This window comes from Mytilus californianus, unplaced genomic scaffold (genome assembly GCF_021869535.1).
Source record: "Mytilus californianus isolate M0D057914Y unplaced genomic scaffold, xbMytCali1.0.p SCAF_2, whole genome shotgun sequence".
Taxonomy (NCBI): Eukaryota; Metazoa; Mollusca; class Bivalvia; order Mytilida; family Mytilidae; genus Mytilus; species Mytilus californianus.
The window spans coordinates 18,328,767-18,434,960 of record NW_026262668.1 but is presented as its reverse complement, the minus strand read 5'-3'; the positions used below and the strand labels follow the sequence as shown (position 1 = coordinate 18,434,960).

Sequence of the window (106,194 nt, the reverse complement as noted above, 5' to 3'; positions counted from 1 at the left end):
ATATAGTTTCAATGAATATGATTGATTGATTGGTTGTTGTTGGTGAAATTTTTGAAAAAAAAAAAAAAAACTTATAGAAAATGTAACGACACAGTAAGATAACTCTATGACGTGAAAAAATCAACATGTGCTCAAAGGTGGTCCCGTGGCAGTGAACGTAATCGTAGTCAAATGTTCCATAAGTAGCCAATGCCACAAGGAGCGTTAACGATAGACTTAATGCGTACAATGAATATGGGATACCTTTCATATGGTCATCAAACTGTGGTTTGCACCCGTTTCTTTAAAACTTTCTTACACCGACGATGTGGAAAAAAGTAAATTGTTAAATATTTTGAACTTTAGTGTGCAAAAAATATATTCTATAATAAAAACAAAAGTATTGTGTGTTCTCTAAATATAACTTTATGTTACCCTCCAGCTGCAACCCACCAGGCCTATTAAAAAAGGAATTTGTTGATTCATGGATTTCAACAATAAATTTAAAACAAAGTAATGTATATCAAATCTTTAAATTTGGTAGCCATACGAATGCCCGTGTCGATACTTGACAGTCTTTAGTTGGTTATAATGGGCTAATGTTGCTTCTCTGTGGTGAACAGTTCAACAGTTATTCAAAAATAGAGCAGAAAATACACTGAAATTTACTAAAATTGATATTTAAGATGTAAAAGTTATGGTTATAGAATTAGAGGATGTGGTATGATTGGTAGAGACAGCTATTTATCAGAGACCACATGACGTAGATGTTAGAAACTATAGTCACCACACATCCTTCAAAAAGGAGCCAACTCATAACAAAATAATTCATTTTTGATAAATTATCACACGTATAGCGTGCAAAAATTGGATGGAAATAGATGTCGTAGTTTATCCAAGAAGTACACGTACTGACCTAACTTGTCTTAACCACTTGCTATTCAGAGCTAATATGCCTTGTATAGCTGGATATTTGGCAACTGATGGGCTCATGCAATGGTTGTGTAAACAAACATTTTTCATTGAAGAAGGACAAACAAAAACATAAACATGAGGATTGCGAAACGTTTTGTTATATCAGTGTATTATATTAGTATATTAACAACAATAACCACACACATATAAACAATAATAATGTTATTATAGGCCTATCAGTAGTTTCATTTCTCTTCCTTGTAAACACCAGCTATGATAGGTGACAGCTTGAAAAAAAGAGTAAAACATATAAATCAATTATGCAACATTGTACATGGTTTGCATATCAACTATAAAGTAACTTTTGAAGTAAATATCTATTGATCCGGTTATGAACACGATGAAAAATTTGTTTATTCTATGAATATCGCCTTCGGCCAAAAGGATTGTCGGATTGTAATTAAAAAAGAATCGGTGAAATATATATAATAACACAAGAATTATGTATGCCAACAAAATGTTAGATGTACCTTAGTTTGCTATTAGAAATGACTGATACTATCTCGTCAGTAATTTATTTATTTTCAATCCGAAATTAAGAATGAAATAGATATGATTGATAGATTGGCTGTTGCTTGTTAAACGTCCAGTGTCTTGATAGATATGAAAAAGACACATTTTGTTTTTACCAATAATTAAAAATTAGAAAAAAAAACTAGAAAAGGCAACGACAATTTTTCTCCATCCAAAATCGTCGACCCCAAATTGTGTAATATATTGAGAACTAGGATGTTGCTCTATTTACTAAGAGTTATATATTAAAGTCTGTGTAATATCCTTTTTGAGCAAAGCTAATATTTAGCAAACCCAGAATATGACGAGCAATAACCTACACATTAATATACAGTAAAACTTGATTTTAATTGGTTGAAGTGTGTACAATATATATTAAATGATTTTGGAATTTCATTATGTATGGTTAACTCAAACTTGTATTATTGACATTTGGTCTCATTTTAAACAATTGTCATGATCAGAGTCAAACTAACCCGAAGATATTGAATTACCGCCTTTCAAGGACTTTTTTGGCTTTGAGAAGTATTAATGTATTTCACACCGCGATAAACTACACTCTTTGTCAATTGAAAATGTCCATTTCCTGAGATCAGTTTGCAACTAAAAAAGCTTGGAAATCAAAGGATTCACACCCAAAAGTCTGCATGTTTGTTAATTTGATATCGGCGGAATCGATAAATCTTGTGGTTCTGAAGAAGCTATGCGATATTTTCTTTCCAAGCGGAATATACTTTTGACATTCTTAAGATATTTCAATAAACCGTCAAAACGGTGAGCATTTTATAAAACCTTCCAGTTGGCAGCTTGTAATGCATACCTTAACTTACTGGATTGAAACTGTAAAGTTGTTTTATTCGTATGTATCCTACTTAGCTGAGTGTCTTGGGATTTGTAATGTAATCATGGTAGCTATGTGTGCCTTATTGACAACGATGCAAAGAATCTCATTTCTCATCGCAAAGGCCATTGAACTGTTTACATCTGTAGTCAACAGCTATAGAATTTTCGGAATTTGAGTTAGTTTACCGAAGAGTGAAAATGTCTTATGTCCTCTTTATACTTACTAGACCTGCAGGAACTCGACCTTACGAGTATTTCCATGACGAAGAGGATACGATGTTTGAATTGTTGTTTATCGATGAACATTTGGTTCTGTGATTTAAACGGGGCATTTCAATTCGAAAATCGATGGATCGAGATTTCAAATTAAGAAGAGGCTCTCAAGAGCCCGAATCGCTCACCTGTAATTTTTTGCTTAAATCTTTCATCAATGATTATTTTTGCTTTTTAATATATATTAATGAGTGGCTTAAAAATTCCATTGAGATGTTCTTTGTATCTGTCATATTTTCGTCAAAAGCAAAGAAATACATTTTACCCCTATGTTCCATTTTAGACATAGTGGCTATGTTTCTTGACGTACAAGAAAATAAAATACAAAATTTATACTAGATACTCTGAAACTCATTCAGCCCAAGTTTGGCTGAAATTAATTCATCAGTTTCAAAGGAGAAGATTTTTCAAAGTAGGCAAACTAGATGAACAAATTGTGAAAAATTGTCTTTAAAGGGCAATAACTCCTTAAGGACACATTTGACAATTTTGGTCATTTTAACTTATTTGTAGATCTTACTTTGCTGAACATATTTGCTGTTTACAGTTTATCTTTATCATTAATACTATTCAAGATAATAACCAAAAACAGCAAAATTTCCTTAAAATTACCAATTTAGTGGCAGCAACCCAACAATGGGTTATTAGATTCATCTGAATATTTCAGGGCTGATAGAACTTCACCTAATGAACACTTTTACCCCTTGTCAGATTTGTTCTAACTCCTTTGTTTATTTAAGATATAAGCCAAAAACTGCATTTTACCCTATGTTCTATTTTTAGCCATGGTGGCCATGTTTTTTGACGAAACAGAAAATAAAACACAAACTTTATTCTAGATACCCTAAGAATCATTCAGCTTAAGTTTGGTTGGAATTGGTTCAGTGGTTTCAGAGGAGAAGATTTTTTAAAGTTAGAAAACATGATAAACAAATTGTTTAAAATTGTCCTTAAAAGGCAATAACTCTATAAGGGGTCAATTGACAATTTTGGTCATATTAAACTTATTGGTAGATCTTTTTTTGCTGAACATATTTGCTGTTTACTGTTTATCTTTATCATTAATACTATTCAAGATAATAACCAAAAACAGCAAAATTTCCTTTTAATTACCAATTTAGTGGCAGCAACCCAACAATGGGTTATTAGATTCATCTGAATATTTCAGGGCTGATAGAACTTCACCTAATGAACACTTTTACCCCTTGTCAGATTTGTTCTAACTCCTTTGTTTATTTAAGATATAAGCCAAAAACTGCATTTTACCCTATGTTCTATTTTTAGCCATGGTGGCCATGTTTTTTGACGAAACAAAAAATAAAACACAAACTTTATTCTAGATACCCTAAGAATCATTCAGCTTAAGTTTGGTTGGAATTGGTTCAGTGGTTTCAGAGGAGAAGATTTTTTAAAGTTAGAAAACATGATAAACAAATTGTTTAAAATTGTCCTTAAAAGGCAATAACTCTATAAGGGGTCAATTGACAATTTTGGTCATATTAAACTTATTGGTAGATCTTTTTTTGCTGAACATATTTGCTGTTTACTGTTTATCTTTATCATTAATACTATTCAAGATTATAACCAAAAACTGCAAAATTTCCTTAAAATTACCAATTTAGTGGCAGCAACCCAACAATGGGTTATTAGATTCATCTGAAAATTTCAGGGCTGATGGAAATTTACCTTATGAACACTTAAACCCATGTCAGATTTGCTCTAACTGCTTTGGTTTTTGAGATATAAGCCAAAAACTGCATTTTACCCGTATGTTCTATTTTTAGCCATGGCGGCCATGTTTTTTGACGAAAGCTTAAGTTTGGTTGGAATTGGTTTAGTAGTTTCAGAGGAGAAGATGTTTGAAATAGTTTACACCAGACGGACGACGACGACGACGACGGACGACGACGGACGACGACGGACGCCAAGTGATGGCTAAAGTTCACAGTTCCTTCGGACGGTGAGCTAAAAATGATGATAGAAGTAGATTTTATAAAACTTTTCTTGTCAACTTACAACCTTTGTTCAGTAAATATGGAATTACTGTGTAAAGGACCTGTAAATACGTCCCAAGCTTACGAAGGTGGTCTTTCGAATTATATCGACCACTTCTTAGTAAAAACTTATCAATGTGTTATAATTTTGTACGACATTTCGTCTACAAAATATTCATCTGAGGTGTCGAATTAAATAGTTGGTAAGACAAACAAAATACGAAGTTGTAGAGCATGAAATGCAAAAATTTCCGATACTTTGTGTCAAATACTGATACGTTAATCTATACATTGGGTAGAAACGACTTTGTGTTTCGAATGACTCAACATGTTATGCTACCAACAGGATGACCACTGCCTTAAATAAGAAAATTGAAAACGGCACATAATTTGAAGAACAGTTGGTTGGATACTGCTGCTGAAGTAAAACATTATTTTACATTGTTTGAACTTTGCAAAGTGATCGTCCACAGTTTGAAGATAATTTTCTATTGTGGACGTCAAGAACAAGATAGTTATAACTTTGTTACTAGTAGGATTTATTGAATATAATATATGGGAGAAAGTAAAGGGACGATTCCTTACATGTTTAGTTCCATGAGCATTTTATTTAGCTGATCAAGCCTTACTCTTAAGGTGTGAAATTCATATAACATTTCCAAAATATTTGTGGATAAATGGAAAAAATAGAAGTAATGCAGTAAAACTATTTGACTTGATTATAAAACAAAGAGATGTGGTATTATTCTCAATGAGACAACTATCCAACTGAAACAATATGACGTAGATGTTAGCAACTATAGGTTATTGTTTGGCCTTCAACACTGAGCAATAGCAAGATGTTTATATTTATTTACAGTTAAGATTTGTGACAGTAAGAGCTTTTCGTATTACGATTATGGCAGCAAACATCGTTGTTATTTATACCACATCCGAAATCTCCAAAGCACTGAACTGTTTCGACACTGCTGTCGTCTGCTGCTGGACAAGCACCACCCTTGTATAAAGATCCCCATGCTGGAAATTAAAAAAAAACGACTTGTTAAGAACTGAACACTATAGTATAAATTTCTGTGTGTGGAAAGGGGAGGGTTGCTCGCAACAAACACATTGTCGGACTTTATACAAATACAACTATTCTTTATAGAACAAAATTCAGGAGCAAGGCTTATCTATCAAAGTCATTGTCTTATTTATTTTTTCCCTTATTAGCAATGGAAACAAACTATTCTTTTCATTTATCTACCGAAATATTTTTTTCTATCATCAAGTCCATGTCCCCTCCCAATACACACATACGTCAGATGAATGGTTGGTGCTTTTAATACAATTACTTTTGCTTAATAAAAGAAGCTATCGTCCTAAACAAGCATGCAATATTTGCCACTGGACGTTAAGCAACTAACAATCAATCAACAAGAAAGCTAAATGAACATTACAATACATTTTGAACAAATGTCTTTTTAATGATGAGAATTCTATTAATGGAAATAAGTTAAGAATTTATAGATAAAATATTTCAAGTAAAGTAAGAACTTGAAAAATATCTTTTGTTGATTTAGATAAAAAATTGATTGAAAAAAACTATGCCAAAATAAGAATAATTAACATCACTTTTAACGCGGTAGATAGTAAAAGAGCGTTGAAAATAGATTGTGCCCTCTATGTCATATCACCGGAAATATAGAGGTGGAGGAAGAAGAATTCTATTTCGTAATGACGTGTGCACAACTGAAAAACTCTAGAGTGAAAATGTTTATTGAAATTTCCAATATTGTTTCGAGTTTTATTTTAATGAGTACTGAAAAAAAAAGATTTTATATTTTTTTGTTAAGTTTATAACATACTGATGATTATTGTTAATGGCATAAGTGAAATGTAAAATCAAAGAAACAATATCAAAAGCTGTGCATGAGCAGTGTATTTTACATGTGTGGTTTAATATGGATACTATTTATTTTGAATAACCTAATATATAGATATAAGAAGATGTGGTATGCGTGCCAATGAGACAACTCTCCATTCAAGTCACAATTTGTAAAAGTAAACCATTATGAATGAATATTTAATAGAGGTAAGATGAATTTCTTCTTTCTAAATTTTTGAATAATTGTTATGCTAATTTGTGGAGAGGTATGATGTCTATAATTGCAGAAAAGAAAAGAAAATAAAGGTTTTTTTAAAATTTTTCTCAATATTACTTATTTGTATTTTTTATCGTTTATTGGTCTTACATGTGTATCTAGTAACAATCCTTTTGTTTGGATTTGATACTAATAAAGAAATTTATTTTTAATTCAGTCGAAGGATCTGGTTAATAATATTGATATGGTGTAATAAACTAGATTGAATTGTCGACACTTTGTCAGGTACGGTTTTTAGTCGAAACCTGGTATATAAAAATAAGATGTGTTATGATTGCCAATGAGACAACTCTCACCAGATTCTAAATGACGTAAAAGTTAAGAACTATGTGTCACCGTACGGCCTTCACGAATGAGCAGAATCCGTGCAGCGCAGTAAGCTGTAAAAGGCCTGGAAATGACAAATGTTAAAAAAATCAAAGAGAAAACTAACGGCCTGATTTATGTACGAAACAATAAATGAGAAACACATATGATATACAGTAACAAATGACAACCACTGAATTACAGGCTCCTGACTTGGGACAATCACATACAAAATGTGGCGGGTTTATACATGTTTGCTGGCGCCTAACCTGGGACAGTGGTGTGACAGTACAACATAAGAACAAACTATAAAAATCAGTTGAAAAGTACATGGCATAGAAATGAGAACATATCTTATAAGAAATTAATTAAGTAATGTATGACGTCTTTTTAAAGTCCCATCTATAAAAAAAACCAGTTAGATCAGATTTTGTGTGTTAGGTGTATGCGATTAGTCTATATGACGTTACTGTTGAAAGATTTTGTCATTTTCGATTGGTCCGATCCCTACAGCCATTTTTGAAAAAAATCATGTAGAGCCGATCTTTGTCATCAACTTGAGAACGAAACATCGTATAATCACTCTTCTCCCGGGTTCAATAAATAAATTACCGTTTTGATGGTCTCGTATCTAGTGTATAATGCTAAAAAATTTGAAAGCATTTGGTGACCTGGGGATAGAGTTCGTCCAATTTCAGCTTAGCTGTTTTTCAAGGGCTACCTCTGTTGTTGATGTATTTGACATATATGATGTTAAACTTTCTATCAAGTCTGCCGAATAGGACCGAAGATCAAACTTCATAAAAAAGTCTTCAAACGAAAATAAGCAAGCACTGCTCCAGTTTCGTGAAATTTCATTGTTTGTTACCACCAAAACAAACCTACTGCACTAGCAAATAAAAGTGAATTAACTTTAGCTGGAACTTTTTCTGATCCTCAAATCGTAAAACGTATTTTTGCTAAAACTGTCATTGACTGCATTGGGCTTCACAGTACCTATGAGAAAGCTGATATGCGTATGATTTACACGCTATGCATACCGATAGACATTTTGTAAGTTTTGGCTGTAAATGAAGTGAAATCCCCTGACACGGACGTTTTAGTTCTTTATGTTCACTATTTTTCTTCCCTAAAAAACACAGCAAAATTTGGTTTATAACTGGAACTGTAACAAGCACCAAGGATCCAAGACATTTTATACGTATACATGAACTATTCAATTCTTTGAATTCCATCATCATTCAATGCTTGCCTGCCGTACATGCAATTTCAGGATGTTATTCCACATCGGCAATGTTTGCATTGGTAAAAAATCGGTTTTCAAAGTCCTGAAACAGGCCTGTAGTGATGTGTCTGATTTAGTAAGCCTGGAAAACTGTAATTTGACGAATCTTGCAACTACTAAAGATACATCTCTGACCAAGCTTACCCATTGTGTGAACCAACGTTTAGACACCATTTGCTTCAAGCAGATTTTGCAGTCAAGTATATGAATGACATCACACCTGCCTAAACCACCTCTTAGATCTCGATTAAAGTTTGCATGAACTGATAAGGATGGTATGAAGCCGGTATTTTTCGAAAGTCAAATGTCTTCGGACTTCCTACCAGAACTTGTCTGTACTTGAAAAGGAAAATCTGTGTGCTCAAAAGAATATGTTTGCTTTGAGCAGAACCTTTCATATACAGACCTGTGTTCATGCCCGGCAAGTGAAATGTGTGGAAACATCAATACACGTCTTGTGATGGTTGACGGACATAAAGATGCTGGAGATCAAGATTAAGTACCTTTTGAAGTCTGTAGTAGGTTGCAAGGAAAAAAGGGTTATAGGAGTAAAACCGATCTTGCAGTAGAAATTAACCAGAGTAAACTACTCAACAGTAGACGATGCTATGGAAGCATCAATAATCGATGAAAAAAATAAAAGCAACGAGTCTTTAAAAAACAAAAGTATCAGCGAATTAAATGTGAGTTCATAATTGACCGTAGTGTAGTTTTGCTTCTGGCTTGATACATCAATCACTATGCTAGTTTAAAAATAAAAAATTTGAAGCATTGTCTTTTTTGACACTTGATTTTCACGTGAAATTTAAAATAATTAATATGGTCAAGTCGATATTAACATTTTATTGGTTGAAAACTGGAGTCTCGAAATTTTGTTAAACGTCTTTTTATGATTTTTTTTGGAGAAAAAAATATCTATGAACAAGGTTTATGTATATAAAAAAACATTACTTAAGCAAAACAGTATCGTCTGTATTTAGACGATAGAAAACAAATGTCAAAATTAAAATCCTAAAATATTCACAAATTGTTAAATTGACCTTTGACCTCAGTTTACAAATGCTGGGCCTTACGACAGGCGTATTCTTATAGTGCAAGGTTTCCTCTTTCGAATAAATTACAATATAGTTGTGTGCTCGATTGGGAGATTGTATTTAAACAAAATCTGCCCTCATTCATAAGCACCCAAAATGAAGTATCTAAATTTATTTAATATAATCAAAACTTACTTGGGGCACAGTAGGTTACAGGAGGACATGGTGCGACTATACACTGTACTATCTTGATTTCACATACTTGTTCAAATCGACAGCTTTTACCCTGAAGAAAAAATAATCAAAGTATGATATAAATGGTTATAAAGAAAGTTTCTTCATATTTTAAGTACATTGATATTGTCAAAGTTTCAAGTTGCAACCGAACAACACTAATAATTAATCGTGAATTAATGTGTTGTTCGGTCATTCTTTAAAAATTTTTTCTATATTTTGAATTCTTCGACTAGTTATACTATAAATATTGATAATTATAAATACATAAGATCTTAAAATTATATTTGATTTCATTCAGCAAAATAAATGTTAAATGAATATCTACATCAAGCGTATGATGTTGCTATCAGACAATTTTCAAAACGTTTTATTAATTTAGTACGTACCTGTTATTGATACTGAAGTATGAGTAACAAATATCACATTTTGATTTAGTGGACCTATTATATTTAAATGATTTGTCGAATGAATTCCATTTGAACGCATTGGGGATTCGGATCCCGCCGCGGATTTCTGATTGTGATAACCGGTGTAGACTTTGGACAGGCACATTCAAAAGAGTCGGGGTTATAAACCAGTTCTTTGAGATCTGACCACGTTGGTTAATTTTCTAAATATACCTTGCACATGGTCTGTTGCAGACGCTGGATCGCTGGATTCCTATAGTTGATACAGTTTACACCAGCAAAGATAGCGCACAAAACTGCTGAAATCTGAAACAAAAAGACACAGAATTTGTCATAATACAATGAAGCAGTGGGAAATTATAATGACAATGTACTAGTATCATCGTAGAAACAAAATTTCCTGGACATTGAAAAAGAACTAAAAACAAAAGACACTAATGAATTAATAAAAATCATCGTATATGGAAATAACATGAACAACAGGAGAAGCAGAAAAATACAGCAACAATAATAACATTAGTAGTGATTTTTTATTATTAATTGTTTTTTGCTTTTAACTAGCTGTCAGTATGCGAGTACTCTCAAATCGTACTTTCTTGTTTATTTGACCTGTTGATACTAATTGTAATGCTTTTTTGTTATTTAATGATATTCAGGGTTATATCTGGTCTATATACCAGCTTTGATAAGTGTTTGGTATTACTATAAATTTTCACTTCTTCGTACTATGAACATCAAAATTATTTATTTTGTAAAAATATTTCCTTTATCTATTTGAACTGTACACGTATACCTAACAACAAAATTATTTTCATTTACCTGTGTTTAAAGTAATTACAAATGGCTGATATTTTTGTTCAAGGATATTGTTTTTCCTAAATTGTTTAACATTTCACAGCGGTTTAACATGTTACTTTTATTATTCAACAATAGTATAAGTAGTAACAGTAGACAGACAAATACATCAACAACAATATAAGTAGTAACAGTTACAGACAAATAAAACAACAACAGTATAAATAGTAACAGTAGACAGAGAAACAACACAACATTAGTATAAGAAATAACAGTAGACGGACAAAAAACTACAGTATAAGTAGTAACAGTAGACGGACAAACAACAACAGTATAAGTAGAAACAGTAGACGAACAAAACCAACAGTATAAGTAGTAACAAAAGACGGTCAAACAACAACAGTATAAGTAGAAACAGTAGACGGACAAACAACAACAGTATAAGTAGTAAGAGTAGACGGGCAAACAACAACAGTATAAATAGTAACAGTAGACAGACAAAGAAAAACAACATCAAAATAAGTAATAACAGTAAAAGGACAAACAACAACAGTATAAGTAGTAACAGTAGACAGACAGACAAAACAACAACAGTATAAGTAAGAACAGTAGACGGACAGAAACAACAGTATAAGTAACAGTAGACAGACAAACAAAACAACAACAGTATAAGTATTAACAGAAGACGGACAAACAACATCAAAATAAGTAGCAGTAGACAGACAAACAAAACAACAACAGTATAAGAAGTAGCAGCAGACACAAACAAAACACTAGCAAAGATAACGCATAAAAAATGAAAACAACACGTTATAAATCAAATGCGTCCGAAGTGCTTTTCTGGATTTACCTCCATCAGGAACGCTCAAAGCCGAAAATTTGAAAGCCAAGGATCTAGAAAACCGAAACAGTAGAAGAGCTATATAATCAAAAATGACATAAAATAATAGTCAAATCCTTCTAAGGCCAACTTTGTCTGAGAGAGTTGATACCTTTATAATTTCAAAATTTATAAATTTAGAAAGGTTTGTTATTAATCATGTCAATACCGAAGTACTGACTTCAGAGCTGATGATATCCTTGGGGACTGATAGTCCATCAGCAGAGGTATCGACCCAGTGCTGTAAAAAATGAAAACAACAAGTTATAAATTAAATGCGTCAAACTCCTAAAAAAACGCAAAATTTGCTCATGTCAATATACAATGTAGCAGGGAAAAATGTAATGGCAAGTTATTGTACAATTATCGTTGTATGACCATAATTTCCAGAAAGAAAATCTATGTGTGAGACGGGACAAAAACAAGAACCAATATCAAATGACAATTATATATAGAAATTAATAGAAATAATCATATAAAGAAATAAAATGAAAAGCAGAAGAAGCAGAAAAATACAACAACAACAATAACATTTGACTGACAGCAACAAAGACAACAGTACAAGTAGCAGTAGACAGACAAACAAAACAACAACATTATGAATAGTAATAGACAGACAAACAAAAACAACAACAGTATAAGTATCAGTAGTAGACACATAAACAAAAGCAACAATAGTATACGTTATAACAGTAGACGGAAAATTAAGACAACAACAGAATAAGTAGCAGTAGACAGACAAACAAAACAACAGCAGTATAAGTAGTAACAGTAGACGGACAAACAAAACGACAACAGTATAAGTAGCAGTAGACAGACAAACAAAACGATAACAGTATAAGTAGCAGTAGACAGACAAACGAAACCACAGTATAAGTAGATAAAGTAGACAGACAACTAAAAACGAAATTAGTATCAGCAGCAGTAAACAAACAAAACAACAGTATTAGTAGTTACAGTAGGCAGATTAATAAAAACAACAACAGTATAAATAATAACAGTAGACAGACAAGTAAAACAATATCAAAATAAGTAGTTACAGTAAACAGACGAACAAAACAACAACACTATACGTAGAAGCAGTAGACGGACAAACAAAAACATCATCAAATGTAATAACAGTAGACAAACAAATAAAACAGTAACAGTATACGTTGTAACAGAAGACAAACCAACAACATTATAAGTATTAGCAATAGACTGATAAACACAGACTATAACATTATTAGGAGCGTTGTAGACAGACAAACAAAAACAACAACAGTAGAAGTAATAGCAGTAGACAAACAAACAAAACAGCAACAGTATAAGTAGTACCAGTAGACTGCTAACAAACAAACCAACAACAGTTTCAGTAGCTGTAGACCGACAAACAAAAACAATAACAGTATAAGTAAAAGCAGTAGACATGAAAACAAAAACAACAACATTATAATCATAGAAGTAGACTAATAAACACAAACTATCACAGTATAAATAGTACCAGTTTAAATGAAAAAATACAAACGTATCAGTAGACAATAAACAAAAGCTACAACAGTTTAAGTAGTAACAGTAGTCAGACAATAATCAACAAAAACAACTGTATAAGTAATAGCAGTAGACAGACAAACAAAAAACAACAACAGTATACGTAATATCAGTAGACTGATCAACACAAACTAATAACTGTATAAATAGCAGTAGAAAGACAAATACAAACAACAACAGTATGATTAATAGCAGTAGACAGATTAATCAAAACTATCATAGTATAAGTAGTAGCAGTAGGAATGCAAAAATGGATTATAAAATCGTTTGCAACTATTCTAACAAAAAAAATAAATTAAAAATGTCATCATAGGCCTACCAGTAATTTCATTTCTATTCCTTGTTTATCAGTTGAAAAATGATTTTAACGAAGTTTTTTGTGTGTATTTATAATAAGTGACAGCTTGGGTAAAAAAAAGACGAAAATTGCAAGCAAGTAATCTATCACCTGATAATAAATCAACATTGTACATGGTTTGCATATTAACTATCATGTAAGTTTTGAAGAAAATATTCATTGATCCGGCTATGAACATGATGAAGAATTTGTTTACTTTATGAATATTTCCTTCGACTAAAGGGATAGCCGAACGGTATAGAAAATCAAAATCAGTGAATAATACAAGAAGACAAGAATAAGGTATGCTTACCTCGTGTTAGATGTATGTGATCTTGGAATTTATCTATTTACAGATTTCAAATAAAAATAAAATAGATATGAAAAAGACACTGTTTGTTATTTACCATTAATAGAACACTATTTCTTAAACGATATTTTTTACTTTATTTCTTAATAATGGACAAGACAACTAAAGGTAAAAAGTAAAATTACAAAATACCGAACTCCAAGGAAAATTCTAAACTGAAAGTCCCTTATCATGGTAAAACCAAAAGCTCAAACACATTAAACGAATGGAAAACAACTGTCATATTTCTGACTAGATACAGACATTTTCTTATGCATTAAACGGGAATATAATCTGAAAGAATCTAACCTATAAGGCCATGGAACTATGTATAATAATGGTTTGCACTCAGGCCACTCGTATCTTTTCCACTTTCTTGCACCGACGATGTGGAATACTTCATATTTTAATGCATGAGAAATGAAATTCAAATTAAATGTAGGTAAAGAGTAAAATAACAAATATACCGAACTCCCAGGAAAATTCAAAACGGAAAGTTCCTTATCAAATGGGAAAATCAAAAGCTCAAACAAATCAAACGAATGGAAAACAACAGACATATTCCTGACTAGGTACAGGCATTTCCTTATGTAGAAAATGGTAGATTAAACCTGGTTGATCAATATCTACCAAACCCAGTTAGTTACAAGCAATCACGTACAAATTTAAGACTAATGGTAAAACTTATGGAACTATGAAAACTTTAACTGGTTGAATTGTAAAGAATGTAAAGAACTTGAGTTATGTCCCTTTATAACGTTATATGCAAGCGGGGGTATCATCTGTGTCCCATGGTTAACTCAAACTTGTATAAATGAAATTTGGCCTCCAAGATGAATTTAAACAAATAGGGTGTTCAGAAATACAAACTTAGCCGAAGACCTGTAATTGCCACCTTTTTTTAGTAAATGATGGGCGTTGCTATATATTTTAGAATCCCGTGATACATGTATTTACACTCTATGTCAATTTAAGCTGTCCATTTCCCGAGATCAATATGTAACCCAGAATCCTTGGAACTTGAAGGAGTCACACGCAAAAGTAGACGAAAGTTCGATTTGATATCGGCGGAATAGACAAATCGTGTGGTTCTGAAGAAGCTATGCAATATTTTCTTTCCAAGAGGAATATACGTGTGACATTCTTAAAGACAATTCCCTCTATTGTTTATGCGCACATACAAGCGCAACAGTACTATGACGTCAACGGTTTGTGATGTCTCGATTTCCGCGAACTGGTAACGTTTATGAGAGTTATTCCTCTTTGATCCTACAAATGTGAATGTCAATCGTTTCGAACGGTCGATTTGCAGAGAAAAGAATTCCATTATTTTCAGATTATTGACGTGTTCCTAAATCGGGAAAATGGTTTGTTTGTTTTCGTTTTCGAGTAACACCATAATAAAACAGTTTGGAAAACATAAAAAAATATGTGCCTACGACAGAAGGATACATGACGCTATGGTTATTTAAAACAAAATCTAATTCTTACTGATATTCACAGTACGACAGCTGAATGCGCGTACTAACACGGATCTCTGGCAACATTCCGGCGTATTTCAATTTCAAAACATGTAATCAAAACACAAATGCCTTCAAATGACCTACAACGAAATTATGTTTGATGTCAGATTTCGGTTAATTTTAATTAATTATCGTGAAATGAAAAGGAAGGGTATTCTTAATTGAAATCAAAATTATCGAAAGGAAAGCTATGACTTGTTTATATACTTTAACTGAATTATATTTCCTGTGAGCGAAAATTCTACGAAACATGTTAATTTGCGATATTGAACACACTCATAACATATTTTGAAGAATTATATTCATATAGTGTATTTGTATATTCCCTGGCACATTTTAAAGTGAAAGCTGGCAAAATTGGTATGCATACAATTCGAAATTACATATACGGTTTTTCGATACAATGTAAGAATATTAACTAGATCCCATGCTACGAGTTATTCAGCATAACAAAAAGTCTAAGACATTCTTAATCTACTTTCACTGTATATATAATATAGTCAATATACAAAGTGATAATTTCAAAAGTATGTCCTGTTCTTAAGAGGTGTCTCTTTTGATTCGGCAGTTTCTTCCTTTGGTATAAAATGACCGGTGATTATTAAGTCTGATGTTGAATTTAGTTTCTGTTTCGCCAACATATTGCAGCTTGCAAGTTCCACAAGTAAGAATATAAATAATAATCACCGGTCATTTTAAGTTCATAATAACTAACAAATTTAAACGAAAGACTTTATCAAACGGCAGAACAGATGGAAAACAACTATCATATTCCTGTTTTTGTACAAGCACTTGTCGTAGAGAATGGTAGGTTAAACCTGGTTTTATAGCTAAACCCCCCACTTTTAAGACAGTTGTTTAAAGTTCCGTTACATCAAAAAAACAACCCAAACAGACATAAAAGGCAAAAGAGATACCAAAAAGTAAAATCACAAAAATACTGAACTCCGAGGAAAATTCAAAAAGAAAAGTCCCTAATCAAATGGCAAAATCAAAAGCTCAAACACATCAAACGAATGGATAACAACTGGCATGTTCCTGACTTGGTACAGGCAATTTCTTATGTAGTAAAAAAGGACATTCAAACTCACAAGTCGAAAATAAACTGACAATGCCATAGCTAAAAAGATAAAGATCAACAGACAAACAACACAACACAACATAGAAAACCAAAGACTAAGCAACACGAACCCAAGCAAACACTTGGGGGTGATCTTAGGTGCTCCGGAAGGGTAAGCAGATCTTGCACGACACGTGGCACCCGTCGTGTGGCTCATGTTGGTACAAATCCGGTGATAAGTCTAATTCGGTAGGTAACATTCGGTAAAAAGGGCATGGGATTGTAGTTACGACAATTGAAACATATCCGTTGACATCTGTAAAACGGACATTCCATAACGGTCAAGCACGTGATGGCGTCCGTAAAATTTACTAAGGGAAGATTTCAACTTCACTACTTGGAATTCTTTGTTCAATAGCTTCCTTGTGAGCAGCAACCCTCTATAAAGGACATCATGATAGGAAATACAAGCCCTGGAATATCGTATCAACTGGGAGCTATATACTCCGTATGCAGGCGTTGCTGGAATTTTGCTACATAGAAATGGAAAGTTCACAAATTGGAAGCTGAAATTATCTCTTTTGTCGTAAAGTTTTGTTTTCAATCGACCTTCATTGTTAATTTCTAGATGTAAGTTAAGATATAAGGCAGACTTAACTGTATTTCAAGTTCAATGAGATAGATGAATGTGACAATAACTGGGATTTAGCCGCCAAAACATCACAGTCACTCAGGAATAGATTACCATAGCTGTATGTGGCAAAATGTTAAGAATTTTGTGTCCTCAATGCTCTTCAAACTCGTACTTAATTTGGCCTTTTTAACTGTTTTATGATTCGAGCGTCACTGATGAGTCTTTTGTAGACGAATCAAGCGTCTGACGTACAAAATTTCAATCCTGGTATCTATGATGAGTTTATATACAACACAATTCACTACAAACTTCAAACAAACGTACAAATACAGCTGACAAGGACGCTAACAAAAAAGTTTTGTAGTTGAAAGAAATGGTTTTAAGCTGTGATGAATAAATTCGTGTGTTCGAAGAAAGATAGCCAGTTTGAACAAAATGAGCAAACATACAGTTTTGAAACGCTGTAAATGCGTCCTTGAATATTGCTATTTCCTTCTATCGGATCCACACAAATAAGTTCATTTTCTTAGAATTTTTGAAATCGGTTTTATATTTATTTGTGATTTCTTAAGATCCAGCATGTTAAAAGTCTTAGGTTATGCATTTTTGCTGTGAAATTTATCATACGTCATGTTTTCATCTTAATTACAATTCACACTGAATTGGCACAAACCTGCATTTTTTTTAGGATCTTTCATTCAGTTTTTCGGTATGATGATTTATCTGCCAGATTTGTGCAGGTCAGATTGGGTCAGATTCAGTAAAGTCTGAAAGGTTGACACATTTGTGAGATTTTCGTATCAAGATTTTTATTCCTTCTTGCTAGTCCACTTCTTGTGCTGTAAAAAACAACGCTAATTAGATATATAGGATTAAGTAAGTAGAAAATAAAGAATAAACAAGATTTACACTGTATGAGCTAAATCCCATTTAAAACGAAGAAATTGTGGTTGGACAAACATGCATGTCCTGATAAAACGCGCGCCAACAGTAAACATATATATTGGTTCAAAATTCATTCTTTTAGGGTTTTTAATCATAATTTACCTTAAAATGAATGATTTGGGTCCAGTTATATATTATTTTAATTCATAATAACTCATGATATAAGTACATAGCAGGCTCAGTGTGGTCTACCAGAAACGAGAAAAATATATTTGTTGCAAAAGAACATTATCTTCCGTCTTACATGCATGTTAACTTTACAATAATTTGAACATAAGCCGATCAATACACGCTAATTACGAGCATTCCAGTATTCCTTCCATTTACTTTAGGCGTTATATATGGGAGAGTTACTGAAAAGTTCTCTCGGATACATGCACATGACTTACATTATTTCATTTTAGCCTCACAAATGTCTTGCACATTTAAGCTGTGGAAATTCTTATTACATACAAAGGTTTGCTCATCTCCACATCGCTTTATAATCGGAATCAAGGTACCATCAACTGCACAAATAACAATTGTCATCCCATGCATTAAATAGAAATCCTGTTTAATTTCTCTCAAGGATGCTTGGTCTAGGGGTGAATGTATTTTGTTGAAGGAAGAGTCGTGACAATTGACTCTGTGACAGATGAAATAATGTGGCGAACCGCCAATCGACCTAAACCGCGAATATCTCCTTTCTCCGACAGGAACCCTTGGAATAATACCTAAACCTTGCTATAACTTGATGCAGAGGGGCGATGACCAAGTTCTTCGTCGTTGCTCATTACATGTGAGAGGCAAGAACATCAATTAGTCCAAAAATGTTCTAACGGTCAAGTCAATACCTATATATGATCTCTATATCCTTAAGATTTTCATTATATCTATTCTGTCTTGGTTTTTTTTTATATCCCAAAACAATCAATCTGTAGAGTACGGTGCCATTTGTATTGAGGTGAGCATTGTGGATTATTTCTTTAGTATTTGACTCCATTGTTCTTAACCTCATTTTAATGGTTTAGCGACTGCCGAAAAAACTTGTTTACATGTTTTCTTTATTAATCACGAGTAATGGAATCCTTGCTTCAGAATATTTAAATGCAAATTTCGATAACTCTTTATATGTTCCTTCATAGTCAAATGCATCAATTAAGAACGAAAACCAAGGACTGTCGCTTATTTCGACGGCTGCGGCTGTTGCTTGTCTCGCTTTAATGTCTGATTATGTAAATTAACGCTGCAGATATCCTTCAGTTTTTGTTATCAACAGAAGCATGCATTTGTTCCTTCGTGTGTACATCTTATCAATATCCTTCATTTTTTTCAATTTACTTGTTCTGGTTATTTCTTCAAAAGAACTTGATTTATCATAGAACCATGAAACTGAGAAACTATCACTCCATATACGTTTTTTTTTTAAATGACCTGTTTTCTGTAACAGAACTGTGTAAAAACTAGACTTTTGATTAAACACCCAGTATTCTCATTTGGTCTAAAGTGGGATTTCTTGTCCATCATTATAGGTCCTTACATCAACCTGGTTAATATTTTTTTTGGTTTGTTTGTTTGTTTTTTGATTTTTTTTTGATAGTTTGCTTTATTATCGATTATTTGTTCTGATTAGAATTGATATTTACTTGATAAATAGTTGAACATATATACTCGTACCGTACAATGATGAAATGGCAGATGATTTAGATTTTGAAATATTGATAATTGTTTTATTTATCATGTTAAAGGTGGGTGTCTGTGTAGGTGTGTGTGTGTGTGTGTGTGTGGTCTGAAGAGATGGTATTCGTTTTGTGAATTGTTTTATTCTCAACAACAAACAGCAGATTTAGTAGCCACTCGCTCAGACTGTCCTTTTGTCCGTCCAAAACACGTAGAAGGCACCTATTAAGTGTCATCTGTATCTCAGTATAAATACATTAATGGATAAAAGGAATCATTAAAAACACTGAATAGTACAACTAACTCATATCAACCACCAACACCCAACTCTTCCGAACAAATTATTAGATATACAAAAAAACAACACATGATCCAGAAAAGCCGACAGGGTACGTGCACACAATATGCTGGGGTAAAATCAGTTTACGTGCGCTGAATACGATTGCTCCTAGAGCCCACCATCTTTTTTCTATGATCCCTTTTCCTATATAGATCGTACAATCTGTGTCTTTTAACCTGCACAGTGCTACTACTAACAGGATGACCAAAATGCCTTGAACATAATTTTAAAATCCGTGTCCACATTTGCTACTAAAGTAATCTAGCTAAGGTAGCTACAGCAGTTGGTTGGATACTACCGCTAAACTATTGATTACTAGTATTGTTTGGCCTTCAAGAATGAGCAATAGAAAGACGTTTTTATTTATTTACATTTAAGGTTTGTGGCAGTAAGAGCTTTTCGTATTACGATTATGGCAGCAAACATCGTTGCTACTTATACCACATCCGAAATCACCAAAGCACTGAACAGTACCGACACTGCTGTCGTCTGCTGCTGGACAAGCACCACCTTTGTTCAAAGATCCCCATGCTGCAAATTAAAAAAACGACTTTTAAAGAACTGAACACTATAAAGTATAAATTTGTGTATGTGGAAAGTGGAGGTTTGCTCGCAACAAACACATTGTCGGACTTTATACAAATACAACTATTCTTTTAAAAACAAAATACAGAAACAAGGCTTATCTTTCAAAGTCATTGTCGTATTTATTTTTCCGTTATTAGCAATGGAAACAAACTATTCTTTTCACTTAACTACCGAATTTTTTTATTCTCTCATAAAATTCATGTCCACTCCAAATACATACATACGTCAGATAAATGGTTGGTGTTTTTAATACGATTACTGTAAGCTTGAACAAAGAATCTATCGTCCTGAACACGCATAAATAAAGGCAACAGTAGTATACCGCTGTTCGAAACTCATAAATCGATAGAGATAAAACAAATCCGGGTTACAAACTAAAACTGAGGGAAACGCATCAAATATAAGAGGAGAACAACGAAACAACAAAAACTCAACATTAAAATGTAACACATACAGAAATGAACTATAATATAACAATGGCCATTTTCCTGACTTGGTACAGGACATTTTAAGAAAAAAAATGGTGGTTTGAACCTGGTTTTGTAGCATGCCAAACCTCCCGCTTTAAAAGCAACGTCAAACACAACACCAAAACGACAACATCACATGACAGGACCACAATACAAATAAATGGGAGAACATATAGGACAAAGAAACACACGAATAATAGCTAACAAAAGGTACTAGGCTTAAAATTCAATACGCCAGACGTGCGTCATAAAATATTTGCCACTGAACGTTATGCAACCAACAATCAATCAACAAAGATGCTAAATGAACGTTACAATAAATTTTGAAAAACATGGTTTTTTAATGATGAGAACTCTATTAAATGAAATAAGTTAAAAACTAATATAAACTTTCAAGTAAAGTTAGAACTTGAAAAATATCTTTTATTGATTTAGATAAAAAAATTATTGAAAAAAAAAACTATGCCAAAATAAGAATAAGTAACAGCACGTTAAATCTTAACGGTAGATAGTAAAACAGCGTTACAAATAGATTGTGATCCCTATGTTTTATTACCGGTAATATAGAGGTGGAGGAAGATGAATTCCATTTAGTAATTATATGTGCACGACTCAATAGCGCTAGAGTGAAAATGTTTAATGAAATTTCTAATATTATTCCTATTTTTTTTTAAATGAGTAATGAACAAGAATATGTCCATAGTACACGGATGCCCCACTCGCACTATCATTTTATAATTTTCTATGTTCAGTGGACCGTGAAACTGGGCCAAAACTCTAATTTGGCATTAAGATTAGAAAGATCATATCATAGGGAACATGTGTACTAAGTTTCAAATTGATTGGACTTCAACTTCATCAAAAACTACCTTGACCGGACGGACGGATGGACGGACGAAAGAACGGACGCACAGACCGAAAAACATTATGCCCCTGGGTGGGGCATAAACAACATCATTTAATTTTTTCTTGTGAAGGATATGACATATATAGATGAGTATTGTTAATGGCATAAGTGAAATGTATAACTACAGAAACAGCATTAACAATTGTGTATGAACAGTGTATTTTACATGTATGGTTTTGTATGGATACCTTTTTTTTTGAATACCCAAATATATGAATGAATATATAAAAGAGGTAAGAAGAAATTCTTCTTTCTGAATTTTTGAATAATTATTATGCTTATTTGAGGGGAGGTATGTAGTCTAGAGTTTTAGAAAAGAAAAGAAAAATAAAACTTAGATTTTTTTTTTAAATGTTTATCAATGTTTATCGTTTATTGGTTTATTAGTGTATCTAGTAACAATTCTAAAGTTTGGATTTAATACTAATAAAGATCTTTATCTTTAATTCAGTCCAAGGCTCTGGTTAATCATAAGTTTAAAAAAGAAGATGTGGTATGATTGCCAATCGCTCCAACAGAGACCAAATGACGTAGAAGGTTAAGAACTATAGGTCATGGTACGACCTTCAACAATGAGCAAAACCCATACCACGTAGTATGCTATAAAAAAAAGCTCCAAACTGACAAATTTAAAACAATTCAAACGAGAAACTATCGGTTTAGTTTAATTACAAATCAATGATCGAGAAACAAATATGATATATAAACAAACGAAAACCACAAAAACAATTACAGACTACTGACTTGGGAAAGGCACATAAAGAATGTGGGGCGGGGGTAAACATGATTGCTGGCTTCAAACCCTCCCTTAACCTGGGACAGTAGTGTGACAGTACAACATAAGAAAAGAACTATCAAAAACAGTTGAAAAGTACATTTCACAGAAATGTGTACATGCCTTATCAGAAAGAAAGTAAGTATTCCAGGACCTTTTCTTTTCTGTTTCAACTTTAAAATGCAGTCAAATCAAATAGTCGAGATGATGTTACTCTTAAAAGATTTTGTAATTTTCTATTGGTCCGATCCCTAAAGCTCTTTTTCATGAAGATAGAACCATGAGAAAATCATGTAAAGCCAATTTTTGCCATCAACTCGAAAACGAAATATTGTATTGTCATTCTCTTCCCGAGTTTAATAAATAAATTACCGTTGTGATTAGGAATTCTATGTCTCTTATCTAGTGTATAATGCTAAACATTTGAAAACATTTCGTGAACTGGGGATAGAGTTCGTCCAATTTTAGCTCCGCTATTTTTCAGGGGCTCCCTTTGTTGTTGATCTATGACGCAAAACTTTCTATTACGGCAGCCGAATTGGACCAAAGAATAAACTTAAAATCAAATTAAGTTTTTATCTTCCAACAAAAATAAGCAAGCATTACTCTAATTTCTTGTACCCCAAAAACGAACCCAATGCACTAACAAATAATAAAGAAACAACTTTAGCTGGTATATTTTCCGATCCTCAAATCGTAAAACACATTTATGGTAATATTGTTATTGACTGCGTAGAGCTTTACTTCGCCGACGAGGAAGATGATTTGGCACGCCATGCAAACCTTTTTTGGTTTGTAACAGGTACGTTAACCAGCACTAAGGATTCAAGACGCTTTATACATATACATGAACTATCCTATCCTTTGAATTCTATCGTCAGGTAATGGCTGCCTGTCGTGATTGCAATTTCAGGATGTAGCTCCACATCGGCAAGTCCCGAAACAGGTGTGTCCGATTTAGTAAACATGGAAAACCTACTAAAGATATGTCTCTTACCAAGCTTCCCCTTTGTGAAGCAGCGTTAAGACACCATTTACTTCGATCATCTTTGCAGACAAGTATGTGGATGACATCACACCTCCCTTAACCACCTCTAATATCTCCGTTAAAGTTGGAATGGATTGATAATGATGGTTTAAAGCCATTTTTGTCGAGGGTAAAATCTATTCGGACTTCCTACAAAACCTTGTCTGTACTTGTGAAGAAAAATCGGTGTGCTCAAAAAAATTTGTTTGCTTTGAGCAGAATCTTTCATTTACAGACTTGTGTCAATGCTAGTCGGGAATCTGATGTTCAGTAGAAGAGGGACGAAAGATACCAGAGGGACAGTCAAACTCATAGATCGAAAACAAACTGACAACGCCATGGCCAAAAATAAAAAGACAAACAGACAATAATAGTACAGATTACACAACATAGAAAACTAAAGACTAAGCAACATGAACCAGTTGTCGTTGTCGTTTGTTGATGTGTTTCTCGTTTATCGTTTTTTGATATGGATTAGACCGTTGGTTTTCCCGTTTGAATGAGTAATTTTAGGGGCCCTTTATAGCTTGCTGTTCGGTGTGAGCCAAGGCTCCGTGTTGAAGACCGTACTTTGACCTATAATGGTTTACTTTTATAAATTTTGACTTGGATGGAGAGTTGTCTCATTGGCACTCATACCACATCTTCTTATATCTATAGGCAAGTGAAATGTGTTGAAACATTAATATACGTCTTGTGATGGTTGACGAACATGAAGATGCTGGAGATAAAGATTGAGTACCTTTTTGAAGTATGTAGTACGTTGCAAGGGAGAAAGGGGATTATAGGAGTAAAACCGATCATGGAATAGACATTAACCAGAGTTCAATATTCAACATAGGATAATGTTATGGAAGCAGCAATAATCGGTGAACAAATAGAAGCAACGAGTCTTTAAAAAAACAAAAGTATTAGCAGATTAAATATAAAGTCATAATTGACCGTAGTGTACTTTTGCTTCTGGTTTGATACATCACGCAATATACTAGTTTGAAAATTTTTTTTGAAGTATTGTCTTTAATGATATAAACAGTTTACGGATTTTTGATTAAAAAAAATTCTTTTAAAGATATTTTTTAGAACAAAATATACCTATGAATAAGGTTTATATATAAATTAAACTTCAAACATTATTTAAGCAAAAAGGGTATCGTTTGCAATTAGACAATAGAAAAAGAGAAGTCAAAATTAAAATCCTAAAATTATTCACAAATTGTACATTTGACCTTTGACCTCAGTTTTCAAAAGTTGTGCCTTACGACAGGCATGTTCTTATAGTACATGGTTTCCTCTTTAGAATAATATATAATATAGGTGCGTGTTCGAGAGGGAGATTGTCTTTTTTTAAACATTGCCCTCATTCATCGCATTAAATAATCCGCACACAAAAAAAAAGTATTTTTAATTTAAAAATATAATTCATACTTACTCGGGGCACAGTAGGTTACATAAGGGCATGGTGGTATTAAACAATGCGCTGTCCTAATTTCACATACTTGTTCAAATACACAGCGTTTATCCTGAAGAAAAAATATTTGAAGTATGATATCAATGGTTATGAAGAAAGCTCCTTCATATTTTTAGAACATTGATATTGTAAAAGCTTTAATACCTGCAACCGAACAACACTAATGATCAATCGTGAATAAAAAATGTCTTATTTTGTCATTCGTTGAATATTTTTCTCTGACAAATTATTCGATAAATATTCATATTATAAATACATAAGATCTTGAAATTATATCATTTCGTTTAAAAAAAAAGGTGTTAAATGAATATCTGCATGAAGCGTATGATGTTCCTATCAGAACATTTTCAGAAGTATGAATAACAAATAGCACATTTTGATTAAGAGAATCTATCATATTCAAATGATTTGTCAAATGAATTTCGATTAAGCTCGGATCCCTTCGCAAATTTCGAATCGGGATTCCAGGTGTCGACTTTGGTCAGACACATTCAAAAGTGTCGGGGTTATAAACTAGTTTTTTTAAATCTGACCACTTTGGTTAATTGTTCGTTGGTACTCAAATTCTGAATATACTGTAATGAACTATACCTTGCACATGGTCTGTTGCATACGCTGAATCTCCGGATTCCTATAGTTGCTACAGTTTACAGCAGCAAAGATAACGCCAAAAACTGCTGACATCTGAAAAAAAAAGACGCAGAATTTGCTCATGTCAAGATACAATGTATCAGCAGTAAATTGTAATGACAAGTTATTGTACTATTATCGTCGTAGGACCATAATTTCCAGAAAGCAAATCTATGTGTGAGAATGGACAAAAAACAAGAAGACAGCTATAATGTTAGTTTTGAAGAAAATATTTATTGATCCGGCTATGAACATGATGAAGAATTTCTTTTCTTTATGAATATTTCCTTCGGCTAAAAGGATTGCCGAATTGTATAGAAAATCAAAATCAGTAAAACAAATACTATACGACAAGAAGAAAGTATGCCAACCTCGTGTTAGATATATGTACTGTTCGAATTTATCTACTTACAGAATACAAATAAGAAAAATATAGATATGGAAAAGACACTTGTTGTTTTCAACCACAAAAAGAAAAATATTTCTTTAACGATATTTTTACTATATTTTTTAATGATTGACTAGACAACTAAAGGTAAAAAGAAAAATTACAAAAATACCGAACTCTAAGGAAAATTTTCAAATAGTATAATCAAAAGCTCAAACACATCAAACGAATGGAAAAAAAAACCTTTCATATTCCTGACTTGGTACAGGCATTTCCTTTTGTAGTAGACGGGAAAATAATCTGACAGAACCTAACCTATATGGCCATGGAACTATGCATACTAATGGTTTGCACTCACGCCACTCGTTTCCGCTTTCTTGCACCAACGATGTAGAATACATCATATTGTAATGCTTGGGAAATGAAATTCAAATTAAAAAAAAAATGTAGGTAAATAATTCAATATTTAGCAAACCCAGTAAATCATGAGCAATCACGTACAAATTAACTTTTGGTAAAAGTTTAGGCTGTCAATTTCCCGAGATCAATATGTAATTCAGCATCCTTGGAACTTAAAGGGGTCACTCGCAAAAGTAGACGTTTTTTCGATTTTATATCGGCGGAATCGACAAATCTTGTAGTACTGAAAAAGCTATGCAATATTTTCTTTCCAAGCGAAATATGCGTGTGACATTCTAAATATACTTCAATAAACCGCCGTGAGATTTCTATAAAACCTTAAAAATTGCAGGTTGTAACGCAACGCTAAATTTACTGTGGTTTCGTTTTTAATGTATAGTTCACTTAGCTGAATATCTTAGGATTAATAATTAAGCCATGGTAACTATGCTTGTTTTATCTGATCATTGGTTTTGTTCTTATCAGCTGATTCGAGAGATGATCATTATATCTTTATTGCTGTTGAACGTTAGCCTGAATTACTCATCCACAAAGGACGTTCCGGGAACGCCTTACTCATATCACTGGACATTTATTCGTTTACTTCAGTAATCGAAGTCAAGAGCGACAGAATAATCGGCATTGAAATTAGAATACCGAACGGTCAAACTATCTTGTGTTATCTATATGCTTACTATCCCTGCAGTTACTCGGCCGTACGAGTATTTCTGTGACTAGGAGTATATGCTTTTTGAATTGCCGTCAATTTATGAAAAAAATTGTCATTTTGTCATGTTAAGGTTTTAATAGCATACTATGCGGTATGGGTTCTACTAATTGTTGAATGTCGTACGGTGATCTATAGTTGTTAACATTTACGTAATTTGGTCTCTGGTGGAGAATTGTCTCATTGGCACATACCACATTATCCTACTTGATATTGTAGTGCTCTAGGAAAAAGTGGTGACATTTATACTGACCCTAAAAAGATCCTTGATAAAAGACTTTCTCATTTCCAAGCTGGTTTTTTTTCTTCGTCAACAAGTACCGACCCAAATCGTGACACTGAAATAACAGAAAACCTGCTATCTATTTACAAACATGTAAACCGTGATCAGAACGACAATAAACTTATCTATCAAATGTGAGTTAAATCTGTTCAAACTTAAACTAAACAAGCACAAAAGCTTGTGTGGGCATTGTATAGCTTGTTGTGTGGTATGATTATTGCTCAATGCTGCAGGCCGTACAATGACCTATAGAGTTGCTAACATCTACACCATTCAATCTGTCTCTGCTGGATAGTTATCTCATTAGCAATCATACCACATCTTCTTATTTTACATTGTAGTCATAACTGCCTCCCTTAGAAGAAGTTCTACAACGAATTGGCTATTCGTTTTATGTTCCTTTTGGTTATATAGTCTAACGTTTCTACGTATATCTAAACATCCCTGACTTTCAAATGTCTTGATCAATACAGAAAAAGTGTTTTGGACGCACGAAATCGAAAACTTTATTTTCATTTTCAACTGACCGTCAGCATTTATATTGGGGGAGGGGGTTATAACAGTCTATTCAGTAAAATAGATTGTCTTACATTTTCACACATTTATCAAATGCAGCATATAAAACACATCACCGTTTCCTCACTTTGAGTGTCACTATATTTCTTTTAATTAGACGATCTGATCTAGAAAGTCGTCGATCAAAAAAATATGCTCATATCACTGAGTTTGCCATCACATAGATAGTTATTTGGAGAAGGGGTTATCTGACATGAGTGGGGTTATATTTTCTGTCTGATGTGAACACCATTTATTTCCTTTACGGCTTCCGGCATGAGAATATTTTTTCATCGCAATAATAGCAAATAAAAGGTCTTTCACAATGGTGTACAGTTTCGTATCTTTTAAGACTTCTCTTGTCGTCAAATTCTTTTGCAAATGATAAACATCGAAACGAATTTGATCTTGTGTTAACATGCATCACATTATGTCTTTTGATTAAAGCTGCAATTGGATACAAACCTTTAATACACAGAACAAAGATAGTGTTTTTGACCATCGTTTATATGTATATGTAATCCCTGTTTTGATATATATATATAAAATGACTGAATGATAGCCAACGATAAATCTTATGGGGCGATGGAGCATATAATTATGATACAGTACACTACAAAATATAATATATAACAAGTCTAAAAGGGTACAACATGACCAAAAAATAATAATAAAATGAACAAATGTTAAATATTTCGGATAACATATATCCTTCATCAGTATGATCACGATGTAAAATGAATCATATCAATCTAGTCTGATTATAAAACTATAACAAACTTGAAATTTTATACAATAAAACAGTCAAAACCGAACATCATAGAGACGCCTGTACAATTCTAAAATGTTTTTAAACATGACGTTGGTTATGTAGCTATTTACAACAGAGACTGCAAAGATATGCTTTAAATAAAAATAGTAATGTGCGATATGAACTGGTACAACTCTAAAATTTCAAAGGTGACGACAGTTAAGATGTTACAACAACGATTGCGTGGATATACATTCCCAATAAACAGCACTGACCGATCCAAGCTAGTATAATATTTCAAATTTGACAACGGTAAAGTATTTAAAACAGAGGCTGCGTATACGTATTTAAACATCCCAAATAGATTGCAGTTTGATAATGATTAAAAAAATAATAATAAATTTTGACTAAGGTAAAATAATACTTATACATCCCTCCCAAATGAATAGAACCCTGTTATTCAAACTGGTATAATTAAAAAATTTCCTTAAAACCGTAAAGAGTCCAATACGGAAGCCTGAGTTACTGGACTAAGTGATGGTATGAAAATGAGTGATAGTAAGGAAAATGAGTGACTCATTTTATGTTTTTTCATTGATGTCCTCTGGGGAAACTGTCCTTAGCTTTCTTATCCAAAACCTTTCCCGAGCGAGTCTGTCGGCCTTTGACCAACCCTCGTTGTGGTCTATGATTGTGATGGTAAGGTTTTTGAGACCAGCTTGGGCGTGCCCAGGTAATTTCAAATAACGACTTACGGGGAGGTCTGGCTTGCAGGTGTAGTCACTTCGATTGCCATTCATGAGTTTGTTGAATGGCTGGTCTGTCTCGCCAACGTACTGCATGTATATATATATATATTACCACAAAACGATGTAAAAAAAAGTATAACAAAAATATCAAACGCCAAGGTAAATTCAAAAAGGCGGATGTCAATAAAAACTAACAAATTCAAACGTAAGACTTTATCAACCAATTAAAAAATTGAAAACAACTATCATATTCTTGTTTTTGTGCAGGCATTTTTCGAAGAGAATGGTAGGTTCAACATTGTTTGATAGCTAACTTAACCTCCCATTTGTATGACAATTGTTTCAAGTTACGTTATATTTTTAAAAAAATGGATGAACAACCCAAATAGACATAAAAGGTAATATAAATATAATTGGGATCTAGCAGCCAAAGCAGTAAACATACATCACAGACACTCTGGAATAGATTATTTTAGCTGTATGTGGCAAAATGTTAGGAGTTTTGGGTTCTCAATGCTCTTCAACTTCGTACTTTGTGGGGCTTTTTAACTATTTAGGATTTGAGCGTCACTGATGAATCTTTTGTAGACCAATCGCGTGTCTGGCGTACAAAATTTTAATCTGGTATATATGATGAGTAAATATACAACACAACTGACTAAAAAATTTAAACAAAAGAACAAATTATCTGACAAGGACGCAAACAAAACAGTTCTGTAGTTCAAAGAAATGGTTTTATTCCATGAATTCATGTGTTCGAAGAAAGCTAGCCAGTTTATATTATGGCCACAACATGAGCAAACATACAGTTTAGAACACTGGAAATGCGTCCTTGAATATTGCTATTTCCTACTATCGGATCCACACAAATAAGTTCGTGTTCTTGCAATTTTCGAAATGGTCTATTTTATATTTATATGTGATTTCTCAAGATCCAGCATGTTAAAAGTCTTAGGTTTTGCATTTTTGCTTTGAAATTTATCATACGTCATGTTTTAATCTTTATTACAATTCACACTCAATAGACATCAACCTTTTCAGTGTCTTTGTTTCTATCAATCCACTTTTTAAATGGCAAAATCAAAAGCTCAAACACATCAAACGAATGGGAAACAACTGTCATATTCCTGACTAAGTACAGACATTTCCTTATGTAGAAAATGGTGGATTAATCCTGGTTTTATAGCTAGCTAAACCTCTCACTTGTATGACAGTCGCATAAAATTCCATTACATTGACAACAATGTGTGAACAAAACAAACAGACATTATAGGTTAAAATGTCAAAAATAGGGGTACAGCAGTCTACATTTTGTTATAATCTTAAACACTATAAAAACAAACAAATATGTCAACAAAGAAAAACAAAATGGCACATAGACAAAACACATAAGCAAAAATGAAAGACAAGAATACAACAAATGACCATAGCACAATAACACAATAGCGGTATGTACAAGTACCGAGCCACGCCAAAAGGATATTACCAAAAATGGAATAAACAGTAAATGATAATAATTTAAAGAACACTATAACACGAAATTAAGATGATAAACAACGTCTAGAATCTATACTTCAAGACCGTCATGTATTATTTGTGAAGTTGATACGAAACATTTATCTACAAGGTCTTGATATCTTCCGATAAACTTTGTTAGAAAAAGGAAGATACCTTCTTTGACATAACCCTGGTTCATCAATTTTCTGCTCAGACACTGCTGACGTTTTATAATGTCTGAGTAGCAGCTACAAGCTCTTGAATACCGAATGAGTTGGGAAATGTATATCCCTTATGCAGGTGAAGTTGGTATATTGCTACTAAGGTGGTGGAAATTGATAATTTCAAAATTAAAAACGTCTCGTTTGTAATAGATTCTGGTACTGAGATGACCGCTAATGTCAAATTCGAGGTAAAAGTCTAAAAATGAGGCAGAGGAAGCCGTGTGTTTTGTTTCTTTAATTGCTAGTAGTTCTAGAGGACATTTTAATGGAATCCAATATTTGTATCTTTCCATTTTATGACACATTTTTCTGTACCAAGTCAGGAAAATGGCTATTGTTATCTTATATTTCGTTAATGTGTGTGTTGCATTTTAGTGTTTCTGTTGTGTCTTTGTTCTCCTATTATATTTGATGTGTTTCCCTCAGTTTTAGTTTGTAACCCGGATTTGTTTTTTCTCAATCGATTTATGAATTTCGAACAGCGGTATACTACTGTTGTCTTTATTTGTATACAACTGTTTTCCTTCTTGCTGGCCATATTCTTTTGCCTTGTGAACAAATCAATACTAGTAAGATATGCAGGATTATTTAAGAAGAAAATAAAGAATAAACATGATTTACACTGTATGAGCTAACTCCCATTCTAGGTCTCATATATCATTTTAAGGACATTCGAAACCCTACTATTTTTGTCTGCAAATTAAAAATAAATGCTAGATTTATGCTTTCTCTCAATTGTTTTAAATCCACTTCTTGGTTTGGCTGTACCTACATCACGATTGAAAACACATAATTTATACTTTAAAGTTTTTTAAAACGAAGAAATTGTGGTTGGACAAACATGCATGTCCTGATAAAACGCGCGCCAACATTAAACATATATATTGGTTCAAAACTCATTCTGTTAGGGTTATTAATCATAATTTACCTTAAAATGAATGGTTTGGGTCCAGTTATATCTGATGATACTAAATAGCTCATGATTTAAGTACATAGCAAGCTCAGTGTCGTCTATCCGAAAAGAAAAAATATTTTTGTTCCAGAAAAACATTATCTTCCGTCTTATGTTAATTTAAAGATAAGTTCAACATAAGCCGCTCGTTACACGTTAATTTGGAGCATATATATATGGAAAAGTTCCTGAACAGTTCTCTCGGATACATGTACAGGACTTATACTTATTTCATTTTAGCGTAACAATTGACATACACATCAAAGCTGTTGAAATTCGTTTTGCATAAAAAGGTTTACACATCTTCACATGGCCTTATGATCGGAATCAAGGTACCATCAACTGCACAAAAAACAATGGAAATCCTGTTTAATTTCTCTCAAGGATGCATGGTCTAAGGGGTGAATTTATTTTATGAAGAAGAGTCGTGACAATGGATTCTGTTACAGATTAAATAATTGGTGAACCGACGATCGACCTATACCGCGAATCTTTCCCGACAGGACCCCACTCTTGGAATAATACCTAAATCTTGTTACAGTTTGATGCAGAGGGGCGATGACAAAGTTCCTCACCGTTGCTCATTCCATGTGAGAGGTAAGAACATCAACTAGCCCACAAATGCTCTGCCCGTCAAGTCAATACATAGATATCACCTCTATATCATTAAGATTTTCCATTATATCCATTCTGTCTGTTTTTGTATGGAGGTAAGAACTGTGGATTATTTCTCCAGTATTTGAATCCATTGTTCTTAACCTGATTTTAATGGTTAAGCGACTGCTGAAAAACTTTTTTACATGCATTCTTTGCTAATTACGAGTAATGGAATCCTTGCAAGGTTTCTGTGTCCATCAGACAGTGTTTGCCTGACCTTTGCCTCGTTTCTTGGATTAGTCATCAAAAGTTAGGTTTTCTTTATTAAGTCCGTTGCCTAGTTGGGTAAGTAGTTCATCTGCTATAACAGTGATCACTATCCTGTCACCACTGGGGTTGTATATGCCAACTCTGCACTTGGCCGATGATTTCGACTCCGATCTTAATTTAGCTGGATTCCCAGTTTGCTGAGAAATGGCAATGGTTCTCATCAGATACTCTGTTTTCCTCCAATAAAAACTGATCTCTATGATAAAGCAAAGATTGCAAAAAGTGTTGGTCAACATTTGAAGTGTTCCATGATACAGCAAAGATTAATCAAACATCAATCAGAACAGTAAAACTCAGTTTAAAAGAAGTCTGAATCCGATGTTAGAATAGGTAAGAAACTATGCAAAATGACAATGATCAACATAAACTAATAAAGCCTACTAGCAGTTACTGACATGCCAGCCCAAGTCCTCAATCAAACTGATTGAAAGATTGTTGAAAGATGGTGTGTGGAAAAGAAAAGTCATCAAATATATCAGGCTTGTACTTTTGTACACCAGACGCGCGTTTCGTCTACAAAAGACTCATCAGTGATGCTCCAATCAAAAAGGTTAAAAGGAGTTAAAGAGCAACCAGGTAGGTATATATGTAAATAAGGCAGATTTCGTTTGACCTTGACCTGAATTTCATAGTTCACTGGTCAATATTAAGTTATCGTTGTTTAAAACATAAAAATAAGGAGATGTGGTATGATTGCCATTGAGACAACTATCCATCAAAGTTCAAATGAAGTGGATGTAAGCAATTATAGACAACCGTACGGCCTTCAACAATGAAAATATCAGTATCTCATAGTATGTATCCTGGTTTATATTTGCACAACACTGATACGATGAGTCAGATTTTTAACGTACTGGTTCACAAGGTAGTTTTTTGTAAAAAGATATGTCACGCGACCCGGACACAGTTTTCTTATTCCGAGCCGAAAAGTCTGCACTAACACCTTAATGATGCGTGATTAGCGGAGGATCAGCAAATATCAATTTTTTTCTTGGCTGCGACATAAGTTGCTTACGTCTAAGTATCCGAGACACACTATTCGGAGACGGCGACGGCGTAAACTATTTCTAAAACGCTACATATTTCAGAGGGTAGAATACCTGTATGCTTCATACCTGTATGCAGATGCCTTATCTTAGGAAGTTTCTGGCTGTTATATGTCTATTGTTCTTATCCTCATGTTTATGCATGGTTCATCGTCTGCTTGGAAAACAATTTTAAGGTTTTTTTAATGTGAATTTCTCACTTATGATGAGTAATATGTTAGCTTTATTTGGTATATAGGTTCTTTTCAAGGTTAACATGTCCGTCTGACAGAGTTCACATAATCTCAACCTCATTTCAGTGATCAGGTCCGTTTCTTAGGTACTATAAGCAATGAGTTAACTATTTTGGTGTATGTAATTTTTTTAAGGTGTACATGTCAGTTTGCCAGGTTTCATCTGACCTTGACTTCATTTTCATGGTTCATTTGTCAATGTAAGGTTTTCATGATTTGGTACTCTTCTAATATTTTATAAGCAAACGGTCAGCCATATTTTGAGTATGGAATGGTTGTTAGGTATACACGTCTATCTGTCTTGCAGGTATCATTTGACCTTGATCTCATTTTCATGGTTCAATGGCTATCAAAGTGCGCTTGTTAAATTGATATATTTGGACCATCTACATTATGTAGACTCCAAAAAGTCCTAATTGAATGTGCTTGATTTACATTACGTTATGTCTAGAGCTTTCTGGTAAGGTTATTGATATTTCTTATTATGTTCCTTCAAAGTTAATTATCAAAGAAAATCAAGGACTGTCGCTTATTTCGAAAGTTGGGGCTGTTTTTGTTCTCCTTTTATTGTCTGATTCTGTAAACTAACATTGCAGATATCCTTCATTTTTTCGTTTTAAACAGAAGCAAAGAAATATGTTCTTTGTGTGTACATTTAATCAATATCCTTCATTTTTTTTCAATCTACTTGTTCTTCTTTTAATTATCATAAAAGAACTTGGTATATCATAAAATCATGAGACTGAAAAACTATGAAACCATATACCTTTTTTTCAAATTATTGACCCGTTTTTTGTAACAGAAAAAAGTAAAATCACAAAAATACTGAACTCCGAGGAAAATTCAAAACGGAAAGTCCCTAATCAAATGGCAAAATCAAATGATAAAACACATCAAACAAATGGAAAACAACTGTCATATTCCTGACTTGGTACAGGCATTTTAAAATGTAGAAAATGGTGGATTGAACCTGGTTTTATAGCGCTAAACCTCTCACCTTGTACGACAGCCGCATCAAAGTCCATTATATTGACAACGATTCGTGAACAAAATGTCAAAAATAGGGATACAACAACAACACGAGCCCCACCATCAACTGGGGGTGAATTCAGGTACTCCGGAAGGGTAAGCAGATCCTGCTCCACATGTGTCATCCGTCGTTTTGCTCAAGTTATTACAAAGCCGGTAAATAGTCTAATTCGGTAGGTTACATTCGTGAAAAGGGTACGGAATTGTAGTTACGACATAAGGAACATATCCGATATCATATGTATAACGGATATTCCATAACGGTCAACAAACTTGTGATGGCGTCCGTAAAATTTACGAAGTGATGTTTTCAACTTCACCATTTTGAACTCTTGATTTAAAAATGAAAAGTTCACAATTGGATAGCTAAAATCATCTGTTATATCGTAATCTTTTGTTTTCAACCGACCCTCATACATGTCATAGTCAATTTCTAGATATAAGTGATAATAATGGCAAAATCAAAAGCTCAAACACATCAAATGAATGGATAACAACTGTCATATTCCTGACTTGGTACAGGCATTTTCTTATGTAGAAAATGGTAGATTGAACCTTGCTTTATAGCGCTAAACCTCTCATTTGTATGACAGTCGCATCAAATTCCATTATATTCACAACGATGCGTGAACAAAACAGACATAAAAGGAAACATTGTCAAAATATGGGTACAGCAGTCATCACTGTGTCACAATCTCAAAACAAACAAACTTTTAACAAAGAAGCACAAAAAGCATCTATCAAATTTAACAACCACATTCATTGCTTACTTATATATGTATTATATATCAACCCATAAGGGACTGAAATATTTAAAGTCCTGTGACTGTATTCACATCTTCTTTTAGTGTAGAGTCGCGTGTTTGACGCCAGAAAATGTAAACGTCACACAGGAAGAAATATATAATAATTTTGTCGTTCAAAGTATTTTCAAAATTATAATTTCACATGGGGAATGGTGGTATACAGGGTTGAAAAATCAAACGTTTTTGTTAGAACTAATTTCAGAAAAAGACCGAGATTTAAAATTATCCAGAAGTTCTTTAGAATTTTTAAGAATCCACATATGGTTAATACCACTACTCGAGTAAACAGTTTCACAGTATTTCTGAAGACCCTCTTTCACTGCGGACAGAATTGTTGTCTATCTAATGGACAATTATTTACTGGAACATGCAGATGAGCCGGCAATCTACCGTTGTTTGTACGGAATTTTGTGAAGCTTAGGTATCCAATACAAACAAGGTAAGTCCTCCGATTTGTTGTTCAATGTAATGTTCATTGAAGCCATGAAGGACTTATGATTTGCCAAAATCTCATCCTTGTTAAATGATATGTCTTTGTATATTGGATTACCTGAGTGCTCATTTATTCCTAATTCTTTTACAAGACATTCGTAGTAATACGATTTACATACAAAGACAATATTATTTGAAACTTTGTCTGCAGGAACAACAACATACTTATCATGAAGAGATGATAGACATTTCACGGCCTCTTTGTCTCTGAAAACGGACTTTGGTCGATCATTCACACAGTTTTTCAACTTATGAATGCGACGTTTTATCAAAGACCTGATAGTTTTGACCCATTCTGACAAAGTGTCCAGTTCAAATTCTTCTCGTTTAGCCCATGCTCTGGTGTAGTACTCAATAGAATCCATAATTATTTTGAAGTTATGGTTCCAATTGATGTGTTGGGGTTCTCTAAACTTAGGACCATGAGAAATCACCTTTCGGAGATTTTCATGTTGAATTATGTTTAGAACAGTGTAAAAACAAGGATTTTGATTTAACGTCTAGTATTCTCAATTGGTCTAACTACAACTCGATGCGTTTATGTGATTTTCAAAAGCGCGAATACTTCTCCGTCATCATAGGTCCTTACATCGACTTTAGATAACAGTCTGTGTTTTGTTTCTTTTTGTTGATAGTTTGGCTATATTATCGATTATTTTTTTCTGATTAGAATTAATATTTACTTGATGAATAGTGAACAGATATATTCATACCGTACACATTTGAAATGGCAGATGATTTTAAATATTGAAATATCTATCATTGTTTTTATTTATCATGTTTTAGGTGGATATTTGTGTGAGTGTGTGTGTATGTTTGGTTGGAAGAGGTGGTTTTGTTTCGTGAATTGTTTTATTTTCACCCACATCGCAACAGACGACAGCAGGTCCAGTAACAACTCCTTCCGTTTGATGAATAGTGAACAGATATATTCATACCGTACACAGATGAAATGGCAGATGATTTCAAATATTGAAATATCTATCATTGTTTTTATTTATCATGTTTTAGGTGTGTGTGTGTGTGTGTGTGTGTGTGTGTGTGTTTGGTTGAAAGAGGTCGTTTTAGTTTCGTGAATTGATTTATTTTCACCCACATCGCAACAGACGACAGCAGGCCCAGTAACCACTCCTTCCGTTTATCCTTTCGTCCGTCCGATACACTTTGAGGGCACCTATTTAGTGTCACTTGTATCTCAATATGAATATATTAAAAGGATAAAAGGAATTACCAAAAATACTGGACATTACAACTGACCATATCAACCACCAACACTCAACTCCTCTTTATTAATTAACAGACATTTAAAAAAACAACATAAAACATGGTCCAGAAAGGCCGACTGGTACAGGCAGAAAATATTTTGTGGTAAAATCAGTTTACGTGCGCTGAACACGACTCTCCCCTACCATTATTTTTTTCTTTTATCCCTTTTCCTATTTAGACCGTACATTATGTGTCTTTAACCCTGCACAGTGCTGCTACAAACAGGATGATCACCATACCTTGAACATAATTTTGAAAGCCATGTCTAAATGTGCTACTAAAGTAAGCTAGCTTAGGAAGCTACATTAATTGGTGGGATACTACCGCACAAGTAAAAAATACATTTTATATCATCATTATTAAAACTCTGCAATGTGGTCGTACACAGTTGAAGATGAACCTATTTTGGACGTCATTACTTAGACTGTATTATATTTTTGTTTTAGGAAAATTCTATTGAATATTATATATGAATAAAAGTAAAGAGACGATTCCTTACATGTTTAGTTTCATGATCATTTGATTCAGTCGGTTAAGACTTACTCTTATGGAATTAAGATAATATTTCCGAAATATGTGTGGATAAATAGAAAAAAATATCAATAATACAGAAATAACTGTTTGACATTATCTAACATAGATATTGTTGATTATAAAATATGAGATGTGGTCTGCTTCTCAAAGAGACAACTAGCCACCAGAGTCCCAAAAACGTAGATGTTAGCAATAATAGGTCACCGCACGCCTTCAACACTAAGCAATAGCAAGCTATAAAAGTCAATATAGTACATATGATGTTTATTTTTATTAAAATGTATATGGTGTGTGGCAGTACGAGGTTTTTGTATAACGATTATGACAGCACACATCGTTGTTGCTTATACCACATCCGAAATCTCCAAAGCACTGAATTGTTCCAAAACCGATGAAGTCTACTGCTGGACAAGAACCACCCTTGTTTGCAGATCCCCATGCTGGAAATAAAATATGCTTATATATATATATATGAATTATATTATTAAATATATGAATAGGACATGTACAGGAACACTGCAGAACACCGGTTTTATACACCACAGATCTATATTCCGAAAATCGTATCTTTAAATGTATTTCTAAATGAAAAGCGATTAATCTGAGATTACAACTTAACTCATATTAGTCTAATTAACACGGAAGACATCTCAAGCAAGCGGATATTACGGATATCGTTACTAAAATAATTGTTTTAAATATGTAATTAAAAGCTGTCAATCAGTTTTACAATAAATGCCTCGTTATATCTGCTACACAGACTAATCAGATTAAAAGATCGATTAATTAATTAGCAGTAATCCTCACAACATTTAATTCATTATTAATATGAGTCTAATATGTCATTCTGCTTTGCTAATTGTGTATGTGTTTTAAAAAGCAAACATGACTAATAACTTTAAACTACTTTTACATTAATGAACCGACAAAAATCATTTCTGATTGATTTTATCACTTGATTCAAGACATTTGTAAACTTTCCAAATTATTTATTATAAAATACTTATGTAAGACACCGGGATATTGCAAATTCAAAACTGAGCAAATTTAGATTTGGTTCGGAAATCGCGAAAAAAGGACGACGCGAAAAGTTTCCGGTTGTCATTAAAGGGCGCTCTTGATAAATATAAAACAATTTACAAACGAGAAAACTTAACATCCTGATTTATGTACAAAACAATAAAAGAGAAAAATATAATGTAACAAACGACAACCACTGAATTACAGGCTCCTGACTTGGGACAGGCACATACAGAATGTGGCGGGATCAAATATGTTTGATGGCGCCTAACCCTCCCCTTACCTGGGACAGTGGTGTGACAGTACAACAAAAGAACAAATTATGGAAATCATTTGAAAAGTACATGGCACAGAGATGTGAACATGTCTTATAAGACAGAAATTAAGTATTGCATGACCTCTTTTTTAAAGTTATATCTATAAAAAGCAGTAATGCATATGAGCTTTCCATTCTAAGATATAATTTTGTACGAAACTTCATAGTAAAAGTGGTACAGTTTTAGCCGTAAAAGGAGTTCCTATGGGAAATTTCATTGTCTATATTTACAAAAGTGCAACCTATAATGCTAAACATTTGAAAACATTTGGTGACCTGAGTTAGTTCGTCCAATCTCAGCTCCGCTGTTTTTCGGACTACTTCTGTTATTGATGTCTAACATACATGACGTCAAACATGCTATCAAGGCAGCGGAATAGGACCAAAGATCAAACATTACGTCATTAAAATTTTTTATCTCCCAACGAACATAAGCAAACATTGCTCCAGTTTTTTTGCGAATTTTATTGTTTTTTACCAACAAAACACTAGCAAATGATAGTGAACTAGCTTTAGCTGGAACTTTTTCCGATTCTCAAATGGTCAAACGCATTAGTGCTAAAACTGTAATTGACTGCGTCGAGATTTACAGCACCGACGAGGAAGCTGATACGCGTACGATTTTGTATGCCATGCAAACCTATAGACGGACAAGAAGATGCTGGAGGTCACGATTGAGTAGCTTTTAAAGTCTGTAGTACGTTAAAAAGAAAAAAAAGGGGGTAATGGGAGTAAACTTGATCATGAAATAGACATTGACCGAAGTAAACTACTCAACAGAAGACAATGTTTTATAGCAGCAGTACGATGAAAATAATAAAAGAAAAGAGTCTTTAAAAACAAAAGTATCAGCAGATTGAATATGAGGTTACAATAGACCGTAGGGTATTTTTGCGTCTTGTTTGATACATCATGCACTATGCTAGTTTGAAAAATGATTTTGAAGTATTGTCTTTCATAACAATTGTTTTTTAAGTGAAATTTCAATGCTTTATAAGGTTATGTCGATATAAACATTTAACTGGATTTTCGAAGTTTTGTTTAAAAAACATCTTTCTATAATTTGTTTTGAGAAAAATATATCTATTCATGAGATTTATGTAAAAAAAAAACAAACATCACTGAAGCAAAAACAGTATCGTTTGTAATTAGACAAAAGAAAAAAAGTGTAAAAATTTGAATTTTAAAAATATTCACAAATTGTAAAGTTGACCTTTGACCACAGTCTACAAAAGTTGTTCTTTACAATTTGCATATTCTTATAGTGCAAGGTTTCTTCTTTCGATTAATATATAATACAGGTGTTTGTGTTGAATGGGAAATTTTATTTTTTTTAAATCTGCCCTCTGTCACTGCATTTAATGATCCGCACCCAAAATATAGTATTCAAATTTATAATTCGTACTTACTTGGGGCACAGTAGGTCACATTAGGACATGGTGGGAAGAAACACGGAGCTGTCCTGATTTCACATACTTCTTCAAATCCACAGCGTTTACCCTGAAGTAATAAAAAATATGATCTAAATGGTTATTAAAGAAAGCTCCTGCATATTTAAGTACATTGATATTGTCAAAATATTCAATTTCCGATCGAACAACACTGATAATCAATCGTGAATTAATTTGTTTTTCGGTCATTCATTGAATATTTTAATATATATGAATACATAAGATTTTGAAATTAAATGTTATATATATAAATACATAAGATTTTGAAATTAAATGTTAAATGAATATCTACATAAAGCGTATGATGACCATATCAGACCATCTCCAAAAAGTTTTTTTAATTTAGTACTTTCCTGTCATTGATTCTGAAGTATGAGTAACCCATAGCACATTTTGATTTAGTGGACCTATCATATTTAAATGATTTGTCAAATGAATTCCATTTGACCTCATTGATCTTAACATTGACCAGCGTTTATCCTGAAGCAATAAAAATCAAATAGTAATCTAAATGATTATAAAGGAAAACTCCTTCATATTTAAGTACATTGATATTGGTAAAAACTATCCAACTTGCGACGAACAACATTAGTCGTGAATTAACATTCGTTGAATATTTTTCTGTATTAGAATTCTCCAACTAGTAATTCTATAAATATTAATTATTAGAAATACATAAGATCTTGAAATTATTTGATTTCATTTAAAAAAACATGTGTTAAATGAATGTCTACATCAAGCTTATGAAGTTGCTTTCAGACCGTTTTCAAAACGATTTATTAATTGGGTACGTTCCTGTTATTGATTCTGAAGTATGAGTAACAATTAGCTCATTTTGATTTAGTGGATCTATCTTTCAAATGATTTGTCAAATGAATTCCCTCTGAGCTCACTGACCTTGCACTACTTTTCGCATCCCTTTGCGGTGTTATAAAGTGTTTAAAATAAATTGTTTACTCTCAAGACACTTTCCAATTGATATCAAACTTGGCGACAATTATTTATATTTTCCCAATTGTGAACGTTCCATTTCTATGTAACGACATTCCAGAAATGTATGCATAAGGATTATATACCTCCAATTTTACATGATATTCCAGTGCTTGTGTTTGTCATCATGATTTCCTTGGTGAAGAGTTCTGCTAACAAAGAAGCTATAGAACAAAGGGATCCAAGTGGTCAAGTTTAAGTCATCCCTCCGAACGTTTTACGAACGTTATCACGCGTAGGTTGACCGTTATGGCATATCTGTGTCACACATCACCATGGATATGTTTCAAATATCGTAACTAAATACTGTCCTCCTTTTCTCGAATGTAACATCAACGAATCTAAAACTACCACGAGTAAGATGACGGGTACCACACGTGGAGCAGAATATACCTACCCTTCTGGAGCAACTGAGTTCGTCGGTTTTTGGTGGAGTTCATAGAGTATTTAATTTTCTTGGTAGTGTTTTGTAGACTTTTTATGTTGGAGCCTTTTATAGCCGACTATACGGTATGGGCTTTCTCATTTTTGAAGGCCGCACGGTTGCCTATAATTGCTTACATCCACTTCATTGAAACTTTGGTGAAAAGTTGTCTCATTGGCAATCATACCTCATCTTCTTATCGTCTTTCGTAGTTTTTCATATTTTGCCATGGCGTTGTCAACTTCTCTTCGATTTATGAGATTTTAATGTCTCCTTGGTATCTTTTGGGTTTTATATCAAATTTCCATATACTGTTCAAATTTTGCTAAATTGACAATTTGAAATAAGGCATTGTTTGCTTGCAATATAAACTAATCTTTTGTTTACTATATGAATGATAAAGACAACAGTAGTATACCGCTGTTCAAAAGTCATAAATCGATTAAGAGAAAACAAATACGGGTTACAAACTAAAACCGAGGGAAATACATCAACTATAAGAGGAAAACAACGGAACAACAGAAACACTGAACTGCAACAAAAACAAACGCCAACATACATAGAAACGGACTATTTGATAACAACTGCCATATTTCTGACTTGCTACAGGACATTTAAAGAAAAAATGGTGGGTTGAACCTGGTTTTATGGCTAGCCAAACCTCTCGCTAATATGGCAATTTTTAAAAATATCGCAAAAATGACAACACTTCGAGACAGGAATATAGTACAAACAAACGCAAGAACACTCAGCACAGAGAAATGCATAAATAAATAATATAATAGTACATAACATGGGAAAATTAAAGGGAATATAAGACAAGCATGGTGTTCAAAACGAATGAAATTAAAGAAAGATGTAGGATAAACTTCAATGCTATACCAACAAAACCATAAAAACAAGTTTTTGAAAAAGACTAATAGACATATAGAGAGCATGTAACCTAGATATTCAACAACCAACAAATTTCCATAAATTGTGTCAAGCTCAAAATTGCTCTAAATTTGAAAAATGAAATTATTCTAACAGAAACTATCACAGATGTGCCTACATCACCTAACTAGATATAAGAAGATGTGGTATGAGTTCTAATGAGACAACTCTCCATCCAAGTCACAGTTTGTAAAAGTAAACCATTATAGGTCAAAGTACGGCCTTCAACACGGAGCCTTGGCTCACACCGAACAGCAAACTGCCTTGTTTTAAAAGACAAAATCATAAATAAAGAAAACCACTGACGATATTCATGACTTCATACCGGGTATCCAAATGCGGAACCGCGGAGGGATCTGAATCCCGAAGAGCAATTAATGAAAAGTTTGTAATAGTGGATTCCAATCCCATAGAGCACAATTCCTCCGTTCTAATCAGATCCATATTTTACTTACCCACTGTTACAAACTTTTCATTAACTGCTCCACGGTTTCGGATCGGAATACAAGGTGTGAACTTTGGCAAAGTATCGTTGTAGGAACATAATTTCCTGGCCATTGAGCAAGAACCAAAATCAAATGACAAGTTATTGGACTAGTATCGTCGTAGGAACATAATTCCCTGGCCATTGAGCAAGAACCAAAATCAAATGACAAGTTATTGTACTAGTATCGTCGTAGGAACATAATTCCCTGGACAATGAACAAGAACCAAAATCAAATGACAATAATATATAGAAATCAATAATAATTTATGCATTTACAAAAAATAACATGGAAAGCAGGAAAAGCAGAAAAACAACAACACTAACATTAGTACAGACAGCAACAGAAACAACAGTATAAGTAGTAAACGACAGACAAACAAAAACAACAACAGTTAAAGTAATTTCAGTTGACAGATGTACAAATTGTTACCATATAAGTAGTAGCAGTAAAAATACAAATAAGAACAACAATAGTGGGATTACAAAATTCGTTTTCAACTACGCTCAAAACAAAAACGAATAATAATGTCATTATAGGCTTACCAGTATTTTTATTTCTATTCCTTATATATATCAGTTGAAAGATGACTTTTACGAAGTTTTGATTGTATTTATAATAGTTGCCAGCTTGGTAAAAAAGACAACAATTGCAAGTAAGTAATCTATCATCTGATTGAAAACCAGTTTATAACATTTACGTGGTCTGCATATCAACCATAATGTATGAGGAATATTTATTGACCAGGCTATGAACATGATGAAGATTTTGTTTTATCCATAAATATTGCCTTCGGCTAAAACATTTGTAAAAGGATTGTCGAATTGTAAAATTCAAAAAACAAAATCTTGTTAGATGTACTGTTCAAATTTATCTATTTACAGTCAGAAAGTTAGAATAAAATAGATATGAAAAAGATACTTTTTGTTTTTGACCATCAATAGAAATTCAAATAACTATTTCTTAAAAGACATTTTTACTGTAATAATAATCAAATTAAAACGCAGTAAAATAATCTGACAGAACCTAACCTATAGCGCCATAAAACTATGCTTAATAATGGTTTGCACTCACGGCACTCTTATTAGGCGAGTGACAGATTTAAAAAAAGACGCTTAGTTAACGACTTTTATGCACCCACCTAACATACGGCTATATTATATTTCATTCGAAAGCTTATTATCTATACTCTCTGTTTGGCCCGGTCGTCAATAATTCGTATGTGCAATTGTCGTTAAATCAAGGTCAAAGGTCAAAATTGAAAATTCGTAAATTTTGCAAGAATTAAAAAAAAATGCCCTTTTCTGGTACTTCTATGATATTTTTTTCTAAAAATTATCTGAATCTTATAAAACAAAATACCACAATTCCAAATCAAATGCAAACTAAAATGTTGATTGTGGAATATTTACAGAAAATAGCATTTCTTGTAAAAAACTTCCAAAAATGATAGACTTTCAATAAAAGCTAGAGTTTTCCTGAGTTTTGAATATTTATATGTCAAAAATAGAATAGATTTATCGTTTATAGGCCAAGGGAATGTTTTCATCATTGAAACTGTAATTAATATAATATAGGTCAGGATGCAGCCTTCTACTGAAGCTTTTGCAGATGCCATTAAAAAAACGCCATCTGCAAATATGGATCATTTTGCTTTTTTTTTGGCTAGATAATATTGTCCATATCGGCAGAAAATGATTAACCATATATAAAAAAAAAGGGCACTAGAAGTACTTTAAGGAACAAACAAGGTATATTTAGTAAAAAATAGTTTTTCGATTTCGACAGACATGTTACGAAGTTAATTTTCTTTCAATATTCGAAGGAATACTGTTTGTACCATGCGCTTTTCAATAACAAATCCGGCGAATTCCTTTTAATGTTAGCCCAATATTATATACTGTATTAGTTGCTTTATCAAATATGACTGAACATTAATATTGTGGAAGATTGAATACCCTTCCTGGCTAGTGTTCGCACAGTTCAGTGAAGTGTTTTAAGGAGTGTTGTTAGTCTGTCCTACTTTTTTGCCTTGGTCATGCTGTCATCTGTTTTTCTTTGACTATTGTTTGAGACTGTCTCCTTGTTATTTTTGTTCCTTCTTTCAACCAAAGAAAAGAAAACCAGATGGTTCAAAGCTGAGCAAATAAAAGACAACAGAACGTAAAACTCACATATAGATGCAAGATATAACAAAAAAAGTAAAACATCAAAAATACCAAACTCCAAGGAAAACTCAAAATCTCTCTCTCTCTCTCTCTCTCTCTCTCTCTCTCTCTCTCTCTAATATAGCGGAAATGTAGGAATGTAGGAATCATCTTGTCTTTACGTCCTTTTTTCTTTTTCTGTTCTTCCATCAGTTTGAACACCGGTATACTACTGTTGCCTTTATTTAGCCTAAACAACTTTGTAATGAGATTTTAGTGAAGTTCAAAGTTTAAAAGTGCACATATAGAGGTTGTATACGAAGAGATTTTTTGCAAGAAAAAAATATTTGAGTTTAGATGACATAAACCAATTACAAAACTGGATAAATTCAACCCCAATTTTCATTTCCCACAATTGTATAAATATTTTAGAATAAAATAGCTTCATTTTAACCATATATATATTCTTAATGTACATGTACTATCTTTAATATGCAAGTGTTCAATCAATGCTTGACTGATGATCTACTAAAATAGCGCTCGTATTTCTGACTGCCTTAAATGAAAATATTATGTGGCACATCTACATTGAAATTCTAATGCAAAACCATGGCCAATTTAATTTGAAACAAAAGTGGTTCAAATAAAATTTAGAATGGAAATGGGGAATGTGTCAAAGAGCAGAAAACAACCGAAGGCCAGCAAACACAGCGAGAAAATCCCGCAACCGGAGGCGGGCTTCAGTTCAGTGAAAAATGGACGTCATACTAAACTCCAACACATATAAATGACTTAAAATTAAAATCATACAAGACTAACAAAGGCCAGAGGCTCCTGAGTTGAGACAGGCGCAAAAGATGCGGCGGGGTTAAACATGTTTAGTCAGATCTCAACTCTCCCCCTATACCTCTGGCCAATATAGAAAAATGCCTTTATATTTCAGTTTCTATTTAGCACATTTATTTGTAATATTAAGGTGAAGAAAACATTAATATCAAAACTGCTTGGTAAGAGGTTGTTTACTTTTACAAAATGCTATTGCTACTGATTGGTAGATTTTTTGTTGTGACACCTACACAGTATTTCGTCCTTGATACTAATAAATATTACTAATGTATTGTTGACATGCATTCCCAGTTTTCCTGCCGAAGGTCGGTGGTTCCTTGGGCACTCCGTGGGCCTCCACCACTAAAAAATGATCGCCGCAAAATACTTGGGAACCAAATGGTGCTTAAAATTGCGTTATTACACCAACAACTAATCAGTCATCTTTATATTACAATGTACTAATATGTTAACTATTCAGATAGAGTAAGTATTGTTATTGCTAATTGCTAGAATTTCGATATCAAAAAGAAATGTAAGTAAATATAATGGCAACATGTCTCAATTTTTTTACAAGAAATTGCGCAGTTTGATAGGATTAAATACTTCGGCCAGGCATGAAGAAAGAACATTTTCAGTTGCTAGCTTATACCAGCTTTCACTTCCCTAGTCAATGCAACATGCAGTATAAGCAACCAAGAAAACATGTAAATATTGAAATATCAAAGTTTTGTTTCCAAACTTTCCCCTTAAAGCATGAATTTCCTGTGTATTATATCCTTTAACCTTTTTGCACTTTTAAGACTTCAGTTTTTCAACCTTATATTGACTACATACAATTTGTTTTAACATAAAACAACTAAAAAGGCTATCTTTTTGCAGATGGTGGTATTTTGGGCAACTGCGTTTGTTGTTATATTTGGCTGTTTAATTAACAAAAAGCGTAATTGCAGTAATTTTATGATGTCAAAAACATCCTTAGCATTAAATAAAATATGTTATTTGGTTCATGGTGAATAACAATTGAATCACAGACAAAAATTTTGGTTTTCACGCAGTTTTATCATTTGCACTGGAATTTCTGAAAACGGCGCTATTTATTAAAATTCTAACATTAATATTTCAATGTGCTTTTGATGAATAACTATTAATATCTGTTCTTACAGATTTTCATTTTTCCATACAAAATATAATTGTTCAGAAGACACAATATGCAAAAATGCTGACTTCTTGTAAAATTAGAAATTGTCTGTCTGACCTTTCATCGTGATTTGACGGAAACTGCACCATACGAATATTTGACGACCGGGCAAAAAAGATAGTACATATGATGTGCTTTCGAATAGTATATGATTTAGCCGTATGTTAGGTGGATGCATTAAAAACAAAACTTAATAGTTAATGTCACTCGTCTATATCTTTTCAACTACAAAAAACATCATATTGTAATACTAAGGAATCGAAATTTGAATAAAATGTAGTTAATACCAGAATTTTGACTTTTTTTTGTAGTTCAAGCCGACAAAAGAGGGACGAAAAATACCAGAGGGACAGTCAAACTCATAGATCGAAAACAAACGGACAACGCCATGGCCAAAAATAAAAAGACAAACAGACAAATAATAGTACAGATGACACAACATAGAAAACTAAAGACTAAGCAACACGAACCCCACCAAAAACTGGGGGTGATCTCAGGTGCTCCGGAACGGTAAGCAAATCCTGCTCCATATGTGGCACCCGTCGTGTTGCTTATGTTATTACAAATCCGGTAAATAGTCTAATTCGGTAGGTCAAATTCGTGAAAAGGGAAGGGTATTGTAGTTACGACATAAGGAACATATCCGATATCATCTGTGAAACGGTTATTCCATAACGACAAGCTGCAACTCTTTAATTTTTTATTTTGATATTCTGATAAAGAAATTTAAATGCATTTAGTTATCTTAGAAATATTTTATTAACAATAGCTCATGAAAACCAAGCTAGAATCATCTAGCAGTAAAATAAAACTACTAGAGCCATTCTGAAGTTGTAAGACGGAAGACAACACTGTTTATCGATAAACTGTCAATTTAGATGTGTTTGATAAATAAAGGAAGTTTGTACGGCTGTGAAATTTGGGGATTTGGAAATAATGACTTAGTAAAAAGTGTTCATTTAAAATTTTGTAAACGTGTTTTCCATCTAAAGCGTTGACCCCAAATTGTAACATAAAGAGAATTAGGACGTTACCCTATTTACCCAGAGTTACGTGTGTCCGTATGATTCCTTATAGATCAAAGTATTCAAACACGTTTAATTCCGCCACATTCTTTATGTGCCTGTCCCAAGTCTGGAGCCTGTAGTTTAGTGGTTGTTGTTGGTTCATGTCTGTTATATTTGTTGTTCGTAATTTGTTTTGTTATACATAAGGCCGTTAGTTTTCTCAATTGTATTGTTTCATATTTTTCCTTTTCAGTGCCTTTTATAGAAGAGGGACGAAAGATACCAGAGGGACAGTCAAACTCATAGATCGAAAACAAACTGACAACGCCATAGCCAAAAATAAAAAGACAAACAGACAAATAATAGTGCAGATGACACAACATAGAAAACTAAAGACTAAGCAACACGAACCCCACCAAAAAACGTTTTATCACTACCAACTAGGTAACAGATGTGGTAATACACCAAAACAAAGTATGTGACAATAAAATTATTTTATATCATTAAAATACAAATTTATATATCAACAACATATATAACTTTTAAAGAAAAAAATATTGATTTGCAATAGGAGATTTGAAGATTTCAAGACAAATTCAAGATTGTGATTCGTCGTTTTTTTGTGCTTTCTAAATGTTTCTAAACATGTTCACCTGTTTTGAAAGATGTCAATCATTAATATTTCATAAAATAAAAGAGATCAATTAATAATCTTTCGATTTTCAGTTTTAGTTTAACGAGGCATAGTTGTATGCAAAATTTCACCAAAATCGTAGATCTGTGGTATGAGTGTCAATGAGACAACCATCCATCAAAGTCAAAATTTATAAAATTAAACCATTATAGATCAAAGTACGGTCTTCAACACTGAGCCTTGGCTCACACCGAACAGCAAGCTATAAAGGGCCCCAAAAATTACTAGTGTAAAACCATTCAAACGGGAAAACCAACGGTCTAATCTATATAAAAAAACGAGAAACGAGAAACACTTGTGAACCACATCAAGAAACCTAGCCCAATTACCCTGAACTTAATGGAATTTTATGCGACTGTCATACAAGGGAGAGGTTTGGCTAGCTATAAATCCAGGTTTAATACACCATTTTCTACATAAGGAAATGCCAGTACCAAGTCAGGAATATGACAGTTGTTTTCCATTCGATTGATGTGTTTGAGCTTTTGATTTTGCTATTAAGAGACTTTTCCTTTCTAAAATTGTCCGTTTAAAAATTTTGAAATTATAAAAAAATTGAGGTTTCAACGCCCTCAGGCAAATGGATTTGGCTATGTTTAGGGGTTTTTTTTTATCATATAGCTCGTCAACTGTTTCGGTTCTTATACATCATCGACTTTCAAATATTCGACTTTGAGCGTTCCTGATGAAGGTAAATCAAGAAAAGCGCTTCAGACGCATGAAATTATTTAACATGTTGTTTTCATTTTTTATTGTATTATTTTATTTTTACAATAATGCATTTACAAATGCGCTGAATATATGAATGGTGGGCCAGGTAATCCATTTCCTGCTCCATAGACGGCACATTGCTTAAACGGACACGGACTTTCTTTCCATGCATATCTAACTCCGCCTATAGAATGTTGTCCAAGCTGACAACCGGAAGTATTTATTGTAACAGTTGATGTGTCATGACTTTTCATTGGAGCAGATATCCAGCCAACATCATGTTTTGAACATACGTGGTTCCGTGTTGTACAGCATATCTGAAGAAAAACCCCAAAAATATCATTTGATATATAACATCAAGCTAAAAGAATTTGCAATTTAATATATTTCTTTGAATAAATTCTCTTTTCTATAGTATCATTTTACCAAAACATTTTAGTTATATATAGTGAAAAGTTGGTTTTGTTTGATAATTGAAATCATGCCAATATTTAATCTAATTTGCCATTTAGAATCCAAAGCAAATATCTGATTTGACCACTACGTTCTCCAAAAGAAATAAGTCAATATTTTACTGACCTCAAAATTGTCGCTGGTCCTTATGTCAAGTGGTGAAGAACCATGGTCATACTCTATAATGATTGTGTTGGTATTATGATGTGGCGTAAATTTGGTTGGATATGGACCTTGGTAGCTAACACCAGTCTCTTTATAAGCTACTGCTAGCGCAGACAACACTAATCTTGCAGCAATGTCGTGTTTTAGTCGAGGATGGATGCTATAGTGGTAAAAAAAACAATATAAAATTATTTTATGTCTTCAGAAAGTTCTAATCCATGATTTAATGTGTTAGGTCATGTCAAATACACTAATCATAGATACCAGGATTGAAATTTTGTATTTGCGCAAGACGCGCGTTTAAATGTACGTTTCCCCTCTATTAGTGGTAAGCTAAAGGGTTGACTGGAGTATAGAAATATTGTAACCTAGACTTCTCCTATCCGGTAGTACAACACCTGATTGAGTGGCGCATCCGCTTGACTTTGCAGGGTTTGTATGTGGTTTGTTGTAAGTCAAAACGTTCGCCACTATTCAGAATAACAAGTGGCAGGCTAATTTTTGCCTACTTCTTGTATTTATTGATTATACGTTCTCGTCCTGAGTATACAGGGAATACTAGTACTTGCAACCGGACGTTATGGATACAACAATCAAATCAATTATCCATTAATGCTAGTATTTTGATAACCATATTTTTTAAATCCCATTATTTTATAAGTTATCCCATGTTCAGTTTTCATACAAACATACTTTATTGCCGACATTGAAGAAACATAACACAGTGGGTCGATCATGGTAAGATAGAACTATCAACGAGATTCCAAAGGACTTGACAGTATGAAAACCTCCTATCGTGAAGTACGCTATAAAAGGCCCGAGTATGACAAAGTGAAACATTGAAACGAGAAAACTAACGACCTGTTTTATACTAAACCAAAATAAAAGAAGTATGTGTCTGAGGACACGAATTCCCCCTCTCAAGGTTCAAACAAACGAAAATTGGACGAACGCACGGACGAAGAGACGGAAGGACGGACGGTCAATGGTAACACTTAATGCCCCCGTATGCGACGGGGGCATTAAGTGTTACCATTGACCGTCCGTCCTTCCGTCTCTTAACACAAAAAACAAAAATGACACAGCAACAATAGACAACCACTGATTTACAGGCTTCTAACTTGGTACAGCAAAACTACTGGTTTAAAATTACTGCAGCTAGTTCAAAGACAATTACGACAAATAAATAAATCATAATTTCCAAGTATTTTCTTATAGAAATCTTGAACAGGGTATAAAAATGCCTTTATGAATTACGTTTATTGTCAGTCCTAGTAAATAGATTCCTCAATGGAGAAGCTATGACAAGTTTCGCACCTTAAATCCGATTGATTCAATGATATATTGATAGACCGTAGTTGTTTAACGTGCAATAGCAACATTTAATCCATTTTGGTGTTATAGCTCCTCAAGAACAATGTATTTAAGCACCCCCGGCTTTCATTCTCCTTGGTTTTGAGCGTTCGTGGTGTAGGTAAATAAAATAAATTATTCGGACGCAACAAATATTTGTAAAATTTTATGCATTTTTATTTTTTAAAACTGGATCAAATGGACAATAAACCGATTGGTTCTTCTAAATTTGTGAAGGGCGGAATAGTTAGACTGCAACTGAAAAAAAAGAGTTTAGTTGATGGGAAGTGGTTTTGCTTTCCAAAAGGCCACCTATGGACCCCTCAGGGAATTGTTGCAAGGATTCTTTATGTTATGAACAATGGACGCAAAAATCACCCCAAACACGACTACCTTGGATTTAAAAAATATTTCAGATCTAACAAACAACATCCTTGTATCGAGATATTCAAAAGACATAAGTCTGTCACATATCATTATCTATATTTTGAAATTATATCTAACACTCTTTGTATATTATAAACCTTCACTGTTTAGTCCCTTTTTGGTAATATTCTTTTGGCGTGGCTCGGTACTTATACATCCCGCCTTTGTGTTTTTGAACTATGGTATTTTTTTTTGTATTTTTGTCGTTCATTTTTGCTTATGTGATTTGTCTATATGCCATTTTGTTTTTCTTGGCTGAAATAAATGTTTGTTTTTATAGTGATTAAGATTATAACACAATGTTGACTGCATAACCGAGACTTTTGACATTTTAACCTATTATGTCTGTTTGTTTTGTTCACACATTGTTGTCAATATAATGGAATTGTATGCGACTGTCAACCAAGTGAGAGGTTTAGCTAGCTATAAAACGAGGTTTAATCAGACTTTTCTACATGAGGAAATGCCTGTACCAAGGAATATGACAGTTGTTTTCTATTCGTTTGATGTGTTTGAGCTTTTGCCTTTGCCATTTGATAAGGGACTTTCCGTTTTGAACTTTCCATGGAGTTCGGTATTCTTGTTATTTTATATTTAACAGAAAGACCTCACACTTCTTACATTTATTGAAAAATGAAAAAAATTGAAAAAAGCCTCATTTTAAATCTTTATATTAATATTAAGATTTGCGCTACTCTTTTACCCCCCTCCCCCCAAAAAAACTATTTTGATATTAGAGCAAATTGTCTTGTACAAAAAAAATAACGTGATTTAATTACTTTCTGTGGTGAGGCTGTGGTTCATATTTATTTTTTGCAGAAGAACTATGTTTTAAAATGAAAATTGTAGGTTAAAAACTGTATTTGTCCTTTGCAGATCATTAAATCAAACCTATTAAAAGTATAACTTGGGTGATTTTGAGAATCATTTCCAACCCTCTCCTCAACCCTTCAGTAAGTTCTTTATCTATTACAAATTTTACAAATAAATAGAAATAATTTTTAAGCAATGAAACGATTTATGGAATAAAGGGAGTGGTATGATTATCAATGTGACAAATATCCAACAGAGTCCAAATTGACGTGGATGTAAGCAACTATATGTTACCATACGGTCTTTAACAATAAGCCAAACCCATACCGTTTAGTTAGCTTTAACACACCCGACATGAAAAACTGTGAAACAATTCAAACGAGAAAAACCAACAGCATGGTTTATGAGAAAACGCTGACCCCAAAAAGTATCACAGGCAGTAACTTACGGCAAAATTACCTGCTCCGGACAAGCACATAAAGAATGTGGTGGGATTAAACATATTTGTGAGCGCTCGACAATTTAGTTAATTTGTTATGGGACGTTACCAAACAAATATCAATCAATGAATGATTACATACCTGCCAAAAGGAGAGGTAAAATCTGGTAAATCCATTGATACAGCCATAAACACGTTCTGTTGTCTTGCATTCGGGACTTGTCCATTATTTGCCGTCTGAGACCATCGTAAAGCCGGAAATCCAGAATTAGCCACAGATTGCCGCCAAGCAGCCAACTTTAAACAAACAAATTGAAACTAAATTACATTAAATTGATCAGTAATATAATCAATGTTCATGAATGACTGTTGTCTAGTTGACGTATATAGAGCAATGTATTCTAATATTAAATAATTTTATTGCGGATATTTCCCAAAGGGAACTTAGTTTTAAAAAAAAATATAATCCTTTTCTAGATTTAGACATTTCAGTGTCTCAAGGAAAACTTTGTACAAGATTTTACGACAAAAGAAAAAATAATTTCGTTCCCTATTGTTAATTTTCCATTTGTGGAAGGTGATCTTCCTTTGGCTTTTTCTTACGGTGTGTACATTTCATAACTTGTTCGCTATGCTGGTGTCTTTAGCCGCGTTTTAGATTTCAATGAACGTAATTTATGAATTATGATTTGTTTATTATTAAGTCAGGGATTTCGTTACCACAGATTAATTAAACTTTTACTAAATTCTTTTAAATTACTAAGATTTGGCTGTACCTGATTAAAACACGATATTAATTCCTAATTTGTACTGTGATGTTGTTTATAGAGCCCGTAAACTTGGACACAATCCATATAAACTCATTGATCGATTGAATAAACTTATTCTTAAAGGTTATCAATTTTACACCGTCGTAATATTTTACATATTGTTTTTATCTGTAAGTACATTTAATAAAGTTCCTGAAATTTGTCATTTATACTTATTTGCGTAAAGTCTTTTCTGTATCAAACCCCCCTCCCCCTAACAAAAAATTTAAACATATAGCTTTTCAAAACTGATTGCGCACATTGTATGTAACGCAAACTTGGAAAATGCAAGATAGGAAAAAATATTTTCACGAATAAGGGATGGGGTAATTGAGAATGTAATGGTAATTAAGTGTAATGCATTACAATTTTCCATGTAATGAAATGTAATGTGTAATTGAGCATTTCTTAAATTACATATAATGGCAATTTAAATAATAACATTAACAAAAGCATGTAATGCTTAATTACTTTTCAATAACATGTACTTTTTGTGTAAATGATATGAAATTATGTTAATATAAACTGTAAAAAAATATTTATTTCACAAATTTATATCTTAATATTTCAGGTACATAAATTATTCATACATAAATCTGTAACTTATTCTTAAGTTTTGTTATTTTTTATTTGACATGCAGAAATGTTAGCTTTATATTCATAATTAAAAAACAAATTTGTGGGAATCATATCTTAGTGTTGTTCAGTTTTAAGAGAGACCTTTATCTAAATAGATTAGTTATTAGTCATCTTTAGGAAAAAAACCTAGGTTGCTGCTCACAAGGAAGCTATTAAACCAGGAGTTCCAAATGGTGAGGTTGAAATAATCCCTTCGTTAATTTTACGGACGCCATCACGAGTTAGTTGACCGTTATGAAATATCCGTTTCACAGATGATAGCGGATATATTCCTAATGTCGTTACTACAATCCCGTTCCCTTTTGACGAATGTGACCTACCGAATTAGACTATTTACCGGGTTTGTACTAACATGAGCAATACGACCGGTGCGTCATGTGGAGCAGGATCTGCTTACCCTAACGGAGCATCTGAGATCACCCCCAGTTTTTGGTGGGGTTCGTGTTGCTTAGTCTTTAGTCTATGTTGTGTTTTGTGTACTATTGTTTGTCTGTTTGTCTTTTTCTTTTTTAGCCATGGCGTTGTCAGTTTATTTTCGGTTATGAGTTTGAATGTCCCTCTAGTATCTTTCGCCCCTCTTCTATACAATCATGTATATACCAACAATACATGTATGCATGGTCAAGAAAATGTGTGAACACTTTTGAATCATCTTTTTTAGACGATTCATTTAGATTTAGATTATCTTGTAATGTGGACTGAAATTTATATGTGGTGAGAATGGCTAATTCAAACATAATTGTAACACCAAGCTTTTTGTGATATGAAGAAACTATATATACACGATAAAATTTTAATATAAAATATGACAAGATAACGCTTAAAACATACTTTCGAAAAATGGATGCCACAGGACTCGTTTTTTGCTACAAAGCTAAAAAGGTAAATTCATAACATATTCCTTTATGAAAGTTATTTTGTCCGAATTGGTTACCTTTTTATGACAAAGATGATAAAAATTGAATCATACAAAAATATTCAGTATTTGTACAAAATAAACAGTCGTAAAAATATAATAGTTTTGTTTTCATTTAGATGAAAATTTCTTTTCTCAAAACTTGCACATTTCATTACAGATCTAGATCGATTGTTTTCTACTTTTTTACAATCCAAGATGGCGGAAGACACCTGATCTACCTTTATATCTATGATGAGTTTATTAAAATCAATTATTTTCCTTTGTTAGTATTTGTTTTAATTTTCTTACGTATTATTTTTGAATCATCGAGACCACTTGCAGTCATGGATTTTGAGTTTTATTGTGATATAAAACATTTCTTAAGAACACAATGTGATTATCATCTGCCAATCGAAATGATGTACTAGCTATGTTATGTACTCAAACACCTTTTTGTTCTGCATTTTTTTCACAATATAAAATCCACCTAACGAAAAATTATGCAAAGCACTTAAACCATTTCCTTCAACGAATTAAAAGTGATGGATATATGCATTCAACCTGCGATACTGTTTTTACGCATTAAACTGTGTCCTTGAGTAAATAAATGGTGATGGATATATGGAAAAAATGAATTATTTGTTAACACTTAGAAAAGCAAGGATATATTTTGTAGCCAAACAGCGGTTAGTTTTTATATCTGCCCAAGGCTAGAAACGTGCAAGTCGTAAAAATATAATAGGGTTTTTTTTCATTTAGATAAAAATTCTTGCTAATTAGTTAAATTCTTGTCTCAAAATTTGCACATTTCGTTAAAAATATAGACTGATTGTTTTCTGCTTTTTTACAATCCACGATTGCGGAAGACACCTGATCTACCTTAATATCTATGATGAGTTTACAAAAATCAAATTTTTCCTTTGTTTGTTTTCGTTTTAATTTTCTTACGTATTATTGTTGAATCATCGAAACTACTTGCAGTCATGGATGTTGAGTTTGAGTTTTATTGTGATATAAAACATTTCTAGGAAACACAATATGATTATCATCTGCCAATCAAAATGATGTATTACTTATGATGTGTACTCAAACACCTTGTATGTACTTTTATCACAATATGAAATCCACCTAACGAAAAATTATGCAAAGCACTTGAACAATATATCCTAGTTTTTATGTGTGCCCAAGGCTAGAAACGTACATTGGTGACATCAAATGTACAAATAGATATAAGAAGATGTGGTATGAGTGCCATCCAAGTCACAATTTATAAAAGTAAACCATTATCGGTATTCAACACGGAGCTTTGACTGTATTAATTCCTTTTTTGAAACCTTAAATTATTTTTGACCTCACTTTCATACGGGTCTGCATGATTTTTACAGAATAGAGAATAATATTGGACCATTGCTATAGAAAATGGGCCAAAAAATAGAAAATACATTTGTAGTTAAAAATATAGAATAGAAAATAATGGGGTGCTTAAATATAAAGAAAAGAGAATAATAGGCAAAATTTATAAAGGATACGGAAACAAAACCTTTAAAAATTAAAGAAAACAGAATTGAAGACCCCAATTCAGACTCTTTCACGTGAGGCCACAAAGTATAACTTTTATTCACTTTCTTTCTAAAATTTGCGTTTGTTATATGTTTCACTTTTAAGCTACTTATAAGTAAAATAAGAATGAAATCACCATTAAAATCAAAACTGAAAGGTTAAGCATGAAACTCTACTGTAAACAAAAATCATTTCATAAGGGTCTTACTTGAACAAATCCAAATGGAAACTTTGGATCAGTGGTATGGAGTGAATTTGCATAAAATTTACTTCTCCAGTCATCAATCATTGCTGGGAACATGCATTTGTAGCCATCAGAATTGCCCGCATTTGATTCTCCTGTCATTATAAAAAGTTATCTATTAGTTTAACACCGCTACATTATGTATGTACCTATCCTATAACAGGAGCCATCAATTCAGTGAGTGTCGGTGGTTGATATCTGTCTTATTTGTATTTCGGGGTTTTTTTTTAAATGCCTGTACCAAGTCAGGGACATGACAGTTGTTTTTCATTCGATCCGTTGGTTTTTATGGACTTCCCTTTTTTGAATAATTTTACCTTGTAGTTCGGTATTTTTGTTATACCTTTTTGTCCTTATCAGGCCATTGGTTTTCTCGTGTGAATCGTTTCACATTTTGTCATTTCGGGGCTTTTTATTTCTGACTCAACGGTACGGGTTTGCTCAGTGTTGAAGTTCGTATGGTAACCTATAGTTGCTTACATCTATGTCCTTTAGACTCGGGTGGAAAATTGTCTCATCTCATTGTCAATCTTACCACGTCTCTTTATAATATACATGAGACAACTTTCCACCAGAGTTCAAATGACATGGATGTAAGCAACTATGGGATACCATGCCGCCTTCACCAATTAGCAAATCCATACAGTATATATATATTGTAATTGCAAACAATACAGTTGTCTTGTGTCGTTAACGAATGCTGGCATATTGATATATTTCAATATAAAATGATTCTGATGGTATAAGCTCAAATGTGTGGTGGGAAAATGGTGCAAATACTGTAATGATACTTGAATTTATGTTTAATTACAATGTACGTTGTATCAAAACGACGGATTCTAATCTTCTAACATTAACATTTGTGTTTTGCTTCGTATTTACATCTGCTTTATTTAGCTCTATTTTTATTCTGTTTTTATAACATTTCAACTAGATTGGTATCAAAGAGCTGTTTTCGTATTCAAATGTTTTTCCTGCGTCTTAGGTTTTAATATTACCGTGACATCTTATATCTTACGTTTTTCTACTTTTTATCTACATTGGTATCATTCTTATTTCCTAACTATATACAGAAATTATTTATTTGACCAATTGTGGACCCTTGCGGGTTTTTAATTTCATACAATGATTACAACGATTTTTTATGACAATAAAATAATAAAATATAACATAATAGAACAACGAATAGCCTAGAGAGAAAAGTTAATAGAGGAGACAATGAATTTATATGTAAGACTTATTTCCCTTTGAACATTATCTAATAAAAATGGATATATGTTGTTCTAATTTGGAAAAAAAAGAAGTTTCATCTGATTCAATATAAAGATAATTTTCTCCCATGTTCATTCAACAACCAAATACAAAATATTTATGTATGCAACATTTCAATTGCAAGAACTGGATACACACCTTTACAATTTTGACTGCAGTTTAACAGATACATATACATGTATAATGCATACACATAGATAAAAGCAATATATGAATATATGTTACTAACCTTGATACCAAATAGCTCCATAAATAGTATTTTTTAGGAGTGGGTTTATCATGCCATTCCACAATGCAGACATTGTGTTGGGACTAACAGCCCGTCTGTAAAAATTCAACAAATCAAATTATAATCCATTGATCGAATCTCGTTCTTGCAAACAGTTACATAGGCATATTATTAAAGAAGAGAATTATTTTATAAAAACATCATTGTATTTATAATCAACATGGGTTTTTGTATTTATTGAAATCTTTGGTTTTTCATAGTATTGTTAGACAGACCAGAGGTCATTTTAACTTGCCAATGACCAGAACTCAACATTACAACTGCTATTTACAGTAAACTCATTAATTTAATCCACCAATACATAATTTTTATTTTGGCTTTTTATGCGCAATGGAGTTTTTTCTCACAAGTACATATTTTTTCTTCACATAATTGTATTTTGAGGGGTTGGAATCTAGTTGAAAATTTAGCAAACATCGTTTGATTAAACTCGGTCTACAGATAAGTGTTATTATGTAGACGAATAATCGTACGTTTACATGTCTTCCTTCACTTTTCTTTTAAATGTTTTATATTTTATATTAGCGCAAAGTTTCACAGCATCGCATAATACGCGTTCAACACAAAGTAATATAAAACCGTTAATTATCATACTTATCCTATAATTGTGTTTATTGTCACACACAATTTTTTTCTTATTACGTGCTACGCTGAAAGATTGCAGAATGCACTTTTTATGATGTATCACTACTCCTAAGACAACTTAACAATATAAACTTGTATGTTGTTGAAGATAATACCGTCGGCTAACTTCTATATGTCTTTTGTTTACTTGTCATGTGGATGTTGTTTCATTGACACATACATCACTTATCCTTTATGAATATAAAATATCACTTTACAATTGTTATTTTCTTTGATTTTATTTTAAATACGGTTGTTTTAGAAATAATAAACTGTAATTACAACAACCAAAATTATTTCTTATTAACAACTAATTTGACAAAATGAATGTACATAATTACTGAAACAATTGTAAAAGTCAAACAATTTGAAAGTCAAGCTTAAAATATTTAGATAAAAAGACCATACGATTCAGAATTACAGCATTTAAACACCAATGAACAAATAAATATATACCGTTTTCTCCCAGTACGTGCACATGCGTTTAATGCATCTGGCGAAGACCAGGCTTCAATTCTAGTTCCTCCCCAATTAGATTCTACCAAACCTATTGGACGGTTAATGTGTGTAGATAGATATTTTCCATATAACCAGCATACTGCAGAAAAACTTGGCAATGAGCCTAGAAGGAATACAAATACATATAATTTAAAACAATAAGGAAAAGAGCCAAGGAGACAATGTTTTATTGCTTTGCAGCATAGATTAATATTTACTCAAAAAGCAGATATTAGATACAAACGGAGAAAAAAAAGATCTACAAAGTAATACAAGTCAACAAAAGAAGCAATATTGGAATCACATAATGTGATATTTAAAATGCTTTGAATTATCCCCTTATCAATATGATAAATAGTGAAAACATATATTTGAAAATTGTTCCAGTGTTTGATAGAAAAACAACTTTATTTACTTAGATTTTGACATTTTCCCAATGAATACCAATGATTAACAAAACCAATTGTTTTGTTGATTACAGAAATGACTAGTTACAGACAGTTTTTAAAACAGATGTTGGTACCAATAGTTTGGTTGAGTACACGAAAGACTTGTAACACCAACCCAATTAGAGTCAATGATTAATACAGTTGTTAATATCATTAGTTTGGTTAAGTACACGCAAGACTAGTTACATGAACTTCACTAGAGCCAATTATTAACACTGATGTTGGTATCAATTATTTTGATGAGTACACGTAATATTAGTAATACGAACCCTACTAGAGTCAGCTATAATCATTGATTGTACATTTGTACCAATAGTTTTGTTAAATACATGAAAGATAAGTTACAGGCAGTGTTTAGCACAGATGTTGAGTACACGCGAACCTAACCAGAGTCAGTGATTGATTGATATAAACAGTAGTTTTGTTGAGTACACGCGCACCTGACTAAAATCAATGACTAACGCAGGTATTAAAACCAGATGGAAACAGTGCCATTAGTTAGAGAAAGTTCCAATACATCTTCTGTAAAACACGAAAACATTAAGAAAACTATATTTTTGTATGTGCAGGTGTACTATTTGAAGTATATCAAACGACTGCAAAATAAGTTAAGTTGACCCCACTGATACACAAGTTTTTTCCCCACTCTTGATTGCATTGCTGTCATGCAAGATTCTTGTTTTGTGAATTTTTTTGCACTCTTTTATATATCCTGATATTTTTTAACACCTATGCATAAAAGATTACGGGACAAACTTTTTTGGCTTTTGTACTCTTATCAACTTTTCATAGAAGGGATAACAGAATTGAGAATAATGGACTAAAAACAAAGAATATAGTAAATTGGGCCAAGAAATAAAGAATAGAGAAGAGGTATTAAAACAGACCCTACCCACGTTCTAGACCCTCTTAGCTCAATGCGAATAGCATTGAGGGTCAAAATGAATAGTGATCCAAGCCAAGTCAATTCGATTTGCAGGCATTATGATATAATATACATAAAGCTTACCAATATTTGGTTTTGCCCAGGGTTTTGCAATACTGTTAAGGTCTCCATCTGCTGTTAGTGTCGTATGATGTCCAACATGGAACAATCTTATATTCTGGTAATTGCTTGCATCATTTATTTCTTCGCTACTATTTGCGAGCTGATGGTAAACAAAAATATATAATTGCAAACCAATGTTCAAGGTTAGCATTGATTGAAACAAATTAACTAACTACACATGAGCGTGACTTAGAAATTCATCTGAAATTAAACGTGTGGGTAAGATAATATGTCCTTTCTCTGTAAAATTAGTTATATATTACTATCACATTTAAAAATAAATGTATTAACATTAGAAAAAACTTGTTCGGAAATTATAAATATGCATTTCGTAATAAAAGAAGCTTCTTCAATTGCCATAGAAATGTAAAGATTTAGCTGCTCGAAACAATTGGAAATATTCATAAAAATAAAACTTCAAATAACTAAGTGCGTTCGAAGCGTTTTTCTGGATTAGCCTCCATCAGTTCATCGCTCATAACCAAAACAATCGAAATCATCGACACATTTATTCTAATGTTATGTACCTCAGTACCTATTTTAGAAAATTCGTTTTTGAAGTAATTTTATTCAAACATGTATTTATGGTTTTGTCCGATATCGGTATCTTGTGGGTTTTTTGGGGGTAATCTTCTTTTTTTTTCTTTTTTTTTTTAGATATTTTAGGAATATTGACTGAGGCAATGTTACTTTGACATTTATAAAAATTTCACATTTAAAGGGGATTTCATTCATTAAATAAAAGCAATCACCATATCAAGATATTGTCAAGCGTCATATTACACAAGATATGAGCTGTGTCGGTTAGAAATCGACCTTATGCAATTGAATATCAATACATCTGTTATCCTATTTCGAGTTGAAAATTTCTCTATGCAAAGTCTGTAACTGTTTCAAAATTGAGTTCTTATAATAACCCTACAAAACAGACCAATATGCATCTTTCATTTCGTATTTGAATGTTCCAAAATCGATCAAAGTCTAACACAAGTACATGTATTTGTGAACTTGCATAAGGTCGATTTCTATCCGGCGCAGCTCATATCATGAAATATTTACACTAATAACATGAAATATTTACACTAATAACATGATAAACAATATAATGTTTAACACATGAATTAATGTTTACCAACCCCGTTAACATTAAATTCCATGTTACTTTGTCCTGAACACAGCCAAACATCGCCAAACAGAACATCATTCAGAGTAATATTTCCAACGCTAGATGATGCCATAATTACGGCGGCTTTATTACTTCCGGGATTGACCACTTTTGACTGCCATATTCCACTAGAATCTACAGTTGTACTACCAGAAAGGATATCGTTGACGTATAGTTGTACTTTATCTCCATGTACAGTTGAATGTCCCCAGATTGACGCCCCTTTGGGTCCCCTCTGTAATACCATGTGGTTAGCATAGTAGGGGGAGAACGAGAAAGAATTAGCTCGAACTGCAAAAACAAAATGGAAATGTGTGCACCTTTTGTTTTCTTTTTTGTATTCTTTTTGTAATAAGATAGCTGTTTTATTTCAGTTTATCTCAAAAAATTATTTTTTCTTCGTATTCACAGCTGTAGTAACCTTTCGAGCTTTTGGTTTTACTATTTGATAGAGGACTTTCCGTTTTGAATTTTCCTTGGAGTTCTGTTTTTTTGTTTTTTGTTATTTTACTTTTTAAGGAAAGTATACGAATAGTCGTGGGGGTTCAAAATATCATGTCTTATTTGAATGTAATTTTCCGTTGTATTTAATAAAATATAAGTGTTAAGCTGCGTGCAGCATGATACAACTGCAACATATTTTGATAATGAAAAACTGAGTAAGTTTATACTTTTTCGAAATATAGAGTGTGGAGTTATTAATATGTGTATCACACAATAAAGGTAAAAATGCATACTGCAATATGTAGACCATATTGATGTATAAGATGATTATCTCCTTTATCCTCTCTTGGAAATTTTAACTCACAGCAATACATTAATTCGGACAGATCGAATAGGAAGTCGTATCAAAAGAAAAAAAACAACAACTTCTTATCACTTCCCTTCTTTGAGGAATACAGCAGTTCTATTGATGTTGAATTTAAAAGAAATTATGCATCTTAATCTAAATATTGATAAAAGCAAAATGTACTTGTGAACTAAAGACTTGAACATTTAGACTTCTTTAAATTTTTATTTAGAACAAAAGTTAGATTGAAAAAAAAACAAGCATAGCTCGGAATTTTACATTAAAAACATGAAAGTTGAAATAGAAATGAAAATTTTGAATATTCTTATATTCCTTCTTTTTGAATCCTTATATCTAGGAGGGATAAGAGTAACAAAACAAATGTCTTTAAACTTTAAACATAATTATTTCTAATGAATTAATAGGAAAAATTGTCTAATTGTCATTTTTTGCACAAGTCCCTTTCAGTTTTATCTAATCCATTTTTATCTTTGATATTATCATAATTATATCAGATTTATTATTTTGCAGGAAAAATATAGCTATGTCAAATTTGCTTGAAAAATTAACGAAAGGATTTTCTAAATGGTTAAATTCTAAATCATAATCGACTTAACAATAAAAGCGTTAAAATTTATTCAGGTGATACTGTAATGAAAAAAAAACTCGTATTTCTGAGAAATCGTAAGTAGAAGTTCTTTCAGTGATCTTTGCCAAGATAAAACAAATTGCCCATTAAATTTTCAAAGAAGATATATGAAAACTATCATTCATCATAATGTCCTTGAAAACATAGGTCCCGTTGTCTCTTTTATGGTTGAAGATAATTATAATAAGATTTAAATTTAAAGTAGAACTCATATAGAAGGAATATTAGTTATCCCACGAAATCATCAAAAATACAAAAATCTTTAACTTTGTAAAGTTTCGCATTCACTTTTCTTATTAATAAGTTTGATGAGATTTGGTCGGATAGTTTATGGTATTATTTACATGTAAATCAATGAATATAGGGGACCTTAGTGGTGGAATCATCGAAGTAGTTAATCTGCAGTGATCTTAAGCCTGTTAGAAAGTGCTTTTGAAAGTTTGTATTTGTTGTAATCAATGAGTGTAATAAGGAAATAAGTTGATAATTTATTTATTTATTCTTCTAAATGATATATTAAGTCTGCCTCATATCTTGACTTACATCTAGAAATTGACAATGAGGGTCGGTTGAAAACAAAACTTTACGACAAAAGAGATGGTTTAAGCTTCCCAATTGTGAACTTTCCATTTCTATGTAGCAACATTCCAGCAGCGCCTGCATACGGAGTATATATTTCCCAATTGATACGATATTCCCGGGCTTGTGTTTCCTATCATGATTTCCTTGACAGAGGATTGCTGCTCACAAGGAAGCTATTAAGCCAAGAGTTCCAAATGGTGAAGTTGAAATCATCCCTTCGTAAATTTTACGGACGCCATCACGAGTTGGTTGACCGTTATGGAATAACCGTTTCACAGATGATATCGGATATGTTCCTTATGTCGTAACTACAATACCCTTCCCTTTTCACGAATGTGACTTACCGAATTAGACTATTTACCGGATTTGTAATACCATAAGCAACACGACGGGTGCCACATGTGGAGCAGGATCTGCTTACCCTTCCGAAGCACCTAAGATCACCCCCAGTTTTTGGTGGGGTTCGTGTTGCTTAGTCTTTAGTTTTCTATGTTGTGTCATCTGTACTATTATTTGTCTGTTTGTCTTTTTATTTTTGGCCATGGCGTTGTCCGTTTGTTTTCGATCTATGAGTTTGACTGTCCCTCTGGTATCTTTCGTCCCTCTTTTAATCTTTTGCCGTCGAAAACAAATACAAGAGACATGTAACAGTAAGAATACAAAAATAAGAAGATGTGGTATGATTTCCGATGAAAAAACTATCAAGCAGAAACCAAATGATATAAATTTTAGAAAAGAAGTTTGTTTCAATTTTGACCTTTAGACTATATATAAAGAGCATAATAAACTTACTGGCATGCAACAGCACGAGAAGTGAAATAGTTAAAATATGTTTCCACATTTCGACGTTACGTTTTCCTAATTGATTGTGTATCATCGTGTTAACTTTTGTATCCTGTACACATTACCATACTAATGCCTCTGAGCTACCTTTACAAAACATTTCCAAGAAAAATCTTTTCTATTTCTATCTAATTTATTAGTTAAAACATATTTCCGGGAATTGCGTGTTATTTAGTAGTTGTGATATTAACAACAAAATAATGAAATTGTGTGCATGAGAAAAAACTTGTCTCGCATACTTGATTATAATAAACTGGTCTAACCCTTGTGCTTTGGCTGTATAAAAACAGAATTGTGTAGTAGAAATATTTGTTTTTCGTTTGTTATGGACACATTAGGTGTAAATAGTAATTTTCGGATTTGTGAATGATTTGGTTTAAATGTTCAAGAATGTTTCCGAAAAGCTGTTTGTATGCATTATTTGAAGGGTTCTAACACCAGAGTATGTTCCTTTAAAAATATAAATTAGTATACTATGATCTATGGTTTGTTCCTGCAATATCCAAATCAAATTTGCAGAATGATTCCTACGATTTTCATAATTTCAAACAATCGAAACAACTATGTTGCCGTGGCATATGTTTTGAACTTCTGGTTCACATAAGTAATTCAAACTTTGCAAAGTACTTTCTAATGAAGATTACGTGGTTTTGCAGATGACGATGAGTATATGTTCCTACTAATAGCAAGGGGTTTAAGTTGAGCCTTACCTGTTTTGCATGATACCAAATTGTTCAATGATAAGAGTACAAGTACGAAAATCACATTTAGCCCGATCAGAAACATTGTGTACACTAATAGTTACCGGAGAGATAAGATAATACATATAAATAGTTATAGAAGAATTTGAAGTCGAGACGGGAATGTGAGAAAATCACGTTTGATATTTATAAATGTTTATCATCTATAGTTGATAAAGAAAATATGATATGTTTGCACAAAAATAACTCTTTAGCATCATAATCAAGGTGGTTGAAAACATGTTTAGTGTAGTCAGGTGAGATACCTGTGGCATTATTTTTCCCCTCAAGTTAGATAATTTAACATTGTTCAATGGAAAACTGAGAAGGTGCAATTTTGTATAAATCGAAGAATATTCAATCGAATTAAAATTAAATTAAATAAAACACTTATGAATATTTAATGCATTTATACAAGTGTGGACACAGATCACTGTGGATAGTATGTTTGGATGTTTGACAGTGTGTTCTGACAAAAAGAGTTCTCTCTTTTTCCCGTAGGGTTCTATGTTAACCTGTGTTGCACAGTGACAGCCAACCTGTACCAAACACTAAAAAAATAGCAGTGTGGTTTGTTTAATAATTAGTTTTAATGTTCAAGACTGTCATGGATGAGACACTAATTGCATGGATTATCAAATAATTTTGATAACCATATGCCACATCTTTGATTTTGGATAGCAGCAAAAACTCAAAATTAGGAGAGAAACACATTTGGTACATAATCACACATTTCTGCATCTATATAAGGATTGGGTTTGCTACCTTAGTATCAATGAAAAACAATCAAATCAATTTAATAAATGTTAATTGAGCAGCCATCTTCACGGGAATGTCATCTTAGATATTTTGCTTAGTTTCTTTTTGGGTATCATATGCTTTTTACAATTTTCAAACATTTACACAAAATATAGAATCCATTAATATTACCTTACACATACATTGGCTTAAGACATCTCATTTCATTCTTTTTAGATATGTTCAAGAAATGCAATATTTGTAAGCCACCGGTATTTGTCAGGATGGATTATCATCAGATCAGATACAAAGTTGAAGAAAGATAGGAAAATTACAATATTAAATAATTCAAAATCTACATCAATGTTTGATGGCCGAAAGCAATAACTAGACGGTGTATTATTTTCCATTTGTGCTTACTGCCAATGCTCCCTGATCACTCATTGATACAGATCCGTTGATGAATACTATTGGTGCAAAAATTGTTTTCTATTGTATAGGATCCATAATTTTTCTTGAGGTTCGCGTTGCTCAATCGTATTTTTCAGTGTTGTATTTTGTGGACTATCGTTCTATCGGGTTTTTTTTACTAATATAATGGACTTGTCCGTTTTTATTTGGCCATTGGTTTTGATTGACTTGATATCTCCTCTATCTTTTTGGTAAAATAAAGTCACGATAATTGTTCCCCGCTCGAATGCTTTATCAAAATTTGCTACTAGTACTTGTTTGCCTAACCTTCAGTGGTCAGTATATCACGTTTACAATTCAACTAGCAATACAATTAGGTATAGGTTGTGCAAGAATAAAGTTTGTGAATTATAGACGGCAACTGTGCCAAAATGAAATGTTTAACAGTGCCAGGTCACTAACAGATTATTTTACTTGCATAGGGGGAGGATACTCTCAAAACATAGCGCATAGGATTTAACCTTGCAACTTTAGCAGGGCAGGGTTGCATAGAAATAATTTTCATCCAAGAATATTAACAACGTTCCATTGATGAAATTTGTCAAATATTTCGTTGTATAAATTATAGCAGCATACCTCTTTAATTTTTTATTTAGAAAATCATTGATTTCACTTTTTCCCATTAACATTCTGCTAATATAAAAATAAGGAGATGTGGTATGATTGACAATGAGACAACGATCCACCAAAGTTCAAATGAAGTGGATGTAAGCAATTATAGGCAATCGAACGGCCTTCAACAATGAGAAAAACCCACACCGTATGGTCGGCTATAAAAGGCCCCGACATGAAAAATATGAAACAATTCAATTGAGAAAACTAACGGCTTAATTTATAACATTTTTTTTTTACTTAAATTCACCTGAATTTTAAAAATAGATTTATTCAAATAACATCTAAATTTTTAAATAATAAAAATCTTGAAAACTAACAATTTTTGTTTTTGTTAAGGTCACCTGAAATTCATGTGAAAATTATTTTTTTTGTATATTTCTAAGGATTTAAGGAAAAAGATGAAAAACAAAAAGACATTAATATTTAACTGTTTCTTTAGTATATTGTAATTTCTCACTTACAAATATGTTATGGGCTTGTTGTTTCAAATACAACATTTTTACCAGACTTTTAGTAAAAACAGCCGGTCTACACATCCATTAAACGCCAAATTAAGTAACATCTTAATAACATACTTAATGTCGGTTAAATGTCAATTTAAAATAGCTATTTATTTTACTTTTTATGGGTTAATAGATATAGGAAGATGTGGTATGAGTGCCAATGAGACAACTCTCCATCAAAGTTACAATTTATAAAAGTAAACCATTATAAGTCAAGGTACGGCCTTAATGTATGTCTCATTTTTAGTATGATAGAGGATCATTGAGTCTACGCGTTAGGCATCATTCGTAAATAAGAGATTTGTTACAAGTTTGTACAAGATCTATATTCTGTTTCTGGTTCTTTACATGTCCATTTCGAATAACAGTGAAAAAAATCATTTTCAAAGTAACATTAAAAAACAAGTCATGTGTCAAGTAAAACTTAAACAGTACCAAACATTTTTTTTAGTAATATTGAGAAAGATCTGGAACTCTGACATATATATAAGACAAAGGCAATTTTTGAAACAAAAATACAACCATCAATAAAAAAGTAAGTATATGATGTTGGAACGATCGTAATTCTAATTTTTATTGTTTTCTGTAAGTTTTATAATTATAACAAAATATACAAATTTCGAGCTTATCTATATGACATTGCTTGCTTACCGAATGAAGACATTTAAGATGTATTAGTTATATATTTAACCTCAAGCAAAAAAAAAAACTCCATTTTTAAACATTTATCCTTCTTGTCCTCACAAAACTATCTTAGTGCTATTTCATTCAATCTGTTGAAATGACCGTTATGTATAATTTACATCACTGTTTTTAGCCATGTTTACATTTAATTATATAAAGTGCACTCATATTAAGGTTTCAATTTTACAATAGAAAAGGAAAATTTTCTAGTCTCACTCGAAGTTGTGATTATGTTCCAAATTGGTCAGACAATATTTGGTCATGTTTTATGAACATTTAAAAACGTTGGCTACGCCTTGGACTTTAAATTTTCATAATTCATGACCACGTATTGTCTAACCTATAAGTAATGTTAAGTTTATTTGAATTATGTCTCGTTTTAATAATTGTAATGATATACCTACCGTGTACACAAATGTATGTAGCATTGTCAATATACTACTTCGATGCTTACTGTCAACATATCATCAGAACAAATAAGTATTGTTCAGTACTAACACATGCGCAAGATATTGTAAAGGATTTTTTTCTATAGAAGGCTCTGACCTTTTTCCGTAATACGTTTTATTATTTTTTTTTAGAAAGAAACAAATGGGATAGTTTTGTCTTTTAACAAAGTCATAAAGTGTTAACTATTATGTCCTTGAAAACATAGGTCCCGTTGTCTCTTTTATGGTTGCAGATAATTATAATAAGATTTAAATATATAGTAGAACTCATATAGAAGGAATATAAGTTATCCCACGAAATCATCAAAAAATACAAAAATCTTTAAAATTGTAAAGTCTCGCACTCACTTTTTTTATTATTAAGTTTGATGAGATTTGGTCGGATAGTTTATGGTATTATTTACATGTATATCAATGTAAATAGGGGACCTCAATTGAGGATTCATCGAAGTAGTTAATCTGCAGTGATCTTAAGCCTGTTAGAAAGTGCTTTTGAAAGTTTGTAAGTGTTGTATTCAATGAGTGTAATAAGGAAATAAGTTAAAGAAAACACTTGATAATTTCTTTATTAATTCTTCTGAATGATATATTAATCTTTTGCCGTCGAAAACAAATATAAGAGTCATGTAGCTTTAAGAATACAAAAATAAGAAGATGTGGTATGATTTCCGATGAAACAACTATCCAGTAGAAACCAAATGATATAAATTTTAGCAAAGAAGTTTGTTTCAATTTAGACCTCTAGACCGTAAATAAAGAGCATTATAAACTTACTGGCATGCAACAGCACGAGAAGTGAAATAGTTAAAATGTGTTTCCACATTTCGACGTTACGTTTTCCTAATTGATTGTGTATCATTCGTGTTAACCGTTGTATCCTGTACACAAATTTAATTCCTATACTTATGCCTCTAAGCTACCTTTACAAAACATTTCCAAGAAAAATCTTTTCTATTTCTATCTAATTTATAAGTTAAAACATATTTCCGGGAATTAACAACAAAATAATGAAATTGTGTGCATGAGAATAAACTTTTCTCGCATACTTGATTATAACAAACTGGTCTAACCCTTGTGCTTTGGCTGTATAAAAACATAATTTTGTAGTAGAAATATTTATTTTTCGTTTTTTATCAGTATGGACACATTAGGTGTGGATAGTAATTTTCGGATTTGTGAATGATTTGGTTTAAATGTTCAAGGACGTTTCCGAAAAGCTGTTTGTATGCATTATTTGAAGGGTTCTAATACTAGAGTATGTTCCTTTAAAGATATAAATTAGTATACTATGATCTATGGTTTGTTCCTGCAATATCCACATCCAATTTGCAGAATGATTCGTAGGATTTTCGTAATTTCAAACAATCGAAACAACTATGTTGCCGTGGCATATGTTGTGAACTTCTGGTTCACATAAGAAATTCAAACTTTGCAAAGTACTTTCTAATGAAGATTATGTGGTTTTTGCAGATGACGATGAGTATTTGTTTCTACTAATAGCAAGGGGTTTAAGTTGAGCCTTACTTGTTTTGCATGAAACCAAATTGTTCAATGATAAGAGTACAAGTACGAAAATCACATTTAGCCCGATCTGAAACATTGTGTACCCTTATAGTCACCGGAGAGATAAGATAATACATATAAATAGTTATAGAAGAATTTGAAGTCGAGACGGGAATGTGAGAAAATCACGTTTGATATAAATGTTTATCATCTATAGTTGAGAAAGAAAATATGATATGATTGCACAAAAATAACTCTTTAGCATCATAATCAAGTTGGTTGAAAACATGTTAAGTGTAGTCAGGTGAGATACCTGTGGCATTATTTTTCCCCTCAAGTTAGATAATTTAACATTGTTCAATGGAAAACTGAGAAGGTGCGATTTTGTATAAATCGAAGAATATTCAATCGAATTAAAATTAAATAAAATAAAACACTTATCGTGCGAATATTTATTGCATCTATACAAGTGTGGACACAGATCACTGTGGATAGTATGTTTGGATGTTTGACAGTGTGTTCTGACAAAATGAGTTCTCTCTTTTTCCCGTAGGGTTCTATGTTATCCTGTGTTGCACAGTGACAGCCAACCTGTACCAAACACTAAAATTTAGCAGTGTGTTTTGTTTAATAATTAGTTTTAATGTTCAAGACTGTAATAGATGAGACCCTAATTGCATGGATTATCAAATGATTTTGATAACCATATGCCACATCTTTGATTTTGGATAGCAGCAAAAACTCAAAATTAGGAGAGAAACACATTTGGTACATAATCACACATTTCTGCATCTATATAAGGATTGGGTTTGCTACCTTAGTATCAATGAAAAACAATCAAATCAATTTAATAAATGTTAATTGAGCAGCCATCTTCACGGGAATGTCATCTTAGATATTTTGCTTAGTTTCTTTTTGGGTATCATATGCTTTTTACAATTTTCAAACATTTACACAAAATTTAGAATCGATTTATATTACCTTACACATACATATATCTCATTTCATTCTTTTTAGATATGTTCAAGAAATGCAATATTTGTAAGCCACCGGTATTTGTCAGGATGGAGTATCATCAGATCAGATACAAAGTTGAAGAAAGATAGAAACATTACAATATTAAATAATTCAAAATCTACATCAACGTTTGATGGCCGAAAGCAATAACCAGACGGTGTATTATTTTCCATTTGTGCTTACTGCCAATGCACCCTGATCACTCATTGATACAGATCCGTTGATGAATACTATTGGTGCAAAAATTGTTTTCTATTGTGGAGGATCCATGATTTTTCTTCAGGTTCGCGTTGCTCAATCGTATTTTTCTGTGTTGTATTTTGTGGACTTTCGTTCTATCGGTTTTTTTTTACTAATATAATGGACTTGTTCGTTTTTATTTGGCCATTGGTTTTGATTGACTTGATATCTCCTCTATCTTTTTGGTAAAATAAAGTCACGATAATTGTTCCCCGCTCGAATGCTTTATCAAAATTTGATACTAGTAGTTGTTTGCCTAACCTTCAGTGGCCAGTATATCACGCTTACAATTCAACTATCAATAAAATTAGGTATAGGTTTTGCAAGGATAAAGTTTGTGAATTATAGACGGTAACTGAACCAAAATGAAATGTTTAACAGTGCCAGGTCACTTACAAATTATTTTACTTGCATAGGGGAGGATACTCTCCAAACATAGTGCATAGGAGTTAACCTTGCAACTTTAGCAGGACAGGGTTGCATAGAAATAATTTTCATCCAAGAATATTAACAACGTTCCATTAATGAAATTTGTCAAATATTTCGTTGTATAAATTATAGCTGCATATCTCTTTTTTATTTTGAATATCATTGATTTCACTTTTTCCCATTGACATTCTGCTAATATAAAAATAAGGAAATTTGGTATGATTGACAATGAGACAACTATCAACCCAAGTTCAAATGAAGTGGATGTAAGCAATTATAGGCAACCGCACGGCCTTCAACAATGAGAAAACCCATACTGCATGGTCGGCTATAAAAGGCCCAGACATGAAAAATATGAAACAATTCAATTGAGAAATCTAACGGCCTAATTTATAACAATTTTTTACTAAAATTCACGTGAATTTTAAAAATAAATTTATTCAAATAACATCTAAATTTTTAAATAATTAAAATCTTGAAACATAACAATATTTGTTTTTGTTAAGTTCACCTGAAATTCATCTGAAAATGATTTTTTTTTTAATATTTTTAAGGATTCAAGGAAAAAGATGAACAACAAAAAGACATTAATAAACTGTATATTGCAATTGCACACTTACAAATATTTTATGGGCTTGTTGTTTCAGATACAACATTTTTACCAGACTTTTAGTAAAAACAGCCGATCTACACATCCATTAAACGCCACATTAAGTAACATCTTAATAACATACTTAATGTCGGTTAAATTTCAATTGAAATAGCTATTTATTGTACTTTTATGGGTTAATGTATGTTTCATTTTAAGTATGATAGAGGATCATTGAGTCTACGCGTTAGGCATCATTCGTAAATAAGAGATTAGCTACAAGTTATTACAAGATCTATATTCTGTTTCTGGTTCTTTACATGTCCATTTCGAATAACAGTGAAAAAAATCATTTTCAAAGTAACATTAAAATCAAGTCATGCGTCAAGTAAAACTTAAACTGTACCAAACATTTTTATTTTAGTAATATTGAGAAAGATCTGGAACTTTGACATCTATATAAAGCAAAGGTAATTTTTGAAAAACAAAATAATACATCCATCAATAAAAAAGTAAGTATATGATGCTGGAACGATCGTAATTTTAACTTTTATTGTTTTCTGTAAGTTTTATAATTATAACAAAATATACAAATTTCGAGGTTATCTATATGACATTGCCTGTTTTTTCGAATGAAGACATTCAAGATGTATAAGTTATAAATTTAACCTCAAGCAAAAAAAAACTCCATTTTTGAACATTTTATTCTTCTTGTCCTCACAAAACTATCTTAGTGCTATTTCATCCAATCTGTTGAAATGACCATTAGCAATGTTTACATTTAATTATATAAAGTGCACTCATATTAAGGTTTCAATTTTACAATAGAAAAGGATAATTTTATAGTATCACTAGAAGATGTGAATATGTTTTCAATTGGTCAGACAATACTTGGTCATGTTTTATGAACATTTAAAAACGTTGGCTACGCCTTGGATTTTAAATATTCATAATTCATGACCACCTATTGTCTAACCTATAAGTAATGTTAAGTTTATTTGAATTATGTCTCGTCTTAATAATAATAATGTAATGATCTACCTACCGTATACACAAATGTATGTAGCATTGTCAATATACTAATTCGATGCTTACTGTCAACATATCATCAGAACAAATAAGTATTGTTCGGTACTAACACATGTGCAAGATATTGTAAAGGACTTTTTTCTATAGAAGGCGCTGACCTTTTTCCGTAATAAGTATTATTATTTTTGTTAAAAAGAAACAAATGGGATTTTTTGTTTTTTAACAAAGTCATGAAGTGTTAACCATTGTGTTATAGAAAAAAATCTATTTAAATGCCATTATTTGACCGTAATCTCATGGTTAGTTAGTTCATGTATTTATTTTTAATTCGTTAAAATAATCTAGATTAGCAACTTAAGGTAAGTAACTTTTTTACAACCAGCATCGAGTTTAAGGCAAAAATAAGTCTAGCCAAATGGCATGGAAACAATTTACATATACCGATGGTCGAGGCGTCTACGGGATAAATTCGTCAATTCGTTTTATCCGCAAGGCATAAATTGGCTAAGCCGTATTTAGCAAAACTTTTTTGAAATTTTGGTTTTTAATGCTATTAACCTTCGGATATGATAATGCCTTTCAATAGTTTTGATTGAAGCACCTCTGGTGAGTGTTATGTAGACGAAACGCATGCCTGACATACCAAAAGAGAAGCCTATTCACTTTGATGCTTTTTTTCATCGAGTTTTTATCTGAACTAACCAATTATGTCGGGTGCCACTCGTACAACAGAAATTGCTTACATTTTCAGATCACATGAATGCAATCCATTTTTGTTAAGGGGATTTGCGTTACTGTTGCTTTCGTTTTCCGTGTTGAATTGTCCTATTTTATTTTTCAGTGACTATGCTGTTAAAATCAGCAACTGTCTTTTCTACCTCTTTGTCACAAAAAAACATCTTTTTCTATTTCAAACTCTTATATCATATAAAAATAAGGAGATGTGGTATGATTACCAATGAGACAACTATCCTGCCAAGTTCAAATGAAGTGGATGTAAGCAATTATAGGCAACAGTACGGCCTTCAACAATGAGAAAAATCAATACCGTATAATCGGCTATAAAAGGCCCCGACATTTAAAGTATGAAACAATTCAATTGAGAATAGTAACAGCCTAATTTATAACAAAACAATTTACATTTACGAAAACAAATATGACAGACATGAACCAACAACAAGCACTGAACTACAGGCTCCTGACTTGGGATAGGAACATAAAGAATTTGGCAAGGGTTAAACATGTTTGTGAACGCTCAACCCTTCCCTAACCTAGGACAGTGGTGTTACAGCACAACCAACTATAAAAATCAGTTGAAAATGGCTTAACTCATCAGGTCGATACAAAGTAGAAACACATCTAACAAAAAACACAGACCAGACGTGGCAGAGTAATTATACATCTCTAACAACAAAAAAGACACAAAGTACAGATCTTTGAGTACTTGCAGTTACTGTCAGCTAGTTCAAAGCCAGTAACAACTAATAAAAGAAATCATGTATCTAAGATCAATCAGTGCACATCCAACATCCAATCGATTTAGTGTAAAGACGTCATTAACAGTCAGAGAAAAACATGACCCTGGGCAATGCCAGATATAGATATCGACAGATGTAGTACCATGAAAGTGTATATGTGTATAGCAATACTATTTAGTATGGTTTTAATTTACTGATCACAAAAAAAATATTTCTACCAATAAAAACAATGTTCAAAGATGTAATTACAGTGTTGAATTGGTAACCTTTTAGAAAACGTTTATCTAAAGGATTGACAAGTTTACCCGGATTGTATAAAAATTTCCGGGCTCGGTAAACAACATCACCGTAAAATATAAGGTCATTATTCATGATGGATACTATAAGTGTATCATAAGTAACTTAAAGTAATTATGTCTACGGTTTAGACAGCATTTATTAACTATTTCGCTATAGTTTGATACCTTATTATCATGTATACTACATCAAGAATGTTGAAAAAGAGTAACACGACGGATGACACTCTATGAGCAAGATCTGCTCGGACAGGTTCGTGTAGTCTAATCATGATCGAGTTTCCGAATAGTTCTTAATTTGTCTGTTCGTCAATTCTACATAGCCAAAGTGTTGTCTCTCCACTTTATTTTTAGTATTCTTTTCGCTTTTGTTTTGTTTATTTTTTTTTTTCTTTTCTACTTCTTTTTTGTATGAACAGCAGTTCTTCCACTGTTTTACACAAATAAGATCATTATTTGATATTTTAGGCCTACTGACATTTTAATAGGTTTGAATGCATAATTGTTTTTACACGTTGGTTGAAATGTATAAAAAGTAAAATAACAAAAAAAACAGAACTCCAAGGAAAATTCAAATCGGAAAGTCCCTTATCAAATGGCTAAATCAAAAGCTCAAACACATCAAACGAATGGAAAACAACTGTCAAGTTCCTGACATTGTACAGGCACTTCCTTATGTAGAAAATGGTGGATTAAAACCTGGTTTTATAGCTAGCTGAACCTCCCACTTGTATGACAGTCGCATAAAATTCCATTATATTGATAACAATGTGTGAACAAAACAAACAGATATAATAAAGAAATAGTTTTAATCTTTATAATCTATGTGTTTTTGTAAACTAGTGACAATTATATCATTCAAATAAAACCTTGTTTTTCAGATTGAAGTCATTATGACAGCAATCAAAATGAATTATTTTGTCCTTGTAATAGGTATATCATTCTTGTTGAATACTGTTTATCTTGTAAATGTAAGTAAATCGTCAAGATAATTTGCGTTTTGTTAGGATATAAGCTGTCGAAAATAATTTATTAAGTTCAAACAACAAGTACTCAAAACAAGCAACTGTTGATCGTATTTATTTGTGTTGTATTTTAAGCAGAGTGGCGTAATATATAATGAACAAAATATATTTTCAAGTTCTTATATTGAAAAGTATATTTCCATTATCATCATCATTTAATTATCACTGACCGGTGTTCGTTTTGTCGTTCACATCAAATATATAAGTTCACATATCAGGTGTTCGTGATTTTTCGTTCAATGTCTTCGATAATACTTTCGACCTTGATAATTTTGACCCAATTCTTCTGTACAATCGTTCGAAAGCAGATATGGAAGTCTCGTGATGACATAAGTGTCGATATGGAAAAGGACATGTTATAATCTATACATGTCTATATAATATAAGGAGATGCGGTATGATTGCCAATGCGACACCTTCTCACCATAGTTCAAATGAAGTGAATGTAAGCAAGTCGTACGGCCTTCAACAATGAGAAAAACCCATACAGTATAGTCGGCTATAAACGGCCCCGACATGAAAAATGTGAGACTATTCAAGCGAGAAAACCATCGGCCTTATTTATAACAAATTAATTTACGAAAACCAAATATGACAGACAGGGACCAACGACACCCACTGAACTAAAGGCACCTGACTTGGGACAGGCACATTAAGAATGTGTCGGGGTTAACCATGTTTTTGAGCGCTCAACCATCCCCCTTATATAAGACAATGGTGTTACAACACAACATACGAACAAGCTGTAAAATATCTAGGTTTTTTCAACGTAATTTGGTATTCCTCTTTTCTGTCATTTTGTCATATATTTGATCAGTGTTGTTAAAAGGAATTTTGTAAAGATAACGTTGTTTTGAAATAAAAAAATATATGTTTGACCTATTAAAATATTGGGGCAGTTTCGAGTTTAACTTTAATTATTATCGGTTTTACTATATCACAAGGAAAACATAATGTCTAAGACAATGTAGTAATGGAAACTGGGGACAATTTGCATTTCATGATTCTCTGAAAATCGTTTTTATTTCATATTGATTAACCAAAGCCATAATTTTGAATACCTTGATATGTAGAATCAAGTAAAATTCATTTTGCTTTAGGCGAACTGTTTGGAAATTATTTTTTCAAGTTGTATATACTTTCGATAAGGAAACAAATATTTGTAATATCTTTTAAAGAATCATCAGCATACCTAGAATGGGACATGACATTATGTATCATAATTTTTTAAGTTAAATGGCACAGTGTTAATTTTGTTCGTCCTGTATTGTGTAGGGCCTTTCTAAAGACAGTGGTTGTGGATCGTCAATTGGATGCTGGGGAGACTGTGTTAATCATGGTTGTACATATTTACTTACCTGGACGGCTGGGATATCGGATGTTGCTTTTACAATAACAGTCAATCTATCATCAAATGCTGACCAATGGGCAGGTTTTGGATTATCAACGTCATCATCAATGGTAATATGTTATAATTGTCAGTTGACAATATCCCGTATAAGTATTTTTGTTGTGCATAATTCTTGTTGTATGTATTCCCCATCAATTTTTATACATAAAAAGCGAGATACTCTCGGTTTTTATGGGTTAATCGGCATTATTGGAATTTGATGCGACTGTCATACAAGTGTGAGGTTTAGCGCTATAAAACCAGGTTCAATCCACCATTTTCTACATTTGAAAATGCCTGTACCAAGTCAGGAATATGACAGTTGTTGTCCATTCGTTTGATGTGTTTGGGCTTATGATTTTACCATTTGATTAGGGACTTTCCTTTTTGAATTTTCCTCGGAGTTCAGTATTTTTGTGATTTTACTTTATATCTACCCGGTTATGCTTAACATTAGTAAAAATGATGTCTCTGTTGAAGCTGTAATAACTAGTAGGTTTCCACCTAAACATTGTCTCCTAATTATATATTACTTTATGAGACATATTTATTGTCCCCTAATGAAAAAAGGATATGGTACATCAAGCAACCATAACATTAACTCATAAAAGTTGAAAACAAAGCGAAGTCACAACGCTTATATTGCTGTTCTTTGGCTCAAAGCAACAGTAAGGCCTTCAACGGTGAGCAAATTCTTGCAGTTTATGTTATTATTATTATTTTCAACTTTTTCTGTCTACAATTTAAACTTGTTTTTGTTTTGTTAACTACTTTATTAATTTTTATTGGAATTGAATTCTCCTTCTACAATTTTGTATAACTTGAATAGTAAGTTGTCCCTAAAGCGTGTGCTTTATGTTTATTATAAATGTAAATGTTATTGGTTGTAACAAGATACCAGTGTGACATCTTGCCTTATGACAAGTACCGGTACTTCGTTTATTATTGAGAATTCTTATAATGCAGCATCTGGAAGGACAAACACTGTTGTATCAAATGTAAGTTACTTATCCGATTCATTTTATCAATTTATTTCTAAAATTAAGTTGTTATTGATAAGGAAAAGAATGCTTTATCCAACCATCAAAGTATTAATAAACAGGGTATAACAATGTGTACAATATTAATGTGATCGTCAGAGAAAAATTACGAAGATGCTAATGTTATAAGACATCATCATAGGTTGAAGAGGTTTGGAGATAATAAGGGGTAACCATCGACAATATAGTGGCGGTCTTATTCCTCAAGTGAACAAAATTCCATATTTTTTTAAAATACATAAAACACTTTCCTTAACACAAGAACATTCATCGAATGGATTTTTGACGACAAATAGAAAATATTCCTAGATATGGGACGTGCTGTAAACCAAACGTGGCATTGATAATGTGATAGAAGTAGTACAAATGGATACCGAATCTAATTTGTTCATTTCCTATCAGAGGTATTTTAAACCAAATTATAAAAAAATCCGAACATATACACAAATTAAGAATAGTTAACAAACATCACACAAAAAATAACACAAACACCAGCAATGGAATACGTGTGCAGAAGAAGATAATCTTGAAATTTAAAAAAATGTTCATCTTTATGTCAAGTGGTAATTTCAAAGTATTAAAAATTATACGGTCAATAACATGGTATCTATACAAAATACAACAATGAAGTTGTTATTATTTTGTGAACGTTTCATACCTATGAAAATCTATCACTCATAGGATACTGAATGAAAAAGCTCATCAATTATACCAGGCGTATGATTAATTTTGGCAATCAAGACGCATGATTATTCTCCATAAGACGCATCAATGGCGCTCTAATTAGAAAAATTGGAAGGCCAAAATAAGATAAGAATATAAAGAGCATTAAAACAAAACAGAAAATTCCGAAAAGTTGTACCAAATACAGCTAATGCAATAAACGCCTGGGGGTAAAAGTAAAGTGACAGCAACCGAATCAATATAGTAAGCATATTAACTGATGTATGTAACACGATAGTATTATATGATAATTTTGAAAGGAGATACAGTTTAAGAAACTTTTAATAAAATGAAGCTGATATTTCTAAAATTATTTTTTTAACGATTTCTTTAATTCTATCTTATTATAGTCGACATATGGTTTAACAGGTACCTCGGGAAGTTACAGTGGCAACATTCTGGGATGTGGATTGACAAGAAGCAACACGAACTCTGACCCAAAGGTTTTTGATCTGACTAATGACTACTATATCATGTTTGCAAGAGGGACAGTCACAGGAGGTAAATTACCATTTCTTTGTTGATTTTTCAATTTAATATAAATACTCAAGCTATCTCATTGGAAAGAATTTGAACAGATCAAAACTGAAATGTTATTTAGAAAATTAAATTAATGGTTTAATTTAAGCAACAGCTATACGAATTAAGAATGCTTAGAAAAAGAAAGCAGTAAATACCTGTTAGATTTATAGGCGCGTAAAATTCTTCCTCGAGCATATTTTAAGGAAAAGATCATTTAATTTCACATACGGACGCCCTCACGAGTTGGTTAACCATTACGGAATATCCGTTTCATAGATGATAGCGGATATGTTCCGATCGTCGTAACTACAATTCCGCCCCTTTTCCTCGAATGTGACCTAACGAATTAGACTGATTACCGGGTTTGTTCTAACATGAGCAACACGAAGGTTGCCACATGTGGAGCAGGATCTGCTTACCCTTCCGGAGCACCTGAATCCCCACAGGTTTTGGTGGGGTTCGTGTTGCTTAGTCTTTAGTTTTCTATGTTGTGATTTGTGTACTGTTGATTGTCTGTTGGTCTTTTTTTCTTTTTTACCCATGACGTTGTCAGTTTATTTTTTACTTATAAGTTTGAATGTTCCTTTGGCATCTTTCGCCTTTCTTTTTCAGTGATATTGATTATGTTCTTTCCATTAACAATCCAAGCTTTTCTTATTGAGTTCCATTAATATATCCTCCTGAACTAGAAATTAAAGAAACAATAGATACGGCCTCCTCTGTCTCATTTTTAAACTTATACCTCGAATTTGACACAGGTGCTTATCTCAGTACCAGAATCTATGACAAACGAGACGGTTTTAATTTTGAAATTACAAATTTTCCCAACCTTAGCAGCAACTTATACTTATACCAACTGCACCTGCATATGGGAAATACATTTCTCAACCCATTCGGTATTTAAGAGCTTGCAGCTAGACTTTATAAAATGTCATCAGTGTCTGAGCAGAAAGTTGTTGAACCAGGATTATGTCAAAGAACGTCTCGTCCTTTTTCTAAAAAAAAGTTCATCGGAAGACAAGACTTTGTTGATAAATATTCAGTATCAACTTCACAAATAATACATGATGGTCTTGAAGTATAGATTCTAGGTACTGACGTTGTTTATCATCTTTATTACGTGTTATCGTGTTCTTTTTATTTGTTTTTGTATATTTTTAACCGTTATTGTTATGTCTATTGTTGGTATATACTTATGGCGTGGCTCGGTATTTATGTATCCCGCCATTGTGTTATTGTGCTATCGTCATTTTTGAATTTTTGTCTTTCATTTTTGCTAATGTACTTTGTCTAAAGAGTGTCTATGTGCCTTTTTTTTCTTGTTGAAATAATTATTTGTTTTTATAATGATTACGATTATTACACAATGTTGACTGCTGTTCTCCTATTTTTGTCAATTTTACCTATTATGTCGTTTTTTTTTGTTTTTTTTTTTTTGCTCACACATTGTTTTCAATATAAGGGAATGCTATTTGACTGTCATACACTGAGAGGTTTAGTAAGCTATAAAACCAGGTTTGATCTACCAATTTCTACATAAGGAAATGCCTGTACCTAGTCAGGAATAATATGACCTCAACATTGTCAATAACACTTCCCTGAGAAATTTGTTATCCAAAGGTCCGAAATATCGTGAGCCTTAATCCATCAATTGGAAATACAACTTCAAAATACTGATGGATTCAGTCGAGGATTATGCCAGGCAATGGGCTAAACGCGAGAAAGAAGACGTAGATACTCTTTCCGAATGGATTAAGGTTATGAGGTCGTTAATACAAATCCGAATTAAGAAACTAAATGGGTCTATCAATACCCATGCCACGTCAATTTTTAAAGACCCAAATGTTGCAAAACACTTGTCCTACCTCCATGACAAATATGTTGTTGTCCCCGCAGATATCATTACATAAACTGCTTGATAAATGAATTAGGTATTGACAATTCATTTGGAAACTCAACATATACCCTCACGACACTTACCAAAGAGGAAATCCTGGATAATCATAGGTCTGTTCTATGTTCCTTTGGAATTTCAACCAAAGATTCAGAACTGGATCTTCCATCACTGCATTGGATACCTAAACTACATAAGTGTCCTTACAAACAACGGTATATTGCTGGGTCTTTCAAGTGGCCCACGAAACCTCTTTCTAAATTATTAACATCTATTTTATCAGCAATCAAAGCCGGGCTCCAAAGTTATTGTGAAATTGTCTATTCTAGAGGTGGCGTGAATCAGATGTGGATACTAAAAAATTCCAAAGATCTTTTAGAGTACATACAATCTAAGACTCTCTCATCTTGCAATAGTATTAAAACATTTGACTTTTCTACACTTTTACACAAGTATTCCCCATTCCAAACTAAAAGACAAATTGAAAGAGTTGTTATTACTTTGTTTCATTAAAAAGAATGGCGAACGTAGATACAAGTATCTTGTCCTGGGGAGGGATAAATCCTTCTTTGTAAAGAATCACTCTGATTCAAACAAAAAATTCACTGAAACTGACATTATCAAGATGCTTGATTTCTTGATTGACAACATATTTGTTACGTTTGGAGGACGTGTTTTTCAACAGACTGTCGGAATTCCAATGGGAACCAATTGTGCCCCTCTTCTTGCCGACTTGTTTCTTTATTATTATGAGGCTGACTTCATACAGGAACTTCTTAGGAAGAAAGATAAGAAATTAGCAATATCCTTTAACTTTACGTTCCGCTATATAGATGGTGTTCTCTCACTAAATAATACAAAATTTGGTGACTATGTTGAACGAATCTATCCCATCGAACTAGAGATAAAGGATACTACAGATACAGTTAAGTCTGCCTCATATCTTGACTTACATCTAGAAATTGACAATGAGGGTCGGTTGAAAACAAAACTTTACGACAAAAGAGATGATTTCAGCTTCCCAATTGTGAACTTCCCATTTCTATGTACCAACATTCCAGCACTGCATACGGAGTATATATCTCCCAATTGATACGATATTCCCGGGCTTGTATTTCCTATCATGATTTCCTTGATAGAGGATTGCTGCTCACAAGGAAGCTATTAAACCAAGAGTTCCAAATGGTGAAATTGAAATCATCTTTTCTAAAATTTTACGGACGCCATCACGAGTTGGTTGACAGTTATGGAATAACCGTTTCACAGATGATATCGGATATGTTCCTTATGTCGTTACTACAATACCCTTCCCTTTTCACGAATGTGACTTACCGAATTAGACTATTTACCGGATTTGTAATAACATGAGCAACACGACAGGTGCCACATGTGGAGCAGGATCTGCTTACCCTTCCGGAGCACCTGAGATCACCCCCAGTTTTTGGTGGGGTTCGTGTTGCTTAGTCTTTAGTTTTCTATGTTGTGTCATCTGTACTATTATTTGTCTGTTTGTCTTTTTATTTTTGGCCATGGCGTTGTCAGTTTGTTTTCGATCTATGAGTTTGGCTGTCCCTCTGGTATCTTTCGTCCCTCTTTTAATTGACTAGGATTTTTTAACATACATACCATCTCAAAGCATTCCTACACCAATAAAAAAAACTGACCGCCTCGAAATAGCACAACCGTGCTGAAAGTGGCGTTCAAACATCAATCAATCAATCTTTTGCCTTCAGTTATAACCACGCCCAACTGTAATGGCTTAATTATAAAGTAAATAGAACTCACTAGTCTAGATATAATCATAAGTTATCACTGTCAAAGTTAAATCAAAATTTTAAAGTTGCATAAAACAAGAAACAATTGCATTGTTTCAGTGTATATAAAATACAAGTCGCTTGGTAAATAATTTATAAGTATATTAAAATATAATTGATATCAAAAAAATTCGAAGTGATGATTTCAAATCTACCACTAGAAACTCTTAGTTCAATAGCTTCCTTGTAAGCAGCAATCTTCTATCAACTATATAAAGGGGGCCTAGGTTTTTTCTCTGGTATCATACCATTTATATCGAGGCTAAGCAGATGATTTTGTCAACAATTTGAACAATTTGAAACGAACTTATTCATAAAAATAGTTTTATCTATTTTGCCTGGCAAAACAATTTCTCGGGAAAGAATGTAATAGCCCAATCCGTCATTGAATTACGTGGCTGTCCCGACAACAGAAAATTAGAAATTAAATATATGTTGTTAATTACATTTTCTGTATCAATTTATTGAAGGCCGATTGTTTTTTTTTATGTATATTTTGCATACAACCAACAGATTTATTGAAAAACAATGAATTCGGTATGGAAATGAGATAGCTACTTTGATTTATTCTGTTGTGTCCTGTATTTTTATTTGTGTTTAATCGTTACATTCCTTATAATGATCGTGATTTTGCATTTGTACATTAATGTTGTATTGCAAAGTATGTACTCGTTAAACAAATTTACTTACCTTCACCATGTATTTTTGTTTCCTTTACCAATTACTAGCTTTTCTAAACAAGGGCATTATGTACTGACATAAATGTCAATTTATTTACTTTTTGTTTTGTTTTGGTTTGTTTTTTTTATTTTAGGGAACAAAGACAAGCATTCAGTAACTGACAGAACCTCTTTAAAGGTGGACCTTCAGTCGACGATTGATATCGTTGGAGGAGGTGTGGAGAAGATAGAACCTTTCAAATCAATAATGATCATGTTAAGCCTCTCCAGAATTATAATGTAAATATTGCCAATGAATAGGAAAACGTTTGAAATGAACCTATTATCTCGTTTTCTCATCTTGAAATATAATGTTTTGAAATTTTAGTTGAATATGAAAATTCCAAATTTATAAATTCGTTATTAAATGTATAAGAACATACCGTTTCATGAGTACACAAAATTGTTAACCAGAAGATATATTAGAGAGTGTTAAATGGAGCAGCCATCTAATTAGACGATATTATCTTTTATTATTTTGCTCAGTTTATTTTAGGTTATCGTATGCTTTTGCGGTTTTTATCCAACGCAATCATAGGTTTGAACGTTGTTTTCAATTTAGACTTGTTTATATTAAACCAATGATTGCTTTGGATAAAAACCGCAATTTTTATACGTGTGCATGCAAAACAAATTTCTTGGTAGAGGGGTCTAAATACAGCACAAACAACATTTTCCTACAGACCAAATGAGTAAAAAAGTATATTTTAACAAAACGCATTTGACTAGCAGGTCCAACAACTGATGTTCTTAAACCCTGCTGACTGCCATTGGCGATTGCCAAATAAACGGATCACAAGATGTAACAAAATAGATCTTATTATTAATTTATTACCAAATAGAAAACAATAAACTTGCGGAAAAGATGGTATACCGCAAACATGAGTTGCAAAAATTTGTACACCATATCCGGATTTCGACAATTAATGTCTCTTCACTGATGTTAGGAATCGAAACGGTATTTGGAAGGCCATATAATTTACCTCAATTTAGGATGGACTCTTAAATTTGGAAAGAGTCAAAATAGGATGAACGGATCATATAAACCCGAAGGCAAATATAATACAAACCCAAACGAAAAAATATAAACAAGTCTAGATTGAAAACAACGTTCAAACCTATGATTGCGTTGGATAAAAACCGCAATTTTTATACGTGTGCATGCAAAACAAATTTCTTGGTAGAGGAGTCTAAATACAGCACAAACAACATTTTCCAAAAGACCAAATGAGTGAAAAAGTATATTTTAACAAAACGCATTTGACTAGCAGATCGAACAACTGATGTTCTTAAACCCTGCTGACTGCCATATATATAGCAAAATGATAATTAGATAGATAGATAAATGAACGTAGTCGCCTTTTATATTGGCAAACTACAAACAGATAACTAGATAACTAACTAGATAACTAAATATTTACAATAAATGAAGCATCCAATAAAATAAAATGAATCCTGGGATACAGAGATTCATAATTTTTTGTGTGGTGGGTCCTGGGATACAGACACCCCCAATATCAAATGTTTTGGATGCTAAATGAAATATGCGACAAAATGACGAATAGTTAAAGTAAACGCAGCGAAATGTGCCAAATTGACCAAGGCATTCATAAATGACTGACGGGTCAACCGCCATTCAAAGCGGATAAAGCTGCGTAAAAGCTGTGTGCCAAATACAATAATAATATAAGATATAGAAGAGCTATAGATATTTAATAAAAACTGAATTCAAATGAATTTCATACAATTTCATGATTTACATTCGGGAAAAGTATGTGGTGAGAAGACAAGGAAGGCCTCTAGCGCCCTGAATTGTGTTTAGAAAATTGTAGTTACCAATATCAGTCAAATGTACACCATCTTGACATATAAATGTAGAATTAGGAGATATCTCGCGGAATTGTATGTAATGTCCCCCTTGGCGAATGATATAACTTGCTAGCGAGCTGTTTATTCTCTGCCTGGATTTATCCATTGCTTCAGTATCAGCGGATTAACGCCAAGTGAGTCTTAGCAAAATTTGTGACCATATCAATGTGGTATTCAGTAAAAGTTCTGAAACTTTCTTCAAATAATTTTTTAGTCTATTACGTAACACTCCTGTCTTAATTTCTCCTAAATCATTATCCCCTATGTGTTATACTAGATAAGTTGGGGGTTCCTCATATCTAAGCATCAGCTTGATCCTATCTAGTAGATCATTAAGCCTCATTCCGCTTTTACCCAACCACCACAGCGGAAAACCATTTTGATCTAGTTCAAGATTAATGCCACCTGGTCTTGTTCTAGCTTGAACAAATGCATTTTTCACCAAGGAGGAACCAACAATCCAAATTGTAATTGGTGAACCTGCAATTCTTAAATAGCGGTTAGTCCCACTAAAGTGATTGCAAGTTCATTACACAAAATTATAAAGAAATCTAACAGTTATAGACATTGTTGTATTCGAATATATGAACGAAATGAATCAGACTTCCACCTACCCATGGCCTGAATTTCAGAATCAGATAAGCCATTCATGGCAGCGCTTGTGGCAGCACCTATTCTGAATGAATGAGAACTATATTTTGCTTGACTTAAACCCAAAATATTCAGTGACTTTTTTAGGACTCCTGAAAATTGGTATCTAGTGATAGGGGTTCCATCAAAATGACAAAACAGTTGACCAGCGACATTTGGTCTAATTTTTAAGTAATTACGTAAAGCGAAAACTGCACAAACAGCACCAGGCCTATCATCAATAACAATTATAGTTCCTGTACAGCACTGGTCAGTCTTAGATGAACGTAAGCGGATTTCAATACTGGATAGATTTATCTTAATGTCTTTATTATCAAGTGCATGGGATTGGGTTGAGGCGTGTTTTTGGTCAGCGGTTAGTTCGCCAACTCTAAGGAAACCAATAAAGGCAAAGGAAAACGGATCTTGGAAGAGTTTAGTTTCAAAATCATTATTACAAACAGCAGGTAGAACGTTATAAATTTTTGACAATAAATCACGCGTTATGGGTAATCTAGCATCCTTTGGTCGACGCTGAGAACGCTTCATTCCTTCGAGTAGCTTTCTGACAACAAAAGCATTAAAGCAGTCAGTATAATTGTTAATCTTACTGAAAAAAACTCAACCCAGCGATATACGATTTGACATTTGAGGCCGCAGTTCCAGCGAATTACATATAGGCAATATAGTTAGTTATGTGATGTAATGGAATAGGCCATAGATCTTCGAATTAGAATAAGGCCCCAAAATCTTTGAATGACCGTAAAGCTTGTAGGTAAACTTTTACCGTATTAGGTGCGATTGCTGATACAATTAGTCGGTCAATTTCAGTTTAGAGATCAGGTCTATGAACTCCCGAGGGACTATTTCCGGTGTATCCTCCGCCAATGGTGCTAACCTTCTGAACTTGTCTAACTGAAAGCAAGAGTTCGGTATTTTTGTAATTTTACTTTTTCCAGGCAAATATTTTTATATCTCTTGAAGTAAATTAAGTTTAAGTATTTTATCCATTTTGTTGATAAATAATTCATAAGGCCAACGAATTTGTTTTACTGCATAACTCATTAACGGGAATGTGTTAGGTAAGAAGCATAGAACAATATAAGAGGATAAGAATTCGATGACAGATGCTGATCCAGGACTTTGAAAGGGGGAAGTAGGCAACGTTAGAAGTGGACCATGTCCCTCACCCGTAAATACGCCTTTGGGTGCGCTATGCAGTCAAAACAGCAGGCTATTATTTTCTTTTCGATGTTTTATTCCCAATGTAGTATAGAAAATGACGACTTTGCGCAACACTAAAATATGAGTATTTACAGGATGTAGGGCCATATATATATATAAGTGTTCGTTGCTTATGTATTTTGCATATGCATATTAAGGACGAGAAGATGAATATGGACCCGACTTTGTATTATACCACAGGAAGACATGTCACCCTACCCGGACACATGATTCTGACTTCGGACCGACCAATGTTTGCTCTTACTCACAAATTGTTCGTGCTTGGCAGAGAAGCAACAAATCTTCGATTTGAACCGGACGAGGATCTAGCCCAAGTTCTCCAGCACTCGATCAGTAGATTCCTTATACGCAATGAGGCAACTGCCTCACCAATTTGTTTATCAAGAGAGAAAATATATATCGTGTATTTCATAGTATAGAGAACAGACGATGACTGATTTACTCTTTACTCACTCATTTCTCATTATTATTTACGTCTTGCAAAAATATACATGAAACGTTCTCTCATAAAATTAACAAGGTAGATGCAAATATCGTTTATAAGGAACAGACAAAGTATACTTTATAAAAAACTGATTTAAACAATAGGTCATAACTGTGAAACTGACATGATGCTTGATTTTTGTCTTGACAACAACTTGTTACTTTAGGTAGACGTAGTTTACAACAGACACTTGGTATTCCTACATTGTATGTAGTCGTCTTTCTAATATTACCTACCTTAATTTATTTGTGCAAGACTTCATAGTTCACCTAGTTATTATATTCCATGCATTTTGACAAAAGCTAAACGTATACATTTAAAAGACATAGTGGATCTTAAACTTGAATATCCCTAAATCTGTACAAAAGCTTGTCAAAGGAGGTCATACACATAATTCTGTCAGTTATTTTTGTTTTCATCAGGACCTGTTTGGAACTGAATACTGAGAATTAAACTTTAAACCAGCAGTTTTATTGAATTGTATTGATTTAATTCGCACTAGAAGTATAATTATTTCATGATAAAATTGCACAAATCTGGATTTTTCATAGACAGGATATTTGTGCCTATGTGTGACCTATCAAGAGTACGGTCAACTACCCCCCCCCCCCCCCCTACCCAGAGGGTTGGTTCCTTAGCGTTGCGGAATGTACAAGTTTGTACTCTAAACAAGATTCTAATCAACAGTAAAAGATGCTTAAAAGGGTTGTCCATTTAGTTGTCCGGGATATATTAATACACAGCCACGTCCAGTAGGAATGGGGACATTAAATCAAATCTAGTGTAGGTGCGTACATAAACTCTTTCACGGTACAGAACAACGGATCCACTAGGGGCCTATTGCAAGACAAAATGTCTGTCCCTACGTAACATGTTCTCCTTTTCCAGGTACAATTGAAATTCATTCTGTTATACTGGTCGACCCAGTCTACATATTTTTTTAGATTATTTTGTTTTACTTGCCCTGAATATGCATGCAGTTTTTGTCTCTTAATGTCCGGCAACAACAACCAATCAATCAATCAATCAAACCTGTTAAAATATATGATTTTTTTTGTATTTGTAAATGCTGAAAACTATTTTGCGATTCAGATCACAATGAAACGTTATAATTGACGTCTTTTAACCAGGCTTTGACTGCCAAGATTCAAATCATTTGCCTCACTAGAATTAAAATTCAGGTTACGCTACTGTCGAATGATTGATAGTTGGTTGCTTACGTCATGTGGCAAATATTTCATGCATATTTAACATTCAGAGAGCGTGGCATTTTTCTCTACAAGAGGCATCGGATTTAACGTCCCACTTTGACCGGGCGTGACTGCGTTCTTGAATATTTCGCAAAGACAAACAGACGCCCCACTTTGGCAATGGTGTTACTGACGGTCGGAAAAAGACCAATAGTGGCCATATTTTTAATTTCTCGGTTAGCATTGGGGTGACCACGCTACCACAACACCGAAGAGACGGTTATGACTATGGAAGATACATATACATGTACATTTATTAATCAAAACATTTGCAACAAGAATATGTGGCCTTAAGACACCGTGCCCCGTCACATTATTACATTTCGATGTTCAGGGAACCATTAAAAACGTGTCAAACTCTAATTGGATATATAATTTTAAACGTTTTATAGTTTGAACGGGACGGAAGAACGAACGGACCCGCAGACCAATAAATACTATATCCCCTTGTTATCATAAATTGGTCATAAAACTATTATGATCATCCTACTTAACAAAACTTCAATAAAATATTCCGAACATGTTCGTTTTTCATACGTATTTGCATAAGTTAAACGCCAAACATTTCATAAAAATAATGTGTGAGCAATGACGTTAAATTACGCAAACGTTTGAACAGACTGTTCCTAGAATCTATGCTTCATTATAATTAAAGACAACATTAAAAAGTAACTGATTTAGTTAAGTGTAATCCTATTTTTTCTTGAAGATGCGTCCACATAAATTCCATTTTATCAAATTCTACGGAAAGGTGACAAAATAATTTAGATAGATGCTTCAGTGATCTGAATTTCTACCTCTGACAAAAGTATCTTGAAATGAATTATAGAAGTATATTAAAAAAAAAGCAAGTCAAGTACACTTTTACATTCCGGCGTTTTTGAAACTTTTGTTTTCATCTTAAAACTTTAAATCAAAAATGAAAATATCATCTCGCTGCAGATTCCATAATTTTATTTTTTCAAACTTAATTTTGATTTAGTCGCTTTAAGAATTCACCCTTTGATGAATGAATATATGTGTCAAGTGAAATGACCATGTAATAATCGAAACATTTGATTACCGGTAACTGCATTAATTAATTTCGTAAAAGGATGTTGTCAATAAAATATACCGAATTTGATAACAAAATATGTAAAGAATTGAAATATCAGATTGTGCTAATTTTTGAATAGCATCTTTTTCAATTAAGCATGTGTTTTCAACGAGCCAAAAATGCATGCAGCATATGCTCCCCTCCGTCATCCTTCAATGCAATAGGCCGAGATACGGTCAGATAGATTTGTCATGTCGAGTAATGTCATTTTATAGGACCGAACAAATTTTGGCATTCAATTTGGTCTCGCCGGCGGTGAATAATTGGTTGATCCACCGGACGGTACAATTTGTTGAGGTTATTTATCAGCCCTACCGATCTGGACGAGAATATCCGAATTAATTCACACCACGTGAACTTTTATTAGCCAATACATTTATTCAATTAGACAGTGACGTATAATAATATCTAAAATACTTCTGTCCGTTCAGAAACATGCCCTTCACTATTGTATTTCTTATTTTCTTTCCTCTTCTTATGTTCACAATATTATTATGTGTATTGTTTGTTATTTATTTAATGTAACATTATCTCATTCCTATACATTCTACCTCTTGAGTATAACACATATGATTTTTTTGTATTTGTGTTGGGAAAACGGACTAATATAAGTTAACAGCTTGTTTCCGTATCCTATTAATTATTTAATTGTAATATGGTTATGCCAAATTGTGTTTATTATCTTACTTGAATTTGAGTAATAAAATATGTTAACACTTAATATACAGGGTAATCAAACAATTTTAAATGGGTCCGTCGACAAGGAAAATAAACCCATATCCGATCAGGACATAAACGATTGGTTATTTAGGTTGAGAAAGGACACTTTCGTTATATAATTGTAATTTGGGTTTAGCAGGGGATATGAACTCATACTCCCTGTCAGTGTCTTACAAAATTGAACTATAACATATTTTTCTCAGTCTTCCATTGAACGGTGTTGAATAATTAATGGGTGCCATATGTGCATCAAGATCTGCTTACACTAATGGAACACCTGAGAAAACCCCCGATTTTTTGGTGGGGTATGAGTTGCACCGTGTTTAGTTTCCATGTTGTGCTTTGTGTACCGTTGTTTGTCTTTTGATTGTTTTTAGTATTTTTGTCATGGCGTTGTCAGTTAAGAACATCAAAGTTTATATGTAATAAAAACAAAAAGCATACAAATCAAAAGGTAATTCTACTGAGTTGGATGAATTTAACAGTGGCTTTCAAAGATCTGCCACGAACACAAAATGTTTAAAATGACAAAATATATTAAAATATAATTAAAAAAAACATTGATCAGATTCCTGACTTGGGACAGGCACATGAGATATATGGTGGAGTGTTTTTTTTAGATCGCAATCGAGGTACATTTCATATAGATTATCAATAGAAAAGCTTAGTGCAATAAGTCATGTCAGTCAAAGAGAAATAAAAGCATACATAACAAAATGAGTAATATATAGAAAAGTCATTAGTTGAAATTATGTTTGCCTCATTGATTTGCAACCATAGTTCCTTTAAAATTTTCAAAAGTTATCAGTTGAGAATCTGTACATATGTACGTGAAAATAATAACCTAACACATTGACTTCTCAGTTTGATACCCTTATGTACAATAGATGTACTCGCTATAATATCGACCTTATTTGTCGATGTTATCTGGCAAGAAAATAAGGCGTTTTTATGGTATGTATAATGTCCATGGTTTGATGTTTGCTTGATGAAGATAATTTAGGGTTGTAAATTATTTTAAGACTGGAATTTTTTATATTTTTTTTCTTTCAGGAAACAATTTCCAACACACAAAATGAATGGAATGACCTGCCAAAAGCTATGGACAAGTTTGATTACTTGATCAATTATTGTACGAAATAAAATTTAGGTATATACCCATTATTTCGGAACTACGGGGTCAAACAATTCATTTACGATATGTTCCCCAGTACACCAGTTAACGTAAACGCCTTGTACACACAATTTGGGATAACTTTGAATATTTTGAAGACAACTATCTAAAGTATAATTTTTTTTTCTATTAACGTAACCTTTACGATTGTTCCTCTTATCATGACAAAATTTGACACAATTCAAACGAGGAAAACGAAGATTTTCTATTTATTTTTTTACTTTTTATCTCACCTGGCCCAATAAGGCAAATTTGAGCTAATGCCATCACTTGGCATCCATCACCTGTTAATTTTTCACATTTATTTTGTCCTCTGAAAATTCTCAGCCAATTGGAACCAAACTTGGCAACAATCATCTTAGGGGTTTCTTTATTGAAAAATGTGTCTGACTTTCACGCCGCCTGTCAAGCAACATGGCTAGAATAGAAAATAGAGGTAAATGCAAGTACATGTATTGTTTCATGTATGTGCTGGTTCATATTCTGCACACCAGTGTTTGCTCCTTTAAATTGGAAATGCGGATAACAAAATGAAACTCAGAAATAGAAAAATACTTTATACCAAACTCGTTCAAAGGGTATCTATACGTCTCAATCTTCAAAATCGCTTATCTAAAAATACTACAATCACAAACATTTTTAATAATAAAAATCGTTGTTACCAACTATCGATAAGTGTCATGCCAAAACATGACTTACATGTCCCCGTCTCTCCACCAACAATACGGTCAGGTGCACGTTAAATGGTCGCACATTTTCCTTTAATTTTGAAACTGATATAAATTGAAAAACTAACAGAATTATCTATTTACTTACATGAAAGAAACTGAAATGTGGTATTCAGTACATAGGTGAAACCGGACGCTATCTAAACGCAAGCAATAACACCTTTATCGTTTTAGAAGACCCATACATTTACAAGTATCATTCATCAACACCTGAAGAAGCACAACCATATTACTAAATATTTAACAGTTCAACCTTTAGAAGTAGTGAATAAGCAACCTGGTGAATATCATTCAAACTTTGTACGACCACGGGAAATAATTGAATTAAATTGGATTTAAGAATTACAGACAGTCTATATCCTCTCACTCTTAATGATAATATCATGGGAATTGGTATTATATCAAGAACCGATTCTGTTAATATTTTGGGTATATTTTCTAAAACTGTTCGTAAAAACCGTTCTCATGGACGTAGAATAAATCGCAGAAGAGAAAATTTCGTACTAACAATACAAATATTTCGGACCGAATTACTATTTAAAAAAACAACGGCAGGCATTATCTGTTAACCAAGCTCTGTTCTTCACCTGTTAATAAATTACATCAAACTTTGGAGAATTTCAACACAATTCCATATTGTAGTCCTAAGTATGACATCGTCCAAATTATAGTTTCCGAAAATTGATCGCCCTGTAGATCATAAAAAAACATTTCATCAAAATCAAATATGTCAATAAAGGCTTTGATTTTGTAAATATTGCCGGTATTCTTAATGATCATTTCGTAAAAGAACAAATTCCTGGTTATTTTGATTATGTTATGTCTACAAAAAATTGATCTGGACTTATCTGTTTACTTATAGCGAGGTGTGTAAAGATGGTAATATCAGTGACAATACACCTACGTCATGAAATTGCAAAAATTCAAATACATTTATGTCCCCAGTTCCCATGTTATAACAGGAGATCTTAACATTGTCCAGGACCGAGGGTTGAAATCAATCCTAGCAAAGAACCTAAATATCGTCCTCCGTCAATTATCAATTGGAATGAGTGTCGTAACATCATCGACGACTCACTCCGTACTTATTGTATGAAATGGATAAAACGAGAAAAAACTGATAAAATATCCTTAGATTCCCTTTTTAATTCAGTAACGGACATAGTTGATATTCGTATTAAACATTTTAAAGAACATCTTATCTTATCTAACAACAACTACAATAGCCCTATTTCTCGTGCAAAACATAAGCTAAAATAACTCGCCAAAGAATTTGTTTTTGTCCCGGCTGATAAGGCTGCCAATAATATCATTGTTGTTTGACGTAAATTTTATATTGAGTTTATGCAAAAGGAAATCACCAATTCACCAACACTCCAACTGACTCAATTTCGGAAAATGATATATGTAACAAACATAAACTTTTAGCTACCTCTTGACATGCCACAAAACCAGGTTCAACCCACCATTTTATCTTAAAATGTCCTGTACCAAGTCAGGAAAATGGCCATTGTTATATTATAGTTCGTTTCTGTATGTGTTACGTTTTAATGTTGTGTTTTTGTTGTGTCGTTGTTCTCTTATATTTGATGCGTTTCTCTCAGTTTTAGTTTGTAACCCGGATTTGTTTTTATCTCTATCGATTTATGAGTTTCGAACAGCGGTATACTACTGTTGCCTTTATTTACAAGCAGAACTGAATAACATGAAAGTTCTAACTATGTACTGGCTTCCGAAGTTGCACAAAACACCTTACGAATATAGATTTATTTCATCTTCAAGCCGTTGTTCCACCACTAAACTGTCTATTCTACTCACTAGTACACTTGGTACAATCAAAAACGTGGTTATAAATTTCAAGTTAGGCCTTTGAAAATAGTGAAATAAATTGCTTTTGGAGTTTCAAAGATTCGTTGGAAGAACTTGATGGAAATATTCTATACAAAGCACAAAAATGACGTCATTCACCTCAAAAGCTAACCAAACCTTTAAACAGACTTATTCAGAAGTGATATAGATACGATACTATTGTCAGGTCATTAAAGATGGCATTTTTTAGAATTAATATTGATTCACTCATAGGGTCCTTGCATCGGAAATAAACACATTTATTCTAAAACCAGTAGTTGGCATGATACGGGTTATGTTCTTCGCGTATATTTTATGATGGTATGAAACTAAACCCTTAGCGGGAGGGATTGTACTTGATTTTCATATGATGAAGACATAATCTTTCAATCTGTTTAATTGAGGTCTGGAGCTGGCTGCTAGTAGTCCTTTGTTAATTTATGTTGATTATTGTCATTTTGCTTAGCTTCTTTTGTTACCTATTCTAACATCGGACTCAGACTTCTTTTGAACTGAATTTTACTGTACGTATTGCTGTGTGTTTGTTCATGCCACATTGACTACAGGTATAAGGCAGGGTTGAGATCTCTTTGCGCCTTTCCCAAGTAAGGAACCTTTGGCCTTTGTTAGTCTTGTAGGTTTTTCTAATTTTAGTTCATATATATGTTTCGAAGTTTAGTGTGACGTCCATTTTGCTGAACTAGTATTCATTATAGTTTAGGGGCCAGCTGATGCCCGCCTCCGGGTGCGGGATTTTCTCATTGTGTTGAAGACCCATTGGTGGCCTTTTGCTGTTTTCTGCGTTTTGGTTGGGTTGTTGTATCTTTGACGCATTTTCCGTTACCACTCTCAATTTTATTTATCATTTTTAGGAATGTTATGGATAAAGAAAATCTGACAGTGGTAGAAATGTTTAGAATATACCTATCGTCAATTTGACCAAAAATTGTCAAACGACTACATACAGTAGTTATAGTCGCCTTTAAATGAAAATAAATACCAATTGTTTTCATTGTTATCTATTATTTATTTTTTAATAAAGATACAGACTTAATCGCAAAATGAGCAGCAAGACAAATATAACTATAGGGGATGTAACCCCTAACTGATGATTTCTATTGGTTGTTTTTTTTTTCTCTGCCTTTCATCCTGACATTTTTAATAGATAGGGAAAAGCTTTTAATAGCGCAAAACAATAAACAGCAAGACAAGATCTACAAACTGGTAAAAAGACCACAATAGTCAGTCGCGACTAATGAGACTTATGTAGACGAAACGCGCGCCTGGCTTACCTAATCATAAGCATGGTATCCTTGATGATTTTTTGAAACCCCAAAATCTTTAAATCAGCTAAATTTTGTTCCAATCTTGGTGTTTTTATAGACACAATGATAAGCTGCAAATTAAGACAGCATACACAAACACGGTCCACGCAGGAGGAATGCATATTCGTTCTGTCTCAGGCTGGTACACTTTGCCAAAAGTCCTGCAAATGGCTGTGTTACTGATATGCTCTGGATTGACAGTGTCACGAATAACCAAGAAAGATAAACTGGCAACACAAGATAAAATTAAATCAATGTCAGTAAATGATAGTTAACTGATTGGAAGTTAGACAGTCATATCACATCGGATGTGGAAATTCACTTATAGCATGTGTTCCGAGAGTGTCAATAACTTCAAACGTAATATAATTTTTGTAATAATCTTTGTAGTCTTAGCTTTCATGCTGCAATGCAAAATGTCGTTCTATGTTCTGCATGCGTCTTTTACGTGATCTGTGGTGATGATCTGTACCGACAGAACTGGCTCAGTTGATAAGATGTTGAATACTTCATCAACCTAAATATGAGTTGAGTATTAGATATTAGTGTAAGAAAACAATTGTCAGTTACATCGAGCAGTTCGACTTTGAGATGTAAATCCCTTTCCTTAATTCACAATCCATCGTATTTTGGGATGAAAGACTAAACAGTACGTCATATCTTAAATTTTGACCATATCAATGGTTCGAATAGAATGGATTCAAAACGCTATTATGAATGAACATTCATCGGATATGATTAGGGATAAGAGAATATAAACATAATGATCATGAGGAGTTGTATAATCATAACTGCGGAAAAGTTTTAATATTGAAATTTTGTGCTTTATGTTATTTTTTTACGCGGATATGACATGTATTAATGATACCAATTGAATAGATGTAATGAATTATTACACTAATTTAACAGGGATCCTCTTCGTATCATGAAAACACCAAACCTACTGTGCGGGCATGTACTAAAAGCTGTGCGTAATATATACGCATTAGATTGACAAAAAGTATGTCCGATATAAAAGAGGGTCTTCAGAAATACTGTGAAACTGTTTACTTGCGTATATAGTATATAGTATTAATAATATTTAGTTTACTTTTAATTTACTGATAACAAAATCATTATTAATGCCAATTAAAACAATATTCAAAGATCTATTTACAGTGTTAAATTGGTAACCTTTTAGAATAAGTTTATTTAAAGGATCGATAAGTTTACCCTATGCATCTTACTTTAGATTGTTAGGTGCATCGAATTGGATCTTTCCAACTTAACCACCAATTAAGTTGAGCAAATCGCAATTAAAATCTTCTTCTTCAGAAAGGCGCCTTCAAATTCAAATAGAAAATAATTCATAAATTCTAAAAAAAATACTGGACCGTCTTTTTGGTTTATATAGGACCCAGTTTGTTAATCAACATGTGTATAAAGTAAAAAATTAGAAAAATCCGTTGATATCAGAAGAATTGGTATGTTAATGTAAGGTTTCAACTCCCTCAGGCAAAGTTGACCTTAGGTTGATTTGGCTATTGTTTTAGGTCTATGTGGACATAAAGTTCTTCAACTGTTTCGGTTCTAATACATCCTTGGCTTTAAAATATTCGGCTTTGAGCGTTCCTGATGAAGGAAAATCAAGAAAAAGCCCTACGGACGCATGAAATTCTGTTGATATCAGAAGAATTGGTATGTTGTTGTAAGGATTCAACTCCCTCAAACAAAGTTGACCTTAGATTGATTTGGCTATTGTTTTAGGTTCTTTGTGATCATATAGCTCTTCAACTGTTTCGGTTCTAATACATCCTTGACTTTCAAATATTCTAATAATCTATAACGTTTCGTTTTCATATTTTGATATTCTATTGTGTTCTTTTGGAGTTACGGTTTTTTTTTAACATTTTTAAGGATTCAAGGAAAAAGATGAAAAATAAGAAGAAATTAAAAAACTTTTTCTTTAGTATATTACTCACGAACACATATTGTATGGGCTTGTTGTTTCAAATACAACTTCTTACCACACTTTTAAGTAATACAGCCGGTTTACACATTCATTAAACGCCACATTAAGTAACATCATAATAACATACTTAATTTTGGTAAAATTTCAATTGAAATAACTATATATTACACTTTTCGCTTTTATGGTTTAATGTATGTCTCATTTTTAGTGTGATAGAGGATCATTTAGTTTTCGCGGTAAGCCTCAACAGTAAACAAATATTAGTTTGTTCTTTAAAGCGAAGACATAGTGATTACTCAAACTGTACGAGGAAGTCGAGACACATTACATAATCTAGTGTATCATGAGAAAAGCTTAGTGGAATAAGTAAGGATAGTCAAAGAGAGATCAAAGCATACATAACAAAAGAGTTATAAAAAGAATAGTCATTAGTTGAAATTATGTTTGCCTTATTGAGTTGCACCCATAGTTCTGAAGTTGTCAGTTTGGGATACTCTATAAATATGTACGTAAAAATCATAACCATGCACATTGACTGCTTAGTTATGATACTTTTCTGTACTTTGGGTCCACTCGCTATAGTATCGACCTTATTTTCAAATAGTTTTTTTTCTTGATAATCCTTATTTTCAAATGTGGTCTGGCAAGATGATAGGCGTTTTGACGATATTTTTAATGTTCATGGTTTGATGTTTGCTATATGAAGATAACTTAGGTTTGTAAATTATTTTAAGACTGGAATTTTATATTGTTCACCTTCAGGAAACAAATTCCAAATCACCGAAATGAATGGAATGACCTGCCAAATGCTATTGACAAGTTTGATTACTTTCATCAATTATTGAAGGAAATAAAATCGAGGTATGTTCCCAACATTTCAGAGTTAATCCAAACCAAAAAGTAATTTATGATATATTCCCCAGTAAATCAGTTGATATACACTCCTTGTACTCATAATTTAAGATACGCTTGAATATTTTGACGATAACTATTCAAAATATAACTTTGTTCTGGCGCAACAATATCTTACAACCCTAAAAATGTTTGAAACAAATATTTCAGAAAGACTTTAAAGATGGAACACTATAATTTGAATAACTTTATCACATTTTGTCCTACAAATACGATATTTTGAATATTTAATTACGACTCAAATGCCCAAGGTATAGCTTTGCTTTTGCAAATTAAATAATTGTTTTTCACTCCCTGTTTTTTTGATGTACTATTAATGTGACCTTTACGATTTTTCCTTTTACCGTTACAAAATGTAAAACATTGTGTTTTTCACGTACTAATAACGTAACCTCTACGATTGTGCCTTTTCATCATGACAAAATTCAAACGAGGAAAAATAAGCTTTACTTTGTATCTCACTTGGCACAATAGGGCTAGATTTTAGCAAATGACATCACTTGGCGTCTATCGTACGTTAATTTTTACAAAAATGTTATCCTCTGAAACTACTTAGCCAATTGGAATCAAACTTGGCCACAATCATGGTGTATGTTGTTTGAAAAATGTGTCTGATGTTCACGCCTGTCAACCATTATGACTAAAAATTAAAGATAGGAGTGAAATGCAAGTACATGTGTTGTTTATCATTTTTAAAACCATTATAGATAAAGAAAATCTGACGGTGATAGAAATGTTTAGAATATACCTACCGTCAATTTGACAAAGTATTTTAAAAAAACTACATACAGGAGTTATAATTGCCTTTAAATGAAAATTTTTTACTAACTGTTTTCATTGTTATCTTTTTTTCAATAAAGATAGAGACAAAATTTGAATTGCAAAATGAGCAGCAAGGCAAAAATAACTATAGACGTTATAACCCTTAACTGATGATTTCTACCAATAGATTGTTTTCTTCTTTTTATCCTGAAATCTTTAATAGATAGAAAAGTTTCTAAAAGCAAAAAAAAATTATCAGCGAGACAATATCTACAAACTAGTAAAAAGGCCAAAATAGTCAGTCGCCACTAATGAGTCTTATGTAGACTAAACACGCGTCTTGCATTCCAAAAAATCAGCCTCAGGCTGGTACCTTTCATGAGTTTTTAACATCCTCCGAAATCTTAAAATCTATCAGCAAATCATCCAATGCTGCTGTGTTTTATAGATACAATAACATGCTGCAAATTAAAACTGCATGCACAAAAAAGGTCCACGAGGAATGCATATTTGTTCGGTCTCATGGTGGTACACTCTGCCAAAAGTCTAACAATGAGCTGTGTTACCAATCGGATCTAGATTGACAACGAATTACCAATAAAGATAAAAAGGCAACACAAGGTAAAATTAAATCAGTGTCAGTAAAAGATAGTTTAAAGATTGGGAAAAATACAACTGTCTTATCACATCGGATTGGGAAATTCACTAACATCGTTTGTTTGGAGAGTGCCACGAACTTCGAACGTCGAATAACCTCTATAACAATTTTTGTAGTCTTATGTGTCATGTTGCAATGCAAAATGTCTTTCTATGTTTATGGCCCCTGTTACGTGATCCCTGTCTATCATTTGTACCGACAAAACTGGTCCAATTGATTGAATATTGGATTTCGTATCGACCTAAATGCGTTGAGTATTTGATACTTAACGTAAGAAAACTATTGCCAGTTACATCAAGCAGTTCTTCCATGAGATGAATATCCCTTTCCTTCATTCGTCAACCAAAATATTTTGGGATGATAGAGTAAACAGTATGTCATATCTTGAATTTTGTTCATATAAGGGGTTCCAAATAGAATGCATTCAAAATGCTATTATGAATGGGCATTCATCGGATATGCTTAGGGATAAGAGTATATAAACATAATGATCATGAGGAGTTGTATTATTAAAACTGCGTTGAATTTTTAATTTTGAAATTTTGTACTTTTACTTGGAGTTCGGTATTTTTGTTATTTTGCTTTTTTTCTAATTATACAAAACGAATAGATGTGATGAATTATTAACTAATTTAACAGGAATCCTCTACGTATCATGAAAACGCCAAACCTGCTTTTCGGCCATGGACTAAAATCTGTGCGCATTATATACACATGTTGTATACTTGAACTATCTCAAGAAAGCATAACGCATTAAGAAGATCAACTTTAAAAGCAGCTCTGTTCAAAATTCTCTTAAATACTCTTAACACCATCTTATTAAATAATCCTTGTATTGAATCCATATCAGGGATTACAACTTTTCTCTCCCAATCCATCAATCTAATGCTAGTTGGACAACGCATCAGATAAATGCTTCAGTAAAGAAAAGATAAAGAACACTGTGGTCTATCTATATATGCCCAGAATTCATTGTCTTGTCTACTTTATAAATAATGCTTATAATTCTGCACCGGTCTGTGCGGTCACATTACATTTACCGTATATTCATTCATTTAGTCATTGACCGTAAAACACCTTGTTTGGGAAGTAGTAGAGTTTTATTTATGACGCCAATACAAGAATACAGATTCGGGGAATATTTACGTCGTCCACTTCAAGTTTGGTTTTTACCCCTAAACATATTTTATATGGAACAAGTGTTGCAATATAAGAAAACAATAGCATTGTCTCGAAATATACTTTTGGTCTACCTGTTTTTAAGCCTTGTACAAATATTTTCTTATCTTGAGACAACGTATAGTTATATTCTTTATCAGTCATGCCAATATATGCCTTACATGAAAGTTATTATACGACCAAATGGACAATTCAAAGATTTTAAATTGATACGATAACTAAAGAAGAGGTAAAAGCACTTCCGATTTCTAAACAGTAAGCTGAAAATATAAGCAAGAAAGACACAGTAGATATATAATATTAAAAGAAACACAAAACGACAGTTTTTCTTTATGTTAAAACCATAATCGATTAAGTTCTAGATAATGTATCTTGTAAGGTTTTTCTTGTTGTATAACACACCGAGGGTGTAAGGATTCATCAAATGAAATACCCACCGTAGATAGGTCTTTCTTTAGGCAATCCTGACAACCCCTCGGTGTGTTATACGACAAGAACAACCTTAAAATGTGCACTATCTAACTTATATACCGTAAAAAGTATAATTTCAGCAAAGTTTTGCAGAAAACTGTATCCCATTTTTACCGATATTCTTTGAGCGTTCCTGATGAAGGTAAATCCAGAAAAGCGCTTGGACGCATGAAATTATTAAACGTGTTGTTTTCAATTTTTTTCTTTTGTGTTTATGTATACAACGCCAGAAGGTTCAATTAAAAGGTGAAATAAAACTCACTAATTCAGATATAAACGTAAGTAATAATTGTCAAGTTAAAACAAAATGTTACTGCAATAGCATTCACCAAGGAAAAATTCAATTGTTTCGGTGTACTGTAAATTAGGAAGTTATTGCGTGCATTTGTTATTGCAATTTTTGAAGAATGGACAGAAATGCGAGATTAATTACTACGATTTCAGGAAAATATGCATAAAGATATATGTATCAGATATCAGAATACGAGTTGTTATTATTGCGATCCTCTCTCAGTTGCATTGTTTGCAATATTTAAAACCTCGCCATAATTTCTGACTTTACAGTATATGCGATAGAAGTCACCTGGTAAGTTTTTGTAATATATGAACTGTATAAAAGGGGTGCAATGTTGTTTTTTTCTCTGGTTTCATAACATTTTTACCTCTGAAAAGATAATTTTTTCACGCAATATTTAAAACCTCGCAATAATTTCTGATTTTACAGTATATTCGATAAAAGTCACCTGGTAAGTTTTTGTATTATCTGAACTATATAAAAGGTATGCTTTTTTTCTCTAGTTTCATAACATTTTTACCGCTGAAAAGATTATTTTTTTAAATAATTTGAAAAGAACTTATTTGTAATAATAGATTTGTTTTCTTTTGCCTGGCAATGCAACTTGTGTTAACAAATTAAGAATCAGGATAGAATATTAGAATGTTATAGCCTCCTCCTCCCCCCCCAATACCAACCCCCAACCCCTACTTTCCCACGGAAATAAAATAAG

At 32.7% G+C, this 106,194-nt stretch overlaps 3 protein-coding genes and 1 long non-coding RNA gene across 6 annotated transcripts; 1 reads left to right on the top strand and 3 right to left on the bottom strand.

Annotated features, from left to right (window-relative positions):
- Positions 1-5,420: 5,420 nt before the first annotated feature.
- LOC127729415 (uncharacterized) lies at positions 5,421-13,562 on the bottom strand. Its single transcript, XM_052237248.1, has 4 exons — positions 13,515-13,562; positions 10,204-10,296; positions 9,542-9,632; positions 5,421-5,594 (listed from the first exon to the last, which is right to left on the bottom strand). The coding sequence occupies exons 1-4, from the start codon at positions 13,524-13,526 to the stop codon at positions 5,437-5,439; spliced, it is 354 nt and encodes a 117-aa protein (XP_052093208.1). The 5' UTR covers positions 13,527-13,562; the 3' UTR covers positions 5,421-5,436.
- A 25,450-nt stretch (positions 13,563-39,012) lies between these two features.
- Positions 39,013-41,603, bottom strand: LOC127729417 (uncharacterized). Its single transcript, XR_007994610.1, has 2 exons — positions 41,511-41,603; positions 39,013-39,205 (listed from the first exon to the last, which is right to left on the bottom strand). It is a non-coding gene; the product is annotated as an uncharacterized LOC127729417 (long non-coding RNA).
- Positions 41,604-50,994: 9,391 nt separating this feature from the next.
- Positions 50,995-76,062, bottom strand: LOC127729409 (sialate O-acetylesterase-like). Of its 2 annotated transcripts, none has more exons than XM_052237241.1 (9): positions 76,001-76,062; positions 64,085-64,404; positions 62,910-63,048; positions 61,410-61,575; positions 60,270-60,364; positions 58,733-58,863; positions 54,761-54,915; positions 51,549-51,747; positions 50,995-51,286 (listed from the first exon to the last, which is right to left on the bottom strand). In XM_052237241.1, exons 2-9 carry the CDS (start codon positions 64,358-64,360, stop codon positions 51,041-51,043), a joined length of 1,407 nt encoding a protein of 468 aa, XP_052093201.1. In that variant the 5' UTR covers positions 64,361-64,404; positions 76,001-76,062; the 3' UTR covers positions 50,995-51,040. The 2 variants fall into 2 exon arrangements, with proteins under 2 accessions (XP_052093201.1, XP_052093200.1); XM_052237240.1 differs by lacking the exon at positions 76,001-76,062 and adding an exon at positions 66,927-67,017.
- Positions 76,063-76,270: 208 nt separating this feature from the next.
- LOC127729414 (uncharacterized) lies at positions 76,271-95,366 on the top strand. Of its 2 annotated transcripts, XM_052237246.1 has the most exons (6): positions 76,271-76,343; positions 78,640-78,729; positions 80,059-80,244; positions 82,287-82,437; positions 86,981-87,125; positions 95,233-95,366. In XM_052237246.1, the coding sequence occupies exons 2-6, from the start codon at positions 78,652-78,654 to the stop codon at positions 95,300-95,302; spliced, it is 630 nt and encodes a 209-aa protein (XP_052093206.1). In that variant the 5' UTR covers positions 76,271-76,343; positions 78,640-78,651; the 3' UTR covers positions 95,303-95,366. The 2 variants fall into 2 exon arrangements, with proteins under 2 accessions (XP_052093206.1, XP_052093207.1); XM_052237247.1 differs by lacking the exons at positions 76,271-76,343; positions 78,640-78,729; positions 80,059-80,244 and adding an exon at positions 81,057-81,171 and having other exon boundaries at positions 95,233-95,362.
- Positions 95,367-106,194: the final 10,828 nt, after the last annotated feature.

What these genes read in the sequence shown, in the direction of transcription:
- LOC127729409 (XM_052237240.1), bottom strand. Translation starts at nt 67,011, where the DNA reads ATGATACACAATCAATTAGGAAAACGTAACGTCGAAATGTGGAAACAT. An exon ending in GCACGTACTGGGAGAAAACG is followed by an intron (nt 60,365 to 61,409) that starts GTATATATTTAT and finishes GAATTTTTACAG; the next exon opens with ACGGGCTGTTAGTCCCAACA. An exon ending in TTTACCTCTCCTTTTGGCAG is followed by an intron (nt 51,748 to 54,760) that starts GTATGTAATCAT and finishes TTACCACTATAG; the next exon opens with CATCCATCCTCGACTAAAAC.
- LOC127729415 (XM_052237248.1), bottom strand. An exon ending in TGCAACAGACCATGTGCAAG is followed by an intron (nt 9,633 to 10,203) that starts GTATATTTAGAA and finishes TTTTTTCTTCAG; the next exon opens with GGTAAAAGCTGTCGATTTGA. An exon ending in TGTAACCTACTGTGCCCCAA is followed by an intron (nt 5,595 to 9,541) that starts GTAAGTTTTGAT and finishes TTTAATTTCCAG; the next exon opens with CATGGGGATCTTTATACAAG.
- LOC127729414 (XM_052237246.1), top strand. Translation starts at nt 78,652, where the DNA reads ATGACAGCAATCAAAATGAATTATTTTGTCCTTGTAATAGGTATATCA. An exon ending in ATACTGTTTATCTTGTAAAT is followed by an intron (nt 78,730 to 80,058) that starts GTAAGTAAATCG and finishes TGTATTGTGTAG; the next exon opens with GGCCTTTCTAAAGACAGTGG. An exon ending in AGCCTCTCCAGAATTATAAT is followed by an intron (nt 87,126 to 95,232) that starts GTAAATATTGCC and finishes TTTTTCTTTCAG; the next exon opens with GAAACAATTTCCAACACACA.